Source organism: Anolis carolinensis, chromosome 3 (assembly GCF_035594765.1).
Source record: "Anolis carolinensis isolate JA03-04 chromosome 3, rAnoCar3.1.pri, whole genome shotgun sequence".
NCBI lineage: Eukaryota > Metazoa > Chordata > Lepidosauria > Squamata > Dactyloidae > Anolis > Anolis carolinensis.
The window spans coordinates 215,090,716-215,202,442 of record NC_085843.1 but is presented as its reverse complement, the minus strand read 5'-3'; the positions used below and the strand labels follow the sequence as shown (position 1 = coordinate 215,202,442).

At 40.2% G+C, this 111,727-nt stretch overlaps 4 protein-coding genes across 4 annotated transcripts; 1 reads left to right on the top strand and 3 right to left on the bottom strand.

Annotated features, from left to right (window-relative positions):
* Positions 1-2,838: 2,838 nt before the first annotated feature.
* dnajc9 (DnaJ heat shock protein family (Hsp40) member C9) lies at positions 2,839-12,359 on the bottom strand. The gene is made up of 5 exons (XM_003226436.4): positions 12,082-12,359; positions 8,992-9,132; positions 5,690-5,944; positions 4,249-4,335; positions 2,839-3,288 (listed from the first exon to the last, which is right to left on the bottom strand). The coding sequence occupies exons 1-5, from the start codon at positions 12,259-12,261 to the stop codon at positions 3,169-3,171; spliced, it is 783 nt and encodes a 260-aa protein (XP_003226484.2). The 5' UTR covers positions 12,262-12,359; the 3' UTR covers positions 2,839-3,168.
* Positions 12,360-15,992: 3,633 nt separating this feature from the next.
* tfam (transcription factor A, mitochondrial) lies at positions 15,993-26,810 on the bottom strand. The gene is made up of 7 exons (XM_003226437.4): positions 26,508-26,810; positions 24,404-24,537; positions 22,606-22,676; positions 22,200-22,349; positions 20,169-20,264; positions 19,270-19,326; positions 15,993-16,699 (listed from the first exon to the last, which is right to left on the bottom strand). Exons 1-7 carry the CDS (start codon positions 26,567-26,569, stop codon positions 16,445-16,447), a joined length of 825 nt encoding a protein of 274 aa, XP_003226485.1. The 5' UTR covers positions 26,570-26,810; the 3' UTR covers positions 15,993-16,444.
* Positions 26,811-29,628: 2,818 nt separating this feature from the next.
* On the bottom strand, positions 29,629-78,986 carry ube2d1 (ubiquitin conjugating enzyme E2 D1). Its single transcript, XM_003226438.4, has 7 exons — positions 78,738-78,986; positions 47,536-47,599; positions 47,415-47,446; positions 36,025-36,102; positions 35,042-35,147; positions 33,657-33,750; positions 29,629-32,457 (listed from the first exon to the last, which is right to left on the bottom strand). The coding sequence occupies exons 1-7, from the start codon at positions 78,759-78,761 to the stop codon at positions 32,412-32,414; spliced, it is 444 nt and encodes a 147-aa protein (XP_003226486.2). The 5' UTR covers positions 78,762-78,986; the 3' UTR covers positions 29,629-32,411.
* Positions 78,987-88,047: 9,061 nt separating this feature from the next.
* cisd1 (CDGSH iron sulfur domain 1) lies at positions 88,048-96,218 on the top strand. Its single transcript, XM_003226433.4, has 3 exons — positions 88,048-88,202; positions 93,494-93,699; positions 95,810-96,218. Exons 1-3 carry the CDS (start codon positions 88,172-88,174, stop codon positions 95,897-95,899), a joined length of 327 nt encoding a protein of 108 aa, XP_003226481.1. The 5' UTR covers positions 88,048-88,171; the 3' UTR covers positions 95,900-96,218.
* The last annotated feature ends 15,509 nt before the right edge of the window (positions 96,219-111,727 follow it).

Sequence of the window (111,727 nt, the reverse complement as noted above, 5' to 3'; positions counted from 1 at the left end):
CTTTCCATTTGTTCCTTGCAATGATTCTGAGAATGACTGACCTGAGCACAGCCAATGAACTTCGATCTGGTTTGTAAGAGTGGATTCAACATATTTCCTCACCCTATGGAAGATTAAAATTAGTTTTATAGATTTAGAAGTCTAGCATGTTTTCTCAAGTCAGCTCTTAATAGAGAAAGGGATATTGAACAGTTCACATTCTTCGTTATCTTCTGAATTTAGAAACAATACAATGCAATCAACTCTTGAGATAATCTGTTCCTTAGACATCCATAAGTTTCAGAGTGACCATCTAGGTATCACTTGATTTGTTCTTATCCAAGAATATTCCTGCAATATCTAAAATAATAAAGTGGGAAGGTCGAGATATTGAAAATCACCTGCTAGAGTAGTGATTTCAAGTACAGAAACTGGAAAAAAGTATTAGCATGGGGCTGAGGCACAACAGAACCAGCTTTGCAAAACTTTCCCAGATTCTTGTGTAAACCTGGACTTATTTTGCAGCTTCTCTCTTTGTTAGCAAACATCATAAGCTACAACCTAAAACAACTATGGTAATACACATGTATCATTTCCCCAGTAATTACTGAAAAATCTTAATTTGCTTGTAAGAAATATATGGAAGAGAGGTTTCAAAGCTGCACCAAGCCATCACAAATTCAGTTTTTGTTACAGGGTTTAATGATGGTATGCTGTACTTGTTCGGAGACTGTTGTGTTGAGATACTATTTTTGCATACATGTTTAATACGTATGATACAAGGTATTTACTTATAGTCTTGTTTAGTATGAATTCAATAGTTTGAGATCTTTACCTTTTGTTTCTGTTAAGAAGACAACACAAGGTACTCTCTGGAAGAAACAGCATTCTTGCCAAACCCTTCCCCTGGGTACAGCTGGCCTTAAGCCCTGGCATACAATATTGCATCTAAATGGAACACCACCAGAAATGTAAGGCTCCATTTGACTAATTGCAAAGTCTTTAAAAACAAAATTACAATGAGTAAAAGCTGGGAGCTTCCTCTATACTTGCAGGCATTTAAACATTTTCCTTCACAGGAGGAACTAATAATAATAAATAATGATACTAATAATCATCATCATGTGTTGTTGAAGGCTTTCATGACTTGAATCACTGGGTTGCTGTGAGTTTTCCGGGCTGTGTGACAATGTTCCAGAAGCATTCTCTCCTGATGTTTGCCCACATCTATGGCAGGCATCCTCAGAGGTGGTGAAATCTGTTGGAAACGAGGCAAGTGGGGTTTATATATCTGTAATGTTCAGAGTGGGAGAAAGAACGCTTTTCTGTTTGAGGCAAGTGTGAATGTTGCAATTGCCCCCCTTGATTAACATTGAATAGTAAAAAAAAAGAAGCACAATTAAAACCTTGGTAGACTATGCAAACAGAGTTGTCAGAGTGGTTAGCATTTCTGTGTTCTTACACAGGATCTGCGAACCCCACCTCCTCCAAGGTGAACTGAACCACCTAAACTGGGCTGTACAGACCAATGGATGGTCCACCACAGCCATCAGAAGAGCTGCAAGGCCAAGAACAAGCCATGAGAGTAAAGACAAAGATCCACCCAGAGGAAAAGTATTCTTACCATATATCAAGGGAACCACTGATCGCAAAGGGAAACTGATGAAGAAACACAACCTACAAACTACAGACCCACTTGGAAAATCCAACAAATGCTACATTCAGGGATCCTCTCACCTCTGCAGGAGTCTATCCTATATCATGCAGCTGTGGACAAGTCTACATAGGGACTACCAAACGCAGCATTGCCCAAACACGAATCGAACATGAAAGGCACTGTAAACTAACTCAACCAAAGAAGTCAGCCATAGCAGAGCACTTGATGAACCAACCTGGACACAGCATATTATTTGAGAACACAGAAATGCTAGACCACTCTGACAACCACTATGTCAGACTACACAGAGAAGCCACTGAAATTCACAAGCATGTGGACAATTTCAACAAAAATGAGGATACCCTGAAAATGAACAAAATCTGCCTACCAGTATTTTTAAAAACCTCTAAAATCAGAATAGTACATAAAGAACAACACTCAGAAAAAAGGAGAATTTCAGACAGGAAATAATCGGGGCCAGTCAACACCTCCCAACAAAGGATTCCCCCAGGCAGGAAGCAGCCAGGCTTTGAAGCTGCAAGGCTATTCAATGCTAATCAAGGTAGCCAATTGCAACATTCACACTTGCCTCAAGCAGATAGGAGTTTTTTCTCCCACCCTGGATATTCCACAGATTTATAAACCCCACTTGTCTAGTTTCCAACAGACCCCACACCCTCTGAGGATGCCTGCCATAGATGTGAGTGAAACGTTAGGAGGAATGCTTCTGGAACATGGCCATACAGCCTGGAAAACTCACAGCAACCTAATCATCATCATTATCATCACCATCATTATGGCCAGGTTTCCTGCAGCAGAGTGATGTAGGGAAAAATCTCTGCAGAACCTCTCTTTCTCAGACCTTGAAAAAAGAATACACCTTTAAGATTTTTATGAAGCTGTCAATTAACTGCTCTTAATCAGCTTTAATCAAATTGAAGCGACTAATCTCTGTGAAGATGTATCCCTCTCCATCTGATACCAGTTTAAAAGGCTTTTATGAATGATAAATGATAGATGTATACATATCTCGGTTTCCAAGCAGACATGTCTCTTGCTACACTTCAATAAGACATTCGTAAAAAGATTTCATCTCATGTGCCTCCACTTAGGAAACCTCTCTTTACAAAGCTCTTAGGCTTAAGACTGACTTCTGGTTTTGATGCACGTGTTTCAGGAATAAGTAAGCACCTCTAACAGCCTTTTGCATCATCTATTCGGAAACATGTTTATTAATTTTACAAAAAAACCTCTCTAAAAATTCAGCTGACAATATACCTTAGCAAGTGATTAAACACACTCTTGACATAAACAATATTGCTTTATATAATACAAACAGCGAAGACTTTTTAGATTTTCGGACTTTTGAATTGGGAGTTTGGAAGGATTTTACGAAAAGTCTCATTGCAATTTGAGGAACTTAATAACTACTTTGATTTTATATCTCCACCTGTTTCTGGATATATATTATCCAACAGTAAAGCTGCAAATAATACATTTTTCTTCTCAAAAAAGAGCCCTGTTTACACCAGTCACTTCATTCCTTTCTTGGGTGCTGCTTTTTTCCCTCCATTTTTGGATTTGCTTCCATACTTTGCTTCCATCTGAGCCAAGAAGTCATCCATTTCCTTTTTTCGATTTTCATTTCTGCTCTGTTAAATGGACCAAGTGTAAGCTGGTTAAATAAATGCATAAATATTTCACAGGCTTCTCTTACAGGGGACAAGACAGTTTATCAAGGTAACTCAGAAGGCAAGATACATACAAACATATCAATATTTTCAGTGAACAGTGTTTAGAGAACCAATAAATCATGCAGTTGGGAGAATGAAGACTGTACGAGGCAAAATGTGAATGAGAAGACAATGCTATTTTTTCTATGCACTGCTGCAGATAAAATATATACTTGGCTGTTAACTACCATGAAGTGATCAGAAGCAGATCAATGGTTTGACTGCGTACTGTCATTCCCCTAAACACACAAAACTCAGGGTGGTTTTGAGGATGCCTGCCATAGATGTGGATGAAACGTCAGGAGAGAATACTTCTAGAACATGGCCATACAGTCCAGAATACATACAACAACCCTGTGATCCTGGCCATGAAAGCCTTCGACAACACACAAAACTCACCTTCCCACAGTCCAGTTCATACCCCATCACCATTTGCAATAAAATACAATGTAAAGTTGTGTGTGCTAAATATTATCTGCAAAACTGTGGGATCTTCAGCCAATTTGAAAATATCCCTCCAGGGTTCTTCAGAGTCTGCCTTTGGACTTCCATTATTAGTAATGATTTGGGATTGTCTCTGTCCAACTGTGTTCATCCCAGCAAGATGGTCACACATCTGGGCATCCTCTGGGTAACGTCTCTGTAGACGGCCAATTCTCTCACGCCAGAAGCGACTTGCTGTATGTTCTCAAGTTGCTTCTGACACAATTTTAAAAAATAGTTATCAATAAATTAAGTGGCACTGGTCCACTCTTTTTAGCTGGCAGGATGTGCTGACCTTTGAACATTAATGTTACACATTACAATTAACTTTTGAAAGGCTAAAATTATACTTGAATGAAAGGCAATGCTATATGACTTTTGCATCTTTCTTCTTACTTGAATGAGTGCTTTCAAGTCGTCATCTCCTTCACCAAGACCTAGCTCTTCTCTGGATTTTTCTGCTTCTTTAGCTTCCTTCTCAGCCTGAAATAGTAACACAGTTGTTAATATTCTGATTAAATAATCTATCACAGATACCAACAGTAGATGTCCCAGAATAAAGACCAATATTGTTTGCTGACTTCCTATCAATTTTAGTTTTCATTAATCAGTGATTGCAGATTCAGTGAGATACATTTAAAGAGATTGTTTAACTATAGCAAGTCATAGCAAAACGATAGCAATAGGAGACTCCTATTGTGGCGCAATGGGTTAAACCAGGCATGGGCAAACTTCAACCCTCAGGTGTTTTGGACTTCAACTCCCACAATTCCTAACAGCCTACTGGCTGTTAGGAGTTGTGGGAGTTGAAGTCCAAAACACCCGGAGGGCCGAAGTTTTCCCATGCCTGGGTTAAACACTTGTGCCGGAAGGACTGTTGACCTAAAGGTTGGCAGTTCGAATCCAGGGAGCAGGGTGAGCTCCTGTCTGTCAGCTCCAGCTTCCCATGCAGGGACATGAGAGAAGCCTCCCACAGGATGGTAAAAAACAACAACATCCGGGCGTTTCCTGGGCAGCATCCTTGCAGACGGCCAATTCTCTCAAACCAGAAGTGACTTGCTGTTTCTCAAGTCGCTCCTGACACGGAAAAAAGCACAAAAGCATAGGAATTTTAATTCAGTCTGAAGTCTAGTTCAAACCCCAAAAGATACATTTAAAAACAATGGGCATAAAATCTGAAACAGAAATTTTCAGAAAGTGTACAACTTCAATGGGTTTAGCTGCTAATTTTGAGGGAAACCATGTGGATTGTCCCAAAATTTATCATCAAAATAGGCCAGAATTCTACTTTCTATTTTGGAAAAAAAAAGCATATTATGATGTTAAAACAAACAGCAGAGGAATACCCTCCAAAACAGATAATTCACCCTTTTGTTAGGAAAAGATGGTCCAATAAAGTAATGGAGTTGCAAAAACATCCGTGTTGGGGCTGCACTTCGTGCTAAGTGTGTACACCTTAAACAGAACAATAAAATATCTGGAATTACAGTAGAGTCTCACTTATCCAACGTAAATGGGCCGGCAAAACGGTGGATAAGCAAATATGATGGATAATAAGGAGAGATTAAGGAAAAGCCTATTAAACATCAAATTAGGTTATGATTTTACAAATTAAGCACCAAAACATCATGTTATACAACAAATTTGACAGAAAAAGTAGTTCAATACACAGTAATGCTATGTAGTAATTACTGTAATTATGAATTTAACACCAAAATATCACGATGTATTGAGAACATTGACTACAAAAATGCGTTGGATAATCCAGAACGTTGGATAAGTGAGACTCTACTGTATATGTAATTTCGGGCATTATACATTTTGCCACTAAACATACCCTCCTTTTTCTTGCAGCCATCTTCTGCTTGGACTCCTTTACAAAGGCTTTATATACTGGAAGCTCTCCTGAGTCAATGGCAAGCTGTATAATTTTTCTTATTCTAGGCTCGTCTGCATACTCCACGCAGAGCACAGATTCCATAATTTTGTCCATATTGCCTTTAAAGTCCTCATATGCGGCTTTAATGTCATCCAGTTCTTCTTCGGAATCTTTGTACTTCTTTTCAAAGTCTTCTATATCTTTTACAGATATCTATTGGATTTAAAAGGGAGTTTTATTCCAATGTTTTCTCCAAGCTGAGGTTTCTTATACATGTAGACATGTATTTTCCAATTATACTTCATATTTATTTAAACAGCTTACCATCTCTACCATTTTAATTCAACTCTACTAAACCATTATGAAAGACATAAAAATGCAAAGTTAAAAGGCAACACAGAAATGACCAAAACTGACACATTTCCTAATCTGGTAAGATGGAAGTTCTTGAGATGGATGCAATGCATTTATGAGGTAGAGGTTGTTTACCTGTAACCATGTTTCTCCGAGCGGTCACCTGTGAAATTCGCACATATGGGCCTGGTTGTGTAGGCGCAGGCAATACCATATGTGTGTATTTCACAGTTGGCCACGCTGGAGAACTGTCATTTTCTGATAATCATGGGCCTTTGCTATCTGCTGGGGTTTGGATCCAGGTTCCCCTGTGAATACCCAAGTCCCTTTATATATAATAACATAGTAAAATGGTGCTCCTTGTATAAGATAGCAAAATCAAGTTTACATTTTGGAAAATTTTGTGTGAATATTTTCAACCACGGGTGGTTGAATCCATGGATGCAGAAACTGTGGGCACAGAGGGCTGACTGTACAGTATCATAAAGCAGAATTCAACAATAATATAGTCAAACTGTGCTTATATAAAATTACAAAACCAAGAATTGCTTTTGGGAATTGGGGAGCAGGGATATTTTCAAGCAATGAATGGCTGAATCTGTGGATACGGAGGGCTGACTGCATATATACTGTCTCCAGAAAAAAACATAATGGAATTTATTTTATGTAAGTGCATTTAAACAAGTTTCATCAGGGAGCGAAAGTACTGAAAGTACTTTTAAGTGCGAGAAAACACAAGCATGGGATTTACATTTTCTGAAACAGAGGCTTTGTTAAACTGCTGCAGGAAAAAAGCCACATCACGTGCCTGTGTAAGATTTACAGTGGAGTTGGTATAGCAGATTTTTGGGGGATTGGTTCAGTTGAACTCTGCCAGGAAAATATCAAGAACCAAAGATTTGGTTAGATGGCTACTATCTTGGGGTTAAACCCTTGTGCTGGCTGAACTGCTGACCTGAACTGACCTGAACTGCTAACTAATGTTGGAGAGTGGTCCCTGGTCAAAGTGGTCCCTGGTCAAAGTAGTCCCTGTTCAAGTGGTAAAAAAAAAAGGTTGAGAACCATTTTTTTATCGTGTCAGAAGCGACTTGAGAACATGCTGCAAATAGCTTCTGGTGCGAGAGAATTGGCTATCTACAGAGATGCTGAATCCATGAGATGGGGTGAGCTCCCATCTGTCATCTCTAGCGTGCGGGGACATGAGAGAAGCCTCCCAGCAGGATGGTAACACATCGGGGCATCCCCTGGGCAACATCTCTGTAGCTGGCCAATTCTCTCACACCAGAAGCTACTTGCAGTATGTTCTCAAGTCGCTTCTGACACAATTAAAAAAAAAACCCTTGGGGTTGTGTGATTCCAGTTCAGTGGTTCCCAACCTTTTTTTGACCACTTGAACAGGGGCCACTTTGACCCAGGACCACTCTCCAACATTAGTATCAAAATGGTTACGAATCAGTTTTTGGTCAACTTTAGGTTTGGTTTGGTTATTTGGGGTGCCGATTCAGAAAATTGCATTGGATAGCCCACATCAGCTCTAGTTTCTGATACAGAACATATGCCATCCAGTGGTCACCATTTGCTTGCCCACAGAAAATCATTTAATAATCTAGAGCTGATGTGGTCTATCCAATGCAACGGTCAGCTCTGCGGAGAGGAGCAGAAAATAAAATGAATAAATAAATAAAGAAAAAGGAAGGAGATTCGCAAACCGGATTTTTGTCTCGTGGCCCACAGGTTGAGAACCGCTACACTTAAAAGACTATGCCAAGTGTATAGCAAATAGGAAGATTATCATGTTTGTTTTTTTTCTTTTTGTTGAAAATTGAATGCATAAGAATAGCCAAACAGCAAAGAAGCTACAGTATAGGGTGAGCACATTGTCAATTTGAAAACACTGGCCTGAATTCTGCTGCTAACTCTAACTGGAACATATCCATTGAATTAATGAGACTTATTTATGTGTTGACTTATCATTTTAAAATTCAACATTAAGGAAAATTGATCGGGAGAAAATAATCCTACAACTGTTGTACTAAAATACAGTAACACTGGATTTATGCTATGTAAAACTATAATTATTTGCATGTATACATTTCAAAAGAATAGAGCTCAGTGATCCTTAAGAGATGAAAAAATATACAGAATTGGATTATATGTAAAAATAATACTATATTCCAAGTCAAATTTAGAATTATTAATTTTAAAAAGAGAAGACAGAGTTAGTATAACAATTGGAAGTAACATCTCACTTACATTTATTTAACCTAGGGCCCTTCCACACAGCCATATAACCCAGAATATTAAGGCAGAAAATCTCACAATATCTGCTTTGAACTGGGTTATCTGAGTTCACACTGCCATATAACCCAGTTCAAAGCAGATGTGAGATTTTATACAGCTGTGAGGAAGGGGCCTCAGTGTTATACCAGCAGCCTTTAGTGTTTCAATGTATTCTATTTCAATCTTTCATCTTGTGTTAGTTGTACAAACATCTATACGTGTCACTCGCTGATTCTGTAAAATTTATATGTTATATAATCATAATTTTAAAATGGGGGGGAGGGGAGTAAATACTGGGCCGGGCTGTGGCGCAGGCTGGTTATCAGCCAGCTGCAACAAATCACTCTGACCAAGAGGTCATGAGTTCGAGGCCAGCCCATGCCTGCGTCTGTTTCTGTTCTATGTGTATGGCATTGAATGTTTGCCTTATATGTGTAATGTGATCCGCCCTGAGTCCCCTTCGGGGTGAGAAGGGCGGAATATAAATGCTGTAAATAAATAAATAAATACGGCACTACATTTCCTGGACTGACTGGCTAAAATCGTAGAAAAAGTGTTGTTTCTGTCACTCCAAGAATGGCCCAAGGACTCTTTGTCTTGATCCTACAAAACCAAGAGCAACCTACTTTTTTAAAGAGCAGCCTCCAATACTCTTCCCAATTGTGTTCCTGGGTGAACACGCTCGACTCCTCATCCACAATCCCTTGCTCATCGTACAAAGCCCGCTGCTCCTTGTCGCTCAACACAGCATATACTTTGCCCAAGATCTGAGTGGAGAAAAGACAATAAGGTACTTCAACAATACAGCAAGGAACAACCGTTCCACCCCAATCCCTGACAGCCAACTCTCTACTTTATATTTAAGCAGGCTATTTTTCCTCCTCTCTGTATTTTAGTCTTGATTGAGACCCAAAGCGACTCCCAATCTTAAATACAAGTCATCAGCATCATTCCCTCAAATAGCCAACGCAAGCAGGTGAACTAATCTGTTTGGAAAGAAAATGGGACTATTTGAAATAAGGCTGCTTTATCTATGTAACTTGGGAAGCTAAAGTTTACCAATCCAAATAATGTGTGGCACTTCAAGTCCCCAAATAACATCGACCTGGAGAAGGTTCCCAACTTTAAAATATAAGTGGCTTTAACTTTTTGTTTTAACCTTTCAATTTTGATGTTCATGTGTGGTAGGTTTTACATTGTATTGTTTTTAGTATTGTAAGCTCTTTTGAATCTCATTGAAGAGAGGGCAAAACGACATGATGATGATGATGATAATGCGGGTTATGGGCTTCACCCTAAATTTTACCTCAGTATGTTGCAGTTTTGGCCCCCTGATGGCACAGCGGGTTAAACCGCTGAGCTGCTGAACTTGCTGACCAAAAGGTTGGCAGTTCGAATCCGGGGGGCGGGATGAGCTCCCGCTGTCAGGCCCAGCTTCTGCCAATCTAGCAGTCTGATAACATACAAATGTGAGTAGATCAATAGGTACCGCTTTGGAAGGAAGGTAATGGTGCTCCATGCTGTCATGCCAGCCACATGACCTTGGAGGTGTCTACGAACAACGCCGGCTCTTTGGCTTAGAAATGGAGATGAGCACCAACCCCCGAGTCGGACACAACTAGACTTAATATCAGGGGGAAACCTTTACCTATGTTGCAGTTTGCATTGTGGGGGTGTTTTGATAGTTATTTGATTTATATCCTCTCTCTTTAACCTTGTATCATTTCTCAAAAGAGTTCAGAGTCTGTACCCCATCTTTCAGTCTCCAAATTTCTAACATTACAAAGACTAAGACAGTGAAGACTGGGTTGCTGAGAGTTTTCTAGGCTATATGGCCATGTTCCAGAAGCATTCTCTCCTGACATTTTGACCACACCTATAGGGTTTATATATATGTGGAATGCTCAGGATGGGAGAAAGAACTCTTGTCTATTTGAGGCAAGTGTGAATGTTGCAATTGGCCAGCTTGATTAGCACTGAATGGCCTTGCAGCTTCAAAGCATGACTGCTTCCTGCCTGGGAGAACAGTGAACTTTTTCACTGTTCACACTTCACTCTTTTATTTGCAGTGTATTTGTTCACCTTCCCTTTTTAACTTGCCTGACCTTTTTCCTTTGAATGCCTAAATTCTCAATTGACGTTTTATATTACTGCAATTTGATGACTAAAAGTAAGGGTCTATTGAATCAGTCAAATTAATACAGTTTGACACAACTTACCATGATTCCCTATAGCAATCTATATGATTCCCTATAGAGAATCATGGGATATGTAGTTTTACAAGACCTTTATCCTTCTTATTACAGTACTATTATCACATTATTATTATTAATAATAATTATTGTTATTATTATTATTATTAGCAACACAACAAGATGAGTCCACAGCATACATTCTGCTGGCTGTTGAATTTGACCACACGTCTGACACTTTCCAAGTGGAAGATGGAGTCGGTTAAATTGCCTCTGTGTCTGTCTCTATATTCATATGGGATTGAATGTTTGCCTTGTATGTGTACATTGTGATCCGCCCTGAGTCCTCTTTGAGGTGAGAAGTGCGGAATATAAATAATGTAAATAAATAAAATAAATATATCTGTGGAAGGTCCAAGGTGGGAGAAAGAACTCTTGTCTGTTGGAGGCCAGTGCGAATGTTGTAATTAATCACCATGATTAGCATTAATGGCCTTGCCAGCTTCATGGCCTGGCTTCTTCCTGCCTGGGGGAATCCTTGGTTTGGAGGTGTTAGCTGCTCCTGTGATAATAATATTATCACATTATCATCATCATTATAATATCACTTTGGGGCTGAGAGAGTATGGCTCACCTTAAGCCACCCAGTGGGTTTCCAGGGCTGAGTATGGATTCGAAATAAAGTCTCCATCATCTTGACAAATGCTTATTATTACTGTACTATTATCACATTATTATTATTATTATTATTGAGAGGGACGTGATTTTAAAAAGGGAATTTTCAGAGATACTTCCAATGACTATAAGTTCCATATGGATTAACGGAGTACTTTTTGCGTCTTTGCCCCTTCAATTATCACCACCATATCACTTCGGGGCTGAGAGAGTATGACTCACCCTAGGCCACCCAGTGGGTTTCCAGGGCTGGGTAAAGATTGGAAATATATTCTCCAGCATCTAGACTAATGTTTATTATTACTGTACTATTATCACATTATTATCATCATCACCGTATCGCTTCAGAGCTGAGAGAGTATGGCACACCCTAGGCCGCCCAGTGGGCTTCCAGAACTGGGCATGGATTGAAAATAAAGTCTCCTGTATCTGGACTAATATTTATTATTACTGTACTATTATCACATTATTATCATCATTACCATATCAGCTTGAGGCTGAGAGAGTATGACTCAGCCTAGGCCACCCAGTGGGTTTCCAGAACTGGGTATGGATTGGAAATAAAGTCTCCAGCATCTGGACTAATATTTATTATTACTGTACTATTATCATCATCATTATCATATCAGCTTGGGGCTGAGAGAGTATGACTCACCCTAGGTCACCCAGTGGGTTTCCAGGGCTGAGTCTATGATTGGAAGTAGTAGAGGAATGCATTGCTGTATTGTATTATTATGAAGTTTTAGAGCAGAGCATGGCTCAGAACTGGCCCCTGCCCTCCTTGAGGCCTCAGGAAGAGACTACATTGGAGGGCTTCAGCCCGCCCAGAAGCTGCTGCCCGGCCTTTACCTGGAAGCGCTGCGTGGCGCTCTCCTTCTGGTCGGGCAGAGCGCGGTCGGGATGCACCTGGAGGGAGGCCTTGCGGTAGCCGCGCCGGATCTCTTCGCCCGACGCCTCCCGCCCGACGCCCAGCACCTGGTAGAGGTCTTCGGCGTCGAAGGCCTCCCGGCACTGCTCCAGCAGCCCCATCGCCCTGCCTGCCGCGCTCCCGGCCGGAGACGCCTATCAAGCCAGCGCGCCTCGACGCGGGAAAAAAAACCCGCGCAAGATAAACGCCACGCCCCCTTTCCCCGCCAGTCACGCCCCTTCCTACTTTACGATCGTGCTGTCGCAAAACAACACAGGGGCGTAACAAAATGGCAGCCAGTTCCCAGTATCATCAGATTCCCACAGGCTCAGTCATGATTAGCATGATTGATTCGCATTAGATTTTGTTTATGGTTTCCTCCTTTCTGTTGAACTTGTCCACATGCTGCCAAGGAAGCGGAAATGGTCAACATTTTCTAATGTTACGCCATTAAGCTGTATTCACCATGGGGCAAAAACACATCCCTGTTTGACACCTGATCCCACCTTCAATGGGTCACTTTGGGAGCAATTGGCAAGATGGATTAGCATTGAGTAGCCTTGCAACTGAAAAGTCCATCAGTGTGTTTGCCTGGAGGCATCCTTTGTTTGGGAAGTGTTGCCTGGCACTGCTGGAGTTCCCCTGTTGAGTGGTGTCTTGATTCTGGTGTTTTTTAAAAATATAGTAGAGTCCCGCTTATCCAACATTCTGGATTATCCAACGCAGTCTGCCTCCCGCCCAGATCCACAGCTGTTTCTCTAGGCAGCAAGGACTGAACTTTTTATGCATTTAATTTTCGACAATGTTGCTACTGTAAGTTCATTTTATGCAATTCTATCTTTATTTGTAGTCAATTTGTTAGTAGCCAATGTTTTTGTAGTCAGTGTTTTAAATACATTGTGATGTTTTGGTGCTACAACCAACCACCATGTCAAACTACATAGAGAAGCCATGTTCTTCACTGCACGACCGCTCCATGAAAAATGTAGGGGGAAAAATCAACCTCTGTACATGGCATTCATTGACCTTGTAAAGGCTTTTGATACAGTGAATCGCAGAGCTCTCTGGACCATCCTCCAAAAAATTGGGTGCCCTGACAAATTTGTGAACATCCTGCGGCTTCCCCATGATGACATGATGGCAACAATCTTGGACAGCAACGGCTCCCAAAGTGACCCATTTAAGGTGGAATCAGGTGTCAAACAGGGATGTGTTATTGCCCCAAACTTATTTTCCATCTTCATCGCTATGATATTTCATCTTGTTGATAGGAAGCTTCCCACCGGAGTAGAAATCATCTATCGGACAGGTGCCAAGCTATTTAACCTCAGCAGACTGAAAGCCAAAACCAAGGTCTATAACGACAACATGTTATAGAACTCCAATATGCTGATGATAATGTTGTCTGTGCGCATTCAGAAGAAGACCTAGAAGCACTCTAAACACCTTAGCAGAACCATACGAGAAGCTCAACCTCTCATTGAACATCGAGAAAACCAAAGTGCTCTTCCAGCAGTCGTCAGCCAATCCCTCCGCAATGCCAGAAATGCAGCTTAATGGTGTAACATTAGAAAATGTTGACCATTTCCACTACCTTGGCAGCCACCTCTCCACAAAAGTCAACATTGACACTGAAATACAACTCTGCCTGAGCTCTGCAAGTGCAGCATTCTTCCGGGTTATATGCCTATGAAATGTGGACGGTGTACAGATGTCACACGCAACTCTTGAAACAATTCCACCAGCATTGCCTCTGAAAAATCCTGCAAATCTCTTGGGAAGACAGGTGGACAAATGTCAGCATGCTGGAAGAATCAAAGATCTCTAAGCAGTTAAGCGATGCTCCTTTGCCATCAACTCTGCTGGACTGGCCATGGTGTCCAAATGCCTGATCACCGTCTCCCAAACAGTTACTGTACTTCCAACTTAAGAATGGAAAATGGAATGTTGGTGGACAGGAAAAGAGATTTAAAGATGGGCTTAAAGCCAACCTTAAAAACTGTGGCATAGAAACCAAGAACTGGGAAGGCCTGGCCCTTGAGCACTCTAACTGGAAATCAGCTATGACCAGTAGTGCTGTGGAATTCGAAGAGGCATAAATGGAGGGTGAATGGGAGAAATGTGTCAAGAGGAAGGCGTGTCAAGCCAAACCTGACCAGGACCGCCTTCCATCTGGAATCCGATGCCGCCACAGTGGAAGAACATGCGGATCAAGAATAGGACTCCACAGTCACCTACGCACCCACCACCAAGACACTACACTTGGAGGACCACCATACTTGGATAACGAGGGATCGCCTAAGTAAGTTTTGCTATGCAACATTCCTGTTTGAAAGCTTGACATTTTTTTACTCAGCTCCAGCCGCCTGTTCGTACATTAATCCTTGCAATTGCTCATACTTGGACGGACATATCTTAAAAGCTTTCTTAAAAGATTAGCATGGAATTATAGCAGAAAGCCAGAAAGGAAACAAAACAGACCAACCTAGCTAAAGAATTCAAAAACAGCCCCTTTCAATCTCAGGCCTCTCAGACAATCTGGATTTTATATGGCAGTATAAAAGGAGCTTCGGTTAAATATATATTTGACACTGGCAAGACACAGAGACCTGCGATGATAGAAGGCAAGAATCATTTGATCTCTGCAGTTGGTTCAACACAAAGGATTTTAAACTATTTAAATAGATTTTCATAATATATGTACTACACAAAAAGGTTATTTCTTACATGAGAAACAGCACATAAATGGATCCAGAATTGCATTGTTTCATTCAGACTCATCTAAAGTGAAATGTAGGTGGTGTTCTGTGATGACTCATGGGCCATGTAGTCCCGTTCCTAGCGCTGTTGTGACAGATGAAGAGGAAAACTTGGGTTTTCCACCATTTCAGTCAGAATTGGAACTTTCCCAGCCTGAATTGGAGCCCTTGCACCTGCAAGAGGTTTGCCTTCCAGAAATCTGCCAAACAAGCCCTGAGTCAGAATCTCCCCCATTTTCTCGCCGTAGTTATTATCAACAACAAAAAGGAGTTCAGCAGGCTAATCGCAGAAGCCTGAGAATCGCAGCCAGGCATTCAGCTGATTAAGACTGCTTCCATGAGAAATTCTAGGGAGTCATGCATCTGGACAGAGATTGACTTTCGGTTCTGATTCCCCAGAGAAGTGTTCTTTGGTGGGAAAACGAGACCCTATTTAGGTTCCTTGCCCCGAAGGAATCTTGCGGAGTCAATTCGTCAGCAACTGGAGTAGATTGTGTGTGGACAGCGCTACTCCCGTTTCCAAGCCTTCGTTCCTGTTTCCAAGCCTCGTTCCTGTTTCCAAGCCTTCGTTCACGTTTCCAACCTTGCCTTGCTTCCTGGACCTTGCCAAGTATTTACCACGGATCTTGTCCTTGTTCCTCGTTCCTTGCTGCCTTGTATCAAGCCTTGTGTTCCAAGAATCAAGTTTACTTCCTAGCCTTGCCTCAAGTTCCTTGGACTAAGAACCTTGTCATCTCCCCTCACTTTGCTTGGCAAAGTGAGTGTTTCGGTTATTGGATTACAACTTTGGACCTTAATATTTTATATTGGACATTGTTTTCCTGGACTATAATTGACCTTTCCTGAAAGGTCTTCTTCTGAACTACATTCTACACTTATTTTTATTGACTTTATATATTTCCTTAATAAAGATATTAGATAGATTCTGACCTCTGTGTATGGTTATTGGTGCTCTGCAGCCTGGGTCGTGACATGTTCATAATCTTCCAACCAGGTTGGGGATAAGCAGGAGGGAGACACTCTTCCACCAAAATGACAGTTCAGGAATTCACACATATTCAGATTTGAAAGAAGTGAGAGGGAATCTTTAAACGTTTTGTAAAAACCTGCTAGTTTATTCCCTGCATTATAAATAGTATGCACTATTGATACATATAAAAACATGGATAAAAAATGCCACTGAACATTTGTAGATCAGTAGTTTTTAATTACAAGGCTTATACATGCTTTTACCAGTGATTACACACATTATTTACACACCTCTCCTATATTCAATTTTAACTCCTAATAATCAGGAAGATATGATTGTATACATATTACGTTTTTTTTTAACAGGAAAGGGGTTAATGTGGTAAGAGAATACTTATTTATACAAGTATGCAAAAAGCACTTTTTGTTCTGTGATCAGCCATTGTTTAAATTTTCACAAACTTGATTTATTCTGGCAGCTTGACACTTCAACAGAAAGAAAACACGATTTTGTTTCAAAAATATATGATCAGGTTCTTTTCATTTCCAATCCAAAAGGATCAAATTATTTTCTAACTTATTCCTCAGAGCGCTTTGCCTTTACTTTTTTGGCATTAGTAGTGAGAGAGACGCTTTTGGTTCCCAGAGGCTTCTTTACTGCAGTAGCTCTCTTTTTTGAAGCTTGTTTTGCAGTTTTCTTCCGTTTTGGCACAGTCCTTCTGTTTTTATAACGGATAAGATCTTCACGGCCAATTTCTACCATATGCTCCTCCCATGATTTCATTTCATTTTCATAACGAATTTTGTCATCTTCTGCAAGCTGCAGATATGTCTGAGAAATAATACAGAGAGAAACAAAGTTCCTGCATGAAAAATTGGTTCTCTGACCAAGTTAAAGGGGAAAATGAAGTAAGAATGAACTCTTAGAATCATAGAACTGGAAGAGATCTCATGGGCCATCCAGTCCAACCTCCTGCAAGAAGCAGGAAAATCTCATTCAAAGCATTTTTTATTATAGTAGTATTGGAAGTATTGAAGGATTATACATAATTTTGTAGGTGTCATATATGTCCATTTTGGGCAGATATTACTTATATAGGACGAGATATGTGTGTGAGGTTACCCCATTTTAGCTACGAAACAAACCTCCATTTCAATTTCTTGACAAACATCTATGTTGATACACGGTTTTTCTTTTTTTCTTGTCCAAAATCATGAGCAATGCTCATAGGAAGGTTTATAGAATGCCTTCAGAAATACAATTAAGATGTGTAATTATTTGGGATAAATGATCATTTGTACTTGGCATATAACTATAGACAGTCCCCAAGTTACAAACAAGATAGGTTCTGTAGATTTGTTCTTAAGATGAATTTGTAATTCATACGTAGTACATATTTAAGTGTTAACTCCAGCTACAGATATTGTCTTAGTTATGGATAGCACAGGGAAGTGTTAACACCCCAGTGGTGTTTGTTTTGCTGTTTGTGCCTCTGCTCAGAAGATTTAATCTCACTTTCTGTCCTTGTGATCATTAGATTTTGAAGAAATGGGCTTGTTGTGTAAAAAAGGATTGGTGATGAAGCTTCAGTGAAGACTCCTTTTCCCTGTGGTAACTCTTTCAGGAGGAAATTTCCCTTCCTAGGGGGAGATTTCCTCTCACTTCCTGTTGTCTCACTCCAGTTTGTAATGAGGAATCATATGTATTTGGATGTTTGTAACTTAAGGATTGCCTGTATCTGTATTCAAACCTTAAAGAGATATATCTAAAAATTAATATATTGCTTAGATTTTTGAACATTTAAAGAAATGCACACACAAATGGCTTTCTTCAGACTGGATACCATGGTTTTCTGCTACATGAATCACTGCATGCAAAAACCTTGCTCCTCCTTTTCGCATGGGGAGGCCCTTCTCTCACTTCCACCCTCCTCACAACTGCGTTTGGTGGGGACGAGAGAGGGCCTTCTCGGCCGTGGCTCCACGACTCTGGAACTCCCTCTCCAGGGAGATTAGGTTGGCTCCCTCTCTTATCTTCCTTCAGGAAACAACTGAAGACTTGGATGTTTTGGCAGGCCTTTGGAGATACAGTCATTAATTAATCAGCCCCAGAGGGTTTTTAATAATCTATACTGTATTTATTATGGTCTTACAATTTATGTGTTTTAAATGTAATTTTTTATCCTGTATTGTTGTTTTAATTGATATATTATATTACTGTTTTATCTTTTTTATGTTGTGATTTGTATTATGTTGCTTATATTTTGTTTTTATGTTGCTTGGGCCGCTGCCCCATGTAAGCCGCCCCGAGTCCCCGTGGGGAGATGGTGGGGGGGGGTATAAATAAAGTTTTTTATTATTATTATTATTATTATTATTATTATTATTATTATTATTATTATTATGGCTCAAGGAAGAAACCAGAAGCTTTCATATTTCACTCATTGGAATTCACTAAGGCAGTTACGTATCTGTGACTAGTTTGTACCCATGATCCCTGCATATTTCGCTAGTTTAGGGAATGCATAGGGATTATGAAAGCCTCCTAATCTTCACTTACTGGGCAGCAACTACTATGAATGACAGCAGTCTGTTCCTATCAATTGGGAGACAGCTGACTAACATTTCCATATATACACACCATGAATGATTTTTTGCACGAGGGGGAATTACAACAGAGACCCTGCTTTGAGCTGCAATAATTTCCTGTTTTCATGAATCATAGGTGCATTGCATCTCCTGTTTATACTCATCTATAGGCTGAGCTCATGTAAAGTCGAGAATAGATTTTGAGGTGAAAATTATGGATTTTGACATGACCCATAAATAAGTCAAAGGTCATTCAAAGGAGAAGAAAAAGTGGAAATGCCACCTCAAAGGGCTGGCCGGCCCTAGCTATTACTGCCATTTTCCCACCCAGGAGATTATTTCTTTTTCAAAAGTTAATACTGTACCTTAAGTCTCATTAAAAAAAATCCCAAATGCTAAATCTTAGTCCGTCCTGGAAAAACACCCCTCTACACTCTGGACATTCCTTTGAGGAGGAGTGCAAAAGAGCCTCCGCCATAATTTCCCATCCCAGAAACCAAGTTGCAGCAGAGAGACGAGTGAGGGTCAGTGCTTCTTTTAGGTTCTATCAGAGCAGACTTATGCTCTTACCTATCACCATTACTCAGAAAAGGAAATGGTTGTTGACACTGGTCAGTGAATTTTTGGATTGATTTTTTAATTTAAATTTCTACATTTATACATTAGTTCATACAGTACTAAAACCACCCACAAGCTTGGATTCTACATACATGATAATCACACTTGCTTATGAAGTTAAACAAGACAGATACCTAATTCAAAAGCCAATTAACTGTTATTCTAAACCAGACCTGAAGTCAGTTATGACAATACCTTCTTTTGAGAAGTGTGCAATTTTTGCCAGTCATCAAATACATTCTTCATCTTTGCCTGCAAGGGAAAGACAAACACTTAAGAATACTTGGGCTGTAATTTCTGTAAAAGTGAAAAATGCCGATTTGCACTATGTTTATAATGAAAAGTAGGCAAACAAAAGTATCTAAAAGAAAAATGTTACCATATCTTATGCAAAATTACATTTCTTTATATTTATCTACTTTTTACTTTTTTCTGTTACGGGCATATTATACCACCCCCACCCCCATTTCACTCATCCTTCCAGTTAAATTAAGTCAGGGCAGTTTTAAGTGTCCAAAATACCAGTTGACATTTTCAATGCCAAATTAAATGCATACTCCAATGATCAACATTACGTTGTACAGGGCACTTTAAACAGCAGGTCTAGGAAGGCAATGCTATTTGGTGAATAGAGAACAGGAAGTATTCCCCAGAGTACCAATGAGCCAAACCTGAAATGACACCATGGTGGCTGTATATTTAGTCATTAAAAAACCCCCTGCAAATCTGGCCACAGCCTACTGATGTCTCACCTAATAATTCAACAAGGTCAGAATGTAAATATTTACATATTATTGATTCCAATAAAGCTTTGCTGAACTGCATTTACCTAAGACAATCACCACATGTGAATTGCACAACACTTTGTAGAAATGCTAAATATCTGCAACTGCAAACTATTGCAAGCTGAGAAAAGCTCACAGTTGAAAACACAGGTTATTTTGCAATTAAAACCATAAGACATTTACTTCCCGAAAACTCGCACTAAAACACCTGAAGAGATAATTACATTGTGTCACAGCCAGTTTTTCCATTTTCATTGCAGCAAGCAAAACACATTTATGTTGCTAAAACAACCTGCCCCCCTTGTTTACCTGAATGGATACTCCTTTAGCTTCTTGGAAATGTTCAGACATAAAAATGTTGAAGGCAGAACGAGGTCTTTTAGGTTTTCCAAGGACTGTTAATTGCTATAACGATAAGAGCACATCATGGAGCAGTTCTCTCATTCAATATTAAATCCAGCCACAGAACACACACATCTACACCTTTCAACTGGGATTCAGAGAGGCCTATACAAGCCAAGGACACACTTGTATGTGTAAAGAATTTTTGGTTTGACTTCTGTTAGCAGCCTCTGACACCGCACAGAATGACACTTCTCAGGAAGAGATAAGGACCAATTATATGAATGGAGAGCCTGAAGTGTGTCTGCACACATGCATAACACGTGCCACATTGTTTGGATCCCAGTCTATATTTTATGTCAATTTTTAAAAAAGAGCACTAATATGTCAATTTCATACAAGCTATTATGAATATAAAAATAATCTTTTAAAATCAACAATTTATATGGGCAGAGATTTGTTTTTAAAAAGATGATCATTTTGGTACATCTAACATTAACTTATAAGGCCAATTTCCCTAAGATCATAAAATAGAAAGTGGAGGCAGTCCTTGGAACATACTCAAGGAACCGATGAGAGAGAAAACACACAAGACACAATATAGATTGGCACAGTGCTTCTACACCTGAAAATAGCACCACATGTCCTCCTATTCAGCCACTCCCTACTTTACAACTGCTACTTGCCTTAGGGAACAGTTGCATAGAATTATTAGCTTATAGCATCATCAAATTACAGAGCAATTCTAGCTATTATATGGGGGGTACAAAATCAATGCATACAGAGAATCTATTGTATTTGCAAACACAGTGGATCTTTAGTTAGCTCAAGGACACGACTGATATAAATCCTAGATTTATATTTCTAATTTAACAGAAGTATATGAAATACACTGTTGTGTGCCTTTAAACCATAAAGGTAAAGGTTTCCCCTGACGTTAAGTCCAGTCATGTCTGACTCTGGGGGTTGGTGCTCATCTCCATTTCTAAGCCGAAGAGCCGGCGTTGTCCATAGACACCTCCAAGGTCATGTGGCCGGCATGACTGCATGGAGCACCGTTACCTTCCCGCCAGAACGGTACCTATTAATCTACTCACATTGGCATGTTTTCGAACTGCTAGGTTGGCAGAAGCTGGGGCTAACAGCGGGCACTCACTCCACTCCCAGGATTTGAACCTGGGACCTTTCGGTCTGCAAGTGCAGCAGCTCAGTGCGTTAACACACTTTGCCATCGGGCTCCCTTTAAACCATAGCAAAGCAATATACAGGCAGGACCAGGATTACAAAAAAGATAGGTTCTGTAGGTTTGTTATTAAGTTGAATTTCTATGTAAGTCAATACAGATACATTATTCATGTGTAGCTCCAGCCAAAAATTGGTTTTTGTAGTTTTGGACAGCATACAGGTTAACACCCCTGTGGTGTTTGTTTTGCTGTCTCTGTTCCTGTTCAGATTTCACCTCACTTTCTGTCCCTGTGACAATTGGATTTTGAAAAATTTGGCTTATTCTGGAAACCAGAATTGGTGGGAAAGTTTCAGTGGATACACCTTTTCTCCATAATAATTCTTTCAGGAGTGAATTTCCCTTCCTAGGGGTAGATTTCTCTTACCTTCTGTTGTCTCACCCCTGTTTGTAACTAGGAATCATGTGTAAGTTAGATGTTTTTAACAGGAACTGCTTGTTATTATGGTACATGGCTCCCAAATGTTTATAACAATACTAAGATTTGATTCTGATAAAATGTGTTTTTAGTTTGATTTTAATGTCAGAGTACAATGTTCATGCATCATATTGGTTAAGAGGCCTGCATAAACTATGTGTGTTCTTCAAAATACTCATAAGTAGCAACCATAAAAGTGGTGGGCTCCGGCTCCACTATTTTGTGTGCCCTTTATTAATAACAGAAGCATGAAAAACTCAGGTTTCAAGCAAAAACTTTGCTACAAAATGTCCTTCAGATAACTTGATAACAAGAATTTCACTTTTAAAATACTAACCCTCTTCTTTCTTGTTGCTTTTCTTTTTTTAAATTTTCTCCTTTTTTCTTCTTTCAAAGCTGCTTCCTCCGCAGGAGTTAGTTCAGCTTTATATCTGGCCATTTGTTCCTTGTAGATCTGCCTGTCAGTTTGGGCAGCAGCTTCATAAGGCTGACAAGAAAAATACCCCCATTTTTACAAAACATCTGTTTCAAACAATGTACAACTGTAGACATTTTAAAAATCAAGCATCTTACAGCAATAATATGACTTACACTACAGATAAAAATGTCGAATGTGAGGGCGATTTGGCTGCAACATCTGTCACCCCATTCATCGCCAGATAAAAATGTAATCGAAGGAAATTACTAGAGAAAATACTCTATTTACATGTAAAAAATAATCTAGAAAGCAGAATCATGCTTACTTTTTTATCAGATGCTGGTAGTTCTCTCCAAACCTGTGCTATCTTTTTTGTTATGTCCAAAATGCTTACATCTAAATAAAACAAAATAAAATATGAATGTTCTGCTAAATATAGTGTTACATTTGTATTATTACTTAGGTATTCAAAAAACAAATATACATTATGATTCATTTATTAGTTGCATCTAATGGAGAGATGTATCACAAGTATTCCAGAAGACAGAAAGCTCAAACTGGATAGCATCAAGACTTGGGAAATCTAAATATAAGAAGTATCAATACCAAAAAACGGCACAAATATCTATTTCACATGTCTTGAGAGTACAGGATTCTATAGGAACCTTAGTTATTATTCATGAACAGTAGGCTGCGTCTACTACAAGTTGGTTGAGCTGAAACCCCATGGATGCTCTATCTTTGGTGTTTCATAAAATTTGCTTCTGGCAGGACTCAGCACTGTGGCTTATCTTTTCCCACAGACAATAGAAAGAAAACTAGAAAAAATATGTAAGTGTTCTGGCTTGTTGGAAAAGAAATAAGCCACAGAGCTGGGTTCTATTAAGTTTAGACGTTATGGTGAATAAACCATGGTCAGAAAGCCTGCAGTTCTTTTAGTTAGTTTTTGTCCAGTCAACATGTTAACAAAATGCTGCCTTGTCATAACAATCAAGAATGGATTATTCAAATTTGTTCACTAAATGACACTACTTTGTCACCCTTGCTGTCCCTTGTTATGAAAAACTGCTTGTTTCCAAAGCACTCAAGATGTACACTTACTATGTTCGCTATCCATTTTCCCTTCTTGAAATTTAGATTTAAGATTTTCATCCAAATCCCTTTCTTACTGATTTATGTTACTTATAGTAAAGTGCCACATACACTGATAATCTCATGTATATCAAATATCATAACATTTGGTATGTCAGTTAGTAGTAGCACTGTGTGTGCTGCCTACAATGTATGGCAATGCCATGGGTTTCACGGAGTTTCTTAGGCAAGGAATACTCAGATATGGTTTTGCCAGTCCCTTTCTCTGAAATATAGCCTAAAGGACCTAATCTTCACTTGTGGTCTCCAATCCAGTACCGGCTGAGTATCTCTTATCTGAACCGCTTGGGACCAGAAGTGTTCCTTAGTTCAGATTGTTTCTGATTTTTGAATGCCTCCATATACCTAATATGACAGGACCCAAGTTTAAACACAAAATTAATAAAAATTTCACACACACCATATATGCATAGCTTGAATGCAATTTTATACATAATATCTTAAATAGCTTTATACATGAAACAAGGTTTGCATAAACAGAAGCATCAGAAAACGAAGGTCTCATCATCTCAGCAATCCGTTTGGATTTTGGAATTCTGGATGCTCAGCTTGTACTAACCAGGGCTGACCCTGCATAGAACCCAATGCCAGGCACAAATAATAGCAACAAGCACTGGATCTGAGAACACTCTAGACCCTCTTGGCTTTCCTTAAACAATAAGAAAATGATGGTAGTTTTTGCAAGTTATTATCAAAAGAGCGTATTGTATTGTTTGGTACTTCAGCAACATACATGGCACAGAATGACCAGACTATGTGCTCATGAATGACCCAACCCACTAAAAACGGGGCAAATTGGAGATTAATTTGTTTTAGGCTGAGAACAATTACAAGTGGTCAGAAAAGTAAGAGGACTCCTGGCAAATAGAGTAACTAATATAAAAGATAACCTTTTAATGTCTTTCACGATTCAGAGGAACTACCATTACTTAAACCTACATCTTAATGCTATCACAAAAGAAGTTTCTTACCTGGATTTTGTTTTTTATAAATTGGTTGCTGGTCTTTATAAAAACGGATGTATGCTGACATTGGCTGCTTTGGACGGTTATCGGAACTGAAATATTTTGAAAACCATTTTTCCACTGAGCACGTAGGACTGCATCTTAACAAAACAAAAATAATTAGCAAATTACTAATACATCAACAACTATTTTAAGAGCTTTGTATATGTAACATTGCGGTACAACCCCCTAAAAAGTGAAGAAAAACTGGCATCCATGGTTGAACACCAGGTCAACAATGGAACTGTGTCTGTCATCACCTAAACACTGTTTTATGAATGATCTTCTCATCTCACTGCTTATTAACTTTACATACCAACCTTTGAAAACTTCATATCTGGGTTATACAAACAACTCATTTCACCAACTGCTGCATCTGGTAAGTCAAAGTGAACTATGTCCTTGGGTAGATCTTTACTACTAAATGAATGCAGTTTGATTCCACTTTAGCGGGCATGGCTCAAAGCTATGGAATCATGGCAGTTGTTTTGCAGAGAAAGCTAAAAATCTTGTAAAACTACAACTCCCAGGATGCCACAGCATTGAGCCATGACTGTTAAAGTGGATGTTAAATGATACAGTGTAGAATTCAGCCCTTGAAAGTTTATACAGAAGAGGTAAACATGAGCCTACAATGTCATGAGTTGGCTAAAAAAGCCAATGGGATTTGTGCTTGCTAAAATAGGAGTCTAGTGTCTAGATCCAGGGAAGTCATGCTACTCCTTTATTCTGCCTTGGTCAGACCATACCTGGACTCACACTGTGTCCAATTCTGGGCACCACAATTTAAGAGAGATGTTGACAAGCTGGAATGTGTCCAGAGGAGGCCGACTAAAATGATCAAGGGTCTGAAGAACAAGCCCTATGAGGAGCGGCTTAAAGAGGTGAGCATGTTTAGTCTGCAGAAGAGAAGGCTGAGAGGAGATATGGTGGCCAAGTATAAATATGTGAGGGGAAGTCATAGGGAGGAGGGAGCAAGCTTGTCTTCTGCTGCCCTGAAGACTAGGACATAGGACAATGACTTCAAACAGGAAAGGAGATTCCACCTGAACATTAGGAAGAACTTCCTCACTATGAGAGCTGTTTGGCAGTGGAACTCTCTGCCTCGGTGTGTGGTGGAGTCTCCTTCTTTGAAGGCTTTTAAGCAGAGGCTGGATGGCCATCTGTCAGGGGTGGCTTTGAATGTGATTTTGCTGTTTCTTGTCAAGGGGTTGAACTGGATAGCATGTGAAGTCTCTTCCAACTCTATGATTGTAAACTTTCATTGATTTCTGGGAGTTGTACGCCAAAACACCTGGGGACCCACAGGCTGAGAACCACTGACCTAGCATTGTGCAAGGAGATACTGTATTCAGTATCTCATTGTGCAGCATCAGTGCAGACCTATAAAGTGGAGTGCAGTGCAGTTAAAGTGCATTATTTGAGTCTGAACTGACCACAGGTAAAGGTTTTTCCCTGACATTAAGTCTAGTCATGTCTGACCCTGGGGGTTGGTTCTCATCTCCATTTCTAAGCTGAAGAGATGGCGTTGTCCGTAGACGCCTCCAAGGTCATGTGGCCGACATGACTGCATGGAGCGCCGTTACCTTCCCGCCGGAGCGGTACCTATTGATCTACTCACATTTGCATGTTTTTGAACTGCTAATTTGGCTGAAGCTGGGGCTAACAACGGGAGCTCACCCCGCTCCGCAGATTCGCGCCTCCAACCTCCAAGTTCAGAAGCTCAGCGGTTTCACTGACCATAAAAGGCCTTATATAGCAGTGTAGGTCGAGCTTGAGCTTAGTAAGAAAACCCCCTCAATAAACTGGCCTCCAAACCTGCAGTCTGATCTCCTATTACTACACATTGTGGCTTTCTCCAGAATAAAGCCTCATGCACTGTTGGTGGCAGTTGTCTAGAACAATAGTACCAGACCAAAAAGACCTGGGACTCCGTTTACAAGCGAGGCATTCAGGTCCTGCATGCTTCTGTTGCTATTGCACCACTGGAGAGGAGGAAACACACAGATGCAGCAGTGGAAAGGGGCAGAAGAAAAGAGGAAAGGGTACAGGTTATCGTAGTAGCCATTACCTGAGGAAACAACGCGACCCGACTGCCGTCGCGAGCGCGCGGCCCAGGAGCGCGGCCGCCATTGTCCCGCCGTCTCCTCGCCACGCCCCCGCCCCCCGCGCTCTTCCTTCAGCCTCGAACCTCACGCGCGAGACCTCAACGGCAGCCCGACTACCATTCGCTCCCACCAAGCCACGAGCTCCCAGGCAGATGTGCGTCTGCGCATGCGCCACCGACTCAACAGCCTCCCGCTTATTCTGGTTCAACAAGAGAGGACAGGCAGGGACTCATATGCGCATGCGCCTCGGCACAAGGCGAAACAAGCGCTGTTGTGTGTGTGTGTGTATAGCGTCCTCACTTCCGGTTGGTTGTTGGAAACGGGCGTCGGAAAGGACAAAGACCCTTTATGGTACCCGATCCTGCTACTAAGTTATTTGGGAGCCAGAGAGGTTGTATGGGGATCGGCTCCGAGCGCTGCTGGTGCTAGACCTTGCTTGAGGAGAATTCAAAAGCAAGCAAGCGCGCGCCCCAAGCTGCGCTTTGGAAGGTGGCAAGCAGTGGGCGTGGTCAGGACGTTGAGTGCTAACCGAACTCCACCAATCCCTGCTCCTGAGCTTCATCTTGGGGCAGAGCTAAAATCGCAGCTTCCACCAATCGCAGCCTTTGTCTACTAAACGGGGGGGGGGGGGGAGGAACAGAAATGGCGCATGCGCAGTTAGTAACAGCAAGATGGACCCATCTCTACCGCAATTGAGCAAGTCATAAGGGGCTCACTGGAATTGCGTCACGCTTCTGCTCCTTAGTAAATAGCATCAGCTTATCCATTCCTACAGACAGTTTCCTGTTGCTTTCTAGACATTGCAAAACAGGGACGAGAAACTTGCAACCCTTCCATCTTTGGAGCCTCGTTCCATTTTCCGCTTCAGTACGCCTCTAATGACTGATTTCGAACCTCTGGTGCTTCTGTCGTTTTGGACTTCAACTCCCATAAGCCCTAGCGATTCTGTCCAACAATCAGGGATTCTGGGAACTGTAGTCTAAAATCCTGGCGGTCCACAGGCCGGGAAACAATTGCTTTTATCATCATAGCAAGGGTAGTAGCGTCAGGGCAGTTATTGGGTTGCTATGAGTTTTCCGGGCCGTATGGCCATGTTTCAAAAGCATTATTTCCTGACGCTTCGCCTACATCTATGGCAAGTATCCTCAGAAGTGAGGTTTGTTGGAAACTAGGCAAGTGGGGTTTATATATCTGTGGAAGGTCCGGGTGGGAGAAAGAACTCTTGTCTGTTGGAGGCAGGTGTGACAGTTTCAATTGGCCACCTTGATTAGCATTGATTAACCTTGCAACTTCAAGGTCTGGCTGCTTACTGCCTGGGGGAATCTTTAGTTGGGAGGTGTTAGCTGGCCCTGATTGATTCGTGTCTGGAATTACTGTTTTCTGAATGTTGTTCTTTATTTACTGTCCTGATTTTAGTTTTTTTAATAAAAACTGGTAGCCAGATTTTGTTCATTTTCTTTGTTTCCTCCTTTCTGTTGAAATTGTCCACATACTTGGGGATTTCAATGGCTTTCACATCTGCCTCAAACAGACAAGAGTTTTTTCTCCCACCCTAGACCTTCCAGTTATATAAACCTCTCTTGCATAATTTCCAACATGCCTATGAGAATGCCTGCCATAGATGTGAGTGAAACGTCAGGAGAGAATGCTTCTGGAACATGGCCATACAGCCCGAAAAACCCTATCAAGGATGAAAATCCCACATCTTTCAACTGGAATACAGTAGAGTCTCGCTTATCCAACATAAACAGGCTGGCAGAACGTTGGATAAGCGGAAATGTTGGATAATAAGGAGTGATTAAGGAAAAGCCTATTAAATATCAAATTGTTATGATTTTGCAAATAAAGCACCAAAGCATCATGTTTTACAACAAATCAACAGAAAATGGAGTTCAGTACACGGTAATGTTATGTAGTAATTACTGTATTTACAAATTTAGCACCAAAACATTGCAATGTATTAAAAACATTGACTACAAAACATTGGCTACTAAAAGGCAGACTGCGTTGGATAATCCAGAATGTTGGATAAGCTAAGGTTGGATAAGCGAGACTCTACTGTATATGGCAGTATGGACGCTGATAACCCAGTTCAAAGCAGATATTGTGGGATTTTCTGCCATGATATTCTGGGATAGGCGGAAGGGCCCTCAGATAACCTAGTTCAAGGCATATTGTGGGATTTTCTGCCTTGATATTCTGGGTTATATGGCTGTGCGGAAGGGCCCTGGGTCTCTTTTAAGAGAGACAAAGTGGGATTTAAATGTAATAATCATGATACCTATTGTTTTACGCTCTCAGGTCCTTAATCTTACCCACATGGCTGAAATGCTATTCTTTCTCCATAGTAAACTCACTGATTCAAATTTACCTACGTGCTGATTCACTATTCAACAATGGATTCAATTTGTCTATTCTAGGTGGCACTGATCAAAAGGATTCCAGACTATAGGTGCATTAACACTGTAAACTTAATGCAGTTTGATACAACGGCTCAGTGCTATGCATTCATAGGATTTGTAGTTTGGTGAGGCACCAATGCTCTTTGGTAGAAAAGGCTAAATTCCTTGTAAAACAGCAACTTCCATAGCTAGAGTGGTGTCAAACTGCATTAATTCTTCAGTGAAACAACATATCACTTCACAGTCAATTTTGTAACCCCAGTCTGTCTATACCTTTCTCTACCTGAGAAAGAGCTATTGTAAAGCCAGTTCAACATAGCTACTGAATTACAATCTTGCACATTTAGGGCCCATCCACACAGCCATATAACCCAGAATATCAAGGCAGATAATCTACAATAACTGCTTTGAACTGGGTTATCTGAGTCCACACTGCCATATAACCCAGTTCAAAGCAGATAACGTGGGGTTTTATACAGCTGTGTGGAAGGGGCCTAAGTCCCATTTTTTTCCAAGAATGATGTGCTGCATTTGTCACTCTTCTAGTGTATTTCTTTATTTGAATTTCAGGGCCTCCATTTGTGGTTTAGGTAAAGATGTAATTTATACGCATCAAATGCTGCAAAAGGCATGAATCACTCAGAAAGATGCAGCTGCATTAAGAATTAAGACTTCACACAGGCAGGTTTCAAATCAGATCTTTATTTTCATTCAAGCCTCAGCTGACATGTTTAGGCAGAGAAAAAATCACATCAGAAGTAGCTAGAAAGTATGTCGTATTTAACATTAACTAGAATGACTAAAGATTACACTTCTGAGAATTTCAGTGATACAGATCCTTTGATTTAGTCATGCCAATAGTAGTAGTGCCAAGTGAGGAATATACAGAGAATGGGATGGCTCAGTTCGTGCCCTCGCTAAGGCATTGTACAGTATAAACTGGTATCTGGTGGAGGGGACTGAAGCACAGACAACATTTATGCCACCACAATGGAAGCACCAGGACTGAGCAAATGTTTTGATTATGACAGGGGGAAAGAGAACCTTTTCACATTGGAGCACTTAAGAGAGCAAAATAACACTTACTAGAATAGGCAAAGTATTTAAGAGGGAAATCTTAACAAGGTTAGTTACTTGAAGCTGTGGTTTAAAATAAGTCCAGGCGGCGAAGCTTTTTGTCTGTTTAACAGTGCTGTTTTATTAATAAGATCCGTTTGAAAGCTCAGCAGGTAAAGCCAGTCTCAAATTGCTGTTTTAGATATATCACGGAATAGAGAGGCAAGCATGGCTTCAACACGCTTGTCTTCAAAGAGCCCTATAGGAAAGGAAAGGAAGAGGCTTGTGGACCTGCACTGTTTGCTCAGCCTGAAGACTTTGCATTATGGTAAGTAAATTCCTTTTTGTATGATGCACACCTTAAAGCAATAGTAACATCCAAACAGTTTCAAACCAGCCTCCATATAATATTAGCAAAGCAGAAGATTATATGCTCTTTCACTTAACAGGCATGCAAATCAAGCTATCAGATTTCACAGAACCCACTGTAAGGGTTTAAGGGAATATATATATATATATTTTAAATTCTGGGAGAAACCTATTATAAACACCTAAGACGGGTGGGTAAACATGTCTGGGAAACCATTCAATCAGAATCCTTTACCACCATTTAAAGTTTCTTGAAAAAATGTGGCAAATAGCTTTCTCTTTAAGGTACAGCGTTCCCTTTTTCAAGTATAACAAAAATAATAATTTACTGCTCGGAAACACGTATTGGCTATTTGCAGAAATTGGTCTATTTCACAGCAAGCTATGATACTTAGAGAAGTACACAATGAAAATTTCAGTGCTTGTTTCCTAAAGCTTCCATCTTTGATTGTATGCATTGAGGTACAGAAGCCTAGATGACTTTTACGCATAAGTGCCCAACACACACTTATTTCCTAGGCCATTATAACTTTCCAAGGATTTTAAGATTAAAACATTAAAACAGCTTTTAAAGCCCAGAAATAGAAAAATAGCCTCTGGGATGCTTGCCACATTATTTTGTATTATTTTATGGTTTATTTTGTAGCAAAGTATTAGGATTATATTCCATTCTCCAGAAGGAGTCAAATGATGGTCTATGACAGCAAAACTGCCTAGACAAGCATTTTTACAATAATCACTGCAGCCACAAATTAAATGTATTTAACAAGGATTTAGTACCCCAAAGCAAAGTAAAAAAATTAAACTGCTCTTATTTGTAAAGCACCTCAGGCTGTTTTTCTTTATACATGCATGGTGAAGTATAAATATAATTGTCCAGAAGAATTAGCTTAGTAGGTGGAAGAAACAGATCAAAATATTGTTACACTGATGAGAAAACATCAGTAGCATTTCAGCATTAGTAATTATCAACTTCAGTAAGATTTGAGGATTATTTCACAAGCTCATAGATATGTTCCTCTATACTGGTTACAACATCCAATCACCTAGCTCATATACCTCACAATGAATAGACATATACAGTTGTTCAGCAGTTACCATAATATACTCGAAGAGTTTATAGCAATCTTAAATACATAGGCCAGTTCTTCCCACTAGTAATTCACATATTTAACAATATTTTGATCTTTTCAGGGCAAGCACATACAAAGAATGTGCAAGACTTAAAGAACAGCCAAGACAAGTAGTAAAAAACACATTTTATTTATATGGAAAAGCTTCAAGTCAATTTTGTTAAAAGGTCAGAGATTATACTGCCCATATGGGATAAAAAAGTCAGCTGTGAATAGAACAAAATTAGTTACATTTCTTTCTACAGAGCAGTGCAATTAATTCACATTGCAATAAAAGTATGCAACAGAATCAAAACCGTGTGTTTCCTCATAATCAGCATACTGAGAGTTAGAGTGCAAAGTTTAAGAAGTTTTTTTATAAGTATTCCTGAGAAGGAATGCTTCACTTATTTAATAGCAGTTGTATTTCTTTTTCAATACTGTGCAGAGAATCTAAAGTGAGTTGACTTGCATGGTAAATAAAATATAGTCTATACAGTAAAAAAATACAAATTATACAATGAACTAACAAAGAATGAAATTCAAACACAAGACGTACAGGACTGACATCTCAAAGACACACAGAATATTTCTCATGTAACACCTAGTTTTTCAGCAAAAAAATATTTTGGTTGCTCTACAATTGCATTATGGATCTTGTAGGCTGAAGATGCAGATGTCCACATATCTTTTAAAAACATAATAAATGTCTTTTGCAAAGCATACAAAAAGGATAAATACTCTCATCACAGTCTTCAGGTTAATTTCCGTAGTTATTTCCTTGTTCCAGAAACACATTTATATGGGTGAAAATCAAAAAGGGCTTCATGGTACACTGAAAACAGTAAACTGTGCTCCATTTACTTCTAATTTTGAAAAAACCCTAGAATTTACAGTACTCTGGTATATATGAAAAAGTCTTGAAAGTTTACATTGCATATTTCTGTGTCCATTCTCTTGCGTGTCTGTTGTATCTGTCAAAGAAATATTTTTTTATCAGCTGTGCATCATATACAAATTGTTTTACAAGTTTAATACACCTGTGATCTTCTTACACTTATTTTTTCTTAGCAATTTCTTTTTTTTTCTTTCAAAGGATTTAACCAATATGGATCATGGTATACATCAGTTCATTTATTCATAGTTGGCAATAAACTGATCAGTAAACAAAAAGCACAATACCATTAGAAGGCAAAATACTGACTTTCTGAAATACAAAATGACCCTTGTGTTGAAGATTTTTCTGAGGCAAACAGGATACAAGGACTAGAAGTCAGGGGCCAGAATGGGATCCAAAACCCATCAGGATGCACACTTATTGCATCACCAGATTGTGCCTGTGAACCCACCTTGAAAGCTCAGAATACAGGTTGCTGATGTCAGGCTAGAGGGAGAGTTTGCTAATTCAGTAATACAGGTGAGTGCAGCTAAAACCACCGATTCCACATAAGAGTTATGGATGGATAACAACCTGGCAACACAAGCAAAAACATTTTCCTGGGAGAAGACAGGTTTGCACAAGGAAATGGTGGAATCAGTAAGTCTTCTCCATAATGTCCTCATATTACTATACGTCCACTTGCCTCTCTCTTCCTACCTCAATACCTCCAGCGGCCAAGGACAAGGTGTGACAAGGCTGTTATATTGAACTATAACCTAAAGATAACAGGACTCACACCAATTTAGTGCAATCATATTTAAAAAATCTGATAAAATTGTCTTTGAAGCATTATTTGGAAAATGTTTAATATTTAAAAGAGGGTTTTCAAAATCTGGCAAAAATGTATCACACAGAAATATAAGATTGATGGATCACCATTGAAGAGAAAGCTACAATAAATTCTTGTTCTGAAGAATATTTCAGAATAATAAGAGGAAAAAGGTTGACATGATATATTATAATAGTTCTACAGTCTAATTATAAATTGATTTTGAAAAATGTGAATCTGAGATATACCATGAAAGGCAAGAACAGAAAATATTCACAAGCATCCAAATAGAATATTGTTTAGATTCTGAAACAATATAAGTAAAAACAGAAGTAAATATAAGTATTGTCATTATCATATCTGAAAAATATGAATGCAAATGAATCACCAAAGGAGTTGGGGATATAAGGGGTAATAGACAAAGGAATGCTGATCAAAATTATTGAAATGGTAATCATACTTACTTTTCCTTGTCTGACTTGTAGATTTGTGCAATATCTGGTACTAAAGGATCATCTGGATTAGGATCGCAAAGTAAAGAGCATATGGACAAAAGAACTAGATTTAAAAGAAAGAAAAGGCTTTAAATGGCAGGAAAGGAGGAATTGTGGCAGATAGTAGTTTCAAAATTATACCATTTTATAATATTTCAGAAATGGTCTCCAGATTTAAAAGATCTTGTGCACTCTTGCATAGTCTGCCACTGAAAACATGTGAATAAAGTAGGATAGCAGCACCTCCTCAAGCTCCAATCTATCTTCCCTTGTCCAAAGGTACTCCTTAATAATCTAGGAAAAAAGAACCTGAACCAGGTTGGGGGGAGACACCAGTGAAGTGATATTCGAAAGATCGATCTAAGGTTGAGCATGGTGAATATAGAGATCAAGTAAAGTAACTTAGCTGGAGAATATTATTTCATAAAATGATATTCATACCCTACTCCCAAGCTGCGGAAACTGCAATAGTTTTGTCCAGCATCAGTGCCTCAAACCTCTGTGGAGTTTGAGGGTATTTTCAAAGGGTCTCTTCTCATGACTTTAAGATCTGAACAGATTCAAAATGATTCAGGCAGTCACTTAGTTTAATCTTTAAAGCCCTAGGCTTTGGGACGAAAGTAGCATTTTGAACTAGGTCTGCAAACAATTGGCAACTAGTGCAGGGCTTTCAGTATCAAAAGGATATTTCAATATTGTGTTTTAAAGAAACAGCAAAGTCCAGTAATTTTCATTGTAAAGTCCCTTATTCTAGAATATTTTTTAAAAGAACAAGCAGTAAATGTGTTTAAGGATATAATAAATTCTTAAACACACTCAAATACTCAATGACATTGTACTGAAAGCTGAAAATTGAAAGTTGCAAAATTTAAGACAATCTGGGATTATCCCATATACTTAAATTATATTAACTTTGTGGGTGGAGATTATGGATTGGGTTGTTGTGTGTTTTCCAGGCTGTATGGCCATGTTTCAGAAGTATTCTCTCCTGATGTTTTGCCCACATGTATGGCAGGCATCTTCAGAGGTTGTGAGGTACCTCACAACCTCTGAGGATGCCTGCCATCGATGTGGGCGAAACGTCAGGAGAGAATACTTCTGAAACATGGCCATACAGCCTGGAAAACACATAACAATCCTGTGATTCCGGCCATGAAAGCCTTTGACAACAGATTATGGATTTTTTGTTTGTCTGTTTGTTTGTGGCTGTGACAAAAGCAATGGAATAATGTAAGACCCTGGAAACTTCTGCCAAAAAACTGCAAACAGAAGATGCCTCCTTTTAACTGACATATTTTCACCATAAACTGCAATAAGAAACAAAGGTGGTGGCTAACAATGAGATGTATAGTTACCTTTAGATACAGTCAGAGCAGGTGACCACTGTGACCTCAGGATATCAAGACAAATACTCCCATTGCTATTTATGTTTGGATGGTATATTTTTGTCGTGAATGCAATCTGCAACAGAAGAATTATCAATAATTTTTACAATATTCAAACCATACACATTTACTTTCAAATTTCTGTATTTTATTTCACTATGTGATATCTCTATAACAGAATAGCTTCACAGCTTTATAAACCAGTTGTGCATTACCCAACCACTTTGCTATTAACGCACAAACAACAGACATAACTCCATAGTTTATCCTTGGATACAATATGCAGTAACACAACTTTATATCAGATCTGGAGGGTATGTGCACCACTAGATGTCTGGACAGCAAATCCTATCACACTCTACTACTGGCTAAGCTAAGACTTTGTAAATCAGTAAACATAAGGGACCCATGTGTACTGTATTTTTAAAAGCTGAACATCCAATGATCTCAAAAAGAAAAAATATGTTTACAATCAATTGTTAGTCACAATTAGAGCAGAACCAGTAAATCAATTGAGTCAAGTGCTAGTGACTCAATGGGCCTGTTCTACCTGGGATTAACAACCCAAGGATTCAGTTAGATAGTCTATGTACTGTAAGCATTTCACCAAACTCTATGCTCTCTGATTTTATCATGTTAATAATATACATGTTATTCTGACTTTATAGGAAAGGAGATTCCACATAAACATTAGGAAGAACTTCCTGGTGGCAAGAGCACTTTGACTGGGATATGCTGCCTCAAAGTACAGTGGAATCTCCTTCTCTGAAGGTTTTTAAACAGAATCTGGATGACTATCTGTAGGGGACTATCTGTAGGGAATGGATCCCCCCCCCCCCCCCGGTAGTCTCTTAGAACTCCATGATTCAATGATCCTAATAAACTAAAACAGTCAAACCCAAGTTATGATCTACAGTGATCAATTGCATTTAACTGTATCATAAGGATTTTACCTTTGGCGGTTTGAATGGGTAGTCTGTTGGAAAATGTACTGTGAGAAAAAATACTCCCCCTTGATATGCACTATCAGGCTGGAAAACAAGCAAATTAACAAAGTAACGTGTTACTTATTTTGCATGAAGTTCCCACTTGAACCTAAAAAATCTTTTGTAGAACATAAACATGTAGCCATCTTTGGCCAATTGTACCCAGCAGACTGTCCAAGTATCATGGTCTCTGTTCACTTGCTTTTCAGTGGAACATATGGAGTCATCATCAGCATTAAAGGTTACAGCAGGCATGGGCAAACTTCAGCCCTCCAGGTGTTTTGGACTTCAACTCCCACAATTCCTAACAGCTGGTAAGATGGCTGGGATTTCTGGGAGTTGAAGTCCAAAACACCTGGAGTAGTCTCAACCTGGGGTCCCTAGATGTTTTTGGTGTACAACTCCCAGAAACCCCAGCTAGTTTACCAGTTGTTAGGATTTTTGGGAGTGGAAGGCCAAAACCACTTGGAGACCCCAGGTTGAGAACCACTGACCTGGAGGGTCAAGGTTTGCCCATGCCTGGATTACAAGGACCCAAATAAGCAGTGCAGATGCAAACTAAAATGCTTGAAAGGCCAATCCAATTCAAGATTTAGAGAACTAGGGATGCTAAATTATTGGTCAAAGAGTCCTCTCAGCTTCAAATGGATATGTATCTACTTGAAGCACTACTTTCTTTTTCACTGTGTATTTTCCATGATTTGTCAATTATTCTATGAGGTGTTTGAATGCACTGAAAATTCCCCACAAAGATTAGCGCCAACAGAACACAAAACTCTCACATTACATTATGTTTAAATCAAGATTTAAAAATGGCATGTATCCCTATTGTGACTAGAACTCCAGCCATAATGTAAGTAAATCTCCCCTATTCTTTGAAGTGGCAATTAGTAAATGCCCATTCTACCAGTGGGAGATTTTAATATGTAATGTATGTAATTCTTATAGAAATTTGGTGGCATATAGATATGATAAATAACAGCCATATAGCCACCTACAGCGCAAAAATATAATAAGTGGTGCCAGTCAATTTAGGAAAAAGTGTAAAAGTAATGAAGCAGGCATTCCATTGCAACTCCCCTGCCCTCATTTCCATTTTGTGAGAGGTGTCTTGATCCCTGAAATGCACAATATGGCATTATTTTTTCCTGTTACGTAAAGGTAAAGGTTTTCCCCTGACCTCAAGTCTAATCATGTCTGACTCTGAGGTGCAGTGCTCATCTCCATTTCTAAGCTGAAGAGCCAGCATTTTCCGTAGACACCTCCAAGGTCTTGTGGCCGGCATAATTGCATGGAGCGCCGTTACCTTCCTGCCAGAGCAGTACCTATTGATCGTTTCACCTTTGTATGTTTTGGAACTGCTAGGTTGGCAGAAGCTGGAGCTAACAGCGAGAGCTTACCCCGCTCTCCAGATTCGAACCACCGACCTTTTGGACAGCAAGTTCAGCAGCTCAACAGGTTAACCCGCTGTGCCACCAGGGGCTACCTTTTCATTTTCCTTTGAATATTTCCTGTCTGGGGGAATGTTAAGGCGCAATGTAATTTTTTTCAAAGTTCACTTGTATTTTTTTCATTCTTGACTAGCCTGTGTGAAAAAATGGATGCAAAATTCTATGGTTATGTATGTTTATCTTTTAAAAGATTGAAATAGACACATTATGTCATTTACATTAAAATTAAGTTTTAAATTCTAACCCACTATCTTTTTGTGGGCATTTAAAAGAAATAATACCACAGGACACATTGTTGTTTGCTAGATTGTTCCCCCTCCCTTTTTCAACCTTCTCCACTTTTCCAGTATTTTTTTTACTCTGTGGCAGCTGCACATGGCATAAAGCACAAGAGTAACAAGGACAGGTGAGAAGGAGGGTTAGGAAGAGAAAACTTTTAGGTTAGGAAAGTACAGAAGTGAAAAAGACAGGGAAACATTGACAGACCAGAAGAAAAAAATGGTGTCCTTTTGTCTACACCAGGGGTCCCCAAACTTTTTATGCAGAGGGCCAGTCCACAATCCTTCAAACTGTTGAGGGGCCAAATTATCATTTGAAAAAAACAAACAAACAAAATTTGATGCACACTATACATGTCTTATTTGTAGTGAAAAAACAACAACAAGAACAAGAACAATGAAATAACAATAAAAGAGCAATACAATATTTAAAAATAAAAGCAATTTTAACCAACATACATTTATCAGGATTTCAATGGGAAGTGTGGGCCTGCTTATGGCCAATGAGATAGTCAAGTTAATTAGGATTGTTGTTGTTGTTGTTGTTGTTGTTGTTGTTGTTGTGTGCCTTCAAGTCATTTCAGACTTTGGGCGAGCCTAAGTCTAAAATTTATTTATTTATTTACTATATTTATTTACTACATTTGTATCACACCCTTCTCACCCCAAAGGGGACTCAGAGTGGCTTACAAATTATATGTGCATACAATATGTTATATTATTAGCATAGCACACTATTAGCATTATATATTACTATATTGAACTATACCACTATACTGTAATATTATTAGTAATATTATTAGTAATATATAATTAATACTATTGTATGGTATTATTATTATTAGTGTTATATTGTATTACATTATAATATTATCAATATTATATGTATATACAATATATTATATTATAAAACTGAGGGCGGGGGCCAGGTAAATGACCTTGGAGGGCCGCATCCGGCCCCCGGGCCTTAGTTTGGGGACCCCTGGTCTACACTATCCTGTCTACCCTCTTGCATTTTCAAGGGTTTTCTGCCTGCTTTTTAGAGCATCATTAGCAGCTACAGGTTGACCGTGGGGGGAGCAGGAAACCCTTCTATCTTTCTACAGGCCATCTTCATGTTACGAACAGGACAGGTTCTGTAGGTCTGTTCTTAAGTTGAATTTGTATGAAACTCAGAGCAGGTTGCTCCTAGACCTCACTAATTCTCTTTCTTTGGTTGGTAGGGGGAGAAATTAGGCTTTCAAAAACTTATACAGTTGTTTTCATCTTTCCCACAGCATAAAATACAGATGGGAGGAAGAAAAGGAAACATTTACAGACAGATTTTTTCACCTTTATTCTGCCATGATTTTTAGTGTACTAATGTGAAGTAATTTTAAATGCAAAATTGGAATTAACATAAAGGTAAATGGATGCTATTTCATTGCAATGATGGATGCTATTTCATTGTAATGATTGAACTTTGAAAAACCTTTTTATTATAAATATAATATTCTTATCTCAGGGAAAAGAAGATGATACTACTTTGTACTATATTAAAAGCCAAACAGCATGTGGACATATTGTTTATTGATAGCAAACCACTGCCTATCATTCATGTAGGAAGCCTATAATCTAGGCAAACAAGAGAGGATGGTAAACAACCAAAAAAAGAAGCCAAAGATGACAGCTGCACATGTATTAGGTTCCTGACACTTTTCTAGGATCTCTAGACAGCCTGGAACAACACACCTCGAATTTGTTGAGGACAGAGCTACAGCCCCAGAATGGATTCAGCAAACATACCAGTATCTTCAGCAATGTATGATAGTGGAGCTCAGTTATGTATATATAAAAAAACAGCTGTGTTAAAATTATTCCTTGTTTTGATTACTAAAATGCTCCATGTCTGTATCACAGCTGAAGGAACTAAAGAGTTAAAACTCTGCACCCAAGCAATTAAAAGTAATGCTGTATTTTCTCTTAACCTATACCGTAGGTATTTGTGCCTCATTTTGACTAGAGAGATGTAAAAAATAAAAAGAAAACAAATATTAAAATTTGGGCAAGAAAAAGATGAGACTTGCAATTTATGGAAGCCAAAAAAATTAAGTAGTTGTGAAAATTATTTTACAGATTATTCTATGTTGTTATTATTGTTATAATCATCATCACCATATAGTATGGATATTTTTGGAAGGACAGAAACCACCCACAGAACACTTTATTCTGTTCCAAGTTTATTTTATGGTTTAAGTTATTTTAGTAATATCTTCAGAACCATATAAGACAAGAACCTATTAGAAAACAAAAAATGGAGCTTCACAATTTTATTTTCATTGACACTTTCTGAACTATTTCTGTTATGATTGAGCCTCATGGCTCTGTTACTGACAGACGTGGGCGTAAGACTCCTCGAGAGTCAGATACTCTCGAGGAGCGAGAGAGAAAAAGACTGCGAGACATATTTGCAGCACCATCTGACGAGGAGTCTTTCGAAGGGTTTACGGAGAGAATGGAGGAGGGGCTGGTTAGCTCAGAGGAGGATGAGATGGATTGGACTCGGGTAAGGGAGGAAGTGGGTGCCACTGGCCATGATGGGACAGAAGATGAATGGGGACCTTCAGGATTAGACCCATGGTTTAGCTGGAGGGATGGGACGGGATCCACAGCTGGAGATGCTGTTGGGCGTAGTCAGAGGTGTTCCAGCTCTGACGAGGAAAGTGATGAGGAAACGCCCGGGTTAAGGAGGACAGCTGACAGTGATGAAGATTTGTAACTGGCATAAAATGGGGCTTGAGAGCAATTGCAAATTGCGTTGGGCAAGGTAATCTGGGCAAACGCTTGGGATCCGTGTGTGTGTGGGACGCTTCCCTGAAGACTTGTGTGCTTTCCTGTGCTGTGACGTAAGTTGATTGGAATCCAGGGTCAGACGGCGGGAGGGATTGTGTGGGCATTTGTTTGTGCAAACCTGTGCTTACTCTTATTAGCTTGACCTTCCGTCGTCTTCTTGACGGACGCCATCTCCTGCTTTGAGAACTCGGACTGAACTGACCACGGCTTGTCTTCCCCCCTTCTTGGACTTGGAAAAACTACAAACGTCTGCTTCTGGCTTTGATCTACGGAACGGAACTGGTCTACTCAACTGCTACAATCCTTGGCTGATTTACTCGTGTTGGAGATCCTGTCTGCTGTGTGTGTGGGGGAGCGACGCAAGTTACTCTAAGCACAGTGTTGGCAGCAGAGAGGAATCTGCTGCCAATTACTTGCATTCTTTGTATCTTTTGTTCCTTGGCTTTCGTTTCGTTTATACCCAGGCTGAAGCAAGCAGTTTGTTTTTACCCGGATTAAACTCCGGTTTAATCCGGTTTATCTTTTGAACATTTACTTTTGCCCCTTTTTGCTCCTAAAGGCAAAAACTGCCTGGCCCTTGTGTTTTACGGGCATTTTTGAGTTCTGTAATCTAATAAACTCTGTTACTTTGAATCTTGTGGCGTTCTGTCCTTGACAGATTGCCCAACGCCCATAAAAAGTTTATTGCAGCAATAAACCCGTCAGGAAGACGATGGATGAGTTAAGGGCCAAAGTAGACCAATTGCAAACGGCTTTTACCGTTAGCCAAACAGCTCAGGCTGTGAAAGGACATGTTTTGACTCCTGAACGCTTTGACGGAACCAGGTGCAAGTTGCCAACCTTTTTGGCACAAGTGGAGCTTTATTTTTCTCAGCTCAGTGCTCATGCTTTTCCTACAGACACTAGCAAGGTGGCCTTTATTTTGAGTTTGTTGACCGGTCCCGCAGGACAATGGGCCACTAATTTAATTTTGGGAAATGACCCAGTCAAGGACAATTTGAATAATTTCAAAAAGTTGTTAACTGATACTTTTGGGGATCCTCTCCGCACGGAGAACGCTGGGTGGGCTCTGTATCGGTTGAAACAGGGAAAGGGGACTGTTTTGGATTACTTAAATAAGTTTAACCTGTATCGCCACCAGCTGGATTGGGGGGAAAATGCATTCATGCTTTTATTTACTGCCGGGTTAAGTGATATGCTCCAGGATGAATTAGCACGCTTGGAGCCGGCTGAAAGCTGGGACGCCTTAGTAGCTAAGGTGCTGCGTTTAGACGCAAGGTTCGAGGCTCGTAAACACTCAAAAGCAATGTGTGCGCCACCCATGCATGTAACCAGGGCACCTGTGGTGATGGGGGAAGAGCCCATGGAGCTTGGGGTCTTTAAAAAGCTGTCTACAGAGGAAAAGAGCCGTAGGAGGCAGCTGGGCTTGTGTTTGTACTGTGGGAATGCTGGGCATTTTGCCAAAAATTGTAATGTGAAACCTTCCCAGTTTTCGGGAAAAGGCCAGCCCTAGTGCGACGTGAGTCCAACGCACTAGGGCTCCTCAAGCAGTCAACTGAGGGGAGGAAGCATGTTTTCGTACCCATTACATTATCTGTTGGGGGAAGGGAACTTGTTTCTACTTTGGCACTGCTGGACTCAGGGGCTACGGTCTCCTATGTAGATATTGAGTTTGCTAAGAAGCATGGCATTCCTAGAGTGCGCAAGGCATGCGACGTGTGGGTGGAAGGAGCAGATGGGAGACTGCTGGAGACTGGGGTGGTTAACCATGAAACCTCAGCAGTAACGTGGGAGGTGCAGGGAGTAACGGGAACGTTTGTGTGGGATATTACGAGCTTGCCTAGATATGATGTGATCCTGGGGATGGATTGGCTAGCTGTAGTAAACCCACAAGTAGATTGGGCAACACGTAAAGTGATCTTAAAGAGGCAGGACTGTTGCACTCTAAATGTTACTCATTCTGATATGGAGGGAGTGCCTGCTGAGTATGGGGAGTTCTCTGATGTATTTTGTAAAAGAGAAGCGGACAAATTACCACCGCACAGGCCATATGATTGCGCCATCAAGTTGGCAGAAGGTGCGAAACTGCCAGCAGGGAGGCTGTATGCCTTGACTGTACCGGAAAGGCAAGCTTTGCGGGAGTTTCTAGATGAAAATTTAGCCAAGGGGTTTATTCGCCCATCTAGTTCTCCAACTGCGGCACCAGTATTCTTTGTAGCCAAAAAGACTGGGGAACTTAGGCTGGTCTGTGACTATCGGATCCTAAACAAATACACCATTCGGGATAGGTACCCGCTCCCTTTAATCTCGGAACTGTTATCAAGGGTGCAAGGGGCTAAGGTCTTTACCAAGCTTGACCTGCGGGGGGCCTATAACTTAATCCGTATACGGGAAGGGGATGAATGGAAGACGGCATTTAACACGTGTTTCGGATGCCACGAGTTCCGAGTCATGCCTTTTGGGCTTTGTAATGCTCCTGCGGTATTCCAGAGGTTCATGAACGATGTGTTCAGGGACCTAATTGACCAATTTTTAGTGATTTATTTGGATGATATCTTGATTTTTTCTAAGGACGAGAAAGAACATCGTCAACATGTCAAGCAGGTTCTGCACCGACTGCGGGCTAATGGGCTTTTCGCCAAGGCTTCCAAGTGCGTCTTTCATGTGCCTGAAGTGGAGTTCCTAGGTCATGTAGTGTCAGGTAGGGAACTTAAAATGGACCCACATAAGGTTGACGCCGTCAACTCATGGCAGGAGCTGAAGACTAAGAAGGATGTACAAAGGTTCTTGGGTTTCGCTAATTACTACCGGGAGTTTATTCCGAATTTTGCAAAGCTCACGGTACCTTTGACGCAGCTTCTGCGCAAGAAACAGCCATTTGTGTGGGGGCGGGAAGCTCACGAGGCGTTTCTACAACTAAAGTCTAGTTTTCAATCGGACAACATACTAACCCATCCTGATGTTGACAAACCGTTCGTGGTAGAAGCGGACGCTTCTAGCTACGCGTTGGGGGCTGTATTGTCTCAGAAGGATTCCTCAGGGACCTTGCGTCCTTGTGGATTTTATTCGCGGCAACTAACACCCTTCGAGCAGAACTATACCATATGGGAGAAGGAGTTGTTGGCGATTAAGGTGGCGTTTGAGGTGTGGCGGCACTGGCTTGAAGGGGCACGGCACCAGATCGTGGTCAGATCTGATCACAAGAACTTAGAGCACTTGCAAACAGCAAAGAGGTTAAACCAGCGTCAAATCCGCTGGGCTTTGTTTTTCTCCAGGTTTAACTTCAAGGTGCAGTTCGTGGAGGGGAAGGCAAACTTGCGGGCCGATGCTTTATCCCGCAAGCCGGAATTTAAGACCAATGAGCAGGTAGTATGTCAGACCATCTTGCCTACTGCCTCTCTGTGTGTTGTAGATAATGAGCTTGGGTTACATGACCAGATCCTTGAGGCTCAGAAGGATGATGTGTGGACTCAGGAGCAACTGATGCTGCTCTCTGCAGGTAACCGTACCATACTGCCGCATCTCCAGGATCAAGACGGGGTATTGGTGCGTAGGGGGCAGGTTTACGTACCAGTGGGGACCCTCAGGTTGGAGGTGATTAGAGCCCACCATGACGAACCCATGGCTGGGCACTTTGGCAGGTTCAAGACCGTACAGCTTATCACCAGGAGCTACTGGTGGCCAAAGATGCGGCAAGACATTCTGCGCTTTTGTGACAGCTGCGCCGTTTGTCAGCAGAGTAAGACGCCTGTTGGGCGCCCTAGAGGGTTGTTATCATCTTTACCTGTTCCGGAGAGGCCATGGCAAATCATTTCCATGGATTTTATTTCAGATTTGCCTAAGTCTGGGGGTTATACTTGTATTTGGGTGGTGGTGGATTTATTTAGTAAACTGGCTCATTTTATTCCTTGTTCAACCATTCCGGCGGCCCCTACGTTGGCCTTACTATTTACAAAGCACATCTATCGTTTGCACGGAGCACCCGAGGTGATTATTTCAGATAGGGCTCCGCAATTTGTGTCACGCTTTTGGAAACACTTCCATGAGTGTTTGGGGACTAAGTTAAACGTGTCTTCAGCTTTCCATCCGCAAACGGATGGACAGTCGGAACGGGTTAATGGGCTCTTAGAGCAGTATCTGCGTTGTTTTTGTTTAGATCAACCCACGGCTTGGGTAAAGTGGTTACCGGTGGCGGAATTTGCTTACAACAATGCGGTGCACACGTCTAGTCAGCATACGCCATTTGAGCTAACTTATGGTTTTCACCCACGGGGAGGTGTGGCGCCGTCGACCAATGTGGTCTCTTCGGACCCTGTGTACCGCTCTTCGGAAATGGCTGCATTGCATGATGTTGCCCGTCGCTTACTGTTGGAAGCTAAGGCAACGCAGAAGACTCAGGCTGACCGCCACAGGCAGGCAGGGGAGGAGTTGGAAGAAGGGGATTTGGTGTGGTTATCTTCCAAACATATTAAACAGGCTGGGGGAAAGTTTGCGCCTCGGTATTTGGGTCCCTTTCCTATCGTTAAAAAGATTTCTTCTGTTGCGTTTCGTTTGCGTTTACCGTCTAGTTTAAAGGTCCATCCAGTCTTTCATCGTTCGCTGTTGAAACTTGATACCTCTAGTCGTCGTGGTGCTATAGCGGAGGGTATCACTGCCACTTCTCCGCCATCGGGGGAGGAGGCCTTTGTGAGAGGGGATAGTGTTATGATTGAGCCTCATGGCTCTGTTACTGACAGACGTGGGCGTAAGACTCCTCGAGAGTCAGATACTCTCGAGGAGCGAGAGAGAAAAAGACTGCGAGACATATTTGCAGCACCATCTGACGAGGAGTCTTTCGAAGGGTTTACGGAGAGAATGGAGGAGGGGCTGGTTAGCTCAGAGGAGGATGAGATGGATTGGACTCGGGTAAGGGAGGAAGTGGGTGCCACTGGCCATGATGGGACAGAAGATGAATGGGGACCTTCAGGATTAGACCCATGGTTTAGCTGGAGGGATGGGACGGGATCCACAGCTGGAGATGCTGTTGGGCGTAGTCAGAGGTGTTCCAGCTCTGACGAGGAAAGTGATGAGGAAACGCCCGGGTTAAGGAGGACAGCTGACAGTGATGAAGATTTGTAACTGGCATAAAATGGGGCTTGAGAGCAATTGCAAATTGCGTTGGGCAAGGTAATCTGGGCAAACGCTTGGGATCCGTGTGTGTGTGGGACGCTTCCCTGAAGACTTGTGTGCTTTCCTGTGCTGTGACGTAAGTTGATTGGAATCCAGGGTCAGACGGCGGGAGGGATTGTGTGGGCATTTGTTTGTGCAAACCTGTGCTTACTCTTATTAGCTTGACCTTCCGTCGTCTTCTTGACGGACGCCATCTCCTGCTTTGAGAACTCGGACTGAACTGACCACGGCTTGTCTTCCCCCCTTCTTGGACTTGGAAAAACTACAAACGTCTGCTTCTGGCTTTGATCTACGGAACGGAACTGGTCTACTCAACTGCTACAATCCTTGGCTGATTTACTCGTGTTGGAGATCCTGTCTGCTGTGTGTGTGGGGGAGCGACGCAAGTTACTCTAAGCACAGTGTTGGCAGCAGAGAGGAATCTGCTGCCAATTACTTGCATTCTTTGTATCTTTTGTTCCTTGGCTTTCGTTTCGTTTATACCCAGGCTGAAGCAAGCAGTTTGTTTTTACCCGGATTAAACTCCGGTTTAATCCGGTTTATCTTTTGAACATTTACTTTTGCCCCTTTTTGCTCCTAAAGGCAAAAACTGCCTGGCCCTTGTGTTTTACGGGCATTTTTGAGTTCTGTAATCTAATAAACTCTGTTACTTTGAATCTTGTGGCGTTCTGTCCTTGACAATTTCTGCATTCCTGTGGCATGGTAGCATGCATAATTCCATTTTTATTTGAATGTATGATTATAATCTGTCTCATTTTGACAATATGATTTTAATTTCCAAAAGGGAGGCATGTTAGTCTGTGGCAGCAAAACAGGGCCTATGGTAACTTGAAAACCAGTGCACTGATTATAGTCCAAATTTTCATGGACTGTAGTTCAGTTTATTAGATATATATTAAGTGTTATCTCTTAGGTTATAGGAAATATTTAGATACATAATGCAGCACAGATGAATAAATGGGACTTTAAACAGTGAGGTGACAGGAAAATTAAGGATTACCTAATAATACGAATTAATTGCGAACATAATTCACATATTCATTGCTAAAAACATGGTGATAAATTTCCTGTGGTGCAAATCAGTATTCCTAAAAGGTTTACATTTGAACCCCAAATCAGTTTTAATGACTTCAATTTCTCAATTAAAAATGCAGTCTGATGTGATGCACTCTCCTTACATACAAAATGTCTTCACTGATTGTAAAATGATCATAATCTGCTCCTTTCATATCTAGAATTTTTGTAAAAGTCTTGAATCTAGCCTTGAACAACTGAGTAGTATATTTCATCTCTGAAAAGTCTGCTGCAGTAGTACAAATTTCTGTAGGTCTAGAAAATGAAGGATGGCAAGCTCTCCAAAATATCCACAGTAACAAAGCACTACGCAATGGGTTCCTTTCAGTATCAGCTAGTCTTACTTTAGTTCAAAAGAACTAAAAGCATGACAGCCTACACACCTAAAACAACAAAAGGGCAAATGTTTGGTGGAAAAATTTAGTCTAGTCTAGCATTTTATTGCTTTAATCCAGCAGTAAATGCAAGTGCTTTGATCAGTAGATAAAAAATTATATTATAGCATACTTCTCTATAATAATCTGCAGATTAATTCATGTAATTGCATACTTACAGGTCCCATAATGGTTGCTTGCCAATGGAACACTGAAAAACAAAATGACACCCACCTTATTAAGGAATTATGTATAACAAAAGGGACAAAAGTCTTTTGCTGTGAACTATAAAAGGCTTACAGTCATCTCCAACCGGTCCTGCTGAACAGTGTGCAGGTGGGTCACGTTGCAGGTCACTTAGCTCCTACAAGAAACATGAAAAACATAGGCAAAGTTACTTAAAAGAAAACCCAAGATTAAATATCAAAATTAGTATTCTCTTTGGATTTTATCAAATGCTCCCAAAATTTACAACCCAAATTTAAAGACAAATTTAAAACACATGATATATGCAGTTTTCTGATGACCAACTAGTTGTCATGATCTCCGATCTTATGGCATCTGTTCTTTGTCAGCGCTTGCTCTGTGTCCGGAGATGTCATAAGATCGGAGATCATTACACTAGTTCAGTGCTGAGTACTGCTTGATTAGATAGTTGCATATATTTACTCCATATGCAGTAGTTTAGACAATTCTGTGCCTTTACTGCATATCCAGGCAGTCCCCTAGTTACAAACATTCAACTTACAAATGACTCATACTTAAGAACAGGTGTGAGACAACAGGAAGTAGGAGAAATCTACCCCTCAGAAAGAAAATTCACTCCTGAGAGAATTATCATGGGGAAAAGGTGTCTACACTGAAGCTTTATCACCAATCCTTGTTTCCACAAGTCAATTATTATCACAAGGACAGAAAATGAGATAAATCTTCTGAACAGGGATACAGACAGCAAAAGAAACACCACAGGGGTGTTAACCCTTCCCTATGCGATCCAAAACTTTATATATGTGTGTGTGTGGCTTGAGATACACTTTTAAAAAGTACCTGTTCCAACTTGCATGCAAATTCAACTTACAAACAAACCTACAGAACCTTACCTTGTTCGTAACTTGGAGACTGCCTGTACTGGTCATTTATATTTCATTCCCTTAACATAGTAAGTTCGAAAGATAGTGAAATGTATTCTACAGTATTTCAGTTATGAAACCCTTACCTTCACATGAGAAGAAAACATGATAGGACTCACATAAAACCTTGATAAATGCACTTAAAGCACAAGTTGAAAACAGTATGATATAATTTATGAATCGTACATAATAGTGCACCCTAATTTGTTGTTTCACATAACAATGGGACTAGGAACCAGATGGCCTTTACTTGTTTTGGACTAGAAGTCCCATCTGTCCCAGTCAACAAGGAATACTGAAACTACAGCTTCTACCCAAGGTTACAATCAAACCAAGGGAAGACAGTGACCACCAACTGCTGGCAGCAGTTATTTACAGTCACTCCGATATACGTCCAACAAACCCCTTGGATGTGAAATTCATACGCTCCATGTCCACACTTCAATGTAAGAGATTAAAATGGCAGGCAGTCAATTTAACAGCCTTTGAAGAATATCTATGTAACCTGCAAGCTGTCGTATGTGGTGAAGCGATAAAAGCATCTTCATCTAATTCTATCCAGGTTCTCCAAACTTTCTCTGTTTTGTGCTCTAACCTCAAAAGCCTGCTTACATATACACCACACAACACAAGAAAAGATTACATCGATAGAACAAACCCATGGTTTGACCAGGATTGCAAAAGACTGAAGAAGTCACTAAGAAAGAGCATGAGGAAAGCTATACGTTATCCTAACAAAGATCTGCAAAACAATATGCTATCTCTGAGAAGATCATATAAAAAACTGATTTCCCAGAAGTCCTTATACAATATAAAAATCTGGAGTGAACTGGACTCTGCCTTACATTTAAAGAACTCAGTGGTCTTCTGGCAACTAGTTTCTTCAAAACTGAGACAAGTTAGATTCTCAATAGACTCCCCAATTCCTGCATCTCATTGGGAAACTTTCTATGGTAACCTCTTTAATAAGGTAGGCAATTCAAACAATGTAAAACACGTAACTACGTATTATAATCCTGACACTCTCCCGGCCTGGCCACAAGTTGAACCACATGAAGTAATAAACATCATCAACACACTTCAAAATAATAAAGCGCCAGGGGAAGATTTTTTGCCGGCTGAACTATTTAAGAACAACAGTGATTGGTGGACCCAACTTTTAGCAGGGCTGTTCTCACACATTAACAATTCATGCAGTATACCTAGAGGTTAGCAAATGAGCATTATCGTCCCTATTCATAAGAATGGAGAAAAAACCAACTCTAAGAACTATTGACCTATAAGCCTGATTGATATCATAGCAAAAATTTACGCAAAATATCTTTTGATTAAAATCGAGGAATGGTCCAATGCAAACAATATTCTCTGTGAAGAACAATCAGGCTTCCTACAGGGATGTTGAACCATAGATAATTGCTTTGTTCAGCAGCATATAATCCAAAAGTGTAATTCAAGGGGGATGAGTCTGTATACAGCATTTATAGACTTGTCTTCAGCGTTTGACACAATCTGCCGCAACACATTATGGGAAAAGTTGGCTACCACAAACATTGACAGAAAACTACTTACTTTAATCATTACGTTGTACTCTGATACAGTACTGAAAGTTAGACTTGGACCCAGTGGAGCCCTGAGCAATGAAATCAAAATGTCAACTGGTGTGAGACAAGGGTGCATATTAGCCCCCTTTCTCTTTAATTTCTATATAAATGACATTGTGAAAACATTATCCTCTGACAATCTACATGGCCCTAAAGTTCTGACCAGAACTATCAACATCTTACTTTACGCTGATGATATAGTGATCATGGCAATGTCTCCAGTGGGACTGAGAAGATCTCTGGTAAAATTCAATTTGTATTGTGAGCTAAATTCCCTCATTATGAACAAGGATAAATCCAAAATTATGGTCTTTGGAAAAAATAGGAAGCAGTACACTTGGACCCTAAATGGTGTACACTTGGAACAAACTAATAGCTACAAATATCTAGGCATTACGTTTTCATCATCTGGTGCTTGGTCTAACCATATTACTCATAGTATACAAAGAGCAACAAAAGCAGCAGGTTCCATTTACAAGCTGTACCATCATAGATACCCAGGAACAATCAGACTTGCCCTGGAAGTCTTTAAGAAAAAAATAATGCCAACACTTATATTTGGGGCTGAAATTTGGGGGCACATCAATTTGGCCAAGATTGAAGCCTTCCAAGTTAAGTAGCTTCGCATTCTCCTGGGTCTTTCCAGAACAACACTGATGAATGCAATAAGGTCAGAGCTAGGAATGCTCCCAGTAAAAGCTCAAATTTTAATGAGATAATTCAATTACTGATCAAAGGTAAATCGGATGAATTCCAGTAGACTTCCTCGCCTATGTTTAGAGGATCAAGACCAGCGTGCCCACAAGTCATCATGGGTAGTGGACTTAAACAATGAGGTGGCTAAAATTGGCCTTCCTTTACAATTTCTGAATGATCTAGGGCCTAGGGCAAAACAAGTGCTCATGCAACGCACTCATGATATCTATGCTCAATTGGACCTAGCAAGTAGAAGTAGGTCTTCTGCCACAAAGTTTTTAGCCTCCCACAAAATGAATATTCATTTAGAACACTATTTGACTATTCCAGTTGCGTTACCCTTAAGAAGAATATATACCAGGGACAGGTTTGAACAACTTGGTATTATGATGCAAACTGGTTGCTACTGTAACATCCCAAGAAATGAGAGATTTTGTGTCTGGGGAGAACAAATAGTGGAAGATATCGAACATTTTTTGATTGACTGCCCAGCATATGCTGAACTTCAAGGAAGACATTTTCATCCATTACTGTCTAATTTTAGGTCCCCCAACAGAAATTATCTTCTGACAGTCCTCTTGCAAGGACAAGAAAGATCCACCATAATCAGAGTAAGCCTTTTTATCCTGAAAGCTATCAAGAAAAGAGCACATTTCCTGAAAGAAGAATCAGGAAAACAAGATTTTGACGGCAAACAGAAGGTCAGCTGCTGTCCTCCCATCCTTTTTGCCTTGTTTTTATTTATGTTGCACTTTGAAATGGTCATATGACTGTTCAAACAAATTATTATTATTATTATTATTATTATTATTATTATTATTATTATTACAACTTCTACCAACTGGAAGGCTGTCTATTCTGTGAGCTGACCCTGTTCTGAGGTGAAGTTGAAATGTTCAGAAATGAACAGGAAAGAATAGTACACACAGGTGTTACAGATTTATCTCTAATGGAACATACAATTATTTACATCATGATCTTTTATATCACACTGTATTATAAAAACCTTCCAATTATCCCATATAATCCAAGGTGAATTGATTAGAACAAGCAGCTCAAGACAGTGTGTTGATGATTTGTGCATTTAGCTAATGTGAGTGGTGCACTGCCATGAATAATATGTCAAAGGAGGTATCTGCATATAAATATGAAAGTTGGGTGGGGGTTACTTTTTCTTATTTGCTGTAGAAAAATGGAAAATAGAAAGCCTCTTAGAAAATGTTTTCACAGTATTTAATAGATTCTCACAATTTACATTATAACAAAGCACTTACATGGGCTTTACCCATTTAGACTTCTACAATACGGATTTTCTCTTTTCAAGCTGTTTTTTATTTTGTCAACAGACCTTCAAGTTCTATTACTAACACTAGAGCTGTATTTTGTGTACTGTACACTAAGTTATATGAACTTCATTTTACAATTTATTCTCCTCTTATACATACAATCATTAAAAACATAAAAAGGAAACACATTTTAAAAGCAGCATAGTAAAGCACAAAGATTAAAAAGCAGGAATTACACCACAAAGCTCTCCTGAAGTCAGGGTTGCCTTTCCTGCCCAAAGGCAAGTCATGAATGGGTCTCCTTTGTGAGAAAATTCAATTAGGACAACACTGTTACTGAAATAAGCCTTCATCCCTACTCATCTACTTCATTTTCAAAAGCAAGGAAATAGGAGGACTTCTAATGTCAACTACCATTCATGAATGAGCAAAATCTACATTTGAAAAAAGTAGTGTTGCCGATATGTAAGGCAGCTCTGAGTCCCCCTCGGGGTTGAGAAGGGGAGGTACAAATGTGGCAAACAAATAAATAAATACTTTCCCCTGACATACAAGGTCATGTGGCCAACATGATTGCATGGAATGCCGTTACCTTCCCACTGGAGCGGTACCTATTGATTTACTCACATTTGCATGTTTTCCAACTGCTAGGCTGGCAGAAGCTGGGATAACAGCAGGGGCTCACCCTGCTCCCCAGATTTGAACCGCCGACCCTTCGGTCAGCAAGTTCAGCAGCTCAGTGGTTTAACCTGCTGCACTACTCCGGGCTCACGTTCAAGTCAATATCTGTCTTTAATTCCTACCATGTCAAAACCTTCCATCTAATAATTTCCATGACCTTCTAAAAAGAGCACTAAGGTCTTACTCAACTACTTGCAACTAATTTTATTCTATGGAACATGCTGCATGCCAGTCCAGGGAGGTCATTTCAGTGTACACTTGTCTGAAGGAGCCAACAGCAAAATATTTTAGAAGTACAGTTTCCTTTTTAATCCAAGTGATCAGGTTTCACTGAGGGGGGAGAACAACCTATGTGTGCAAAGCCCAGATAGAAGAGTTCAAGAAAGGATCCACAAGTTTCAGATTTCTGAGCTTCATAGAGGTTGGGAATCAGAAACCTCTTAACCCACAAAGTTGCAAGAAGAGGAACAGAACTTTAGCATTCAAGCTTCAGATAGTCTAAAATCCCTAAAATGCTTCTGTATCTTACTTAGTTGAACCATAAATAAAACTCCAAACTATGCTAGGTTTTTTTTTGTACACACTGGACTCAACTACAGACATTAAACCTTTGACAAAATGAAAGACTGGGTCCAGCAAGTGTTTTTATTCCATTTTTGCTATATACAAAACTTTGACTTGAAGACAAATGCAAAAGACAAGAAATCATTCTGTATGATATACAGCTTCTTATATTTAATGCAAGCTTACATTTAAAGCAAGCTTACAGCATGTAACACACAAATTCAAACACAGCTCTTCTACCCCATATTTTGACCTCTAAATGTTTTCTAGTCAGAAACCAAAAGCTTCTAATCAGCTGCTTTTCGTTTGACAGTCCAGAACATAGGTCAGATGAGGTCTGCATAAAATGGAAACTGTTAAAATGTAGGGCTGACACCACATTTAAGGATAGATGTCTTCTAGAATTTAGACATGTGAACCTTTGAAAGGGCACCATATATTATTGTCATGTTGAACTTAGCACCTCAAGTAAGATAGATATTACTGGACGAGTCATTCAAAGATGGCATAACAATTGTATTTATCCCTCTGGACACAAACTGGATATTGTTGCCACAGTAAAAAGAACTATCAAATATTAAAGGACGAAATTTTTTAAAAACTGTTTCACAGTACTCGCAGAAAATTTGTTGGCCAGAATCTATCAACTGAAGGAAGGAAAAACCCCGATCTTTATTACACTTCAGTCAACCAAGGAAAAGTGGTTCATGTTATTGATAGTTTCAAAAGTGTACTTTTTAAAAAGAGGACTCTTAATGCTGCTATTATCTTTCCTTGTTTTTTGGCAGGTTCACACTAGGTCAATTGTTCCCTAGATGAAAAACATTCTACCACTAGAGTGAGTAACAGAAAAGAAATTAAACTGGCATCACATCAAAAATGATAAGGCAAACAAGATAAAATATACATGATAAAGCATCAGCACATACTTACTGACAAGCACTGTTGAAAAATTAAAAATAACTTTTTTGCTTGGATGGTCAAGCTTTTGGTGCCTCAAAAAAACCTGTATTGAGAGTCTTACTTGAAAACACTGAAAATACTTTGGGATTGTGTTTGCCACTGTGTAAGATAATTAAAAATAACATGTAGAGAAGCCAATATGATCAGTCACTTCAGTTTTTATTCATATAGATGTATGAGTCAATTCTTTAAAATATATTGTTCAGAACAAAAAAATCATTGCCATAAACTTAGCACATCAGGTTAAACCGCTAAGCTGCAGAAAATCCTGCTGATCGAAAGGTAGGCAGTTCAAGCCCAGGTTGGGGTGAGCACCCAGAATCAGCTCCAGCTCCCTGCCCACCTAGCAGATCAAAAACAGAAATGTGCGTAGATAAAATAGGTACCGCTTTAAGCAAGGAGGTAATAAAAGGTGCCCATAAGGACATGCCGGCGATTCAATCGGGAGGTCATCTAAGGACAACAAAGCTCCTCGGCATGGAAGGTGTGACAGCACCCCCCCCCCCCCCCCGGCTGAAGTTGAACACAGCTTCCAGATGCTGGAAATGGAAAAGATGGGAAAAGCCTTTACCTCTGTTTATGTATTGTCTGCCCCTGTTAATTATATAACGGCATTGAATGCTTGCCACATATGTGTTCTGTAATCCGCCCTGAGTCCCCTCAAGGAGATAGAGTGGAATATAAATAAAGCATATTATTATTATTATAAACTACGGATGGGAATTCAGATGAACAAAAGCTATTATCATCTATTTATATAAAATTTTATTCTGCATTTCTTTTTACAACATGATTAAGAAATATAGACAAGGAATGCAAGATACTGTTTTTGGACCCAAAGCTATGTTTCAGATGCATACTGACTTTTGCTTTGGACCCGCCTCAGTTTACATTATGTAGTAGCTGCAATATAATAGTCAGTACTATTTTAGAAACTTTTCCACTTCTATAGTACTTGTAGTTCTAATTCCAATATGGAAGTTGTGTACAGTGTTCTTTATTATTCAGCAAGATTTCAGCTATGTTCCCAATATGCTAGCAATGATATTTCAAATAGTTCTAAAATACTACATAGCTATAAGCCCATGGATCCTCATGGAATGATATTTTCATTGAGTGCTAATAAAGATGAAATCTGGGAATGCACTACATTATGCTGCTCATGTGATACCTGCTAGCTGCTCATGAACATAATTGACAACTATTATGCATATTTGCAGCAGATACACAAAATGCCTGAAGAACCATGCCAAAAATTGACACAAAGAGCTATCTAAATGCAACCTCCTTCTGCATGCTTTACTAAGAACATCACAATTTGCAAACCGCCTTTTTGACAATTTTATATTACATTGCATATATATAGATATTAATCAGTAATCTCACTGAATACTTGGGGATTAGTCTGGAAAATGCTAAGCCAAAACCTGTCGTTGCCAATCTTTAACCAAGATTAGACTAGTATTAGCTTTAATAAGCTGCATTTTAAGTACAGTAATATGAAGAATAATGCTAAATTTGACCATTGGGAATAGTATATGATAGAAGCAGCACTTTGTATTGCTTTGAAAGAAAATCTAACATATATGCAAAAACTCGTCATAAAATTATTTCAAAAATAATTCTAACGCACAGGAATTGAACATTTTCCCCACTTTATATTTAAGCAGTTAGTTGAGTGATATATATGAAACTGGAAGATATTCTTAAGAACAGCAAACACCTGAGTAAGATTTAAGTAACAATTTTCTTTAGCAACAACTAATGGAATGATTATTCTGCTTTGGGGTTTAGTCTAAACGTTAAAGGCATTATGAAAACTACTGAATTCATTTTGGATAATGTTCAGCACCTTGGATAGTTCTTTTAAATCTGAATAAAGAGGGCATATTCTTTACTACTAATGTATAAGCTAGGCATGCAGCACAACAAAATAACGCTATCACAATTTTGTCCATTATGGAAAAGTAAGTAATAATGACACAACTCATTTTACAAAAAAGTACAGATCCTCCTTATGTTATGTATCTATGGCAAAGGCAAGGCCATATGCGAGCTTTCAGGTTTTATAGGTTTTGCCCATTCTTGTTAATTTGCATGTTCTATAATATGGCACAATGTCACTGAAATGGACTGAAGCATGAGTATTATTTTAAATTAAAAAATCATGTAGAAGAAAGAATCAAAGAAAAATTAAGAACATTATCTGGGCATGTCTAGAATGATGGGCCAATCAGGAAAAAATAGAGGTATATGGATATCTTTAGAAATGAAAAGGTTTCAAAAGGCACAGGTTCTAAACAGGCAAGCAGCTACAAAGGATAAATCTCTTATCGGGAAACGAAGTTTAGACAAATAACCCCCACTGTGGAACATCAAAATTATTTACATAAGTGTAGCAGGCTGGAGTAGAACCGATTTGTTATGCTGATTAATAACTATGTTAAATCACATTCCATGGTACCTGAACATCTAAGTTCAAGGGAATAAGTTCTGTGTATTTAAAGCCTCCTATTGCCAGTTTTAAAGATAGAAGAAAGCACTGCAAATAAATACCAAGATTTTACACATCCAGAATATATAGTAATGTTGTCTCTACACACCAAAGTCATGTGCTGCCCAAACTTGTATATATTCTTTTGGAAGAAAAAAAAATTAAGGAAAAAGAGAAACTCTTCAACTGAATTTTAGTCAGTCAACCAAGGCTTCAGTTTTCAATCTCCCCGAATTCCAGAGGTTTTCTTATCCTTTTAGTATCTTAAAGACTATTTGTGCTTGGAAGTAGACTTTAAAGTAGCTGCAAGGAAAATTTACGAATGCAAAGATAAGGGTAGATTTTTATGAGTTTCACACTGAGTGGTGTCGGAGGTCATAGGTGGTAGTTCACAGGTGGATGGGTTTGGTGGAATGACATATCTCTATTATGTGTATTTAATTTTTTTTTTGCTTTCTTTTGCATTTTGTATGTCATATATATATATATATATATATATATATATATATATATATGTGTGTGTGTGTGATGGAATCCCGGCGACCAACAAAACAACAAAACTAAAGGCCCCCCAACCTCGAAAATTGACAGCACAACCCCTCATCCACGCCTCTAGGTTGATACAACAAAAAGAAAAGAAAAATAAAGTCCTAATTAGAGGGAGAGGAATCATTATTTTTATCCAATTGCTACCAGTTAGAAGGCTAAGCTCCGCCCACTTGGTCTCCTAGCAACCAATTCACCCAGGGGACAGGCTGAGTTAGGCGATAATAATACACATCGAATCATAACATCAGACAGTTAGGAGACACCCCTAAAGGCCATACAGTCCAACCCAATTGTGCCATGCAGGACACAATCCAAGCACTCCCAACAGATGGCCACCCAGCCTCTCAACACTAATAATAATAATAATAACAACAACATACAATCCTAAGGTTTGGAGCGACCCCTAAGGATCAACCACATCAACTTCCTTCTACCATGCAGGAGGACACAATCCAAACACTCCTGACAGATGGCCATTTAGCCTCTACATAATAATGATGATGAACATGATAATAATAATAATAAGAAGAAGAAGAAGAAGAAGAATAGAATCCAAGAGTTTTCAGAGACCCCTAAGGGCCATCCAGCCCAACCCTTTCTACTATGCAGCAGGACACAATCCAAGCATTCACAACACATGGACAATGTATAAATACTATACAATACTTCACAGGGACATAGACCCCCTCTACCCTCACCAATTACACAGTACACAAACAACCAAATGCATACTAAACATAAAGACAACCATACAACAGACATTCAATACCACCACTACCTCAACAATTTCTCGCCAACACCACCAGACAACGCCACAGCAACGCGTGGCCAGGCACAGCTAGTATATATGTATGAGCTACTCCTGTTCTGAATCCTTGATAGTGCCCACAGGAAATCCTACTCCCCCCTTTTAATAAAATAGAATAATGTTATTGTCATTATACATTGTACAACGAAATTAAATGCTTTCCCCAGCACACATCAAGAAACAACACACCCATCCCTCCACACTCCAACCACACCACACAGCCCCAATGCCACATCAATGCAAAAGCATGGAGTTCAATATAGTTACAGTTCTAGGATAAAAGCTATCTCTCAGTCTCTTTGACCTTGTTTTTGTCATCCTGTACAATCTGCCAGATGGTAATAATTCAAAAAAATAATATGCTGGGTGAGATTGATCCTTAAGAATGTGCTGAGTTTTCTTAAGGCTGCAGGACTTATAAAGTTCTTCCAAAGAGGGGGGGAAAGTAACCAATGATTATCTGGGCAATAGTGGTGACCCTTTGGAGTGCCTTCCTATCTGCCACTGTGCAGTTACCAAACCATGCGCAGTAGTAGGTTAGGACACACTTTATAGAACAGTTGTAGAAGTCACCAGCAGTTTTTCATTCAGTTGTTGGTTACTTAAGAGTCTCAGATAGTACAACCTCTGCTGGGCTCTCTTAACCTACGCTGCCATATGTGTGCCCTAGATCAGATCCTCCTTAACAGTGACAACTGGCCACCCACTGCACTTGGTCTCCATTTATGACCACGGGCTGAATCCATTATTCCTGTAGTCCACTAAGAGCTCCTTGGTCTTACTGATGTTAAGAACCAAATTATTGTCTCAGAACAACTAGCAACAGAATCTTTGAAAATCCTAAAGAAAAGGCAATACCCCAGCAGACTGGAAGGGGGGAAATGTTGCACATGTTTTCAAAAAAGAGAACCCCAAAACTGCTTTTTTGTATGTCAGGAGCGACTTGAGAAACTGCAAGTCACTTCTGGTGTGAGAGGATTGGCAGTCTGCAAGGACATTGTCCAGGGATGCCTAGATGTTTTGATGTTTTACCATCTATGTGGGAGGCTTCTCTTATGTCCCTGCATGGGAAGATGGAGCTGACTAGGGAGCTCATCCGTGCTCTCCCAGATTTGAACCGGCAACCTTCAGCTCAGCAACCCAGCCTTCAGGTCAGCAGTCCTGCTGGCACAAGGGTTTAACCCACTGTGCCACCAGGGACTCCTAAATACTGCTTAAACAGCCTAATATCAATACCAGGGAAGATTTTAGACCAGGTCAATACAACAGACAATCTGTAAGCACTTTGAAAGGAATCCATAATATTAAAACATGGGTTTCTCAAAAACATATCATGCCAGACTAACCTTATCTTTTTTCTGAAAGCGTTACAAGCTTGGTAGATGAAAAAATGCTGTAGCCTATCTTAATTTCAAAGGCCTTTGTCAAAGCCTATTATATCCTTGCAAACAAGCTAGTAAAATGTGGGTTAGAAAATGCCTTGTTAAGTGGAATTGTAATTGGGTGACCAACCAAACCCAATGGCTCCTGTTCTGCCCAGAGAGAGGTACCTACTGTGGTGCTATAGGGTTCTGTTCTGGGCCCAGTGCTATTCGGTATCTTTATCAATAAGTTGAATGATGGAATAGAAAGCATGCTTATAAAATTTGCAGGTAACACCACATTGGAAGGGAAAAGGATCAGAATCCAAAATGAACTTAACAGATTAGAGACCTGGCCAAAACTAGCAAATTGAATTTCAACAGAGAAAAATGTACAGTACTACACTTTGGCAAAATACAGAATTGGTGACACCTGGGTTTAAAATAGTATATGTGAAGGGAATCTAGGAGTTTGAGTAGACCACGAATGATCATAAGTCAATACCGTATTTACTCGAGTCTAATACGCCATCAAATCTAATGCGTACCTCAATTTTCAAAACCCTGAAACCAAAAAAAGTATTTGCTGCCAAATTTAATGTGGAGCATCAAAGAGTGTGTTATTTGTAATTTGGCCAAAAAAGTGTGTATTACTGTTGCTGCCTGCTTAGAGTTCCTTCATTATAAACAATTGTGTTAGAAAAAAAAGCTTCCAGCAATGTAAAATAAAACTTTGGGTGCATCTATGCTACAGAATGAATCCACTTTAATTGCCTTGGTTCAATGCTATGGGATTCCAGGGGGTGTAGTTTGACAAGGTTTGAGCCATCTCTGCCAAATAATGCTGGTGCCTCACCAAACCACAGATCTCAAGACTGCATGACATTGAGACCTGGCCATTTAAATATAGATGACGTCCCTCAAAGAGGAGCTCCTTTGCTTTGTCTCAGCACTAACGTTAGTGTATGACATGAATCTAATGTTCACCTCAATTTTGATTAAGCCATTTAGCAAAAAAAAAAAAAGGTGAGCATTAAATTCAAGTAGTATGGTGCATCAGCTAAAAGAGCCAATGCAAATCTAGGTTGCCTCAATAGTAGTACAGTATAGTGTTGAGATCGAGGGAAGTCAGTCCCACTCTATTCTGCTTTGGTCAGACCTCATCTGGAATACTATGTCCAATTCTGCACACCACAATTCCAGGATATTGACAAGCTAGAAAGTGTCCAGAGAAGTGCAACCAAATTCATCAAAGGTCTGGAAGCCAAGCCCTACGAGGAACAGCTTAGGGAGCTGGTTATTTTTATCTTGGAGAAAAGAAGGCCAAGAGGGGACTTGATAGCCATGTTCAAATATGTAAAAAGATTTCACATCGAAAATGAAGCTAGCTTGTTTTCTGCTGCTCCAGATACTAGGACACAGGGTTATGAATTCAAACTACAGGAAAATATTTACAATAACTTTCTGACAGTAATAGCTGGAGTGTAGAAGAATTCTTTGGAAGTTTGAAACAGAAGCTTGATGGACATCTGTCAGGACTGTATTCTACATAGAAAGGGGTTGGACCTTGTGGTCTCTTCCAATTCTATGATTCTATGTGTATAATTTACTGCATCTTGCAATATGAACCAACGACACCCGGTGTCACTCACAGAATTCTGTTTCCCTGCAACCTCACCCTGGTTCCACAAATATGAACATATTTTATCTAGGCCTACTCACAGAAGCTATGATTACACAAGTACAGGGCAATTGTATACCACAGTCTTACTGACATCCAAGGGTCAAGATTGAGTTATTTCATTTTATATATTTTTAGCACTCATTGAGCAGAGGCAATATACATTTCAAAACAAAGAAATATAAAACTGCTGAATTTAAAGATGCCATCAACACAATAAAATCAGGACTCATTAAAAAAAACAGGGAGGGCATTAACTGTGAACAATTCAATATTGTCTTTATCATCTATGCAAAGGAAATATCTGAAGGAACTAGCCTAAACTCCATAACTAGGGATGCTCACATGTGAACTCGCTACATGTCAGGACCCAGGCTGCAGAGCACCAATAACCATGTGCAGAGACCAGAACCTATCTAATATCTTTATTAATGATATATATAAAGTCAATAAAAACAAGTGAAGAATAAAGTTCAGAAGCAGACCTTTCAGGAAAGGCCAAATATAGTCCAGGAAAGTAATGTCCAATATAAGATATTAGAGTTCAAAGTTATAATCCATTAACCGAAACACACACTTTGCCAAGCAATAGTGTGGGGAGATGACAAGGTCTTTAGTCCATTGAAGCTTGACAACAAGGCTGGATCTTAAGCTTGATTCTTGACTGGATCAAGACTGGAAACGTGACAACTTGAAGCATGAAACAAGGTCCGTGGCAAAACGTGAGACAAGGCAAGACTGGAAACTTGATCCGTGAAACGAGGCAAGGCTGGAAACTTGATCCGTGAAACGAGGCAAGGCTGGAAACTTGATCCGGGAAACAAGGAACTGGGGTACGAAGTCCACACACGACCTCTCTCCTCAAGCTGAACAATTGACTCCGCAAGGTTCCCCTTGCGGCAAAACCCCTATATAGGGTCTTGTTTTCCCGCCAAGAGAACACTTTCCCTGGAGAACCAGAAACGAAACCCACTCTGGCCAGATGCATGACTCCTTAGAATTTCCCAAGGGAAGCAGACCTGATCAGCTAATTGTTTGGCTGCGATTCTGAGACTCCGGCGATTTGCCTCCCTGACTCCCCTATCTCTATTATAATTGTCCTTTCAGGAAAACGGGGGAGAATTCTGCCCAAGGCTTGTTTGGTTAACTTCCTGAGGACAAACATCCTCCAGGTGGAGAGGCTCCGATTCAAGCAGAACCGGTGGAAATCCCATGTTTTCCTCCTCGTCTGCCACAATAGCACTAGGAACGGGACTACAAGGCCCATGAGACATCACACTATCCCCCTCCTCAAGGCCCCTCTCCAACATGGCCCCTCTCCTCGAGTCGCGGGGCCGCGGCTTGGCAGGGTAGGCCTGATGGAAGCGGCGAACTAAGTCGGGGGCATGGACCGTTCTTCGGGGCCAAAGCCCTCCCACTCAATGAGATACTGAAGGCGGCGGCGGTGAAAGCGAGAATCCAAAATGTCCTGAACCTCGAATTCCTCCTCCCCGTCCACCAAAACAGGGGCGGGGGCCGGCCGGTCCACATCGGGGCGTACCCCATCCGCCGGAAGGAGCAGGGAACGATGAAACACCGGATGAATGCGCATGGAGCGCGGAAGTTGGAGTTTGAAAGTCACGGGGTTAAGTTGCGCCACCACTGGGTAGGGACCAATGAAACGGGCATCTAACTTCCGGCAAGGACGGTGGGAGGGCAAAAAGCGAGTGGACAATAGAACCCGATCTCCTACCTTGATCTCGGGGCCCGGCTGGCGATGGCCGTCAGCGTGGCGTTTATAGTCCTCCTTGGCTTGATCCAGTTGTTGGTGCAAGAGTTGTTGCACCGCTGTGAGTTCTTGCAGCCAGTCCTCCGCTGCAGGGACTTCTGAAGTTTCAATGACAGAAGGGAAGAAACGCGGATGGAAGCCGTAGTTTGCAAAGAACGGGGTTTCTTTAGTTGAAGCCTGGACACCATTGTTGTAAGCAAACTCCGATAGAGGTAATAGGGAAGCCCAATTGTCCTGTTGATAGTTTACATAACAGCGAAGGTATTGTTCCAAAGTGGCATTGGTGTGCTCAGTTTGCCCATCCGTTTGGGGATGGTGAGCTGAAGATAAACGAGAGTCTATGCCCAATAGTTTCTGTAGTGCTTTCCAGAAACGAGAGGTGAATTGAGATCCACGGTCAGTGACTAAACTCTTGGGCAATCCATGTAGTCGGAAAACATGCTGAAGGAATAAATCTGCGGTCTCTTTGGCCGTGGGGAGACCATCGCAGGGAATGAAATGGGCCAACTTGGTAAAAAGGTCCACCACCACTAGTATCGTGGTAAATCCAAGGGAGGGTGGTAGGTCAGTGATAAAATCCGCGGAAATTATCTCCCATGGGCGAGATGGAGTAGGAAGGGGATGCAGTAGCCCTGACGGCTTCTCCCTTCTTGTCTTGGAACACTGACATACCGGGCAGGTATTGACATATTTCTCCACATCCTTGCGGATCTTGGGCCACCAGAAATCTCGTAGGATCAAGTGCATGGTTTTGAAAAGTCCAAAATGCCCTGCTGGCTTGCAGTCATGACACAGATGAAGTGCCTTTTCTCTGCCTGGACCTGGAGGGATGTAAACATGATTCCTGTAGCATAGTAGCCCATCCTTAAGTGAGAAAAGGAAACGTAGTCCTTGGCGAATCTGTTCTTGAGTCCAGGCATCTGCCTGCTGACTGGCTCTAATTTCTTGAGCGCAAAGGGGTTCTGGGTTAGAGGGAGTTGATTCAATTGGAGTGGATTTGGTGTTTCCCACTGTGAGCGTGGCAAAGTTTTCGGGCTGCAGCAATCGAGATTCTGAAGTCTCTCTGCGTCCAGCAGCATACTCTGGTTTCCGTGATAGAGCATAGGCCTGCTTGGTCTGAGCCGGGGTTACATAATGGATCTGGAAGTCAAAACGTTCAAAGAATAAAGCCCAGCGCTGCTGCCTTTGATTTAGCTTTCGTGCGGTCCTTAGGTGTTCCAAATTTCGATGATCAGTATGAACCTCAATGGGAAATTTGGCCCCTTCTAACCAATGTCTCCAATTTTCAAAGGCTGCCTTTATGCCCAAAAGTTCTTTCTCCCAAATAGTGTAATTTCTTTCTGGGGCTGTTAGTTGACGGGAGTAATAGGCACAAGGATGAAGATGTTCTCCCACCGGTTGCATGAGTATAGCCCCAATTGCCACATCAGAGGCGTCAGCCTGCACAACAAAAGGGGTTTTAGGATCAGGGTGCTGTAGAATTGGCTGGGTCGTGAATAACTTCTTTAGTTGCTGGAACCCTTTCTCTGCTTGCTCCGTCCAGCGGAAAGGCTGTTTCCCACGGATGCAGCTGGTGATTGGGTCAGACCAGCGAGCGAAGTCTGGGATGAATTTGCGGTAGTAGTTTGCAAACCCCAAGAAGCGTTGCACTTCCTTCTTGTTGGTTGGCGCCCGCCATTCCAATACTGCTGAAACCTTTGCCGGGTCCATGGAGAGCCCTAGTGGCGAGACGCGGTATCCTAGGAAGTCTACCTCTTGTAGATCAAAGGCGCATTTTTCTAACTTGGCATATAGTCCATGATCCCGCAATCGTTGTAGCACCATTCTGACGTGTTGTTCGTGTTCCGATTGTGATCTAGAATATACCAAAAAATCATCCAAGTATATGATCAAGAACCGATCTAGATAATCCTGGAAGATATCGTTGACAAAATGCTGGAATGTTGCGGGAGCTCCGGATAATCCGTAATTCATGACTAGGGACTCAAATAATCCGAATTTGGTCTGGAAGGCGGTTTTCCATTCATCCTCTTCTCTGATGCGAACTAGATTGTAAGCCCCCCGGAGATCCAGCTTGGTGTAAACTTTGGCCCCTCGGAGCCGGTCTAATAGGTCTGAGATCAAAGGCAGGGGGTAGCGATTCCGCTTCGTGATATTGTTCAATGCTCTATAGTCCACAACCAAGCGTAGGTCCCCTGACTTCTTTTTCACAAACATCACTGGGGAAGCTGCTGGGGATTGAGAGGGTCGGATGAACCCCTTGCGAAGGTTTGACTCTATAAACTCCCTGAGAGCTTCTTGCTCTGGTTCAGTCAGGGAGTAGAGGTGTCCTCGCAGAATTGGGGCCCCCTCCACCAGGTCAATGGCACAGTCATAGGGTCTATGTGGGGATAGTTTCTCGGCTTCCTTTTCATTGAAAACGTCCCAAAAGTCAGAATATTCTTGGGCAAGGTGTTGATGGGCTCAGTGTCTGTGGCATGGCAGACCTTGGCTACTAGACAATGGTTTTGGCAATATCTTGAGGCAAACTGTAGTTCTCTGTTGGGCCAGGAGATGTTTGGGTCGTGGAGTGTCAGCCATGGAATCCCCAAAATCACAGGGAAGTGGGGAACCTCGGTAATGAAGAAGGAAATTTCTTCCATGTGTTCCCTTATCCACATCCTGGTGGGTTCAGTCCATTGGCTTACTGGACCTGTCTTTAGGGGACGGCCATCTATGGCCTGCACCACCCCGGCATTCTTGAAATCATGATATTGTAATCCTAGAGAGTCGGCATACTCTCTATCGATGAAGTTGTTTGTTGCCCCTGAGTCTATCATGGCATGGATCATGACGGGTCCTTTTTTCACTGACCACAGCGTGACCACCAGGAGAAATAGGACCCCAGTTTGCGGCTCTTGAGTGGGGTTTTTGACCGGGTTGGCGAGCCTCTCTACGCCCGGTCGCTGGCTTCCCCCGCCGGCTTTGCTCCAGCCGCCTCGGCCGTCTCAGTCTCTGCGGAGGACGCTGCCGCCAGGCGGGCGGCGGGCTTCCTCTTGGCTGGACATTCTCTGGCGAAGTGGCCCCCGTTCCCGCAGTACCAACACAGATTCAAACGTTGGCGGCGGGCCTTTTCGGCAACATCTAGTCGGGGGCGCACATTGCCCAACTGCATCGGCTCCTTCTTGCTTCCCATGGGGTTTGGGGCTGGCGGTGGGGATCTCCATACTGGACGTGGTTGAACACTGGCGGAAGTGGGGGGTTTCACTCCGGCTCTTCCACTCTGGCCTCGGAGCCACTGTTTTTTGTTGGCTATTAGGGCTTCGGCTCGTAAGCACTGGTTGATGAGTCTCTCAAGAGTCCCTGGAGGATCCACCTTAGAGATCTCTTCCTGCATCTCGAAGTTGAGGCCCTCACGAAACTGACCTCTAAGGGCTACATCATTCCAGCCGGTGCTCTGAGCCAGCACCCGGAACTCGGCTATGTACCGGGACAATGGCCTGTCCCCTTGGAAGAGACGCCGGAGTTTATGGCCGGCCGCCTCCTCGTCGTCTTCGATCCCCCAGGTCTTTCTAAGGTGATTCAAGAAATTTTGCGCAGAGCTTAGGTGCGTGGAACCCGCATCAAACAGCGCCGTCGCCCAATTGGCCGCAGGCCCATCTAGGAGGCTGTAGATCCACACCACTTTGACATCTTCTTGAGGAACTTCAGCTTGGCGGGCTTCTAAGTACGCCTGGCATTGGCGACGAAAAACATGAACCTTGGAGGCTTCTCCAGAAAACTTGGTTGGTAGCGCTAGGGCAGGGAGACGCACTCCGCGTTCCTTCAAGCCCAGTATTTCTCCCTCCTGCGTTCGGAGAGTATCACGGATTCTATTGAATTCTTCTTGGGAAATGGTGTAACTGGGTGGTTGAGCCTCCGCTCCTGTTCCTGTAGACATTCTGGCCTTAGGTTAATTGGTCCTTAAGGAGGCGGAGTCAAACTGTCAGGACCCAGGCTGCAGAGCACCAATAACCATGCGCAGAGACCAGAACCTATCTAATATCTTTATTAAAGAAATATATAAAGTCAATAAAAACAAGTGAAGAATAAAGTTCAGAAGCAGACCTTTCAGGAAAGGCCAAATATAGTCCAGGAAAGTAATGTCCAATATGAGATATTAGAGTTCAAAGTTATAATCCATTAACCGAAATTCTGCCCAAGGCTTGTTTGGTTAACTTCTTGAGGACAAACATCCTCCAGGTGGAGAGGCTCCGATTCAAGCAGAACCGGTGGAAATCCCATGTTTTCCTCCTCGTCTGCCACAATAGCACTAGGAACGGGACTACAAGGCCCATGAGACATCACACTACAACTACAGTAGTCTCACTTATTCAACATAAATGGACTGGCAGAACGCTGGATAAGTGAAAATGTTGGATAACAAGGAGAGATTAAGGAAAAGTCTATTAAACATCCAATTATATTATGATTTTACAAATTAAGCACCAAAAATCCTGTTTTACAACAAGTCTGCTACTTGTTTGGGAGTGTGGTTGCACTTGTGTTGCTGTTGAGCATGTTGGCCCGCTACGAGTTGGTCCCTAGAGAAACAGCTGTGGATTCGGGTCAGAGGCAGACTGTGTTGGATAATACAGAAGGCTGGCTATGCGAAGGTTGGATAAGTGAGACTTTACTGTATTTCAAAGGTGGGATAGCATGATTGCAAATTACAGAACAAGGTTCATACAGCATGCATTCATGTTTGAGACAGCCTGGCCGCAAGCCTGTGGAGGATTTTCGAGTACCAGCGCACTAAATGATGTTTATTTATAACCTAGAAGTCAAAGTACCTGTTCTGAAATCAATGTTATATGGCCCATAAAGCACAATATTAAAATTTAATATTAAATGTTTTAATGTTTTTTATCTAGCTGTATCTATTGGCATTTTCAGGGAAACTAATCTGAAATAGTTTGAATATTAAGCTCAGCACATTTGTTGTCTACCTATTACATCTCAATAATTAGGCAACGTTTAAAAACAAAATATGGCATTTTTGAATTTGTGTTCTGAGTAGAATTTGCAGTATGCACAAATACTGCTGCTTACTTTATCCTTTGCAGCTATAAAGAAATAGCACAAATGGACAAAACACCATGAAGCAGCACTTCCAATGATGGATAAAAAAATAAAAGTCTTAATAGGAAACATAAATAAGGAGGACTGCCTACCAAGTCTAAGACCACAAGACTGAAGATAAACAATGAGAATCATTCACTCATTTCCCAAACCGCAAATAGAACCCGCAAAATTTAAAATTAGCACTCTAATAAAAGAACAATATTTTTGAAATACTGAGAAGTTTGTTGACCAACTTGGCATTTCAGCAGTGTGGCTCATGACCAGTTGACAAAAGATTCACTATTCATTTTTAATGTCACAAAAACAAAAAAGGGTGGGAAACAAATATTTGGTATCTGCCAAACATTTTACACCCTACATTGGGGTTGTAAATTGTTAGCAGAGGATTTTCTGTCAAGGATATTACTGTGTTTACACTTCAAATGCTCCCTCCTTGCAGGCATTTAATACAGATTAAACACTTCCAATTACCAGCCACAGGACATCCATGCACAACCCACACATTTCCCCGTTAGCTAAACCACAGAATGAGAGAAGCACTAAGGAGATGCTTATACAAAGAGCTGCAAACATATGAAACTATTTAAAGGCTAAGTATTATTATCAATCAGCATGAGTGATTCATCCAAGTGGAGAATATATGCACAGAATCAATGTTGACATGGGAACTTTTTAAGTACAATTTATGAAGGACTAGCCAAATATAGTGCTCAGTGTATGAAAATATTTAATATGTATTTTTTCACAAGTCATTGGGGGGATGGGAAAAACTAGTGCGATGCAAGGAAGAATGTTTTAAGCCTTCCTCTGAGCCTCAATCTTCACAGACACCCCCTTTTTAACATACAAACTGCTATTAGTCCCCAGAAGGAAGGTCAAGTTGTCCTCAGTATTTGGAAAGCAGTAGGAAAGAGATTTTCAGTAGCAAGGAAATTTTTAATTAGACAGTGGTACAATGGGCCTTTGGTAACTACTGAGGTTTGGTTCTGGGACCCCCTATGGATGCCAAAATCTGTGAATGCTCAAGTCCCATTATATATGTGTGTAATAAAATAATATCCCTTATATAAAATGAAAAATCAAGATTTTTCTTAATATTCTCAAGACGTGGATGGTTGAATCTGTGGATGCAGAACCTGTAGATATAGAAAATCAACTTGTACAGAAGGGGACATTAAATTTACACTCCTTGTAGTTTCAATCCTGCTTAGATAAACTGGGACTGCTCAAATTGAAAATGTTTAGAATACTAACTTTTCAAATCAGAGGTTAGCTTTAAATGCCTTTAGTGTTTGGCTGTTGTTTTGGAGTTTTTGCTTGTTTGTTGGTTTGCTGGAGATCAACATTACTGACAGTCTATCCTAGAGGGTTACATTAACAAAAACCTACCCCTGGATCTACTGCCTGTTATATAGGCATATCTGTTTTGGTTGTCAGATTCTGTAACAAAGATATTTCCGCCTAAGCCACTGAAACTGGAAGGCATGAGACTTCCATAAATACAGAGTTCCTGTTTTTGACTAACCAATCTAAATCTAAGCTCTCTCTCTCCCCCCCTCCCCCCCAATTTCAGATACTCTTTACCTGTGTTTCAAAAAAAGTTTAAAGCAGTCAAGGATACAACTGTAACTATCACAGAGATCCCAATAATGCTGAATGCCAACACAGTGATCCTTAGAAGGGTCCAGCTGGATTTACTGCAGAGTTGACAAGTATTAGCATAGTTAGACCTAGTATTAAGCATCCAATGTATGAATCATCATTTTATTGCAGCGATTCCCAGCACTGGTGCAGTTTTTCTTACACTACGAAAGACCTGATCATTGGTCAGCAATCCTGGAAACTGAAAGCCAATGGTTTCCAGATACCCAGATTGGAACTATTGCTCTGTACTTTCTTTTCTTAATAAGTTTTTGTTTTGTATTCCATCAAATCATTGTTTGTTCCAAAGAACCTGTGCACATTATCTTGTATTAACCTGTTCTTCTAAATAATTCCAAAATCCATGCTTATATTGTGTGAAAATTGTGGGAGTTAAAGTCCAAAACACCTGGAGGGCCCGAGTTTGCCAATGCCTGCTCTAGAATAACGTTTTACTGGGGCAATGCCATGAAAGCTGTGAGTGAAATAGTCCCTCCAAAAGTTTTAATTATCTATTTTTGAAAATGTATACCCAGGTGCAAATTTAGAACCATTTAAATGTTGCATAAACCATACCAGATTCTTTATCAATGGAAAACAGAACAAAATTACAGCTCTCCTGAATACATTGTTATTATTAAGTAAATCAAAATTACTATTGCAGACTATCCTTTTAAGATTCAAGATCTAATTTCTGGAAATCTACCTCATGTAGGGCAATTTAAGAGATAACTAGTAACACAGTCTTTATAGTGTTTTGAAAATACTCATTCAAGTCATAGGAAGCCGGTTACTTTAATACAGTAATTCTACAAAAAACACAGTATCAAAGTTCAGCAGTCAGTCTAACTTTGTTGCCTTCCTCATCAATAAGAAGTTCAAGTCCGACATGCATATTAGTAGAAAATATTAATCTCAGCAACCATCTCAGCTCAGTGTACTCTATACAATGTCCCTGAGCTATTTTTATAATGCAGAATTCCTGACTTAATTTGCATGACTACATTGTTAGTCATATTTGGTTCCTTTACATACACATGCTAAATTGTTGGCCTGCAGCAAGTTCCTCTTAACTGTGGTTTGAGAAATGTTTATACTTTAACTGTTGGGTGTTATCTTCTTACTTTCCAGGTATAACACAGACACTCTACAATTTTAAGCATTAAAATCTTTAGCCTAGTATAGCACAACCTCCTTATCCACAGATTCAGTATCAGGGTTAAATGCACCCATACAACAAAAACAAATGTTGTGTTCTTCACACAATAAGTGTTTATGGGTCTCTCTTGGTCCTCCAGTGTGATTCTGTGGTATGCATCTGGCTCAAGTAAAATTAAAATGTAGGGTTACCTATTATCCACAGTTTCAAGAATCGATGGTAGTATGTCTTAGAATGTATTCTCTGCAAATATTGCGTGGGGGGGGGGGTAATACTGTGTTTTAAATTGAATGAACTGCTGCCTCACACTTATTTGACATCTCCATGATAAAACAGTATTCTTTTCAGACATCCCCACAGACCACAAGGATTGTGAGGCAGAAATAAGACACAGTGCAAGACATAATTACAAATCAAGGTTATATGTCACTCTTCTAAGGGGTTCTGAACAGTAGAGTTAACATAACTTGCCATGACAATCCTTAGAAACAATTATTTCCTCAGTGAACAACACTGTTGAACAAAGATTGTTCCTGGATCTCCCAAATCCTATATTGCCCACTGCACCATGCTTGCATAGCCAGAACACCCTGCTGTATCCAACACCTAATTCACAATTCTTATTGCAATTTGCTCTTGGCATTAAGCCAATAGTCATGTAAAATGGGATGTGGATCTGAAAAAAACTATAAAAATGAAATTGGAGACTAGCCAATTTTGTGTTATATGTGACAGCATACATCAGAATAACGAAACCCTCACACCATATGTTGCTGACAGCAATCCAGACGTACATGAATATTCACATTGCTTTGACAGCACCATACTCTGTGTGTTTATTTATTCCCCCTAATGGAAGTTTTGAACTTTGAGGGCCTCACTATATTCATTCATTGAATACAGGTTGAATATCCACCATATCCAAAATGTTTGGGATCAGAAGTGGTTAGAATTTCTGGTTTTGGAATATCTGCTTTTTCATATACATACATGAGATATCTTGGAGATGGAACCCAAATCTAAACATAAAATGTCTGTAGGTTTCATATACACATAGCCTGAAGGGTAATCTTACACACAATATTTTTTTTAAGTGCATAAAGGTTTGTGTCCACTGAACCATCAGAAAGCAAAGGAATCATTCTCTCAGCCACCAATGTGGACAATTTCAGATTACGAAGTATTTTGAAATTCTGGGTAAGGGATGTTGAACCGGTGGTATTTTGTCTTCTTAATTTCTGGAGTTATGCTTGTTTATTCTATACTATTCTTATGAACATAGCCAGTACCCCACTGAATATAGTTGATCAGCTTCTCTTAAAAGACTATGCAAGGTAACAGCTGAAACAAGAGGCTCGTGGACAATGCACCCCAGATCATGCTCCAGAATAATCTCAAAGGCACAATGTTCACATGCTGGCATTCATCAGTAATCATGAAAAAGACAGTTTGGAATGCAGAAAAACAATGATGAAATGCACCATTTTCTTTCTGAGGACTGCATTTCGGGTCCACGTGTTTTATAAGGTTTAAGGGGCCCTAGCCATTGTACACCTGCTCTTGGAACTGATGTGCTGAAATGCTATCCACTTTTAGAAACCCCACTCTTGCACCCAGAGCTGTTGTCATGTGGAATGTGTCTTCCCAATACATTTCTCATTCTCCAGTTGCATTTTAGAGACCACTATTAAACTACTCTTTCCTCTTTCTTTAATACCCCCCCCCCCTTTCGGATGTATGTTTATTAGTTGACAGAGCCACTGAAGATATTGTGTTGTAAAGCCTCAAATACCAGCTGACAGCTGGAAAGAGGACAGTGTGCAGTAATTATTATATTACTTCCAGTTTCAGAACATAATCATGGCAAAGCATCAGAGGCTGAATGGAAGGGCCATTTGTCATTTGTGCGAGCTTTGCCATATCAGCTTTGCCATAAAGGTTAAAAGCATGACATCATCTATAATTAGAAGAGATTGGCATAGTACTGCAATATTCTACCATGAAGAAGAGTTATTCAGCTAATCTCCCCAAATGTATTTTGTTTAGATTAATAGCTTTCCTTTGAATCTTTACCACTTAATACTACTCCATTCTTTATTAGTTTTTCTGGCTTGTAGTCACAACTTGCTGTATGTCTAAAGGGGCTCTGCAGATAAGAAAAGGTGAAAAAGAAACTTAGCACCTTGGTTTTGGAGGGGGTTGTCTTGAGCCAAATGTATTGCCAATCCTTCCGGTACTGCTGGAATATAAATGTGAACAGTTCTGGGCCATCCAATAACTCATTCCTATTCAATGATCAGACCTTTAGAAAGTAGGGAAATGCTAGAATAGGGCGGATCCACCACATAAATGTCATCAAACAAGAAATGTTGGAATAGCACTTGTAGCTCTGGAGTAGCCTCTAAATAATATGTTGGCTAAATAAAGATAGGCAGACTCCAGTTTTGGACTTGATGATGCCAACAAATATCAATTCCAGTATTTATTCTTCCCTTCCCCTCCCACTTTGGTTTGATAGGTACCAATTTCTTTTAGCACTGTGGACACAAGCAGCTGTTGTCACAGGGCCCTTCCACAGAGCCATATAACCCAGAATATCAAGGCAGAAAATCCCACAATATCTGCTTTGAACTGCGTTATCTGAGTCCACACTGCCATATATTCCAGTTCAAAGCACATAATGTAATTTTATTCAGCTGCGTGGAAGGGGCAACAGTCTTAAGAACAGGCAAGTGAATGATAACAAGGATTTGCCCCTCCACTGCTCTTTTACGTTACAGATTCCATAGGATTGTTTTCATTCTTTTATGTCCTTTAATAAATCAGTCAGTTTCTTTTCTGGCAACTATATTGCATCACCTTTGACAATGTCAGGGAAGGATAGCTGAAAGTTTTCCAAACTGAAATGTAAGTACTGCATTTGTAGTCACACAATCGGCAAGGCTCTGGGTAGCCTTTAGAGGCAAACCTTTCCTAGAGTAACAGAGGTTTCTTTGACTCTTATCTAACAAGTGCTTGCAGTGCTAAAGAAGCAGCTGATTTTAAGTTTAAACTTTAGTCATAATTATTTTATAACATCATCAAAATACATTATGCTTTACAGAATAATGTAGGCAAAAGTGATTGGTGCTTCTTCAAAAGGAGATTAAGTTCAGAACACTGGAAAAACAAGAGAGAAGACAAGGGCAGAAAGAGGTGCTTACAGACAATATAGGCAAATTCAGGTCTACATTGCAGTTTAAATTAAATTAAATTAACAAGTTTCTTTAGCTTAGAGTAGAGATCTCAGGCTAAACCTCAACATATAAGAAGAGCCTTGCTAGACCAGACCAAAGGCCTATGTGCACACTTGTTGTTCAAGGTTGTGCTCCCAATGTAGGGAACTGCAAGTTATTTTCATAATGTACCAGGAACAGCAACGTATTTGTGACTGAATACAACCTTTTCTTTTCTGGAATGTTTCCACAAGCAACTACTTTGAGTAGTGCATGTTTAAGAGAAGCTTACTAGCATGACCCAAGTACAACATCACATATTCTCTTGTGTTCCCCAGCTACTGGTATACAGAGATATACTTCCTTTCAACTTGGAAGAAACATACTGCCATTATGACTAGGTAGACGTACCCTTCATCAGTTCGTTCAGCTGCCTTTAAAAGCTGTCTAAATAATAACTTTATCAGATAGTGACTGGTCAAGTATAGGTTTAGCATTTCCCTTCCTTGTTTTTTTTTTTTTTTTTTTTTTTGCATTTTATTTTACGTAAATATTAACATGCTAATTTTAATTTTGTGAAATAAAAATCATTTTTTAAAAAGTATAGATTTAGCATTTACAGTAAGTGCTGTATCAGACACCAATGCTCAACTGTCATGGAAGCTTCACAAAGCCTCAAGCCAATCCCCATGGAGGAGCTTCTGCAACACAGTAATTAGTATAAATTTAACTCTAATCTTGCCTTCTGATCATATATGATGACTACACATTTGAAGCATACTTCTTCTGGACAGAAAAGCAAAGTCCAGAAATAGTTTTAGTTGTAGTATATTGCACACAGTACAAACAAGGATAAGGTCATGTTCGCAAAGGTTTCACTTGTCATAAACCCCCTGCAAGCTTTCCATGACCCCCCTCCAAAGGGTCTGTAGATCCCCAGTTAGGTACCCCTGATATGTACGCAAATACTCCAAAATTGTCTGCACAGGTGGCTAAGAGGGTGGTTCAGTGTCCACAATCTTTGCTTCCTCCACAACATTTTTTAAAACATCACATACACAAATACCTTTCAGGCTATGTATATAAGGAGTATATGAATCGTAACTGTTCTGTTTAGACCTGGGTCCCACTCCAAGGGACATCTCATGACGTACCCGTACTTACCCGAGTCTAGTGTGCCACTGAATCTAATGCGCACCTCATTTTTTAAAAAAACTGAAACCAAAAATATTTGCTGGCAAATGTAATGCAGAAAGTGCACTCTTTGTAACTTGGTCACAAAAGGTGCACATTATGCCTGCTGCCTGTTTATAATTCCTTCTTTAAAAACAAAAGTGTTAGAACCACAAAACTTTCAGCAATGGAAAAGAAAACCCTGGGATGCATCTATGCTGTAGAATGAATCAACTTTAACAGCTCTGGTTCAATGCTATGGGGTCATTGGGGTGTGGAGGGATGGGTGTGTTGTTTTATGGTGTGTGCTGGGGAAGACATTTAATTTCATTGGGCAATAGTAAAATGACAATAAAGCTATTCTATAGTCTATATATTCATGAGGATCATGGAGGATCTGTAGTTTGGGATAATGAGGGCTGCCAAATAAGGTTAGTGTCTCACCAAACTACAAATCCCAGTATTGCATAGCATTGAACCATGGCTATTAAATTAGAGATGACACCTCATATAGAAGCTCCATGTGCTCCTGAAGACGCTTCCCTTTTGCTTTGGCTCAGAACTAAGATTACCATATTATGTGAATCTAATGTGCACCCTAATTTTGGGAAGGTAATTTAGCCCCCAAAAGGTGAGCATTAGTTTCAAGTAAATACGGGTATATGCAAACACTCCAAAATTATTCACATGGGAGATTGAGTGAGGGACTTCTTTGCTTTCTGGTGGCTGCCCCTCAACTCTGGAACTCCCTGCCTAGGGAAGCCAAAATGACCCCCTCCTTGCTGTCCTTGCGGTCCTGGAAGAAGCAATGTTTCTTAAGCCCTTGTGTTAAACCTGGGTCTCCTTTAAAGAGAGAAGAGAAAGGATCACAATAAGGAGTGTTTTTTAAGCCCTTACCTTAAACCTGGATGTCCTCTAAATACAGAAGAGAATGGATCACAGGAAACAAAGTTTCTTAAGCCCTTGCCATAAACCTGGGAAGCCCCCCCCCCCCCCCGCCTCCCAATTGCCACCAATGGTCCACATTGAAAACAAATTTTTCAGCTTCCCAGATTGAAAACGGATTTCTGTCTTCCCAAATTCTAAGCTTCCAAAAAATGGATCGGGAGCCCCACCAAAATCCAGGACACTGAAACGGATCAAGTTTTAATGATAAACTGTAAACTTCAAATTTATGTCTTTTTTCTTTGTGTATTTTAATACTAATATAAATAAGTATTATAATAATTATATGTTAATATGTGGATTTGTAGTATTTTTACAATGTGTATGTGTTTTAATTATGCCACAACCCGCCTCGAGCCACGAGGAGAGGCGGGTAAGAAATAAAATTATTTCCGGATCTGGATGAGGGCAAACAAATTGGAATTGAATTCAAACAAGACAGAGGTACTCCTGGTTAGTTCAAAGGCCGAACAGGGTATAGGGTTATAGCCTGTGCTGGACAGGGTTACACTTCCCCTGAAGACACAGGTTCACAGCTTGGAAGTCCTCCTGGATTCATCACTGAGCCTAAAGCACCAAGTTTCGGTGGTAGCCAGGGGAGCTTTTGCACAGTGAAAAACTGTATGCCAGCTGTGCCCGTACCTTGAGAAGCCAGACTTGACCACAGCTGTCCACTCTCTTGTCACATCACAAATAGATTACTGCAACATGCTCTACGTGGGGTTGCCATCAAAGACTGTTTGGAAGCCTCAAGTAGTCCAACGGGAAGCAGCCAGGTTGCTTACCAGAGCGGTGTACAAGGAGCATACAACTCCCCTGCTGTGTTAGCTCCACTGGCTGCCAGTTTGCTACCAAGCACAATTCAAAGTGTTGGCTTTAGCCTATAAAGCCCTAAATACTTCCGGCCCAGCTTACCTGTCTGAACATATCTCCCTCTATGAACCAGTCCAAATGCTAAGATCTTCTGGTGAGACTGTGCACTTGGTCCCACCTCCTTCGCAGGTGCAGCTGGTGGGGATGAGGGACAGGGCATTCTAAGTGGTGCCTCTTGGCTGTGGAACTCCCTTCCTAGTGAAATCAGATTGGTTCCCTACCCCCTGTCCTTTAAAAAGTTAAAACCTGGCTATGGAACCAAACTTTTGGAGAGTAGTACAGGGCAACCTGCAGCTATGAAGCAAATGGAATGTAATGTAATTGGAACAGCTTCTGGACTATGATTTTGGGTCTACATGCAGTGTTTAACAGCTCATTTAATTTATTTCTATGCTTTTTTGTTTTTTGCTTTTAATGCATGTTTTATGTTTAATGCAGCATTGAATATTGCCAAATTGGAAGCTGCTTTGAGTCCCCTCTGGGGTTGAGATAGCGTGGTGAAAATGCAGTCAATAAGTAAATTATTATTATTAGAAATTGAATGTCCTGTACAGACAAGGGTTCCAATCTCCAAGAGCTTTCTCATGATGAATATACATTTGCAAATACTCCAGAATGGTCCCCACAAGTAGCTGAGAGTAACACTTTGGTTTTTTTTTTAATCATTCAATGCTCACAAACTTCATCCACAAAATGATTTGAAACCTGGTGTATATGATGACCCTTCAATGCAATGTTTAATACTATTATATTTAATCCTGATGTAATGTCTGTATATTTGTATGTTAAATGGCTATGCTGATGCTTTTATGTTAAGCCGCTTTGAGTCCCCTGCGGGGGAGATAAAACGTGGTATAAATATAATAATAATATATAGCTTTTAAAGGAATACATTTTAATATGTGGATTTGTAGTACTTTTACAATGTGTATGTGTTTTAATTATGCTGCAACCTGTCTCGTGCCACGAGTAGAGGCGGATAAGAAATAAAAGTATTATTATTATTAAAGCCTTGGTGGCGCAATGGGTTAAATCCTTGTGCCGGTTGGACTGCTGACCTGAAGGTTGCATTGCTGATCTGAAAGTGGCCAGTTTGCATTCGCGAGACTGGGTGAGCTCCCACCTGTCAGCTCTAGCTTGTGAGGACATGAGAGAGGCCTCCCAAGCAGAATGGTAACACATCTGGGCGTCCCCTGAGCAACGTCTCTGTAGACAGCCAATTCTCTCACACAAGAAGAGGCTTGCAATTTGTTCTCAAGTCGCTTCTGACACAATTAAAAGATATTATTATTGTTGTTGTATGAAATTGAATTTCCTGAACAGACATGGGTCCCATTTCCAAGAGGTATCTCATGATGTCTATGCATTTGCAAATACTCCAGAATGCTCCCCAGGAGTAGCTGAGAGAGTAATACTTTGGGTTTTTTTGGTTTGGAGCATACAATGCTCACAAACTTCATCCACAAAAGGATTTGAAACCTGGTGTATAAGGTGACCCCTCAGGGAATGGATAGAAGGGGTACAAATGAGCAATGCGCTTACTTAGACATGGGTCTGATCTCCAAACGACACCTCACGCCAAGATCCCCCAAATAGGGCTGAGAAGGGCTGCTCCAACCTGAGCAGACAAAGCGAAGGCGACACAAGAGGGGCGCCCTTCCCTTGGAGGCCTTGGCACAGGCTCTCGCGAGATCTTGGGCCTGCCCCCCCCCCCAAGACCCCCCTCGCCAGTCTCCCTCATAGAGGCCCTCACAGCGCGACGCGCTCTCCGCTCCCAACGGGCGGGCGGGCAGGCGGGCGGCCTTGCTCACCTTCTGTATCCGCTTGAGCGCCATGGGGGAGCCCGGGGATGCGGCCCGCTGAGGGGAAGCCGTGAAGGGGGAGCCCAGGAGGTTGAGGCGGCGGCGTCGGGGGCCGTGCTGCGGAGGCCGGGGCCGAGGCGCCTCTCCGCTCCCAGTCGAAGGGTCTTTTGTTTCCGCTTGTACTAATAAGACCCCCCGCGGCCCCGCCCACACCGGCGCCTGCCCGCCAGAGGCATGCCGGGAAGCGTAGTTCCAGAACCACAGCCTCGCCCGCACAGCGCCCCCTGCGGCCCGGCTGAAGTCATGACTCCGCACAGTGCAGGATCTTGGAAATGGGAGAATATTCATTCTTGCTTTTTTTAAAAACCACACGCATCATATTTCTGCCATGTAGGGAAACACAATCAAAGCACTCCTGACAAATGGCCGTCCAGCCTCTGCTTAAAATCCTGCAGAGAAGACAGCTCTGACTGTCAGGAAGTAGGGTTGCTGTGAGTTTTCCAGACTGTATGGCCATGTTCCAGAAGCATTCTCTCCTGACGTTTCGCCCACATGTATGATGGGCATCCTCAGGTGGGCAAGTGAGATTGATATATCTGTGGAAAGTCCAGGGTGGGAGAAAGAACTCTTGTCTGCTTGAGGCAAGTCTGAATGTTTCAATTGGCTTCCTTGATTAGCATTGAATGGCCTTGCAGCTTCAAGGTCTGCCTGCTTACTGCCTGGGGGATTCCTTTGTTGGGAGGTGTTACCTGGTCCTGATTGATTAATGTCTCGAATTCCTCTGTTTTCTGAGTGGTGTTCTTTATTTACTGTCCTGATTTTAGAGTTTTTAAAATACTGATAGCCAGATTTTGTTCATTTTCATGGTTTTCTCCTTTCTGTTGAAATTGTCCACATGCTTGTGGATTTCAATGGCTTCTCTGTCTCGCAGACTTGGCGTTGTAGTTGTTAGAGTAGTCCAGCATTTCTGTGTTCTCTAATAATATGTTGTGTCCAGGTTGGTTCATCAAGTGTTCTGCTATGGCTGACTTCTCTGGTTGAGTTAGTCTGCAGTGCCTTTCATGTTCCTTGGTTTGTGTTTGGGCGCTACGTTTGGTGGTCCCTATGAAGACTTGTCCACAGCTGCATGGTATACGGTAGACTCCTGAAGATAATAATAATAAAACTTTATTTATAGATCGCCCTCTCTCCCCGAAGGGACTCAGGGCGGTTCACAAGAAAAACAAAAATGGCAAACATTCAGTGCCAAAAACAGACAGCACTAAAGGCGAAACATATAATGAATAGACTCAATAAACTTATAAAATACCCAGAACCAAGTGTTTAACGAAATAAATGTCATAGACACAAGAAGTCAGACAATTGAATACTATACGTTAAAAGCAGAGTATCATGTGTTACATTATCAGGCTGAGATAGGTGTCCTATGTCCAGGCGAGAGTGCTCGTGCTGGTTTGTATGCGGTGATGCGGTTTTTAAAATAGTCTGGGCCTGAACCGTTGCAGAGGTGAGAGGATCTCTATTGTCCTTTGCTGAATGTAGCATTTGTTGGATTTTCTTAGTTGGTCTGTAGATAGTTGGTAGGTTGTGTTTCTTCATCAGCTTCCCTATGCGGTCAGTGGTTCCCTTGATGTATGGTAAGAACACTTTTCCTCTGGGTGGATCTTTGTCTTTACTCTCGTGGCTCACCTCTCACCTCTGCAGTGTATACCGTATTACCATGCAGCTGTGGACAAGTCTACATAGGGACCACCAAATGCAGTGCCCAAACATGAACCAAGGAACATGAAAGGCACTGCAGATTAATTCAACCAGAGAAGTCAGCCATAGCAGAGCACTTGATGAACCAACCTAGACACAGCATATTATTTGAGAACACAGAATTGCTGGACCACTCTGACAACTACCATGTCAGACTACACAGAGAAGTCATTGAAATCCACAAGCATGTGGACAATTTTAACAGAAAGGAGGAAACATTGGAAATGAACAAAATTTAAAATAGTTGTGGGAGATTGATGTGTCAAATCAGGTCCAGATCTATGGCTGATGGGGTTAGCAGTAGTCCCTGGATGTGGATGAAAGTACTGTAAATTGCGTCAAAAACAGGTTTGTTCTCAATGGCCAGAGAGAATGTCAGTGGAGAAAGCATTCCAAAGAACCAACATGGAGAATTCAGAGCATTTTTTTTTCATTGTTACAGCAATTCAAGAAACCTGTGCCTGCCCGACTGGCTGGAAAACTGTCTGGGTTAGGGTCCGTGCTCTGAGTGGCTCAGGACTCCATCAGACATAATCACTGGTTGGCCCTTTGTGGTAGTGGGAAATTTGATAAACTGTCATTGGAGCATTTGAAGTCTCCATCTGTTTATTGATCTGCCTCTGAGAGGGGTATAATCAGGAAGGAGTGTGATATGGCAAACACTAATAAGTCTGTGGTGGGCTTAGAGGACTGGTGGGCACAATGGAGTTAGCCCAGAGTACACAATGGGTGTTTGAAGGCGATCACTAGGTGATGTGAGGGCGAGGCTGGCTTGAGACATGGGAGACAGATCTTTCCCACCGATAGCCCCAATCATATCAAGACAATCAGGAAAAGGGTATTGCGTGTCCTGACACAAGTTCCCATCACATCTTTACAGTGAAAAGATTATGGAGATTTAAATTATTGTTTCCTTGGGTGCAGCTAGGATGTCAGACATCATTCCAAAGCCCATTGATGAAGAGATTACTGCAGGGAAAAGTCTACATCTATAGGCTTACACATTTAATATTTATTTATCTATCTATCTATACACATAATAAAAGTGAAAACGTGCATGCATTATTATACACATAATAAAAGTGGCTGAGGTGTCCACTTACACGGACAAGCCCTGCATTGCTTCAGCTCCCACAGGCCACTGTGACCCCCACGAATTATGGGTCAGGACCACATTTGGCACACAGAGCCCTCATGACCCCCCTCTCATCCTGGTGTGGTTTGGGGGGAATGGACCATCGATGATGAGACTTGCAGTACCTTCACTCACTTCCAAAGACCACTGCAACCCCCACGAATGACAGACTGGGACCAAACTTGGCATACAGTCCTCCCCCCCCCCCCCGACCCACTTTACATCCTGGTGTAGTTTGGGGAAGGATGGACAACAGATGATGGAATTTGCAGTACCTTCACCCTATTGGGCTACCACAGACCACTTCGACTCCGACGAACGACAGACCTGGACCAAACTTGGCACACAGACTCCACATGACCAACAGAGCATACTAGAGATTTTTGGGGAAAATTGACCTTGATTTATGAGAGTTCACCTGCATCCAGAGAAACTAATCCCCACTGGCAATGGAGCAGGACTCAACATGGCACAGAGAAGCCCCATGACCAACTGAACGTACTGCAGGGCTTTGTGGAAATTGACCTTGATATTGGGAGTTGTAATTCACCCTTATCCACAGAGCACTGAACCCAGCCAATGAAAGATCTCACCAAACTTGGCACACAGACCCTACATTGCCCACTGTGCATACAGGCCTGGTTTGGGGGTGATTGACTTTGGCATTTGGGAGTTGAAGTTCAACTTATATTCATTATATTCTAATAATTTAACAAAAATCTCACTTGATCTGAAACTAATTTAAATATGATATGATTCTGTCAGATATAGCTAATATGGTTTCCCTATAACCTCAAGAAATTGATATTTTATTTACCTCTTTCTAATCTTACCTTGGATGCTAATTTTTCTAATAAAGTTATGGTTCATATTCTCTTTAACCAATTATCTATCAATACATTCTCTTATGTTTTCCTATATGTTGGCTATCTTCATCCTTGCAATACATACCAGAAATACCAAACAGTCTTTGGTTTGTAAATTCACATGTTTGTGTTCAAACAAGGAGATAAGCAGTAATGCCTTTCTAAAGTGGACCTCAGTAGGGTTGGTGTCACTTGATGTGGTCACTCATGGACCTGCACTTACAATACAATACTGCATTATATCAGAACATTGGAGAAAATCAGTGACTATTAACAAGAACAGTAGTAATAAGAACAACATTGCATGCAGGATGAAGCCTCATGATTTAAAACAGGGGCCCCAAACTTTTTAAACAGGGGGCCAGTTCATGGTCCCTCAGACGGTTGGAGGGCCGGACTATAGTTTTTTTAAAACCTATGAACAAATTCCCATGCACACTGCACATATCTTATTTTGAAGTAAAAAAACAAACAAAATGGGAAAAATAAAGCCTCAATGTTAATAATAATCATAATAAAAATAATAAAGAGGGTTGGAAGAGACACCTTGAGCCATTTAGTCTAATCCTTTGCACAAGCAAAGCACCCCTGACAGATGGCCACCCAGCCTCAATGTTGTTAATAATAATAATAATAATAATAATAATAATAATAATAATAATAAATCACACATTCCTAAATGCTTGGGAAGTGTGATTTTGTGATAAGAAATCCAGCATATATATCTCATTTTGCTGTGTTATACTGTATCCTTCTGTCAATAATAATAATAATAATAAAGAGGGTTGGAAGACACCCCTTGGGCCATTTAGTCCAACACCCTTCTGCCTTTGTGCACCAAAAGCACTAGCAAAGCACCCCCTTAATAATTAATAATTAATTAAATAATAATTAAAATACCATTATAAACAAGCAAAGCTTTGGAAGGTGCGCACCAGGCGAGGGAGGAGGTGGGAAAGGCATGTGCATTTCCCTCCTCCCTCGCGCCGCACACACTTTCCTCGGTGGAGGAGGAGGGAGCTGCTGCCACAGGGGCTGGATAAATGGCTTCGATGGGCCGCATGTGGCCCCCGGGCCTTAGTTTGGGGATCCCTGATTTAAAGCATTGCCATAATTGGGTGACAATGGGTTCATCTACACCAGTGGTTCTCAACCTGTGGGTCCCCAGGTGTTTTGGCCTACAACTCCCAGAACTCCCAGCCAGTCTACCAGCTGTTAGCATTTCTGGGAGCTGACGGCCAAAACATCTGTGGATCCACAGGTTGAGACCACTGATCTACACTGTAGGGTTAATGACATTTGATACAGCTTTAACTGCTGACTCAATGCTATGGAATCCTGGGAGTTGTAGTTTGGTGAGGCACCAGCACTCCTTGGCAGACCTTGTAAAACTAAAACTCTCAGAATTCAATTGCATTGAGTCATGGCAGCTAACGTGGTGTCAAACTGCATTAACTGTACATCCAATAACGTGTTTTGGCCAATGTGCACGTGAATGAGAAGATTCAAAATGTACAGCAAGCTGGGCTTATGGGAAATGCTTTTTGCTTACAACTACAGGAATATTTTGTTTACAAAAATAATAAATTTATGCTGAAATTATTCATTTTCCATTGACAGTCATTTTCATGTCACTTCACATGAGAGCAATCATCCAAAGCTGTACAATTTGGAGGTAGGTAGGAGTGCTTTGCCTTCAGTTCTGCAAATGACCATTTAACAGCAAGGGAGACAGTTAAAATGACATATGCCTTCTCACCTTTTCCCTGTTATAGTGAAGGATAGGATTTTAATATATATGGTCATTATCATGAATAAGCAATATGGGTGAATTGGCTTTGAATTTACTTCGTAAGTGTGTTCCATACATTAATTTATAGTTAGAGAACAGCAATGATTTATTTTTGTGTCATGAAATACTATTATTTTTAGCCAGACATGTGTCCCGCTGTGTACGATGTGGCTGAATTGTCTTTTACAGAACTGTGGTAATAGCCTGAAATCTATAGCTGAGGAATCATTAATGCTTATTTCATAATTTTAGTTAGCTTTTGAATTTATTTTTACTCTTATTAACTAAACAGTAGCAAAAGAATGATTTAGGAGACATGCAAACTCAATAGAAGTTATATCATTTTTTACTTTTCCAGAACTCATTCCCTGATAAAGAATGATCTGAAACACAAGCACTAGTGATATTTTAAAACTACTTATATTTTTCCCAACTGTATGCCCTACAGATTGGATGTACAGATCTCTCTCAGCCAGGGAAAACAATACCTTATTCATAAAGTCACATATTAATATGAATCATCAACTATTTACTACTCCTTTGCTCTTAAACATTAATGATTTTAAAAAATGTAGATATGTGGCAAATCTGAATTTACTTTTGTTCTGTCAGTTTCTTCTAATTCTGTTTTTAAAATATATATCCTACCTTCCTACCAAAAAATGACACTCAAGGAAATAATCCTATCCTATCCGATCTGTCATCAATACACTCCTTTGGGCTTCACGCAAATCTCCCATTTGCCAAAATATATGATCCTGTGCTTTTTTTTCCATTTCTGGCAGAATAACTTAACAATTAGTTAAGCTATTGAATACGAGGTCTGCCCAAGGACCGCTTGTGGTCTCTTGGTGTCCCGTTAGTTAGTTGATATGTCCATCAGTTGTCTTTTGTTCATGCTATATGCCCTACCCATTTCCTTTTTGTTTCGTAGATTTCATTGACCACGTCACGTATCTCAGTTCTTTGTCGCAGCTCTTTATTTCTGACTTTGTCTCTTATTGTCACACCACACATCCTTCTTCCTATTGCTCTCTGAATCACTACCAGTTTTTCCTCTTCTAACTTTGTTGTTGCCCATGTTTCAGATGTGTATAACATTGCCGCTAAGACTGTAGTGTTGAAGATTTCTGACCTTCATTGGCAGCTTATCTATTAGCATTTTTCGGTTTTGATTAAAAGCAGTGTCTTCTTGCCCATTTGCCAAATTATTCAACTGTACATGTTGACCAAGATATACATATCAGTTACTTCCTCAGTTTATAACGTTGTTGCCCTGGACACACTGCTCATTTTTCATCCATTTCGTTTTCTTCAAGTTCATTTCCAGTCCTACTGATTTTGGTAGTCGCACTGGTTGTTGGAGATCATGTTGTAAATCTTCTGGATTTTTGGCGAAAAAGACGCAATCATCTGCAAAGAGACGAGAAAGTTGTTTGCCGTCAATTGAAATCCTGCTTTTAAATTTCATTTTTTGGAAGAAGCTTTCCAAAGTTGTCGTAAACAATTTTGGCGATATTGTGTCTCCGTGGCGCACTCTGATATGATACACTTCTGACAACAGTTTTATATCTATTGTGCACCCTGTGTTGATGTTTTTTGTGATGTTTCCAAACAATGGATTTACGCTTGGTGCAAAGCGTTAAGGATAGCATTGATTGCATCTGAGTTGAAGGCCTTTTGGTAATCAACGAAAGTAAGACAAACCGGAACTTGATAGTCTCTGCTTTTTTCCAGTAGCTGTTTCACTGCATGGATATAATTGAGGATAGAGTAGCTGCGTCTGAAGCTCACTTGTTCTCTGTTGCATTCTACATCTTGAGATATTCTTTGTAGCAGGATCCTTGTGAACAGTTGATATAGTTGAGAGAGGAGTGTAATAGGACGATAGTTGCTAAGGTGTTCTGTCTCCATTCTTCAATAGAAATATAGAAAAAATAGTAAAGTTAAAATAAAAACAAATGCAAGAAGAACATGAAAGCACATTAAACTGCAACATAACCTTTCAGTTTTTACCAAGTTTAAAGATAAAGGAATTGTATGAATTAAATGTCTTACCCTGCTTCTTGAAATAGTATGTCTGTGTTGTAGAATAAATGCAATTTGGCATCCCTTTAACTGCAATGGCTAATGCAGACTTTGGCTCAGAAATACCAAAATGTATTTCTCAGTGCTTCAGCTAAAGATAGCTTCAGCTAAAGATAGTGTGTCTCCTCTGAATGAATGCCTGGAGGAGGTAATGAGCTGGATGAGGAAAAACAAATTGAAAGTGAATCCTGACAAAACAGAGGTGTTTGCCATCAAGAGACCTACTCTGGGGATGGAGATGTGTCAACTAGTCCTGGATGGGGTTACACTTTCCTGAAAGACTGTGTTCGCAGTTTGGGTGTGCTCCTGGATCTGCCTCTCCAAATGTCAGCCCAGGTCAGGAGTGCTTGCAACCAGCTTCAGCTGATCTGCCAGCTGCGCCACTTCCTAGATTTGGAGGACCTGAAGATGGTAGTGCACACACTGGTAACCTCAATGTTGGACTTCTGCAATGTACTTTATATTGGACTACCCTTGTACCAAGTTTGGAAACTCCAACTGGTTCAAAATACGGCAGCCAGATTGGTTACAGGAACATCTGGGAGTGCGCATTTTACACCTATCCTAAAGTCACTCCACTGGCTGCCAATTAGTTTCCAAGCAAAGTACAAGGTGATGGTTTTGACCTTTAAAGCCCTATATGGTTTGAGTCCAGGTTACCTACAGGATCACCTTCTCCCATACAATCCACCCTGAACACTTTGGTCTTCTGGGATGTCTGCTCCAACAAGCCTGAACCCGACTGGCAACCTTCACCCAAGAGGATCTTTTCATCTGCTACCCCAAGGCTGTGGAACTACCTGCCAGTAGAGCTCCGACAGCTAAATCAGCTCTTCCGGCAGGTCTACCCAGATAGTCTTTAAACATAAACACGAATTTTAATGCATGTCCTTTGTTTAATCTCTGTTTTGCCTTTTAAAAAATGCATTTCATAGATAACACATTTTGGTATGTAACTTTTATGGAGGTATGTTTTAGTCTGCATTTTTGTAGCATTTTTGCTGTATTTACGTATTTTAACTGTTTTGTAACCCGCCTCGAGCCATGAGGAGGCGGGTAAGAAATTATTGGGTTGTTGTGAGTTTTCCGGGCTGTATGGCCATGTTCCAGAAACATTTTTTCCTGACGTTTTGCCTGCATCTATTGCAGGCATCCTCAGAGGTTGTGAGGTCTATTGGAAACTAGGGTGGGAGAAAAAACTCTTATCTGCTTGAGGCAGGTGTAAATGTTTCAATTGGCCACCTTGATCAGCATTGAATAGTCTTTCAGCTTCAAGGTCTAGCTGCTTACTGCCTGGCGGAATCATTTGTTGAGAAGTGTTAGCTGGTCCTGATTGATTCATGTCTGGAATTCCTGTTTTCTGAATAATAATAAAATTATTATTATTATTATTATTATTATTATTATTATTATTATTATTATTATTAGAGGTCATGTAAAACTACACCTCCCATGGTGCCATAGCCTTGAGCCATGGCCATGGAAGTGGTGGAGCCAAACTGCATTGGCAGTTTGCAAGGCCGAGGCTGTGTCTTCACTATGAATAATAGCAGTTTTGACACTACTTGAATAGCAAGAGCCTCAAGGGACTCCCCTAGGCTGGAGCTGAGGCAGTTCAAGTGCTGCCAAAGCGCTCTAATTTTCGTGGTGCCCCTTTAAGGGCAACAGAGCTTTAGGGCCGCCATATTGGGACCCGTAATGCGCAGGCGCAGGAAAATCTGACGTCATTTCCTTCGCCCCACCTCGCGTGTCCTTTGCAAGCCGGGGCGTCCGCGAGACAACGCCATCGGGGACTGACATTATGGGCCTCGCGGCGAATGGGTCCGTTCGGGGTAAGAGTGCGCATGCGCGCGTGCACATTGTCTTTCTCTTTCTCTGTGTGTGAATTTGCCCATCTCTTTGCAAGCCTGGCCTTGTGTCCTGCACGCCTTTGCCAAATTGGGGCTAACTAGGAACCTGTTGCCCTACGAAGTCTGGGAACCCCTTTGTCATGCCTGCATTTCCACGTTACATTCTCGAAGGGTGGGAGAGGCCCTTTCAATTTCAAGGAGCAGCCGGATTTTTGCATAAGAAAGCACACCGTTTTGTTGGCTCCGTTTAGGGCTTTGCTGTGTGTGACCTTCAGGGCATTTCCTTTCTCGTGATCTTATGCATCAAACCTCCCTCCAGTCACGTGCCCGCGATGAAAAACCTTTCTTCTTTTTGGGTTGCTGTGAGTTTTCCGGGCTCTCTCCTGACGTTTCGCCCACATCTATGGCAGTGACATCACATCCTCAGAGGTTTTGAGGCTGTTGGAAACTAGGCAAGCAGGATTTATATATCTGTGGGAGAAAGAACTCTTGTCTGCTTGAGACAAGTGTGAATGTTGCAATTGGCCACCTTGAATAGCATTGAATGCCTTTGCAGCTTCAAATCCTGGCTGCTTCCTGCCTGGGTCAATCCTTTGTTGAGAGGTTTTAGCTGACCCTGATTGTTTCATGTCTGGAATTCCTCTGCTTTCTGAGACCCAAAGAGTCTCCTAACATATGGCCCTTCCTCACAGCTGTATAAAATCCACATTGAACTGGAATATATGGAGGTGTGGACTCAGATCATCCAGTTGTGGATTATCTGCCTTGATATTCTGGGTTATATGGCTGTGTGGAAGGGCCCAAAAGCCCCTTCTATGCAGCTGTATAAAATCCACATAATCTGCTTTGAACTGGATGATAATGGCAGTGTAGACTCAGATAATCCAAAGCAGATAATGTAGGTTATCTTCCTTGATATTCTAGATGTTCTGGCTGTGTAGAAGGGCCCTTTAAAAACCACACAGTGAAAAGCATGCAAAATGTGACTATTAAAAGAGAATTACACCATTTCGTCAACATGTTGTTTAAAAATGTTTTGGAGAGTTTTCTAAAGTAAAAAAGAATAACAGAAGACTGCTGAACACAGAGTTCAACCTAAATAAATATTGGGTTGCTGTGAGTTTTCCGGGGCTGTGTGGCCATGTTCCAGAAGCACTCTCTCCTGACGTTTTGCATGCATCTATGGCAGGCATCCTCAGAGGTTGTGAGGTCAGTTGGAAAACTAAGCAAGGGAGGTTTATATATCTCTAGGATGTTCTGGGTGGGAGAAAGAACTATTGTTTGTTTGAGGCAAGTGTGAATGTTGCAATTGACCAGCTTGAACTGCATTGAATAGCCTTGAAGATGCCTGCCATAGATTCCGGCGAAACGTCAAGGAGATAATGCTTCTGGAACATAGCCATACAACCTGGAAAACTCACGGCAACCCAGTGATTCCAGCCATGAACGCCTTCGACTACACATTATATAAATATTTTTGTTCTTGTTTTTATTTAATACTAGCATGTTGCATATTTCCCTGGCATTGCCTACCTAGGTGGTTCCTTTGTCTCTTTCCTTCCCCACATACATCCCTCTCCCTCTTCTTTCTTTCTTTCCTTTGTCTTCCTTTCTTTTTCTCTTTTCCCTCCTTTCCTTTTCCTCATCTTTCTTCTCTACTGTCTTGTAATTTCCTTCTCTGATGGCTTTTCCCCTTTTCTTTCTCTTCCTTTCTTCCCTCCTTTTTCTTCCTTTCTCTACCTTTCCCTTTCTTTTTCTCTTCTACCTCCCTTTCTTCCTCTCAAACAAATGTCATCTAATAATAGCCAATTTGCTTTGCCCCCTTTTCTCCCAGTGATATCACAAAGGGCCACTTCACCTAGCCACAGCCAATCCATTTTCCTCCATTTATTTCCCTCTGGGGCAATTCTTTTAGTTCAAACTCCTCAATTATTTTAAATTGGGGCCCTCCCACACAGGATATCAAGAAAGAAAATCCCACAATATCTACTTTGAATTGGGTTATCTGAGTCTACACTGCTGTATATTCCAGTTCAAAACAGATAATGTGGGATGTTATTCACCTGTGTCGAAGGGGTCAGGGTAACGAATGCTATGTGTGCTATGTTTGGTCCAGATCCATCGAACCATGTAGGAGCCTTTGTTGTTGAAACTGACATACATACATACATAGATGTATATAAACTTGGTGGTATTTACACTCTAGAATTAATGATGTTTGACCCCACGTTAGCTGTCATTACTCACTGCTATGGATTTCTGGGATTTGCAGTTTTGTGGGGCATCGGCAATCTGTGGCAGGGAAGGCTAAAATGGCCGTGTGAACTACAACTCCCAGGATTCCATATCATTGAGACATGGCAGTTTCAATAGTGTCCAGCTGCAATAATTCTTCAGTGTGGATGCACTTTTTGTTTGCTCATGTACATGTGGTATACCTTGTATGTTGTCTGCAGTTAAATACATAAGCAGTCCAACATATGACAAGAAATGGGAACAAAAATTAACAGGAAACAGTGAGCTACAAGGATGGAATGTTTCATGGTCAATTCCAAATATGGAATCCTGGGATTTATAGTTTAGTAAGATACCCAGTGGCAGGAGCCCCCGGTGGCACAGTGTGTTAAAGCACTGAGCTGCTGAACTTGCGGACCGAAAGGTCGCAGGTTCGAATCCAAGGAGCGGAGTGAGCGCCGCTGTTAGCCCCAGCTTCTGCCAACCTAGCAGTTCGAAAACATGCAAATGTGAGTAGATCAATAGGTACCGCTCTGGTGGGAAGGTAACAGCACTCCATGCAGTCATGCTGGCCACATGACCTTGGCGGTGTCTATGAACAACGCCGGCTCTTCGACTTAGAAATGGAGATGAGCACCAACCCCCAGAGTCGGAAACAACTAGACTTAATGTCAGGGGAAAACCTTTATCTTTACATTACTAAGACACCCAATCAATTAAGATCAATCAATTAATAGGTTGCTGTGAGTTTTTCAGGTTGTATGGCCATGTTCCAGAAGCCTCTGAAGATACCAGCCACAGATGCAAGCGAAACATCAGGAGAGAATACTACTGGAACATAGCCATAAGGCCTGAAAAGCTCACAGCAATCCAGTGAGTCTGGCCATGAAAGCCTTAGACAACACAATCAATTAATAGCTGTCAAAAAACCCAAGTCTTTCCCAAATGCAATTGCTAGTTTTGCTCAGTCGCATCTTACAACATGGAAATGGCAAAGCAAGTTGTGCGTGAACCCTGTACTTGATGAGCCCCACAGGGGTCATATTTGCATTGCAGACTGCATAGTCATAGATAAAACAAAACATGCATTAAAATAGTTGTTACAACCTGCTACTTTGCACACTTTTGAATGGGATAAATTGCCACTCTCGGGTGGCATGTTTGACAGTAGCCACAGCAATGCCTCCAGGCATCCTTCTATGTTTGCAGGTATCAGGTGGAGCTTTGACACATTGGTCACACCTGTTTGTTTTGAAGGAGAGTCCTGGGGCAGAGCTGGATTTTTCCATGCTCGGTGCTTTCCCTGAACCACCGGCTTGACTTTCTGCTCTGCACACGCTTCTGTGTTGAGAACAAAGGGTGCATCTACACTATGGAATGCATGCAGTTTGGCAGCACTTTAACTGCAATGGCTCAATGCTATGGAATCATGGGTTGTAGTTATTCAAGACCTTTAGTCTTCCCTGCCAGGGTGTGCTGGTGCCTCACCAACTTCTAGAATTCCATAACATTGCGAAGGTGGTGTCAAACTGCACTATTTCTACTGTGCAGATGCATCCAAATGAATTCCTGATTGGTGCACTCATATAATCCCTTTACCTTATATTTCTTTAAAAAATGGCTGCAGGGAGAGATTATCATTATTATTAGTATAATTTGTCATATTGCCATAATAATAATTTCTAGTTGCCTTCTTGAAATCTCTCCAGCTGTTCTCCCATAAGTGGTTCCATTATATTTGTATTAACTTCCCGAGGTAGCATGTTTTCAGTTGTAATAACAACTCCCAGTAACTTCATTGTTGCCGTGTTTCTTCAAGCCCTTTCAGGGGTTTCTTGGCAACGTTTTTCAGAGGAGGTCTTCTATAACCTTTCTCTAAGGCTTGCCCAAGTTCATTTAGAGCAATGCTTCTGAACCTGGGATCCCCAGATGTTTTTGGCTTCCAACTCCCAGAAATCCCAACAGCTGGTAAACTGACTGGGATTTCTGGAAGTTGTAGGCCAAAAACATCTGGGGACCCCAGGTTGAGAGCCACTGACCTAGGGTTTCCATGGCTGACTGAGGATCTGGTCTTCAGAGTCATAGTTTGAATCCATTGCTGTGTCCTAGGGTACACCTACATTGTATAATTAATGCAGTTTGACACGACTTTTAACTGCCATTGCTCAATGCTATGGAATCCTGGGATTTCAGGGGCAGCTAACGACTCTGAACAAAGGATTCCCCCAGGCCAGGACATGAAGCTTGGAAGGCCATTTAATTCTAATCAAGGTGATTAATTACAACATTCACACTGGCCTCCAACAGACAAGAGTTCTTTTCCCCACCCTGGACCTTCCAGAGATATCTAAACCTTCCTTGCTTAGTTTCTCCATATACCTCCCAACCTCTGAGGATGCCTGCCATAGATGTGGGCGAAACGTCAGGAGAGAATACTTCTGGAACATGGCCATCCAGCCCGGAAAACACACAACAACCCTGTGATTCCGGCCATGAAAGCCTTCGACAACGTATTCAATGACCAAGGCTAAAACACTTAATTCCATAGCATTGAGCCAATGGTAGTTAAAATAACTCTACAGTATAGGTACACCCCTACATGGATGTAGACTAGGGGTATGGCAAGATGAATCTAGTTGCGAAGGAAAACAAGAAAAAGCAGCCATGGCCTATATATTAATACCATATAAATCAACACTAACCAGTTTCCCTTAGGTAGTATAGACCCAATATGGGAAAAATGTGTAGAATTTAGGCAGAAACTAATAATGTTTCTTAATTACTGTGTTGAGATATAGGGAGTAAAATGTAGATGTATTCAGCTATATCTGTATCTGAATAAACCTGTGTTAGAGTCCACTGTAAATGTGAAGAAGTATTGCTTCCAGTATGTGCATGCTAAATATGGGGAGAAGCTATGATCTGAGAAGAAAATCAAAACCTATTAGAAATTGGAAGCTTTTAAAACAGTAACTACTTGTTAGCACTCACCTGTACTTAAATACCTTTTGATAATTTCTCATTTTTTTCCCTTTCAGTTGAATGGGTTGTAGCAGTCTCAGTTGCGGCAGGAGCGGCAGCAGTTGGATATCTTGCTTACAAAAAATTCTTTAGCAAGGACAAATGCTGTAGTGGGATGGTAAACCTCCATATTCAGAAAGATAATCCGAAAGTAGTTCATGCGTTTGATATGGAAGATTTGGGGGACAAAGCTGTGTATTGCCGGTGTTGGAGGTCTAAGAAGGTAAAAGAAGAAAATATCCAGTTTGTGTAACTTCTTGTTCCAAAGCAATCTTGCAGAAGTAGACTGAATTCTAGACCACAATGATTTGTGTAGAACAGAGGTCTCCAAACTAAGGCCCGGGGGCCGGATACGGCCCTCCAAGGTCATTTATCTGGCCCCCGCCCTCAGTTTTATAATATAATATTTTATATCATTTTAATAATATAATATATTGTATATACATATAATATTGATAATAATACCATATAATAATATTAATTATATGTTATATATTACATATAATATTACAGTATAGTGGTATAGTTCAATATAGTAATATATAATGATAATATTGTGCTATTCTAATAATATAATATATTGTATGTACATACAGCTGCTCTGAGTCCCCTTCAGGGTGAGAAGGGCAGGATATAAATGTAATAAATAAATGTAGTAAATGAATAAATAAATAATTTTAGACTTAGGCTCGCCCAAAGTCTGAAATGACTTGAAGGCACACAACAACAACAATCCTAATTCACTTGACTATCTCATTGGCCAGAAGCAGGCCCACACTTCCCATTGAAATCCTGATAGGTTTATGCTGGTTACAATTGTTTTCATTTTTAAATATTGTATTGTTCTTTCATTGTTGTTGTTGTTTTGCACTACAAATAAGACATGTGCAGTGTGCATAAGGAATTTGTTTTTTGTTTTTTTCCAAATGATAATTCGGCCCCTCCACAGTCTGAAGGTTTAAAAGTTTGAGGACCCCTGGTGTAGAAAGTAGTGTTGAAGGAATACTTCTCAGTTTGTCCCAGCAATGATTTTCAGAGCAGCTTTTCCTGTATGAGAAACTGTGCTCATCTATTAAGACTATTCAACTTAAAACAATTGTCACATTTAGTATGTGTTCTTTTTTCTCTCTCTTCAACCTTTCAAACTTTTAACCTGTGGCCAAAAAGATGTATAAAAAGATGTTGAACATATTTATCTTCTTTATCTGGGTGGCTTTCAGCCATGACTGGTAACATCATCTAAACAGAAGTATATATCTACAAAATTAATGCAGATTGGCACCAGTTTAATTGCCATGACTAAGTCCTATGGAACTCATGGGACTTGTAGTTTTACAAAATCTTTAGGCTTTCCTGACAAAGAGTTCTGGTGCCTCACCAAACATCAACTCCCAGGATTCCATTGCATTGAGCCATGGCAGTTAAAGTGGTGTCCAACTGTATTCATTCTAGAGGTCAGATGGACCCTTGGAAACAAAGCCCCAATCCCCGCAGGACTATGGAAACCCATCTTGGGTAACCCTACAGTGTAGATGCACCCTGAGACAGACATTGGGGAATGTGGGGCCCTCCAAATGTTGTTGGACTGTACCTCCCAGTTTTACTATAAGGTTTTCTGACTAAGGCTATTGGAAATTGCAGTTCAGTAGAGTTGAAAAACCCCATGATACCTACCCTGTTCTTGGAAATGACATTTTTAAATAGAATGTGGATGGAGTTCCGCAGTTGGGGCATCATTATTATCAAGAGCAAGGACACCTGCGTAGTTTTCCACATAGTGTATCTGTAAAAAGAAGGAGGAGAGCATTCAGGTCTGAATACATTGCAAGGGCCACCTTATTTATCTGAAGTCAAATCCATATTTATTTTTTGACATAGAGAATTGACTGGTGTCTCTTTTTGTTGTGGGAACACAAAAAGTGTATTCTTGGATACTCATACTAGAGGTGGCCAACATTCAAACATGTGGCCCTCAATCTAATTTCGAAAGCGATCTGTGCTTTCTCAGTGTAAGTCTCTAAAAAGATGACATGACTCTTATATCTCCCTAGTTGGGGAGTAAATGGAGAGTGACAACAGTGACGGAGAAAAGGGATGGCCTTGTCCACTTCTAGTTTTAGTCCCATCCATTGCTAAATTCCATCCAAGAAGTTACTCCCAAAATGATGGAGGCCTTGATTGAAAGTGTTGCTTGCATTATTGCTTGAGGTCATCTGAACAATTTTCTTTCACATTCTTGGGTTTTGATGCATATGAATGATTATAATTTCTAATTATTTTGCTAAAGAAAATGTGCATTTAAGGCTACTTTGTATGTTTTTCCTCCCCTACAGTTCCCACTGTGTGATGGTTCTCACACAAAGCATAACGATGAAACAGGAGACAATGTGGGACCTCTCATCATTAAGAAGAAAGATTCTTAAAGAGAAAATGATTTTTGGGTACCATGAAAATGACCTTCTTGCATTGCCGTTTTCTTACTTGTAACTCTGTAAAAGTTGCAAGTCTTTAAGTCATTTCACTGAAGACTTTTTAGATGTGGTATACAGTATACTGCAGCACATATAATTCATGTTGTTTTCCTGCTTGACACTACAATGTTAGACATCAATATTTCTGACTTAACTGATTTTGTCTGTCTTTAAAGTGTACATTCTTATTAAGTGTTAAAAAAGGCAGCAGCCCTTTAGAATGTACTCTGAAGGTGTGTATTTGAATGATACATTAAATTATTTTCAAATACAGCGTTCTTATAAATTACTTCGCTATTCAAAACGTCACTCACCATGAAGATAGAGTTGTGGAGTTTGTTTTCAAAAAGGTACGAAATCCCTGCAAAATGAAAAATGAGTCATAGGTGGCAGCAGCATGTTGTTTGATAGGAGTGGAATATTATGTTCAGACTAAAATTCCCAAAATGTATTAAATCACTTTCGTATAGGGTATGGAAAATAGCAAGAAGTACCACATCCAGTCAGTGTTTCTTGCCAAAAGGTTCCAAATGCTTGAATTTCACTGGTGGAATTTCATGACCATATGATTATTTCACAAGGTGTTCTAGTATCCCATTGGTGGAATAATGTCACTTACTGGTATGTTTATATATTGCCTGCTGTGGTATAGAAATGTGCAGCTTTAATATTAGTTTATGCATTTAGTATGAGTTTTTCCAATGGATAGTGATAAATCAGATGTATCTATGGAACAAGCTGTCCCTACAAATAAGCCTCAGAAGAGAAATTGGTCAATGCAAACATGGAAACGAAATAAACAAAAGGAAGAAAGGTACAACCAGCATGCTTCAAAGAAAGCAAAGATAGACTGTAATCATGATACAGCCTTCTGTGTGGCTTTAAAGCTGACTGATGAACATATCAGCAATGTCAACTTGCAATACTGGAAAAACAAAGATGCAGTTAGTCAGCGAAATTTCATTCTATCTCTAATTGATGTCAAAACACCAGAAAGACAAAGGCCAAATCAAGGTAACAAAGAGGGATCATGTAAGAATAAAACAATAGTTTACCATATTCCAACTACAGAGGGAAATGTGCCGGTGTGTAGAAAGACGTTTTTGTCAATTTTGAATGTTGGCAGAAGAAAAGTAGAAAATGCAGCCGAAGAAAAAAGACAATATGGGAGTGCAGTTCCAGAAACTCGTGGTGGAATGAGGTTAAGTACCAAGTTGCAAGGACTTTGTGAGGAAATTCAAGCACATATTCAAAGTTTTCAGTGTCGAGAACAGCACTGGGGATGTAAGACACCCCTGAAGAAATACCTGCCTTCAACTTTGAACATTGGTCAGATGTGGAGTATGTTTTGTAAACAGAAAGCAACAGCTGCCAATGGAGGCTCTCACTGCACCTATGCACTCTACTACAAGGTTTTTGTCACAAAATTTAATCTAGGATTTGGGTCTGTAAAGCAGGATACCTGCTATCACTACCATGCCTTCTCAGTGTGTCTGAAAGGTGTAACAGAAGATGAGCGGAAGAAAAGTATTGTTGTAGAAAAACTTGTTCATAAACACAGAGTGAAAGCTTTCTTTGAACATCTGAATGAATTTCCACCAGATTCAGTGACAATTAACTTTGATCTAATGCAAATTCAGCCCCTTCCCAAAATTCAGATAAACCAAGCTTACTATTCTAGGCAACTATGGTACTACACTTTGGGTATTATATTTCACAGAGAGGACAAAATGATTTCTCCTGAAACCACTCATTTTTATAGGTGGCTTGAGAGTGAAGGGGGAAGAGGTCCTTCAGAAATTAGTTCTTGTTTATGGCATTTCTTCAATACCTCTCTGAAACCATACTGTGATGCTAAGAAAATCAAGTACATCAGAGTGTTTTGTAATAGTTGTGCTTCTCAGAATAAGAACTACTGCTTGTTGTTTATGTTTTGTGTAATTGCATCTCAGTATAGTTTTACAATTGAGTGGTTTTTTTCTGTCTGTGGCCACTCCTATATGCCTGCAGACAGGACATTTGGCATTGTTGAGAAAAGGCTTAGAAAAATTAAAACTATCCTTTTTCCTGAAAAGTATGATGCAGTATTTAAGAGTGTTGGGACAATTCACATTCTAGGATCAGATTTTAAATGGATGAACTGGCAAGAAGTAGCACAATATTCAGCACCAGCCACAAAAAGATTCGACATTAGTGAGGCTAAAAGATTGACAATTCAGGAAAAGACTGGTTTGGTCGGGCTTCATGCTGCTTATAGTGTGAAACCTGTCTGTCAACACAGCATGATAAGGCAAGGATTGAAGTATGATCTTGTTGGAAACCTAAAGGAAGTGCCGTGCAAGAGTCATGTGCAGGAAGCAAAAAAGAAAGATCTGACGGCACTGCTAGGAGCCATGGGGTACACAGATGTAAACGAGTTGCCATTTTACAAAAATATTGTAGAGAGTAAGACAGATTTACAAGAAAGTGATGATGAAAATACCTCATTTTTATGCTGACTGAATAATATAATTGTGTTCATTATGCAGAGAAAAAAAGAACAGAAAAGTGACATTTCTTTTAAATGGAAAAGTTAACTGTTTGAAATACTTGCTTTTAAATAACACAATAAATAATATAACATACTTGTTGTTTAATGGAATTAATTCTGCGTGCATTTGAAATGGTAGATTTATGCCAAAAGGTACCAAATCCAAATTAGTTTCTTGAATAATTCCATAATAAAAAGTATACTATATTTGAGATATATATAATTATGATTTTTGGCATAGAAAGAAAATATGAGCAAAGAATAACCAAGGTCACTTTGATTGCATACTCTCAGCATGTTTTTTTCAGTTACTGTAAAATTTGTTCAGATGGATTTGGTATGTTTTGGAAACAAACTCCACAATTGCTCTTGCTTAATCTTTCATGTTAAGAGCCCAGTTTTCCACCCACTTCTAGTTCTATTCAGTTAGTAATAGGACTGAAGTTTAGGATTAATGAGTTTAAAACACTGGTGGAAGAATGCTCCCTATTTGGGCTAGAAGGTCGTAAACATCTCTTTAATTTTCAGTATAAGTGCCAGCTTTTAAAAGTATCCCTTCCTGTGTAATAGAGAAAAGGAGACGCAGCAAATATCTGCTTGGTAAAATCAACACATGCACTGTATATATAATTAAAAAGAATAGATTGACTCCAGGGACCTTATCACACTCAAAGTTGGAGACTCCTTTCCTATAGACAACTTGTGACTTTAGGACTGGATACAGATCACATTTGTGGTTTTCTCCTCCTGTATCTGATAAAATAAGGTACTTTGATCACATAGGAGATGGCTGACTCCTCCCAACTTGTCTGATCCTCCCAGTTTAAAAATATTTTTCTCAATGTTGTGCAGTTACATAATTTTGAGGCTGTCGCAGCATTTCAAAGGAACAGCTACTCAATACTAAGGGACCCCGAACAAAATCTTATCATTTTTGCAGAAAACATGACACCAGTGTACTCTTTTCTCATTGTGATCCATATGCCAATTTATTACTATGAGAGCGAGCTAGTGACTATGGAGACAACCATGGCTTGTTTTAGAACTACTCAACATTTTAAGAAGAATTGTGGAAGGGCTCCTCTATTTGCATTCAGTGGCTTGCATAACAGCAGAGACTGATATGTCCTTGCCTGGTACAGGCGATGAGTTAGACCTTGTGTAAGGAGGTGTTAGTGGAGAGAAGAGGTGCTTGCCTTCTCGGACTATGATATGCGGTTGAAAAACTTCAGGATGACCAAAGCAACTTTATTCAAAATGGCAAGTATCCTGCACCCACATCTTGAGTGGACAAGGACCATAATGAATGAGACCATAAGCACTGAGGAGAGAGCGACCATTGCTATATGGAGGCTTTCCACTCTTCTGCATTACCACAACGTGGCAGCTAATTCTGGAATTGGAAACTATGATTGCAGAGATCAGGTTCAAGGTTTGCTTGGCTATAGAAAAAGAACGTCTCAGAAAGACAGTGCAGCTTAGCAGCCACCAAAAGGTAAGGCAGAAGCGACTCCTATATCTTTCAGTCAGTCGTGTGAGTGTGTGTGTGCAGAAAGAAATGTTTTCCTGTTTTGGAAGTGGGGGACATGGAGGGGAGTTTAATGGCTTTAATAGGGGAGGTATTGGGAAAAACATTTTCCACACCACACAGCTATTGTTTCCAGTTTTAATTCAGGAGTACTGCTTAATATTGCCAAACCCTATGATCCTTGAATTTATGGCTTCCTTAAAAGTAAAAAAAAATGACTAGAGTATGATGTTGAAATAAACATTTGAACTAGAATACATTGCTTACTAGTACTTTTAATAAATCTCCAACTTAATGTTTGAAATTAATGGCTGTGTGTAGGATGGAAAGAAATCAATTTGTAAGAGTGCGTTTGTCAGGACAACAATGTGCTGGTGGTCATCATGATAGAGCTGCAAAGTCTGTTGTTACATATGTTCTAAGGCAGTGGTTCTCAACCTGGGGTCTCCAGATGTTTTGGCCTTCAACTCCCAGAAATCCTAACAGCTGGTAAACTGGCTGGGATTTCTGGGAGTTGTAGGCCAAAAAACATCTGGGGATCCCAGGTTGAGAACCACTGTTCTAAGGCTTGGAATGCCTTATGAGAAGAGATTTCAAGGTCTCTTTACTTCCTTTTTTCCATTCTGACTTGTTACTATCCTAACTTTACTTACAGATTATGGATGGCTTCAAGGAACTTGGATTTTCCCACTGTATTGGTGCAATGGATGGGACCCACATCTCTGTGCCCACCCCTTAGAAGAACAGGAGTTCCTGAACAGGAAGAACTTCTCAGACACTTCATAGATAAAAATTTGGGTTATCCAGAAGCTAACCCTCAAATGCACATATTTTCTGCCATCCTGTCTTGTATCTGCCCATGCAAGCTTTTTTCCCTGGGAATCTTACAATGGCAATAAACAGAGTTGAGGTACCCCAATGATTTTTGAAAACAGCATATCCACTGTGATATTAGTTTATGAAGCGTTATAGAGGCAACTTGGATGAGAACACATAGGCCTTTACGCTCCGAACTGGATAAGGAACATAGTTGAAAGGGGTGCCTTTCATCTTGACTTTCTGTAGCAGAGGATGAATTTTGTATCCGATGTGTTGTTCTACATAATATATGTGAGACAAGGAGACACATCTTGAGCCATGAAGTTGGAGAACCTGAGGAAATCCACTCTCAAAGGAGTCTTTCTGTGTACATTATGATGCGAGGGCACAGGAAGACAAGGATGTGAGGTCTGCAATTGCAGCCATGTTGGCTACAGATAGCAATTGAGGTGTTTTTCCATTTTAAAAATGTACTACTGTCATCCGCGACCCATTTTCTTTGCTTCTTTATTTCAAGGTGGTATCTAAATTTACCTCTCTTTGCTGTACCAAAGATTAATACAGATTATTTTCCAGAGTACTTGCTTACAATTCATTTCTCGTTCTTAAGGACAAAACCATTTTCTTAAAAAAAATATCAAAAGAAAAAAAATATTAATAGAAGTAAAGCCAGTCACAACACAAAGTTATTGATGCTAAAATAACTATAACTTCATTAGTGAACAACAGGTAAAAAGACAGAACTTTCCTAAAATCTTGATGACTCTTTAAGGGACTGAAACATGCTCCTATATATTTTGTCACATTTTCAAAGCTTCATAAAGAATTCTGTTAATTCTTTATTCGCAATGTTAGTTTTCTTATGTCCCCTTGCAGCCTCTTGTTTTCTGCCAAGATTTGGGCTGTCCTTTAGATATTGTTGAATTACTATTTGCTGCATTCCTCATGCCTAGAGCTGTTATAGTCCAACATGTGGAGGGCTACTTGATTCTTACCACTAGTCTAGAGAAAATAATGAGGGTAGCTAGCTGTCTTGGCTGGCAGTCAGATTTGATTACTAGACCAGAAAGAGAATGTTTGTCAGTGGAAAGGAGGCAATAGAAATAGAATAAAGGTAAAGGTTTTCCCCTGACATTAAGTCTAGTTGTGTCCAACTCTGGGAGTTGGTGCTCATCTCAATTTCTAAGCTGAAGAGCTGATGTTGTCCGTAGACACCTTCAAGGCCATGTGGCTGGCATGACTGCATGGAGTGCCGTTACCTTCCCACTGGAGTGGTACCTATTGCTCTACCCACGCTTGCATGTTTTTGAACTGCTAGGTTGGCTGAAGCTGGAGCTAACAGCAGGAAATGCATAACAGATGAAATTCTAAAAGAAAATGCAAAAAGATCGATCTTCTACAAAGACAAAAGGGTGATTATCATGAAAGAAGTTTCGCAGCAAAGCCTTGCCAGACGTAGAAAGTATAATTTCTTGACTGAAGAACTGATTAAAAGAAAGATCAAATTCAGATGGGAGAAAACAGAGGGTATTACAGTGACTTTTAATGATACAAGACACTGGCTCAATACTGAGGAGAAGGCTAGAGCCTTCTACACAGCACATATAAAACAGAAATCACACACGCAATCGACAAAAAGTTACAAAACATATGGAAAAAGTAAACAAGCTAATAGGCAAGATAGAAAACTGGCCGAGAAGGAGACAGTAGAAGAGGAGGATGATCTAGAAGAAGAAGAAGAAGAGAAAACTAATAATGCCAAAAGTGAGAGAGACCTTAAGAGATTAAGAGAATTTTCACCCGAAAACTATCAGCTAACAATACCGCAGGAGTTGATTCAATGGGAGATGACAGATAACACTCATGAATAAGGACCTAAAAATTTACACAAACAACATCAATGGGATTAATTCCCCAAATAAGAGGCGGAGAATTTTCAATCACCTAATACAGAAAAACTACAATTTGATTGCACTGCAAGAAACGCACATTGCCAATAAACACACAAAATATCTGGTACAAAAAAGACTCGGAAAGGAATACTATGCAGCAGCAAATGAAAAGAAAAGAGGAGTGGTCATTTATGTGAAAGAATGGATTCCTACAAAACAAGTCTTTAAGGATAGTGATGGGAGATTTATTGGGATTGTTTTGGAAATAAAAAATCTAAAAATATTAATTTGTAATATTTATTGCTCTAATGGACCTAAAATGAAATTTATAAAGGATCTGAAAAACAATATTGAAAAACAGGAATTTGATGAATTATTAATTCTAGGTGATTTTAATGGTGTGGTAGACATACTAAAAGACAAATCAGGCAACAAGGATAAGCAAAAAAGAAAAGAAAAGCTGAATTCCAGTCAATTACCTAAACAATTTATCCACCATATGGAGGATTTAAACTTAATAGACACCTGGAGACACCATAACGAAACGGAAAGGGACTACACTTTCTACTCAGGGAGACATGATTCTTGGTCCCGAATAGATATGGTCTGGGCGACTAGAGCATTGACAATTAGGACTAAAAAGATCAAAATAATTGCTAGGATTTTCTCAGACCACTGCGCATTAGAGATGACAATAAAAGGGACTAACAACCATTTTAGATGGCGATTAAAGGAAAATCTATTGAAGAAAGAAGAGGATATAGAAATTAATAGAAAGATATTAAAGGAATACTTAGAATTTAATAAAGGAAATGAAACTTCTAAAATGATACAATGGGATGCAATGAAGGCAGTAATGAGGGGACACCTTATACAGCAAAATATAAGAAGAAATAAAAACAGAAACAAAGAAATTAAAGAAATTGTAGAAAACATCAATAAAAAGGAAGAACAATTAAAAAAAGATCCCTCAAATAAGGTAATAACGACAGATTTGGAAATTCTTAAAAAACAATTACAATTACTACAAACAGATAAACTAGAAAAACAACTGAGGTTTATAAAACAAAATCATTTCCACAATGCAAACAAGCCCGGCAAATGGCTGGCCAAAAAATTAAAGGGCAAAATACAAAAGCAATACATTACAAAAATACAGAAGGATGGAGTAACATATCTGGAAGAAGATAAAATTGCTGAACAATTTGTACAATTTTATAGGGAGCTATATAAGAAGGAAGGGATTTCCAAACAACAGATAACGACATATTTATGTAACCTAAAATTACCAAAACTAACAGATAAACAAAGAGAATTACTGAACAATGCTGTAACAACTTTTGAAATTGATAATGCTATTGATAAACTTAAAAACAATAAAGCCCCGGGACCAGATGGTTTTACCGCCATATTTTATAAACATTTAAAAACGAATTAAGTCCATTGTTGAAAGATATATTAAATAACATACTGGATAATAAGGATATTCCCCAATCTTGGGAAACTGCAAATATAACGTTAATACACAAAGAGAATACAGACCCGACAGAAATTAAAAATTATCGGCCCATTTCCCTCCTAAATCATGATTATAAGATCTTTGCAATAATCATGGCAGAAAGACTTAAAAATTTTATGGTAAATTGGATATCGGAAGAACAAGCGGGCTTTTTGCCTAATAGACAAATTAGAGATAATATTCGAACTGTAATTAATGCCATAGAATACTATGAGAAACATAATGAAAAGCAATTGGCCCTATTATTTATTGACGCGGAAAAGGCCTTTGATAAAATTAATTGGGATTACCTAAAATTAATGATGAAAGAATTAGACATTGGCTTTAAATTCAAAAATGCTATAGACGCAATATATAAGTATCAGACAGCAACGTTAATAATTAACGGTCAAAATAATAGAAAGGCCATTCATATTGGAAGAGGTACACGGCAAGGGTGTCCCTTGTCACCACTGCTGTTTATTCTGATAATGGAAACATTGGTGAGAATAATAAATGAAGACCAAAATCTCGAGGGGTTAAGAATTAGGAAACAAAACTATAAACTAAGAGTTTATGCAGATGACGTGGTTTGCATTATTGAAAACCCGATTAAGAATATAAATCTTTGGATAGATAGAATAGAAGAATTTGGCAAATTGGCAGGTTTCAAATTAAACAAACAAAAAACAAAGATCTTGACTAAAAACATAAATGGGGAAAAAAAGGAGCTGTTACAGATGAAATCCGGAATAAAAATTGAGAGTAAGGTAAAATATCTAGGGGTGACACAGGCATCCAGTAATGCAAAATTACTGAAAAACAATTATGAACAACTTTGGATAAAGATAAAAAAAGATCTAGATAAATGGAAGTATGAAAATTTCTCAATACTAGGACGGATAGCTATAATAAAAATGACTGTTTTGCCTCAACTTCTTTTTCTTTTTCAGACAATCCCAATAATTAGGAATAATTATCTTTTTAAAAAGTGGAACGGTGATATAATAAAATTTATTTGGAAGAATAAAAAACCAAGAATTAAGATTAAAATTTTAATGAAAAAAAAAAGAGGGGGACTAGGTCTCCCAGACCTTAATTCATATTATGAAGCATGTAGTCTGGTGTGGGTAAAAGATTGGGCCACTTTAAAAAATACCAAATTATTAATTCTTGAGGGACATGATTTGCGTTCTGGATGGCATGATTATCTATGGTATAGTAAAAGGAAGACAGAGAAAAATTTTGGCAACCACTACATTCGGGCCTCGCTAATTAGAGTTTGGGAAAAATATAAAAAAAGACTCTATAGAAAAACCCCGCTCTGGGTCTCCCCAATAGAAGCAAAACATAAAAGGGAATTAGGAATAGAAAATTGGCTCAGATACCAACAAATTCTTAAAAAATTGGACAATGAAGAACTAATGATAAAGACGTATGAGGAGCTTAAGCAGGAACACCAAAAGATTACATGGTTTCAATACTTTCAAATAGTACAATGTTATAAGGAAGACGCAAAAACAGGCTTCACTGTGAAATCCGGCCCCTGGGAAGTAATTATGCAAAAAGACAAAAAAATTATCAGGATACTATATCAGCTATTGTTGCAATGGTCAACAGAAGAAGAGCAGATCAAAAATTGTCAAATAAAGTGGGCAAAGGATATTGGACAAAACATAAACATAAATCAATGGGAAGAAATTTGGAACAAAAAACTAAAATTTACCACATCAATAGAGATTCGGGAAAATTGGTACAAGATGTTTTTTAGATGGTACTACACACCAGCTAAACTAGCTAAATTTAATAAAAATAGTTCCAATAAATGTTGGAAATGCAATAAAGAAATAGGTACCTTCTTCCACCAGTGGTGGAAATGTAAAAAAGTTAAAGAATATTGGAACAACATACATAAAGCAACACAAAAATTTTTAAAAGTAAACTTCCCTATGATACCAGGAATGTATCTGTTAGGCATTACAAATGTGAAATTGAATAAAAACCAGGATAAAATGTTCTTCCTTATAGGGACAGCCGCAAGACTTGTTTTAGCTAAAGTCTGGAAGCAAAAAAATATACCTACTATCGAAGACTGGATTATAAAATTGTTTGATCTAATACAAATGGACAGTTTAACGCAGAAACTAAATGACATCAAGGACAAAACAGATTGGTCTGGTTTCAACGCTTTTATCCGAAACGGAGGAAATACTCTCATAATAGACTTATCTGACGTATGAAATTACTAGAATCGAAAGAAGAAAAACTGGGAAACACAAAGGACAATGACAAAGCCACGAAAAGTATTTCCCCACGAGGACAATGGGAAGTCATTTTATATATATACCTTTTTTTTTCTTCTCGCCCATTTTTTTTCTCTTTTTTTTTGTTTTGTTTTTCATCTTGTTTTCTCTCCAGCACTTTCCCCTCACTATCCTATATTTATTATGTTTTCCTAGCTTTCTCTGTAACCTCACTTATAACATAATAAAAATTATTTAAAAAAAGTACACAAACTTTGATTTATGCACAAAATCATTTAAAATGTGTATAAAATTACCTCTAGGCTATGTGTATAAGGTGCATATGAAACAAATCAATTTCATATTTAGACTTGGGTCCCATTATGTGTGTGTATATATATACTTTAAATACAGGCGTTCTAAAATCCAAAAACAAAATCCAAAAGACTTGTGGTCTCAGGCATTTCAAATAAGGGATACTCTACCTGTAGTATGGTTTATATTTTCTCTGATTTTTGTTTTGTAATTAAATGAAACTTTTGAAGCCAGTTCCCTGTTCAAGAATATCATGCACATTGACTGGTGGTGGGAGAGGCATATGTGTTGCCTGCCGTCAGGTTACCAAATATCCTGGGCTAGACTTTTCAGTTGTTATTCTCCTTTGAAGAAGCTTGGTTTTTTTTTTTTTTTTTTTGCTTCCAGCTAAAACAAGGTTGTTTGACCAAATTCCAGTAAACTGAAATTATGCTGAGGGCAAAAAGCCAGAAATGTAACTTGACAATGGATCAAAGTAGTGTTATTGAACCTTATTGATTTAACTGAGCTTTGTATGACTGGTTCACTTCATGCAGTATTGGGCATCCCATAACCTATTGCAAAACATTACTGATTGTATAAGCTATTGGAACATAACTGCACCCATTCTATGGGCACATGTCCTTTTAGCAAATGTGAATTTTCCAGGTGTGGTCTGACCAAAGCAGAATAGAGGGATAGCACAACTTCCCTAGATCTAGACACTATAATCCTATTTATGCAGGCCAAAATCCCATTGGCTTTTTTAGCTGCCGCATCACATTGTTGGCTCATGTTTAACTTGTCCACGAGGACTCCAAGATCTTTTTCACACATTTCATTTTTTCAGCTTCAGTGGAGTATCTTGGATTTGTCCCTGTTGAACTTCATTTTTATTAATTTTGGCCCATCTTTTTAATCTGTAAAGATCGTTTTGAATTCTGCTTCTGTCTTCTGGAGTATTGGCTATCCCTCCCAATTTGGTGTCTTCTGCAAATTTGACGACCATGTCTTCTAAGTCATATAAGATATTCAGCATTGTGAAGTGTAAAATGACTTAACCAAACCTAACAAAACTTAACACCAAACTTAACAAAAATAAGCTTGCACTAATTGAAATTGATATCAATTCCAAACCTGAATATAAATAAACTTGGACAGGATGGTGGGGGAGGCTGAACACTTCTATCAGCACTATATCTAACAAGCAAGTTTTGAACAAAAACCAAAACTGTATTGATGTGGTTCTTTAGTTAAGTTGTGGAAACTAAACTATTGGTAGATAAAAGATGCTACCTTTTCTGTTTACTCAGAACATAGAGGGCAGAGTGTTAGATACAGTAGAGTCTCACTTATCCGACATAAACGGGACGGCAGAACGTTGGATAAGCAAATATGTTGGATAATAAGGAGAGATTAAGAAAAGGCCTATTAAACATCAAAATAGGTTATGATTTTACAAATAAAGCACCAAAACATCATGTTATACAACAAATTTGACAGAAAAGGTAGTTCATTACACATTAATGCTATGTAGTAATTACTGTATTTACGAATTTAGCACCAAAATATCACAATGCATTGAAAACATTGACTACAAAAATGCTTTGGATAATCCAGAACGTTGGATAAGTGAGACTCTACTGTATCTTTACTATTTACTTATTATATATTAGGAAGTGCCTGTACGATTAGCCCCAAACTTTGCTCCAAAACAAATCAAATATATTAGGGTTTAGGTTGCAATGCCATATAAATGGTAGTAAACCTCACTGAACTGAGTGAGAAGTGCTTCTCAGTGGACGTATATATGATTGTACTTCTGGGTCTAGCTTGTAATGGGCATGGTAGATTTGGAGGAAGGGAATGGTTTTCAAAGGTATGCAGAGACACTCTTTTAGGGAGTCTGCTTTTGTTTATCTAGCTAGCCTTTGTTGCTATGATCTTACAACTGCATTGCATTGCATACTTGGGGTTTTCAAGGCATGTCCTAGGTCTCCTTTTTTGGTCATGCAAGGTAGCTGCTTAGAGCTTGGCTCTTATTTCAACTTGAGTGTTGAGAGCAATGACTTTTGAGTGCGTGTCCTACCTGTATTGTTGAGAGCTAGAACTCATAGTGTCAGAGACAGAACGCCACTAGATAAGATTCAACACAGTTTATTAAGGATACAGAACCAAAAATGCCCGTAAAAGACAAAGGGCTAGGCAAACACTCGCCTTCAATACGAAAAGATACTAAAAAACAGTTCAAAAGATAAACCGGATTAAACGGGAGTTTAATCCGGGTTAAACCAAAAATGCTTACTTCAGCCTGGCACTTAAAACAAACAAAAACTGGTAAACAAAGATACAATAAAACGTAAATAACTGGCAGCAGATTTCTCTCTGCTACTCAACAGCTGTGGTTGATTAACTAAGTTGCTACTCCTCCGTGTAGCAAGCGAACTCCGGGTTCAAACACATCAATCAGGGCAGAAGCAGTCAGCGGGGTCCCAATCCGGTCCAAGGTCGAAGGCCAGGTACAGACGTCTTAGTTCACCAGTTCCACCGATAATCACAGAAGGGATAGTCCGAGGTCGCAGTCAGTCAGTCAGTCAGTCCAGCGTCAATCCAGAGTAGGCAATTAATGTCCGTCAAAAAGACGACGGAGGTCCAAGCTAATAAGATTAAACACAAGTTGCACAGGAAAAGCCCACACAGTTCCTACCGCCGTCTATGCCCAGTGTCCTTGGTAACTTACGTATCCAGCAAACGAATCACACCCGTCTTCAGGAAATTCCCAACAAGAGCCCAAGCGTTCGTCCAGATTACCTTGCCCAACGCAATGAGCCCTGGATTCTAGACCCCATTTTATGCCAGTTTACAACTCCTCATCGCTGTCAGCTGTTACCCTAATTCCAGGTGCCTCATCATCATCCTCCTCATCAGAGCTAAAACACCTTTGACTACGCCCCACAGCATCCCCAGCTGTGGATCCCGTCCCATCCCTCCAGCTCGTCCACGGGTCTAATCCTGCAACCCCCCAGTCGCCTCCCATACTATCATTGCCGGTGGCACCCAAATCCTCCCTCACACGAGTCCATTCCATATCATCCTCCTCTGAGCTAACCATCTCTTCCTCCATTCCCTCGGTAAAACCCTCAAAGGAGTCTTCATCAGTTGGTTCTGCAAATAAGTCCCGCAGCCGCTTCCTTTCTCGCTCCTCAAGAGAGTCTGACTCCCGAGGAGTCTTACGACCACGTCTCCCAGAATCGGAGCCATAAGGCTCAACCATAACACATAGTTACTGCTGACAAGAGAACATTTTTGTGTACCAAATTATAAGCTATTTCCAGCATTCCCCTTAACAAAGGACTAATGCTATGCTGTGACGTACCTGGAGATTTGTATTTTTTTAACTACTGGCAATTTTGTGCTGCATAATGTGCTCAGAGGGAGCTTCATGTACGCATGTGAACACTCCCCAATGGGAGGCACTCTCCATAGAGTTCATTCCATCTATCCAACAAGGTAGGTTAATATATTAAAATGTTCATTCAAATAAACAGAGTAAAATAAGGCAATGGGGAGGAACTAACAGTAATATCTAGGAAGGGAATCTTTAATGAAAATAAATGTATGCAAAACGTGTATTTAAGAAAAGGTACAGTAGATAACAGTTGTTCAAAGTGCCAAATGCCTGGATATTTTGCTGTTAAGGTCTAGGAAGGACATGAAAAAACCAGGTGACAGTGAGTTGATTTGCACAGGGAGGTGACCTTAATATTTGAACTGGAGCTGGTAATTAACACTCCTGTCATCAGCTAAAGGCAATCAGCCATTGTTTATTACTTTTAACATTTAAACCAAGGCTCAGAACAAAGTTCTCGGACTATGAACTTTTGCTCTACGGTTACTCAGAGAACAAAGAGCCCCACCTCATTTATTCATTTATTTATACACCAGAGATATATTGATGTGGGGCTTTTCTACAGCTTGAATTAAGCCTTTATTTAGATAAGGATCTTTCAGAGCTTGCAAAAAGTAGAAATCCTCTACCACGTCTAAAGTGAAAGAATTAAATACATCAGGCCTAGCTAGCATGGCTAGTGGTCAGAATGCTCTTTCATTCCATTCCCTGAGTCCTTGTGGAGAGGGGGGTGGGATATAAATAAAGTTTAATAATAATAATAATAATAATAATAATAATAATAATAATAACAACAACAATAATAAAATACACAACAAGATTAGTGCACAGCAGACAAGATCACTATGCTGGCTGTTGTATTGGATCACACGTTGGACACTTCCCAAGTGTCTAAGACTATGTGATATATTGGTGAATAATGCATGCAGATCCGAGTCGGGTGGCCTTTTGCAGCTGACAGATAATAATTTTGTCAGAGCCAATTGTTTTTAAGTGCTGGCCAAGGTCTTTAGGCACTGTACTCAGTGTGCCAGTCACCACTGGGACCACCTTTACTGACTTGTGCCAGAGTCTTTGCAGTTCGATCTTTAGAGCCTCATATCGTGTAAGCTTTTTCTGTTGTTTCTCGTCGATTCTGCTGTTGCCTGGGATTGCAACATCGACAATCCGTACTTTGTTTTTTCCACAATTGTGAGGTCAGACATATTGAGCTCCAAAACTCTTTTCAGTCTAAGTTCAGAAGTCCCAGAGTAGTTTGACATGTTTATTTCCTGTAACCTGTTCAGGCATGTAATCCCACCAATTCTTTGTCACAGGCAGATGGTATTTGTGGCACAAGTTCCAGTGGATCATTTGAGCAACAGTATTATGCCTCTGCTTGTAGTCTATCTGCGTGATCTTCTTGCAGCAGCTGAGCATGTGATCCATCGTTTCGTCAGCTTCCTTGCAGAGTCTACACTTGGGATCTGTCATTGACTTTTCAATTCTGGCTTTGATGGCATTGGTTCTAATTGCTTGTTCTTGGGCTGCAAGAATCAGGGCCTCCGTCTCCTTTTTCAAAGTTACA

Coding starts and splice junctions, on each gene's coding strand:
- dnajc9 (XM_003226436.4), bottom strand. CDS start 12,261: ATGGGGCTGCTGGAGCAGTGCCGGGAGGCCTTCGACGCCGAAGACCTC. Junction 4,336..5,689: donor TGGCTGCAAGAAAAAGGAGG/GTATGTTTAGTG, acceptor TTACTATTTCAG/GCTGAGAAGGAAGCTAAAGA. Junction 3,289..4,248: donor ACTTGAAAGCACTCATTCAA/GTAAGAAGAAAG, acceptor TCCATTTAACAG/AGCAGAAATGAAAATCGAAA.
- tfam (XM_003226437.4), bottom strand. CDS start 26,569: ATGGCGGCCGCGCTCCTGGGCCGCGCGCTCGCGACGGCAGTCGGGTCG. Junction 22,677..24,403: donor TTATAAAAAACAAAATCCAG/GTAAGAAACTTC, acceptor TGTTTTATTTAG/ATGTAAGCATTTTGGACATA. Junction 16,700..19,269: donor TGCACACTTCTCAAAAGAAG/GTATTGTCATAA, acceptor ATTATTTCTCAG/ACATATCTGCAGCTTGCAGA.
- ube2d1 (XM_003226438.4), bottom strand. CDS start 78,761: ATGGCGCTCAAGCGGATACAGAAG. Junction 33,751..35,041: donor TGCTCTGACTGTATCTAAAG/GTAACTATACAT, acceptor TTTTAAATCTAG/TTCTTTTGTCCATATGCTCT. Junction 32,458..33,656: donor TACAAGTCAGACAAGGAAAA/GTAAGTATGATT, acceptor TTTCTTTGACAG/ATACAACAGACACGCAAGAG.
- cisd1 (XM_003226433.4), top strand. CDS start 88,172: ATGGGCCTCGCGGCGAATGGGTCCGTTCGGG. Junction 88,203..93,493: donor GGCGAATGGGTCCGTTCGGG/GTAAGAGTGCGC, acceptor TTTCCCTTTCAG/TTGAATGGGTTGTAGCAGTC. Junction 93,700..95,809: donor GGTGTTGGAGGTCTAAGAAG/GTAAAAGAAGAA, acceptor CCTCCCCTACAG/TTCCCACTGTGTGATGGTTC.